General features: G+C 44.1%; 2 protein-coding genes across 2 annotated transcripts in view; one reads left to right on the top strand and one right to left on the bottom strand.

Moving 5' to 3' along the window:
- Positions 1 to 15,970: 15,970 nt before the first annotated feature.
- On the top strand, positions 15,971 to 119,913 carry LOC143817705 (schlafen family member 9-like). The gene is made up of 8 exons (XM_077299191.1): positions 15,971 to 16,019; positions 67,920 to 67,978; positions 78,549 to 78,611; positions 94,269 to 95,299; positions 113,168 to 113,290; positions 117,379 to 117,974; positions 118,427 to 118,521; positions 118,565 to 119,913. The coding sequence occupies exons 2-8, from the start codon at positions 67,968 to 67,970 to the stop codon at positions 119,343 to 119,345; spliced, it is 2,700 nt and encodes an 899-aa protein (XP_077155306.1). The 5' UTR covers positions 15,971 to 16,019; positions 67,920 to 67,967; the 3' UTR covers positions 119,346 to 119,913.
- A 10,908-nt stretch (positions 119,914 to 130,821) lies between these two features.
- Positions 130,822 to 134,416, bottom strand: part of UNC45B (unc-45 myosin chaperone B) — a 39,829-nt gene continuing 36,234 nt past the window's right edge. The window contains exons 17-20 of the mRNA XM_077299634.1: positions 133,933 to 134,048; positions 132,080 to 132,197; positions 131,513 to 131,671; positions 130,822 to 131,310 (exon numbers count right to left, since the gene is read on the bottom strand). Of these exons, the coding sequence (XP_077155749.1) occupies positions 131,050 to 131,310; positions 131,513 to 131,671; positions 132,080 to 132,197; positions 133,933 to 134,048 (654 nt within the window). The 3' untranslated portion in view covers positions 130,822 to 131,049. The remainder of the gene's footprint in view (positions 131,311 to 131,512; positions 131,672 to 132,079; positions 132,198 to 133,932; positions 134,049 to 134,416) is intronic.

The raw sequence follows: 134,416 nt of genomic DNA, 5'->3' as shown, positions 1-134,416 counted from the left end.
AGAGAGATGGCTAAATTCCTTCCTATGATTAATGGCTTTTCTTTCAGGCATGAGGATCTGGAGGGTTTTTTGCCTGGATTTTACAGAAATGATTTAATTCATCTTTCGGATATAGGCCTAGATATATTTAATTTAAACCTTCAGACAATGGTGGAAAAATGGCTGTGGCTTAGTGGGGGGGGCCAGGTCTCTTTGAGCCCTGGTGTTTGGGAAATCGCCCTTATTGGGTGGATTGGTCATTTACGGTGGTTAAAACTGGTGGTTAACTTAAGAGTTAAGTTTGAAGTTAAACTGGTATGTGATTGGATTTCAAGTAACTCAAAAATAAATGACACGGCCATTCATTCCAAACATTGTCTGGTTTCTTTATTTAACTGTATGAATGGGCCTTGTGTGGCCATGTTAGCCCTCCCCCGTCCATAATAAAGCATTATAGGGGGGGTCTCATGGACACACAGGCCCTGAATAAACAAATTATTTGCCTCTTAATAGTGGTTTATGAGGTAAACTGGTAATTGAGGTTAGCTGTGGTATTAATACCATGAGCAGTCATAACCGTTTTTTTCCAGCTGTTTTGCGCTCAAAATAACGGTTTCTTATTGGTGGGTTGTTTGGCGGGCTTTTTCTGGTTTATAAAAAGCCCTGTGTTTATGAATTTACCTCATTCAACGGTTCCCTGAAGAAACCGAAGATCCCGCCCTCCCTCCCTAATTTTATGTACTTTCCTGTCGTGATCATTTGTTTTGTGGGGAAATCACCCTTATTGGGTGGATTGGTCATTTACGGTGGTTAAAACTGGTGGTTAACTTAAGAGTTAAGTTTGAAGTTAAACTGGTATGTGATTGGATTTCAAGTAACTCAAAAATAAATGACACGGCCATTCATTCCAAACATTGTCTGGTTTCTTTATTTAACTGTATGAATGGGCCTTGTGTGGCCATGTTTTTTTACCCGCTTTTAGGGTTTGGAAACCATGAAGTAGTTACGAAAAGGAACATGTTCATTCTTGGGGGAATTTTTGTTTGGAATCCACCCTCTCTTTACACTCTAAAATGCACAGCACAGACCATGTCAGCAAAACCGCAAAAAACAACAAAGACGCTTCAGGAAAAAGATCCCTGGAGTTTTCCTGAAGCGTCTTCTCATTAGTTCTGTGAGCGGCTTCCAAGACACTGTGGGAACATTCCGCTATATTACCAATGATCTTTTTCTATTTCTCCTCTCCCACTCAGTGGTACCATGTATTCATCTCTAAATTTTAATTCTGATATCTATTTGGACTGAGTTGTATAATTTTATTTTCATACCTAATAATCCTTGATATTAACCCCAGGTTATCAGTCAAAAAGAAGTTACCATCTGCGCACAGGATAGGTGATAACTGATAGATCAGTGGGAGTCCAATCGCTGGAGCTGCCGAAGTCTGCACTCATTCCCGGCAGTATCTATAGAGAATGAATGGAGCCTAGGCCAATAATGCGGACTGCTACTCCAGTCTAACGTGGATAAAAGTGACCCGTTAATGGAGGTTGGACCCCTTGAACTCCCACTATTGATTTCTAAGGCAGGTGATAATTTATTATCACTAAAATACACCCTTAAAGTTTCTCAGGAAAAAAAGATTACTAATCTAAGGACTTGTTCAGATGAGTGTGTTTTCTGTCTGTGTGTGTGACACTGACAGACAACACACATGCCACATGAGTAAAAAGACTTCACAGCCTGCACTATTCTGATGTGCTTTCCGAAAGCAATCAAGTCTGCAATTTATGAAAATGGCTAGCCAGAAATGTCATACAGACATCTGAACTCAGCCTTACAGCTCATTCACATGGCTGTTTTTTTCCACATACCAGAAAACAGTTTTTCCTCATACATGGAGAAAGTAAAAAAAAATAAATAAAGGCTTGTCCACCTTCTCCTTTCTGACAGTCTGTGAAAATCATCGCACACAGATGACATCTGAGATCGGTCCAATTTTTTTTCATGGACCTGTTGACTTGCATTGCAGATTTTCATCTGACCCTCGACATGTGTACAGCTCCATCGAATATCATTCGTAAGAGCAAGGCCCAAGACAAAGTATTTTGGTGACCTAAGCAAATGAAGCCAATGGCATCCCCCCCAACCCAAAGCAAAGGAATGGTTCAGAGACTTAGGTAACAGGGCCCCTAATGCACATCCCCACCTTGATGTCACTGAGGCTCCGCTCTCTGCAGCTCATTCACCAGTGGTTCTCAGCTTGGACAGTCACATCTTGGCACCATCCAGGTTGAAAACTATTTCTCTCCCAGACATGGATTACGGAGTGGGACAGAACGACGGACAGGTATGGTATAATGTTGTTTTATTATGTTTGGCTTATTACAGGATAATGAGGGCTTCGGTGGAATTAGGCGAGGTTGTAAGTATGGTATAATTAAGATTATTAAAGGAGTCTGTCATTTTTTCAATTAAAGGACTTTATTCTTCGTGTGTGTGTTTTTATAAAATGTGACTATCGGGTTAGTAATGGAGGCTTCTTATAGACGCCTCTCCATTACTAACCTTGGGGCTAGATGTCACCTGACTATAATAAGGTGACATCACCTCCACAAATATGAACCCTACTTACCACCGCTACAGGGCAAGTGGGAAGAGTGAGGCTAAGTGCCAGATTTGGTGCATCTTAGAGATGCGCCTTTTCTGGGGTGGCTGAAAGCTGATGTTTTTAGCCTGGGGGGAGGCCAGTATCCATGGCCCCCTACCTAGGCTATTAATATAAGCCTGCAGCTGTCTGCATAACCTTTGCTGGTTATTATAGGGGATCCCCATGTAATTTTTTAAGGGGTCCCCCATTTTAATAGCCAGTAAAGGCTAAGTATACAGTTGTGAGCTGATATTAATAGCCTGGGAAGCTCCATGGGTATTTCCCCCTTCCCAGGCTATAAACATCTGCCCCCAGCTGTCGACTTTCCCTCTGCTGGTTACAAAAATTGCACGGCAGACCACGCTATTTTTCCTGAAAAATCTTTTATTAATTAAATACATGTAAAGTAGGCTGCACACACACTGCACTGATTGCATTTGTCACAGATCTACATATCTACCTATTCTATTTGTATTTACTGTATGTAATCCATCTCTTCTATCCTGTTGGCTCCTGCGGTGATTTTACAGAACATGGCTGCTGAATTATTGTCTTTTCTTCTATTGATGTATCTATGTAATATAAATATATATGTGTGTGTCACTGACATACACATACATACACACACAGATAGATAGATAATATCTATCTATCTATCTATCTATCTATCTATATATATATCCGTTCAAAAGTTTAGGGTCACCCGGACAATTTTGTGTTTTCCATGGAAACTCACACTTTTATTAATCAAATGAGTTACCGTATGAATTGAAAATCTAGTCCAGACATTGCCAAGGTTCGATAAAAAAGATTTTTATTTGAAACTAGCTGGAGAGCCCGGCGTTGCCTGGGCATAGTAAATATCATCTGTGGTTAGTTATGGCACCTGACTTCTCTTATTTTCCCATCATACCTCTCATTTTCCCCCTCACTCATCTCATTCCCCCTTCACTCCTCTCATTCCCCCCTAGCACTTGTCATTTCATCCTCACATCTGTCATTTTCCGATCACTCCACTATTTTCCCTGACACCTCTCATTTGCACCTCACACCTCTCATTTTCACCTCACACCTCATTTTCCCCTCAGCATATACATGTTTGTCATCTCCCTTATATATAGTATACACCTGTATGTCATCGGTATATATTATATACTTGTATGTCATCTCCCCTGTATATAGTATATACCTCTATGTCATCTCCTGAATATAGTATATACCTGTATGTCATCTCCTCCTATATATAGTTATAGCTATATTACAGCATTGCAGACCTTTGGCATTCTAGCAGTTAATTTGCTGAGGTAATCTGGAGAATTTTCACCCCATGCTTCCAGAAGCCCCTCCCACAAGTTGGATTGGCTTGATGGGCACTTTTTGCGTACGGTCAAGCTGCTCCCACAACAGCTCAATGGGGTTGAGATCTGGTAACTGCACTGGCCACTCCATTATAGATAGAATGCCAGCTGCCTGCTTCTTCCCTAAATAGTTCTTGCATAATTTGGAGGTGTGCTTTGGGTCATTGTCCTGTTGTAGGATGAAATTGGCTCCAATCAAGCGCTGTCCACAGGGTATGGCATGGCGTTGCAAAATGGAGTGATAGCCTTCCTTATTGAAAATCCCTTTTACCTTGTACAAATCTCCTACTTTACCAGCACAATAGCAACCCCAGACCATCACACTACCTCCACCATACTTGTCAGATAGCGTCAGGCACTCTTCCAGCATCTTTTCACTTGTTCTGTGTCTCACAAATGTTGTTCTGTGTGATCCAAATGCCTCAAACTTGGATTCGTCTGTCCATAACTATTTTTTCTCTAGTAACCCCCCACGACAGCACACCTGGAGGATGTTACCCCTTTCCTAATAGGGAAAGGAAATGACAAAGAGGTTAAATAACCCCTCCCTCATCCTCCCCTCACTGTTTTTTCCTGTCCCTACTAGGGATGAAGAGGTCATCCCAGGTGTACTGTGCCGGCAGCGGTCACCAGGGGGAAACTTAATGCCGGGCAGCTGGGGAGCAGGCTTACCTCTCTTCCCTGTGCGCTGCTCCCGTCTCCTCTGGACTCGGGACATCCGCCACCAGTCCGCACCTGCAGGGCAAGGTCTGGGCGGCATTCTCCGGCTGGAGACCTCTCGGAGCTCTCCAGCCCCTCTCCTCCTCCAGCGGTATATGCGCGATGAGGACTTCCGGTCTGAAGACGGCGGCAGGATGTGACGTCAGACGCCGGCCGGCTTCAGCGTTCAGGAAGGTCCTTTTGCGTTCCACGCTGGAACGCATGATAGAACGGCGTGGATGATGTCGGCGGCCTCCCCCACATACATCCGGACATTGGAGGAGGAGGTCCTCTCACCAGGAGGACAGATGCTGTGTCCGGTCGCCTATTTAAGAGCCCCGGACAAGAAGACATCTCAGGTAGGACCACTGTGTGGTTAAAATCATGGAGATGTCCGCTGCCTCGCGCTCTGCTCTTGCAGATCCCAGCACCATCCCGGCCCCAGTAAGTAGTCTGGCCCAGGGTGTCCACTCCCAGATACGGGTTGCAAACTTATGATTCCTTCTCCCCTTTATTTCAGGGGGACAAGGAACCCGCATCAGGAGGCAAATCCAAAGCTACGCGCAAATGCGGTTTGTGTAAAGAAATTGTCCTCTTCATACAAGAAGACATTGTGCAAGGAATGCACAGAGAAAATTATTAGGGAAGAGCAGCCATCTCTAATGGAAGAGATTAAAGGCTTAATCCGGCACGAGATCAAAAGCTCTCTGGCCACCCTTTCCCAACCCACACCCTCCCCTAGTGCTCCCCCGGAGGCTAAGAAAATAAGGCTTAATACAGAGGATGAAGGGCATGAGGATTCTCAAGGGGAGATGTCGGATGAACCTTCAGAGGAAGGTGAAATGTCCTTAGACTCACAGCAGTGAGGAAGACTATGGAGATTGAAGAAGAGAAAACGGCTCAGTCAGTACAAGAAGAGATGTTTGGGGGTCTCCTTTCTAAGAAGAAACAAGTATTTCCCATTCACAAAAATATCCGTGACTTAGTTCTAGAAGAATGGGAATCCCCAGAAAAGAGACTAACCACCCCAGCAGAAATTAAGGATCGGTTTCCGGTAGATGACGGCACTGCTTCATGCTGGTTGGAGATTCCAAAGGGGGACGTCCAGATCGCTAGGGTAGCTAAGAAAACCACGCTACCATTTGAAGATGCCTCCCAGTTGAAAGATCCTCTGGAACGTAAAATGGACAGGCTACTAAGAAAATCATGGGAAATGTCAGCGTCCTTACTGAACATCAATTCTGTATCTACCTGTGTGGCTAGGTCAATGCACCGTTGGCTGGGACAACTAGAAGAGCACCTGTCCTCAGGCACTCCCAGAGAGGATATTCTAGCCTCCCTACCTATCTTCCAGAAAGCGACAGGATTTCTAGCAGATGCCTCGGCTGAATCGGTGAGGGTGGCAGCAAGATCATCAGGGTTGTCAAATTCCGTAAGAAGAGCACTCTGGCTAAGATCTTGGTCTGGGGACATGACTTCGAAGATGAGGCTGTGTTCTATTCCTTTTAAAGGAAAATATATGTTTGGGCCTGCCCTGGATGATCTACTGGAGAAGGCCTCAGAAAAAAAAAGAAGACATTGCCAGAGCCTAGAAACCCTAGAAAGAGACCCTTTCGCTCTCAACAAGAGCATACTCCTCAATACAGAGGTAAGGGTAAATCGGGGCCTTGGAGTTATCCAAAAGGGGGAAAAGACAGAAATCTTTTTGTTCCCCAACCCCAAATTCAAAGAAAACAATGACGCCACCACGGTGGGGGGTCGTATCTCAAACTTCCTCCCATACTGGCAAACAATCTGCTCAGACCAATGGACCTTAACATCAGTCAGACGCGGAATAAAAATAGTTGATATCATATCCTCCAAAGATGTCAAAGACAACATCTTTATCCACACCAAAGCTACAATCCACATTGATAGCGGGAGTACAAGATCTCCTAGTCAACAATGTGATCTACACAGTCCCGAAGAACGAGCGGATCAGAGGACATTATTCAAATTTATTCCTAATAAAGAAACCGAATGGGTCCCATCGAGTGATAATCAACCTAAGACCCCTGAATCGATATGTCGCCTACAGAAGGTTCAAGATGTAATCAGTAAGATCTACAGTACCCCTCATAGGACAAGATTTCGTCATGGCAACTATAGATTTACAGGACGCATACTACCACGTCCCAATCCATCCAACTTATCGGAAATTCCTAAGATTTGCAGTCGCCAGGGGAAATACATAGACCATTTTCAATTCAATGTCCTTCCGTTTGGGCTATCCTCAGCCCCAAGAATCTTCACAAAGATTATGTCCGAAGTAATGGCCTACATCAGAGGTCAACAAATATGCATAATTCCATACCTCAACGACCTCCTGATAGTGGCTCCCGCAGTTCCCATTCTACAAGAACACCTTCAAAAGACAGTCCAGATCTTATCGTCCCTAGGCTGGATAGTGAACCACAAGAAATCGGATATGGTTCCGTCAACAGCAAAGGTCTTTTTAGGAGTCCTACTGGACTCTCACAGCCAAACCTCTTTCTTACCAGAACAAAAACGGACCTTACTTACAGCAAAAATAAGGATGTTGCGGGACTAGAAGATAGTATCGTTAAGATGGGCCATGTCGGTTCTCGGGAGCATGACATCATGCATCCAGATGGTGTCATGGGCACAAGCCCACACCAGAATACTCCAAACTCATATTTTCTGTCAAACTGGGATGGATCCCCAGATTCTCTAGACAAAAAGATCAGAATACCACCGCACGTAAAGTCCCCTTTGACATGGTGGCTACGAAAGGAGAACTTAATCAAAGGAGTTCCCTGGTCGCAGGATCCAGCAATCTCTATAACAGTAGATGCCAGCGAATAAGGTTGGGGAGCTACGGTGGCCCAACACATTTCAAGGAGACTGGCCAAACGAGATAAGTCAACGATCCTCGAACTTCAGAGAACTAAAAGCGGTAGAGGAAGTTCTCAAAGCAGCAGTAACTCTTGTTCAAAATTCCCATATCAAAATCTACTCGGACAACATGACAACAGTTGCCCACCTTCGCCATCAGGGAAGTACAAGACACGAGGATCTAAAGGCCATATCAACCAGAATATTTTCCTGGACCGAAGAACATGTTCTCTCACTTTCGGCCCTACACATAAAAGGGGAAATAAATATACAGGCCGACTTCCTGAGCAGGGAAAGAATCCATCCAGGAGAATGGGGTCTAGACCCGGAAATTTTTCACATTTTGACCAGAAAGTGGGGACAGCCAGAAGTGGACCTGTTCGCAAACAGTCAGAACACAAAGGTGGACCAATTTTTTTTCGCTAGATCCAACCAATCCGGGGCTAGGTGTAGACGCATTGGCCCAACCATGGACATTCTCACTGGCCTATGCTTTTCTGCCGTTACCAATTCTACCAAAGGTCCTACAAAAGATAAGGACAGAAAAGGTCAGGGTAATCCTAGTGGCTCCTTTTTGGCCCAAAAGAAGCTGGTTTGGGACCCTCATCAGCCTAAGAGTAGATGGACCGATGGCACTACCCCCGGTCAGGAACCTTCTCTATCAGGGGCCAATACTTCATCCAGATCCCGAGAGATTACACCTGAATGCCTGGCTTCTGAATTCTCAATTCTGAGGACCAGAGAGCTATCACAAAAAACGTCATTAGAACGCTACAGAAAAGCCGAAAGACAGTAACCAATTCCATCTATCAGAAAGTATGGAAGACCTTTATCACATGGAGTGCTCCTAATCGGCCTAACCCAGACCGGCCGAACCTAGCCAGAATCTTGGATTTTTTACAAGATGGGCTAGAAAAAGGTCTCAGACCCAGCACCCTCAAGGTACAAGTGGCAGCCCTGAGCTCGTATTTTGACCAGCCTTTAGCCGAGCACAGATGGATAAGAAGATTTATGAGGGCAGCATCCTGCATATCTCCAAGATCCATAAATATAGTCCCATCCTGGGACCTCGATATAGTCCTGAAGGGACTTACACTCCCTTCTTTTGAACCCTTGTCATCAATAGGAATGGATAGACTTGCCTGGAAAACCACCTTCCTGATAGCAATAACTACAGCCAGGAGAGTAGGTGAACTACAGGCCCTGTCAATCAATGAGCCCTACATGAAGATTCTACAAGACAGACTTATTCTGCGATTGGATCCATCCTTTCTCCCAAAGGTTGTCTCTGACTTCCACAAGTTGCAGGAGATAATTCTCCCCTCCTTTTATCAGGAAGCAAAGAATGAGGAAGAAGAACAGTTCCATACTTTGGATGTTCGGAGAACTGTACTTTATTATCTTCAAGTTTCAGACAACATTAGAAAGGATCAGAATTTGTTTATTCATCTTCACGGCCAGAATAAGGGGAAGAAGACTTCCAAATCTACAATTGCCAACTGGATCAAGAGAGCAATCTTGGAGGCTTACCAGATCCAAGACCTTCCACCGCCAGAAAAATTCACAGCTCATTCTACCAGAGCAACAGCTGTCTCCTGGGCCGAGAAAGCCAGTGCTTCCATCGTGAAAATTTGCAGAGCTGCTACATGGTCCTCGGTCCATACATTTTCCAAACATTACAGGCTAGACCTGATGTCTAAGGAAGACTTAGCCTTCGGAGAAAAAGTCCTTAGAGCTATAGTCCCTCCATAAATATTACTCTTGGGTACTGCTCCAGGTGTGCTGTCGTGGAGGGTTACTAGAGAAAATAGAATTATTCTTACCGTTAATTCGGTTTCTAGTAACCCACCACGACAGCAGGAGGAATCCCTCCCTTTGCTTAATATAAGTTCTGAAAAGAATAAATATAATTTGAAGCATTACTTCTCCTGTGGTCCTTTATAATAACACTGAGGGGAGGATGAGGGAGGGGTTATTTAACCTCTTTGTAATTTCCTGTCCCTATTAGGAAAGGGGTAAAATCCTCCAGGTGTGCTGTCGTGGTGGGTTACTAGAAACCGAATTATCGGTAAGAATAATTCTATTTTCCAATCTTCCTCTGTCCAATGTCCAGTGTTCTTTTGCCCATATTAATCTTTTCCTTTTATTAGCCCGTCTCTGATATGTTTTTTCTTTGCTACTCTGCCCTGAAGGCCAGCATCCCGGAGTTGCCTCTTCACTGTAGACGTTGACACTGGCGTTTTGTGTGTACTATTTAATGAATCTGCCAGTTGAGAACCTGTGAGGCGTCGATTTCTCAAGCTACAGAATTTAGTGTACTTGTCTGGTTGCTCAGTTGTGCAGCGGGGCCTCCCACTTCTCTTTCTACTCTGGTTAGAGCCTGTTTGTGCTCTCCTCTGAAGGGAGTAGTACACACCGTTGTAGGAAATCTTCAGTTTTTTGGCAATTTCTCGCATGGAACAGCCTTCATTTCTAAGAACAAGAATAGACTGTTGAGTTTCACATGAAAGCTCTTTTTTTCTGGCCATGTTGAGAGTTTAATGGAACCAACAAATGTAATTCTCCAGATTCTCAACTAGCTCAAAGGAAGGTCATGTTTATAGGTTCTCTAATCAGCCAAACTGTTTTCAGCTATGCTAACATACAGTTAGGTCCATATATATTTGGACAGAGACAACATTTTTCTCATTTTGGTTATAGACATTACCACAATGAATTTTAAACAAAACAATTCAGATGCAGTTGAAGTTCAGACTTTCAGCTTTCATTTGAGGGTATCCACATTAAAATTGGATGAAGGGTTTAGGAGTTTCAGCTCCTTAATATGTGCCACCCTGTTTTTAAAGGGACCAAAAGTAATTGGACAGATTCAATAATTTTAAATAAAATGTTCATTTTTAATACTTGGCTGAAAACCCTTCGTTGGGAATGACTGCCTGAAGTCTTGAACTCATGGACATCACCAGACGCTGTGTTTCCTCCTTTTTGATGCTCTGCCAGGCCTTGACTGTGGTGGTTTTCAGTTGCTGTTTGTTTGTGGGCCTTTCTGTCTGAAGTTTAGTCTTTAACAAGTAAAATGCATGCTCAATTGAGTTGAGATCAGGTGACTGACTTGGCCATTCAATAATATTCCACTTCTTTGGTTTAATAAACTCCTGGGTTGCTTTGGCTTTATGTTTTGGGCCATTGTCCAACTGTAGTATGAAACGATGACCAATCAGTTTGGCTGCATTTGGCTGGATCTGAGCACACAGTATGGTTCTGAATACCTCAGAATTCATTCTGCTGGTTCTGTCCTGTGTCACATCATCAATAAACACTAGTGACCCAGTGCCACTGGCAGCCATGCATGCCCAAGCCATCACACTGCCTCCGCTGTGTTTTACATATGATGTGGTATGCTTTGGATCATGAGCTGTACCACGCCTTCAACATAGTTTTCTCTTTCCATCATTCTGGTAGAGGTTGATCTTGGTTTCATCTGTCCATAGAATGTTCTTCCAGAACTGTGCTGGCTTTTTTAGATGTTTTATAGCAAAGTCCAGTCTAGCCTTTTTATTTTTGACACTTATGAGTGGCCTGCACCGTGCAGTGAACCCTCTGTATTTACTTTCATGCAGTCTTCTCTTTATGGTAGATTTGGATATTGATACTCCTACCTCCTGGAGAGTGCTGTTCACTTGGTTGGCTGTTGTGAAGGGGTTTCTCTTCACCATGGAGATAATTCTGCGATCATCCACTACTGTTGTCTTCCGTGGGCGCCCAGGTCTTTTTGCATTGAGTTCACCAGTGCTTTCTTTCTTTCTCAGGATGTACCAAACTGTACATTTTGCCACTCCTAATATTGTAGCAATTTCTCGGATGGGTTTTTTCTGTTTTCAGAGCTTAAGGATGGCTTGTTTCACCTGCATGGAGAGCGCTTTTGACCGCATGTTTACTTCATAGGAAAACCTTCCAAATGCAAGCACCACACCTCAAATCAACTCCAGGCCTTTTATCTGCTTAATTGAGAATTACATAATGAAGGGATTGCCCACACCTGTCCATGAAATAGCCTTGGAGTCAATTGTCCAATTACTTTTGGTCCCTTTAAAAACAGGGTGGCACAGGTTAAGGAGCTGAAACTCCTAAACTCTTCATCCAATTTTAATATGGATACCCTCAAATGAAAGCTAAAAGTCTGAACTTCAACTGTATCTGAATTGTTTTGTTTAAAATTAATTGTGGTAATGTCTATAACCAAAATGAGAAAAATGTTGTCTCTGTCCAAATATATATGGACCTAACTGTACTTACACAAGGGTTTTCAAGGGTATTCTAACCATCCATTAGCCTTCTTACAGAGTTAGCAAACACAAAGTACTATAAGAACACTGGAGTGATGGTTGTTGGTAATGGGCCTCTATACACCTATGAATATATTACATTACAAATCAGACCTTTGCAGCTAGAATAGTCATTTACCACATTAACAAGGTATAGAGTGTATCTCTGAATCATTTAATGATAGCGTCATTGGAAATAACTGTGCTTTTCTTTCAAAAATAAGAAAATTTCTATGTGACCCTAAACTTTTGAACGGTAGTGTGTACATGTGTATGTATGTATGTATGTATGTATGTATGTATGTATGGCAGCAGTAGCACCGTACGCAGTGAAGGGGCAGTGACCCACAAAGTTCAAACACAAAAGTCTCTTTACTGTATTACTTCACACATAAAGGTTCATGGCATTTTATAGAACACGTCATCAAAGATCAACACACAGTTGCATCTCGTCTCAGTACCCGTTTCATAGCACTACACATCATATGGCTTTCAGATTGCACTTCCTAAACACGCCGGACCTCTCCTTGTCCAGTATCCGTGGGGCGACGGCACGCCATGTTAGTCTCCAAACACAGCTTCACATGTTGCAGACATTACACATGCCAGTCCTCCTCTGACTAGTTCCCGTGGGTGTCCTGCACCGCTGTATCACAGACTATTTACTCACAAAGCCGTACACAGCCCAGGATATCCTCCAGATAGCAGCTGGACACCATATCCACATGTTTGCAATCGTTACACATTCCAGTCCTCTTTCAGGCACAGGACATCCACCTCCGGGCACAGGACTGTCCACATCCGAGACCAGTTACCATGGACTACTTGCATCGCTGTGGGTGCCAGGCTATTCAGCTGCCATAGCTGCTGGCTCCGCTGGCCTGTGCTGCTTCACACACACAGCCAGCGCTCTGCAGGCCTCTGCTCTGCACAACAGCACACACCAGACTGACACTGACCTTGCAACTGACACACCCATACCCCTTACTGCAGGGGTTTTATAGGGAACCTGTCACCCCCAAAATTGAAGGTGAGCTAAGCCCACCGGCATCAGGGGCTTATCTACAGCATTCTGTACTGCTGTAGATAAGCCCCCGATGTATCCAGAACGATGAGAAAAAGAGGTTAGATTATACTCACCCAGGGGCGGTCCCGGTACGATGGGCGTCGCGGTCCGGGGCCTCCCATCTTCTTACGATGACGTCCTCATCTTGCATTCACGCTGCGGCTCTGGCGCAGGCGTGCTTTGTCTGTCCTGATGAGGGCAGAGCAAAGTACTGCAGTGCGCAGGCGCCGGGCCTCTCTGACCTTTCCTGGCGCCTGCGCACTGCAGTACTTTGCTCTGCCCTTAACAGGGCAGACAAACTATGCCTGCGCCAGAGCCGCAGCGTGAAGATAAGAAGAGGACGTCATCGTAAGAAGATGGTAGGCCCCGGACTGGCCCGCAGCGGGACTGCCCTTGGGTGAGTATAATCTAACCTCTTTTTCTCATCTTTCAGGATACAGCGGGAGCTTATCTACATCATTCCAGAATGCTGTAGATAAGCCCCTGATGCTGGTGGGCTTAGCTCACTTTCGATTTTGGGGGTGACAGGTTCCCTTTAACAAACAAACCTGTGGCTTTCAGCCACATGGAAAACCTGGACTGGAAATCCGCGACTGCCAGGCACACCTATGGTCTTCATCCGTCTCCATGCAAAACCTGGGAAGAATTCACAACGACCCCTACCTGTGAAACGAGTCACTGCCTCACAATATATGTACCGTATTTTCCGGCGTATAAGACGACTTTTAACCCCCGAAAATCTTCTTAAGTCGTTTTTTTTACATGAATATGGATCCCAGGGCCTGAAGGAGAGTCTTCTCTCCTCCAGATCCTGAGAACCATCCGGCCCGCACATGCCATATAAGATGACCCTTGTGTTATACGGCGAGTATATCCCAAACTCTATATTTATATGGAAAAGTTGGGGGTCGTCTTATACTCCCGAAAATACGGTATGTATTCTATGTGTATATATCCATTCTATTATAACCTGTCAATGTGATTTTACTGTACCCGGCATGTGAATTACCGGCTTTTCAAATGCGATCGGTGTAGAAGAAATCGGACAGCACTCACATGGTCTGAGTGCCATGTAATTTTTTTTCTCGCACCAATTGACTTCTATTGCGGGATACGATCCGATTTCTGATTACAATCGCAACATGCTGCGACTTTTTTCCAGTCCGATCGTAAGGGTATGTGTCCACGTTCAGGATTGCATCAGGATTTGGTGGGGATTTGACATCAGTATTTGTAACCCAAAACCAGGAGTGGGTGATAAATACAGAAGTGGAGCATATGTTTCTATTCTACTTTTCCTCTAATTGTTCCACTCCTGGTTTTGGCTTACAAATACTGATGAAAAATCCTTACAAAATCCTGATGCAATCCTGAACGTGGACACATACCGTTATCCGATCTGAGCTGGAAATAAAAAATGCAGATGAACACACAACCATAAAATAACATTGGTCCGAATTCAATCCGATTTTTTTATCAGATTGCATTCGTCCGATGTCATAGCAAGTGGGATTAAAATGGGGATCCCCCCCAAAAAAGTAATGGGGTCCCCCCATAATTAACAACCAGCAAAGGCTATGCAGACAACTGCGGGTTGATATTAATAGCCTAGGAAGGGGCCATGGATACTGCCCCCCCCCCCGGCTAAAAACTAAGATGTGCCGATTCTGGCACTAAGCCTCGCCCTTCCCACTTGCCCTGTAGCGGTGACAAGTGGGGTACTAATTGGTGGGGTTGATGTCACTATCAGGTGACATCAAGCTCAAGCCCCTAAGTTAGTAATGGCGAAGCCTCTATAAGACACCTATCCATTACTAATCCTATATTTATATGGTAAAGACACAGCCAGAATAAAGTCCTTTATTTGAAAGAAACGCACACTCCTTTATTATTCTTAATTAAACCTTGCTTACGACCTCATCTAATTCCTGTGACGCCCTCGATCTCCTGTAATAAAAGTAAAACAACAAACCAACAATATACCCATACCTGTTGTTGTGTCCCATGACACAATCCATATCTGGGGCATAGACTTTTTCAACCAGGACGGTGCCAAGATGCGACCGTCCCGGCTGAAAAACACTGGTGAATGAGATGCTGTGAGCGGAACTTCAGTGTCTAGTGGTGATGTCACTGAGGTGGTGCTACTCACAGCCTGAACTGCGGGGAACTCTGGACCATGGGAAAGATATAATAAATCTCATCCAAACACTGATGTACCCTAAATTGGTATTACAAAAAAGTTAAAAAAAAACAAGAAAGAAAAAAACAAGTATCAGACAGCAAACCAAACCACATTTTTAGTTACATTTTTTTTTATTTTTTTAACGCAACTGAACACAAAATATATGCAAGTTTGGTATTGCCATAGCAACACTGCCCGGAGACTTCTATTTCCTGGTCGTTTTTTACTACACTAGGAATCCTGTAGACACAAAAAAAGCAATGGCAGAATTGCAATTTTTTCACCATTTTTTGCCAGCTTGGATTTTTTCCCATGTTTTGTACATTATGTGGTAAAATAAATGTGGTCATTCATAGCTACAATTTGTCACATAAAAAACAAGCTTTCGTATGACCATGTCGACGGACTAATAAAAGAAGTTTTGTTTTCTTGAAAAAGTAGGGGGTGGGGTAAGAAAGTCCAAAAAATCCCCTATAACCACATATGGGGGGGAGACCCGTGAGTCCCCTGGAGTGGAGCAGAACTCAGCAGAAGCCATCGCCACGATATGAAAAAGCGTCCCACTCCTAACCAAACAGTAGAATGCGCGTGCCCCGTCCGCGCGTGCCCCGTCCGCGCGTGCCCCGTCCGCGCGTGCCCCGTCCGCGCGTGCCCCGTCCGCGCGTGCCCCGTCCGCGCGTGCCCCGTCCGCTGCAAGGCAAACCGCTCTCGTAACCTTCCCTTCCGGACGTCCCACTGACTCCACCCACTTGTTTTACGTCACGTAGGCGGAAAATTCAACTACAAAAACAAACCCCGACCCCTGCAGAGTGCAGAATGCAGATGCAGAAGAGAAGACTAGAAGAGCTCCTGTGGTCTGTTGGTAAGTCGCATGTGCGCCATGTCTCCGCCACTGCATAGAGACTGCTTCTGTGTGACCGTGCGTGTTGGAGGGGCCAGGACTGTCGCATCTCCCTCTGTGCTGGGTGCCCCCCTTACAATGTGCAGGTCACTCTTTCTCCATTACTTCCAGCCACCATTGCTTTTCCGCACCAGTCTCACAATACACTGGGCCTCAGCTGGTGTCGGCGCTGTGACCGGGTTTTCCCGCACTTTTTGCCTCCTGCCTGCGCCCAGCTACTTTCGGTTTTCTTTCTGTAGGGTGTGCATTATCTGGATGTCTGCCAGGACCGCACTGACGTCTCTGATCACCTGCTGCTTCAGGCTCTGACTGTGCGCCCCCTACTGTCCGCACAGAGTATAGCTTCCTGCACAGGGATAAGAACCAGGAGGCTGATGTGTCTCCAACTGATGGCACTTTCCCTGAGCCACAAATAGTAAGGAGTGGTAGCACTCGTTCCTGGTTAGCTGCTGGCATAAACATGGCAGCAACCATTCTACACTTTTACACACTTAATCAGATACAGGAGACATGCTGCTGAATGCACGGTCCTGTATATGGTTACAGAAGAATCGTATTGGCCAACGGTCTGACCCTATCGGTCATCGGCCTGTGTGAGCGATCAGTAGACGTACACTGAACGACTTCTATGTTGTCATGGGGAGCTCATTACTGTCCTGAGATCAGCCAGTGTGAGTGGGCCATTAGCTTACCTGGAATAATGAGACAGAAACGTGCTGTAGAAGAGGGTAATATGTGTAGTGCTTTGTCACGTATGACATGGGTGACAAATAGAGTTGTAGTACCCAGCACAGTGGCCCTATCGGTGATCTGTACCCACTGAACGGGAGCACTGAGAGCCGGTCTGGCGTGACCTCATTACAGCGGTTGGCTAATCAAAGGAAGAGCCACAGAAGCCATCCGGTAGAAAACGGTTGTCAGAGCTTCCAACCAGTGACCACAGATTACTGACACGGCTGATGGACAGATCGATTCGCACCAACTCTATTAACATTGTCAAGCAGTTGAGCGATCACATTGGGGGATGAGGGCATGTGATGGCTTAGGTGAGGTGTGAAATATTCTGTGTCCCAGAGCTATTTCGCTGGGGGGTGCCTTCCCTATAGGTCACTGTGGTTGCACATCTGTATACGCAGGGAGGTAATAGAACAGATCCTGTATCTACGACAAGAGGCTGTTAGACACCAGATGTACGCATTTTGAGCAAGAGCTAAAGGGAACCTATCACCATGAAAATGCAGTCTAATCTGCAACAGGACTGTGGGGTTGGTAAGAAAAACCTCCAACTCCTCAATTTCCCTGACTCCACAGAGCTGCCTCACTACTGAGCATGTACATAAAGTGCAGCACAGATTCATCTCTACTAAAAGCCGAGATCCTTAGATACAGAACAGACATTTATAGGATATTTCAGAACTTTCCCAAATTGTTTTGAAAACATTTACAGCACATCCTGCACTGAACTACGGAACCCAATGTATTATATATTTGAGTCAGAGGCAGCCCATTTTATTCTGACTCCAAAAAAAATGGACAATGACTCCACAGCACTAATCTGCAGGCACCATCTTATAGAGCATGTTGGCTGAGCAAATTGCTATATAAATCTACGAAAAAAAGGCTTAAACAGAGGCGCTTCTTAAAGCAACACACAATTCAAACAGAACAAAGCAGCCAAATATAAAACCCAATCAAATTTTATCAACAAGTCTAAATAGAGTAAAAAATGAAGATACAATTGAAAAGTTCAACCACCTAACTGGGTAGTACACCCCTGTATATCGCATCAATATCTCTATACATAGCTAATCCCTCCGCTCTAAGTAGCAGGTAAAAAATGCCACCACTGTATAAAATAACCTTAGTACATTGAAGTGAATAATGTAAACTTTCTACTCAAGGCCGCCATATTTCAGCGAACAAAAAATATACATACAAGCAATAGGTTACAAAAATGTATTATGCTAGTGGCCCAAATGTCAAATAAGGACAACAACAATATTGAATCATCATAATGCACATAAATGGCTATATATACAGCTATATAAATCCCGCTAAGGCCGGGATCACATATACGTGAGATACGGCCGAGTCTCGCAGGTGAAAACCCAGCTCTGGCGCCGGCACTCCAGAGCAGAGCGTGCAGCCGCACAGCAATACATGGAGCTGCACGCTCCGCTCCCAAGTGCCAGTGCCAGAGCTGGGTTTTCACCTGCGAGACTTGGCCGTATCTCGCGTATGTGTGATCCCGGCCTAAGAGTTTCTATATACCACAGGTTGTGGCTGTGTGGAATATCCATTTGCTAAATGTGCAGATAACTGCTGTCAAAGAATGCCAGTTAAATAAAGAGCACAGTGCTAGTCTAAAATCATTAGGTACTGGCACACTGATGACAGCATTACCGGCACGTTCCCTAGAATAGGGCTGCTAACGCCTCTAATACATCAATAGGCATGGTAACCAAAGAGCCTCACCGTAAATTACCCATAGATAATTAGATGCGGTAAAACCGCATCTAATGATTAGTCACATGGTGTAGTAAATGCAGCTTGCTACGCATGTCTCCTAATTTACATGCGGGCTTACCTGTCCCGCTGCCGGAAGTTCCTCATTCACTGCAGTTCTCGCGATAACTTAGCTTAGGGCTCATACTCACTTGCGTGAGACTCTGATGAGTCTCACTTGTTATTACCTGGCGCTGCTGCCAGCACTCAGGAGCGGAGCGTGCGGCTGCATAGGAATACATGCTTCGCTCCTGAGTGCTGGGTATTGCCATGCGAGACTCATCAGTCTCGCGCAAGTGAGTATGAGAACTGCCGTGCACGTGACCGGGGGTTATCTCTGGTCACCAGTCTGGTTCTCTCGATCAGCTGATTGTGAGAACACTGCAGTGTAGGTGATCACTGGAGAGTTATCTCCACCATTCATCTACAGGCTCTGCTGTGTCTGGATGTCAGGCATCCAGATGTAGCAGAGCTGGCCTCGTCGTGAGACACTTGTTATAAGGACCATGTCGGACTCAGGGAGTATACTGTTGGTTTATTTTTCTTTTCTTCCCTTCACCATGACAGCACCGTACGTGAGAGATGGCATCCGCCCCAAGGAACAGGAAACCTGCAGCAGAGATAAAAGAATGGGGCGGCACCTCTCTCCTTTTTTTTTTAGTTTCCTGTTCCTGCAGGTGGATGCCTGCAGCAGAGCTCCTACCTCCGGAGGGATCTTCCTCTGATGATTACCAATCCGGAGGCTGAGGTTCACAGTGGGGGCAGCCGTATTCGGCGGCATCTCGTACGGTGCTGTCTGGGTGAAGAGCTGCTGTGTGCCGCGCCTCATTCCCCCCCCCAGGCTGGTTCGGGGTTAAGGGGCGTGTCCTTCACTGGCGCTGAAGTGTAAGGTGATGTGATGCAGTGACCCCTGTAACAGGTAGGGGGCGCTGCATGGTTTCCCCGGTATGTGCACGGAGTCGTATTGAGGCCGTGAGAATCGACCTGCAGTGATGTCAGGATCACGTGACCAGCCCAGGTGATCCATTACTGTGGGTGTGCTTACGGGTACATAATGTGGCCAGGGTGTGGGTCACGTGGTTCCTGTGTGGTTCCAGTGTTTGGATCTGTTAGGTCCAAGTGCAAGGTCCTGGAAGCCTGTGTTGGAAGACCTGGGAGGAGGCTTCCTGGAAAGCACATGGTTTGGACCTGGTGGCCTGTGGTGTTGGACTAAGTCCTGAATAGCACCCAGACAGGCCACATGCCTCTGTGGTTGGACGGTCCCAGGTGGGATGGACGTTCTGAAGACCACAGTGTGATCATGGTCCTGGACAGTCTGTGTTAGAAGCTCCTGTGAGTGGAGTCTTCTTGGAGCACCTGAGAGACTGTGGACCTGGATGATCGGTGTTGGGGAAGCTACCGGCCTTCGGTGGCTCTGGACTGACTGAGGTGTGCCGGCCAGGCAAGTTGGTGAACCCCGTAAGGCAGTTTCCCCAGGAGAGAGGTCTGACAAGGAGTCAGCAGAAGGAGCAGGAGCTCCCATAAGGTACCTCCATGAAACTATTGGTGCTTGTAACATGAACTGTGTGGTAACCCACGGCAACTGGTCAGTGAGGACCAGCGTGTTTAGTTGCCACAGAATAAGGGCCTGAAACTTAAAGTGAGGTCCTGGTTCAGTATGTAAATGGACTGCTCATGGTATGGTTTATGAGGCATAATAAACCGTATGGACTGTTTTGTTTTAAAAACCCGTGCCTGTGTGCTGAATTTCGCGGCCAAGCGAGTGTCCCCCAACACACTCAGTAGGAATAGTCTTACATTTGGTGCTCGATGCGGGCAACGATCCAGCACGCACACATGGAAGTTAATTGCTGTGGCTCGGCGGGGCCGCGAAGATTGCGTCTGGCTGTAACTCGGCGGGGTTATGAAGCTGACAAGCGTCTGGCTGTAACTCGGCGGGGTTACGAAGGGGACAAGCGGCGTCCTGTGGATTGGCGGGTCCACGAAGTCGGCGGTAGAGCCTTGTGAGGCGTAGCTGCAAGTTCCAGCAAGAGGTTCCACAGCAGACGGAGCTGCAGTGGCTTGTAGTTGGCAGCCGGAGGTGCTGGTTGTATGTGACTGCAGCGGGAGCTGTGGCAGTACCAGCAGGAGCTGGTGTAGTGACATATAAAAGAAGGAAAAAAAAAAATTTTAATTTTTTTTCTCTTCCCTTTTCCTCCAAGTTGTGCTGACTCTTAAAGGGCCAGTACAAGCCCAGAGACAAAGGGGTGTACTGTGCGAACTGGGGCCTGAGTGCCGTGGGGAAGTTCACGGGGTGTATCCCAGGGTGGGGAGTGTCCCTAATAGTGAGCGGTGACCCCAAATGGAGATGGTTGCCCAAAAGGGGGCGGAGGCTCTGGACTGACTGAGGTGTGCCGGCCAGGCAAGTTGGTGAACCCCGTAAGGCGGTTTCCCCAGGAGAGAGATCTGACAAGGAGTCAGCAGAAGGAGCAGGTACCTCCATGAAACTATTGGTGCTTGTAACATGAACTGTGTGGTAACCCACGGCAACTGGTCAGTGAGGACCAGCGTGTTTAGTTGCCACAGAATAAGGGCCTGAAACTTAAAGTGAGGTCCTGGTTCAGTATGTAAATGGACTGCTCATGGTATGGTTTATGAGGCATAATAAACCGTATGGACTGTTTTGTTTTAAAAACCCGTGTGCTGAATTTCGCGGCCAAGCGAGTGTCCCCCAACACTCAGTAGGAATAGTCTTACAGTGACGACTTCCAGTCGCACGGGAGTGACGTCACACGCAGAGGGAGCCGGTGTGCTGGACAAGATCCGCGCGGAAGTTGTTCCAGAGGCTCGCATACCGCTCCTGCTATATAATAGAAGCAGCCTAGAGGGAAACGCTGGTTCTTTACAGCATGCGGACTGCTTGCTAAAATGGCTGAGCCAGCGACGGATCCTGACACACCGACGGTGCCTGCGCCCAAAATGAGTGAAGAGGCACAAGCTACCGGGGTACCCAGGGTCCTGGAGGGGTGAGTGCCTTTGTAAGGCGAATCACATATTCTGATGTCCTGTACACTGTGTTTTTTATTGAAGGAAAGCCACCTTCAAACAGAAGAATAGGGTCTGTGCACTATGCAAAGAACCACTCCCTAGACTGTACAGCAAGAAAATCTGCTGCTTGCATTGACAAAACGGTAGCAGAAGAGTCTTCCTCCCTATTGCAAAATAATTAAAACGATTATACGGGAGGAAGTCAAATCAACTGTTAAAGAGCAGTTAAAATATCATACAGCAAAGGGAACCCCGCCCCCCCCCCCCAACAAGTGTGCAAGGGTCTGACATAGATTCAGGAGAGGAACTGGGAGAATTAACGCCCTCTGATGCTTCAGACCTGGACTCCTCGGATGAGGAGTATGGCCACCCTTATTTTCAATCCGAAGATATCGGAAAATTACTCAAACTTGTTAGGGCGACTATGGGGGTAGAAACCCCTAGGGAGCCGCGATCAATTTGTTGAGGGAGGATCTAAAGTGATCCTTCACGGTTAACCCAGTGATTTCCAAATTAATATACAAGGTATTGCCGGCAACTGAAAATGACCAGACGGAGACATGTGTCTCTGTATGGGGGATCGAGCAGATCTCTGGCCCCCGTTTATTCTGTATGACTTATCAATCAGCATAAGAACACGCTCACAGTTCTTAACCTATAAGAATGCAGGAACAGTCTGTGCGTCAAAGCTTCATAGAACAATACACCCTCAGTCTCATATTCTGTTTAGATTGCAACAATCAAGGTCTCATAACAGCTGTAAACTTTAGCCTACTAACAAAATTTATATCAAAACAACAAAATGGAGTCGAAAAGCACAAAATGGAGATTCTTTCTTAATTTCTTCCTTCACATTCCCCCCTAGATAAATTTTGTTAATTAATGTCCAGCATCAGAGGTACTATCCCAAGCTCTAAGCTCGAGGGGTACTGGTCTTCACATCACTGGTGCCTTGTTACCAGCCATGGCTGTTGCGGCGTACCCATCCCCCCTGTATACTAGAATTTACAAATAACAATTATTGATACCAGTAGTGAGGATCTTTTGAAGATAGCCATGCGCTTGGCTTCAACATCTTCATCAGGTAACTTTGTGAAATCGGTGTAGAGAAGAGCAGGGGTGGCAACGCTTTTGGTTTCATCATTAGTTGTCTTAGTGCAGAATTTCCTAATACACACAGAAATACACCAAAAAAACAAGTTTTAGTATTACATACATAACAAGGATAAAGGCAGCGATATGTAACAAACTTTGCAAGATTCCAGCTATCCAGCTCCCCAAATCCCTTAAACCAATTTGCTGCATTAAGAAAGGAGAAGGTGTCTTCCCACCAACTGTCCTTATTACGGTCATTGTCTTTATTATATTAATCTGAGTCTTTGAATATCCTTTAACTTTAACTTCATAGTGCTATTGGGATCTATGTAATGACAGCAAGCGGGTCCAATAACCTGACACATACCACCCTGTGCTGCTGTTAAGTAATCCAGTACTACAGTATATTGATTAGTGACTATGATATGTTGGTTTTGGACAGCAACAGTAGTATATTAAATATATCCAATATATCCCAAATTTGATCATCTAGAAAATCTGTGGCCCTAACCAATGTATCCCACATTTGTGTAATCATAGGGTAAATGAAAATAGAACTGACAATTTTATTGGCTATACCCATCTGTGCTACTAATCTTTCATGATATTGGACAAGCTTATCAAGGATATTGAGGAATTTAGGCTGTCCCATGCAGTTACCAATATTATTATATGGAAATACGAAAAACCAAAACATTATGTCCCCTTATTTGCTACTAGTCTGTTTGACCAGCTTGCAGTGCGATACGTGGAACCACGTCGGCCTTCCTTCCAGCTTTACTGACATAGGAATGATACGGAGGACTTGGTAGGGACCGTCATACAAGGGTTCTAGTCCGTGTTTTCTGACATGCCTTTTCGCGACCACAAAATCACCAGACTTTAAGTTGTAACAAATATCGGTTTCTGCTGAATCTGGAAGGGAAGAAGAAACTAAAACATAGGTGTTAGCAAGATTTTTACTAAGCTGAATAACATATTGAACAGCACGGTCAGTTTCTTCTGATAACTACTGAGACTGGAAATTTGCAACTGGGGGCCTAGCACCAAACAGTATCTCATATGGGGACAGGCCATGTTTTGCAATAGGGGTAGTACGAATGTGGTACAGTACAATGGGTAGGAGCTCTGGCCATGGAGCCGTAGTCTCCTGCATCTTTTTGGTCAATTGTCCCTTCAGTGTGCCATTCAGCCCCTCAACTCTCCCACTGGATTGTGATGGTACAGAGTATGGAGGGCTACAGTAGATCCAAGCATTGTCAGAACCTCCTGATACACATGAGAAGAAAAGGCCGGGCCTTGGTCACTTTCGACGACTTCTGGAACACCATATCTGCATATAACTTCTATCACCAGTTTGTTCGCTGTAGTCTTTGCAGTCATGTTGGTAACGGGGAATGCCTCTGGCCAACTGGAGAACATGTCGACAACCACCAGACAATATTCATACCTTCCAGACTTAGGCAACGTGATATGATTCACCTGGAGCCTTTGGAAAGGATAGTCGGGCTTAGCAAGATACTTCTGGGGTACACGTTGAAGTTGATCAGGATTGCAGGTCTGACAGATATTACATGCACGATTGAGTGCTGTCAGGACTGTAGAAATACCTGGAGCCCAGTAGAATTTTTGTACCAGGGCTAGGGCCTGGTTTTTTTCCTCGATGTGTGGGCCATATGCCCACGTGGCAATAGCAGGGTACATCTGCTTAGGGAGACACACAAGTTGATCCTTTTTCCAGAGACCATTGTCCATACGTGCTCCATCAGCCTTCCACTGCTTCACTTCTTCCTTTTGGGGACATTCTCTGCATCGTCATTAAGCGGGGTCCGACAGAAAACCTCAGTATGTCGTCGATCATCAGGTTCCTGTAGAGTCAGTGTTTCTTGTAACTGTTTACGCTGAGAGCGTGTGGTCACCATAGTTGGTATGTTCAGTTCAACGGGTAGGAAAGCAGCAGCTTTTGCTTACATATCCACAAAGGTGTTACCAACAGTCTGTGGACTTTTCCTAGGACCGTGCGCCTTAATTTTGATAATGGCCACCTGGGTAGGTAATTTGATTGAGTCCATGAGGGTTTTAACAGCTTCATCATTCTTCACTGGAGTCCCGGCGGTGGTAATAAACCCTCGATTGGCCCACAGGGCTCCGAAATCATGAGCAATACCAAATGCATACTGTGAGTCTGTGTAAATATTAGCCCACCTGCCTTTGGTCAGAACACATGCAGTAGACCGAGCCTGAAGTTCTGCTTCTTGTGCTGACAGATAGGGAGGGAGTGCAGCTCCGTGCACTACAGTATCTTCCGTAGTAACAGCGTATCCGGGTGGAATCTGCCAAATCATCAGCATATCTTGAACCGTCTTTCAGGGCATTGTAGAAAGGTTGCATTATACGGGATGCGTCCGGTATCTACTGACAACAATAAATACATAGTCCAAGAAAACGCTGGAGTTCAGTCTCATCTTTTGGAAAAGGAAGGGAGCTGATGGCTATTTTTCTTTCTTTTGAGAGGTGTCTGACACCCTGAAGGAGACAGTGACCCAAAAATATCACTTGACCAAGGCAGAACCGAAGTTTCGAGGCCGAAACCCGACAGTTCAGATCTGCCAGATACTTGAGAAGGCTAACAGTGGCAACAATGGCTTCCTGCTCTGTTTGTGCACACAACAAAAGATCAGCCACATACTGAAACAGCGTGACATAGGGGTGTTCTGACTGCCAGGATAAAAAACACTCTCCCATATTTATATATTTTTTTTTTTTTGCAAACTGATTGGGACTATTTTGGGCCCCTTGTGGCATAACTGTCCGCGTCAATTGTCATCCCTGATATGTGAATGCAAACAGAAACTGGCAATCTGGGTGTAATGGAATGCTGAAGAAGGCATTGGCAAGGTTGATAACTGTGAACCAAGCAGCATCCTGAGGTATCTGGGACAAAAGAATATGTGGATTAGGCACCGGAGATTCCAGAACAGTAACTGCATTAACTGCCCGTAGATCTTGTACCAGCCGGTACACAGGGGGTTGGCCGGGTGGGGTCTTTTTCTTAATGGGAAACAAGGGCATCAGGGCACCATTATCGAGTAACATTTGTATTTGCCCCTTGAGGCACTGCTCCTGATCATGTTTCAAAGGGCATTGATGGACTTTAGAAAAAGGGGCACCAGGTTTGAGAAACACTTTTACTGGTTCTACTGGCATTATTGGGAGAGAATCTGGGTCTATCAGGACCATCATAACCGTAGGAAGAGCATGTAGGATACACATCTCATTATAGTCATCTGCATAGGGGTTATATAACGTAAGGAACATCTGACCATCATCTTGGAATTATATTCTGGAGCAGAACTGTAATAATAAATCTGCCCCCAGTAAATTTACCGAACATATAGGAGAGATTATGAACTGAGCAGTAACTTCAGGGAAAGGGTCCCACGGGGATAGGTTTTATAAGAGTATATTTATTGGGTCTGTCATCTACTCTAATTAATTAAAACAAGCTCTTGATCTGAGAATTAACATGGAGGGCTTGGGAGGGAGTGAGATTCCCAGACATAGGGTTAAAAAAGATATTGGATTTGTGTAAGGTGGGGAGGGCAGGAGCTGAAGTCTGTGGGCCACTGATAAGGAACTTCCTTGTACTGCAGTGGGGGCTGTTATGATCCTTAGTGGTTGAGGATCACAAAATACTCCAGCTAAGTAACAAAACATAGGACAAGCTTAGGGAGGTGGTAAACTGGACTGACCGCAAATCTGAACCTATCCAACACACTAGAGGTAGCCGGTGAACGTGACTAAAATCCTAGACGTCTCGAGCCAGCCTGAGGAACTAACTACCCCTAGAGAGAAAGAAAGGCCTCACTTGCCTCCAGAGAAATAATCCCCAAAGATATAGAAGGCCCCAACAAATAACGGTGAGGTAAGAGGAAGGCACATACACAGGGGTGAAAACAGATTCAGCAAATGAGGCCCACTAATACTAGATAGCAGAAAATAGAAAAGGGGTCTATGCGGTCAGTAAAAAAACCCTTACAAAATATCCACACTGAGATTTCAAGAACCCCCGCACCAACTAACGGTGTGGGGGAGAAACTCAGTCCCCTAGAGCAACCAGCAAGCGAAGAAATCACATTTTGGCAAGCTGGACAAGAAACATGATGAATGCTGATAATCAAAAAATAAACAAACAAAAACTTAGCTTGTCTTGGAGAGACTGGGAGCAAGGTAGTCACAAGGAATCTGAAGAGCACTGAATACATTGAGAGCAGGCAAGGAACTGAGTATCCAGGTGAGCTAAATGGGGAAACCAACCAAGGATAACGAACCAGCTGATGCTGCCAACCTGCAGAAAGACAACACTACACAGTACCGCTTGTGACCACTAGAGGGAGCCCAAAAATAGAGTTCACAACAGGGGGCTAGAGCAGTGTTTGGAGCGGGAATTGCTGTGGCTACTGGTTTAACCCTTGCTTTTCCTGCTGGGCTAAATTCTTTTGAAAACTCTTTACTATTTTCAATGCATCATCTGGAGTGGAAGTCTCGATATCAGATTTAACTGACATTATTGCCTCTTTCAATTCAGATTTAAGGCCGGACATTAAAGCTACTACAAAAAGTTGTGAATGGGCTTTACTTTACAATGAGAATCCCAAATCTTTAAACACTACCATAAGACGCCCATAAAACTTCTCGGCAGTCTCCCCCTTGTCCTGTGTGACATCTGTGAAGGAGGTTCTAGCAGGGGAGGTTTCTGGATCGGGTAACTGGTTACAAAAGGTGTCTATCTGCGATGGAGAAAAGGGGGTATACTTTGGCCTGTCAGGAGTAGTTTTCACATCATCTTCAAACTCTGATATTACTGACTCGGGGGTGGGAGGAGGTGACGGTACAAGAGGCATCTGCTGCGGAAGCTGGGCAGGAGGCTCTGTTATAGTTAGAGATTGTATTGCCTGAATCGGACCTCCTCCAATTTTATGGGGTTTTCCTGTATACAGCGCTCTATTGCTGATACTATAACCATGGCGGCATCCTTCCTGGAATATTGGAAGATACCGGCAGAGATTAATGGTATGGCCATTGTACGTTGAGGCATCGTACCGGGAGGAACGGAGCAGGCATACAGGATTGCGTTCTGGACAGCCTCAGTAAGCAACTGTTGGGACCTGGGAATGTTGGTAGGATTATACCGTGGCCCCACTGCATGTATTACATATTGACATGGCAGCTGTCCTGCTCTGGTTGCTGCGACCTGTCCTGTTTCTACCTGGCCATAAGTTTGTATATATGAATTAGATTCTTCCTGTATCATGGATCCACCTTTCTGTGAAGTCATTGCAGCCAGTCCTCCAGCATGTCGGAGCTGGTTATCTGCGGTATTTACTATGGCCCCAACATGTTGTTTGTGAGATCCCCTGTCCCTATCCTAAAGAGCACATCATGACGGTGGGGTCCAGGAATAACATTAGAATACATTTCCTGGAAATCTTCTATCTCCTCTGTATATCCTGTCTCTGACCGAGTGACTAAGGTAGGTGGGGGCGGATACTCATAACCACTAACAATACTAGGCATAACAGGAGCTGGTGCTGGCGGTGGCCGATAATAGGTGCCGTCAGCGTTTAGCAAGGGAAAGGTGGGGGCTACAACCCCGGATCTCCTCGCTCCACAATTGTAACAGACCTCTCTACACTGAGAATTAGTAACTCCGCATACATCACAAATCCACCCAGCACCCAGTATATATTGGTGCTTTGGGATTAAGGGTTACAAGTTTCCTTCTAAAACTAGACACTAGATTTCACTTTCAATTTACAATATTTCTTTGTACTTCAAAACAATATTGTCGCTTTAAACAAAACACAGATCTACCAGCGCGTAATCTACACCAAGAAAATACAGAGAAACTCAAGAGCGCAGGCACATGCGTGCCCCCTCCCTACCAGAAACAGCATAGATAAGAAAATCACAGCATTCCTCAGCGCAGAAGGGAGAAAGCAACAGCGCAGCTGCTCGACCCCTCCCATCGGATATTTTAGAGATAAACACAGAAACGGAATACAGCAGTTCTCAGACTTAATTAATTTCTACAAAATCTTCATCGCACAATTCACATACCAGAACACCTTAGGAAAAAACAATAATTGAGAATATTTTCCCTGCATTCCTGACAGATTTCTTTCCCCATCTTTGAGCTAACAATATCAAATTCATCACACAATTTAAAATCTTTTTCTTCCACGGAAATTGATTCTCCTTTAGAGCTAAATACCCTTACTTAGTCGTGCATAGTACTAGAGCGGCCGTATAGTCTATTCCACTAGGGTTTACCTGTCCCCCCGCTGGGACACCCAAAATCGCAGTACTCAGCGAAAGGAGGAGGGCGTCTCAGACTAAACCCTCCGGACACCTCTGGAAATACACATATATATATCTATATATTCCTGAGTTACGCATCCTACCCAATCTTCGATCACCTCACCGCGCCTGATTCTAACAGTGATCAGGAATTCAGGATATTTTGACTATAAAGAGAATTACATCACTGGTCAATCCAAGGTGTCCGTCCCTTATGAGGTACGGTTCGAGCACTGGGCTCCCAACGGAACTACACCTCTATATGATTCCACCCAAAAATCATCCCACCTTCGGGGACAAACCTCAGATCCTCTTTGCAGCAACAAACACAGGAAAACCACACCAAACGGTCAGTCTGGACAGTATAACTGCCAACTTACCGTGGTTGTTGTGGGGGATGATCAGTCCCAATTTTCCAGTGCCTGTGTCCGGTCCGAGGATCCTTTGTCTTGTTGTCCTCCGGGGGGCAGAGGCGTTCCTGTTTGGTGCCCCACGTTCTCGGGCGCCAACTGTTGAGGGAGGATCTAAAGTGATCCTTCACGGTTAACCCAGTGATTTCCAAATTAATATACAAGGTGTTGCCGGCAACTGAAAATGACCAGACGGAGACATGTGTCTCTGTATGGGGGATCGAGCAGATCTCTGGCCCCCGTTTATTCTGTATGACTTATCAATCAGCATAAGAACACGCTCACAGTTCTTAACCTATAAGAATCCAGGAACAGTCTGTGCATCAAAGCTTCATAGAACAATACACCCTCAGTCTCATATTCTGTTTAGATTGCAACAATCAAGGTCTCATAACAGCTGTAAACTTTAGCCTACTAACAATTTATATCAAAACAACAAAATGGAGTCGAAAAGCACAAAATGGAGATTCTTTCTTAATTTCTTCCTTCACAAATTCAGGACACTATGTTCAGCAACTTGGAGGGGAAAAAGCGTAAAATTTTTTTCCCTTCCATGATAATATCGTGAATTTAATTAAGAGAGTGGAAAAAACCCAATAAAAAGATATCTATCCCTCAGGCGTTGAAGGGCAAGTACCCTGTTATGATCCGGTGACCTTTGAGCCGCATGAAACTTTCTCTGGAGTCGGTGGAACCTGTACTGACCGCAAATCCTGAACTAACACCGCAACTAGAAGTAGCCGTGGGGTGTGCCTAACAAACCCTAGACACCTCGACACAGCCGGAGGACTAAATACCCCTATAGATGGAAATAGGAATGCTATCTTGCCTCAGAGCAGACCCCCAAAGGATAGGCAGCCCCCCACGAATAATGACTGTGAGAAGGAGAAGATTAGACACACGCAGGTAGAAAACAGGATTTAGCAAAAGAGGCCACTCTAGCTAAATAGGAAAGGATAGGACAGATTACTAGGCGGTCAGTATTAAAACCCTTCCAAAAATATCCACAGCAGATAATACAAAAAGTTCCACAATAACTAAAGACATGGAAGGTATATCTGCCACTCCAGAGAATCCAGCAAGACTGAGAAAATACTGACACAATCTAAGCTGGACAAGAAAACACAAGGAATAGCACTGAATTGTGAAACACACAGCATGTGTGTCACAGGAAAAAAAACCAGACACTTATCTTTGCTGATTTGGCAGGAAGGCAGAAGGAACCAAGCAGAGGTCAAACACCTCCCAACAATTGACAACTGGCCAGGACTAATGAATCCTGCACACCTAAATACCCCAGTCAGAACTGCAATCAGCAGATACACCTGACCAGGACTGCAACTCGGGGGCAACTGCATTACCATCTACAACCACCGGAGGGAGCCCAAAAGCAGAATTCACAACAGTACCCCTTTGATGAAGAGGTCTGAGAAAAGTGGGAAAAGACTCCTAAGTTAGATGCAGCCATTGCTAGCACCTCTAAAGGAGTAGCATTAACATTTTAGGACATGGGAGCCCTAAGAGATCCCCTTGACAAGAAAGCAGATGCCTTTCTAAAATCGGCTTGGGAGGCAGCGACATGGTCGTTTAAACCCGGGGTTGCCACCACTTGCCCAGCACGTGCTATGGTCAAGTGGTTAGAGGAACTAAGTGACCAGATTAAAAACAAATGCCCAAGAGAGAGATTACTAGAAGCATTACCCTCTCTACAGGGTGCCTCAAGATTCCTAGCAGATGCTTCGATTGATTCTGTCAGAGGTGCCACACGTGCATGTGCTTTATCCAACTCAGGACGCAGAGCATTGTGGCTGAAGAATTGGACTGCTGACTTCCAATCGAAAGTTAAACTCTGTGGGGTACCCTGTGAAGGGCAATATCTTTTTGGTAAAGCCCTAGATGAGATCCTTGAGAAAGCATCAGACAAGAAAAAGTGGTTTCCACCTCCTTCCTTTCCTAGGCGCCGATGGGAGACCTCTCGTTCGTCCTTTCGTGGATCCGGATATAGAGGGGGCCGTGGCCGGTCAGACGACAGGTCTGTTCGGGGCAGACCCTGGAAAGACAGAAAGGAAAAGAGATTCCTTTTTCAATAAGCCTCCCCCCAAGTCTGATCCCAAACACCAGTGACGCCAAAATCCCAGTGGATGGGAAGACTTCGATGGTTTGTCCACCACTGGGCAGCGCTACCAGCCTCTCAATGGGTAATCAGCTTATTGTTGGAAGGTCTAAGGTTCAAGTTCTCCAGCCTCCCGCCAAATCGCATAATAATGACCCGGGTGGCCAAAAAAAATCAGGCCACACTAGAGAGAGGTTCATCTCATGCAAAAAGGAGTTCTAATAAGAGTACCCCATGAGGAAATAGGGAAAGGGTTCTACAGCACCTTGTTCCTAACGCCAAAACCAGACGGCTCGCTGAGGGCAATATTCAACTTGAAGGCGCTAAACCATTATATTCAAAATGGAGACTCTAAGAACGGCAATAAAAGTACTCGACCCAAACTGTTACATGGCAGTAATAGATCTAACAGATGCTTACTACCATGTGCCAATTGCTGGCCAACACCAACAATACCTGAGATTAGTGGTAAACATTGCCAAAACTCCCACCCATCTACAATATCAATGCCTTCCCTTCGGGGTAGCTATAGGGCACCGTGTATTTACAAAAATTATTTCCGAAGTGGCGTCCTTCATCAGGAAAGAAGACCTAATGCTGTTACCCTCTTTCGACGATTTTCTGGTAATAGCAAACAACAGAGAAAAAACAGTCGCAAGAGTACTGGAGATACTGACCAAATTAGGCTGGATTATAAACCTAAAGAAATCAAGACTAATCCCAACTCAAACTCAAGAATTCCTTGGGATCCTATTGGATTCAGTCAAACAAGAGTGTGTCCTCCCACAGAGAAAAATTAAAGCTATTCAACAAAGTACAACTGTTCCAACTACGACGGGCCATTTCACTACGGAAAGCAATGTCGCTCTTAGGGGTTCTAACGGCAACCATTCCAGCGACCCGGTGGGCACAAAGCCACACACGAGAATTACAATGGCAGATACTAACCGAACAAATAGAAGAATTTTCCGATTCAGATTGTATGGATTCTTTATCTCCAAGAGTTCAGGACTCACTAGAATGGTGGCTGAGAACAGAAAATCTAAGCAACTCAGTGCCGTGGTCAGTACAGAATCCAGTAGTCCTAACTACCGATGCGAGCCCATGGGGGTGGGGAGCACATTTGGAGGATCAAGTCCTACAGGGTCAATGGAGGGCCTCAATGAGAGCAGAGTCTTCCAATCTATAAAAGAACTGTCGGCGGTGAGGCAAGCACTTTATATAGGAGAGAAGATACGAGGAAGACATGTGGTGGTTTTGTCCGACAACAACACAATAGCCTATATAAATCGTCAAGGGGCACAAGATCAGCATCCCTTATGGCAGAGGCCAAAGATCTGTTCATATGGGCCGAGAACAACCTTTCCTTAACAGGAACATACTTAAAAGGGTCAGAGAATCAGGTAGCCGATTTTCTTAAGCCATCACATATTACATCAAGGGGAGTGGTCCCTGAACCAAGGAATATTTGGGAAAATCTGTGCCAGCTGGGGCGTTCCAGACTTGTTCGCTACAAAAGAAAATCGGAAGGTGAAGAAGTTCTATTCTCTAAACCCAAGAGAACACCCAGAGGGAGTGGATGCCTCCCTGTACTGATGGAACTTTCATCTAGCATACGCGTTTCCCCCGATACCGTTAATCCCGACATTCCTCAAGAAAATTCGGGAGGACAAGGCACGAGTAATCCTTATAGCTCCCTTTTGGCCAAAAAGGGCATGGTTCACGTGGCTCAGACGCATGTCTATCTCGGACCCGTGGATCTTTCCTGGATGCCCCAGATCTCCTACACCAGGGACCATTTCAACACCCCAAAGTGCACAGGCTACATCTCACCGCCTGGAACTTGAGGGGGCTCCTATTAGCAAAAGGATTCTCGAACCCTTTGGTGACCACGTTGCTTGCTAGCAGGAAAAAGGTCACGTCAGAGAAATACCAGAAAATCTGCCAAAAATTCCTGGAATTCTCGGGACGACAATTGTCCGAGACAAGCCAAGAAATTCTAGAATTTCTTCAAAAAGGGTTACAAAGGAAGCTATCTACTAGCACCTTTAAAGGTGCAGGTCTCTGCCCTGGGTGCGCTGTTTGATCAAAAACTTGCTGACCACCCTTGGGTCTATAGGTTCATCCGAGCCTCCTTTACATCCAGACCCTCAAAATTATTACCTAAGGTGGCTCCCTGGGATCTAAATTTAGTTTTAAATGCCCTAACTGTTTCCCCATTTGAGCCTTTGGCCTCCATTTCAATAAAAGCCTTAACCCTGAAAACGGTCCTCCTGGTTGCTTTAACTTCAGCTCCACGTACCTGTGAGCTGCAAGCTATTTTGGTGAACCCCCCCCCCCTTACACTACCTTTCAGGATGACAAAGTGATTATTAAAACCGACCCGGCCTTTCTTCCAAAGGTCAACTCAAAATTTCATAGAGACCAGGAAATAATTTTGCCCTCATTTTGTCCTCAACCAAAATCCCAGGGAGATCAAACCTTCCATTGTCTTGGATGTCAGACTCTGCCTGCTTCAGTACATAGAAGCCACAAAATCTTGGCGTCAGTCATCAGCCCTTTTTGTCGCCTTCCAGGGGACAAACGGGGAAAAAAAGGCCTCAAAGGCAACTATTGCTCGGTGGTTGCGTACGGCTATTTCACTTTCATATTACTCTTCTGGCCAAGTTCCCCCACAGGGTGTTACGGCTCACTCTACGCGTGCTGTTGCCACATCCTTGGGGGGGAAAGGGCAAACGCTTCGGTGGAACAGATTTGTAGAGTGGCAGTATGGTCTTCACCCTCCACCTTCTTCCGACATTATAGGCTAGACTTAGGTCTATCAAACTTGTCTTTCGGGGAAAGGTACTATCTGCTGTAGTCCCACCCTAGGACTTCTACAGTCATGGCCAAAAATTTTGAGAATGAGACAAACATTAATTTTTCCAAAGTCTACTGCTTCATTTTTTCTAATGGCAATTTGCATATACTCCTGAATGTCAGAGTGATCAGCTTAACATCAATTACTGTACTTGCAAAGTCAATATTTGCCCAGTAAATGAACTTTAACCCCCAAAACACATTTCAACATCATTTCAGTCCTGCCTTAAAAGGAGCAGCTAACATCGTTTTAGTGATTGATCGCCAGCCCTGTCCTCATCAACACCCACACCTGTGTTAATGGATCAATCAGTCATGATTAAGTAAGAATGACATCACTGGACACTTTAAAAGGAGGCTGGTGCTTGGTATCATTGTTTCTCTTCAGTTAACCATGGTTATCTCTAAAGAAACACGTGCAGCCATCATTGCACTGCACAAAAATGGCCTAACAGGGAAGAGTATCACAGCTACAAAGATTGCATCTCAGTCAACAATCTATCGCATCATCAAGAACTTCAAGGAGAGAGCTTCCATTGTTGTCAAAAAGGCTCCAGGGCGCCCAAGAAAGACCAGCAAGCGCCAGGACCGTATCTTAAAACTGTTTCAGCTGCGGGATTGGACTACCAGCAGTGCCGAGCTTGCTCAGGAATGGCAGCAGGCTGGTGTGAGTGCTTCTGCACGCACTGTGAGGCGGAGACTCTTTGAGCAAGGCCTGGTTTCAAGGAGGGCAGCAAAGAAGCCACTTCTCTCCAGAAAAAAAACATCAGGGACCAACTGATATTCTGCAAAAGGTACAGGGAGTGGACTGCTGAGGACTGGGGCAAAGTCATTTTCTCTGAATCCCCATTTCGATTGTTTGGGACATCTGGAAAACAGCTTATTTGGAGAAGAAGAGGTGAGCGCTACCACCAGTCTTGTCTCATGCCAACTGTAAAGCATCCTGAAACCATTCATGTGTGGGGTTGCTTCTCAGCTAAGGGAATCGGCTCACTCGCAGTCTTGCCTAAAAACACAGCCATGAATAAAGAATGGTACCAGAATGTCCTCCAAGAGCAACTTCTCCCAACCGTCCAAGAGCAGTTTGGTGCCCAACAATGCCTTTTCCAGCATGATGGAGCACCTTGCCATAAAGCAAAGGTGATAACTAAATGGCTCATGGAACAAAACAGAGATTTTGGGTTCATGGCCTGGAAACTCCCCAGATCTTAATCCCATAGAGAACTTGTGGTCAATCATCAAGAGACGGGTGGACAAACCAAAACCAACAAATTCAGGCAAAATGCAAGAATGGACTGCTATCAGTCAGGATTTGGTCCAGAAGTTGATTGAGAGCATGCCAGGGAGAATTGCAGAGGTCTTCAAGAAGGGTCAACACTGCAAATATTGACTTGCTGCATTAACTCATTCTAACTGTCAATATAACCTATTGGTACTCATAATATGATTGCAATTATATTTCTGTATGTGATATAAACATCAGACAAACACTAATAAAAACCAGAGGGCAGCAGATCATGTGAAAATATAATTTTGGTGTCATTCTCAAAACTTTTGGCCATGACTGTATGTCTTCCTCTCACGTACGGTGCTGTCATGGTGAAGGGAAAAAATGATAATTACTTACCAGTAATTTGATTTTCCAGAACCATGACAGCACCGCATTAATTCCCGCCCTATCTTGGTGATGGTTGTGTGATTCACAAAAAAACAAAAAACTTTTATTACATATAAATAAATAAATAAATAAATATATATATATGTGTGTGTGTGTGTGTGTGTGTGTGTATATGTATATGTATATATATATATATATATATATATATATATATATTAGAAACAAAGAGCTATACAAAATAAATTGAATATACGAGTGTGTACTAACAAGGCGGTCATCTTCCATACTCTGAAAGAAACTGAGGGAGGTGCCGCCCCATTCTTTTATCTCTGCTGCAGGTTTCCTGTTCCTGGGGGCGGATGCCATCTCTCATGTACGATGCTGTCATGGTTCTGGAGAATCAAATTACCAGTAAGCAATTATCATTTTTCTAGATGAACGAGGGCTTCGTTGGGTTACCAGTACAATAAAAATATGGTCTAAACTGTTTGGTGTTTTATTTCATTAAAATACTTTTATTCTGCATGTATGTGTTTTATTAACCCTTTCACTACTATAGGATTAGTAATGGTAGGTATCTTAGTGACTCCTCTCCATTACTAAGCCAGCTTAATGTCACCTTACAAAGGTGACATTAACCCCTTATTACTCCATATCCTACTGCTACAGGGGAGTGGGAAGAGAGGCTAAGCGCCGGAATTGGCGCATCTTACAGATGCGCCATTTCTGGGGCAGCTGGGAGCTGGTATTTGTAGCCGGAGGGGGGGGGGGGCAATATCAATGGCCTCTTTCTAGGCTATGAATATCAGCCGCAGCTGTCTGCGTAGCCTTTCTGGCTATAAATTATAGGGGGACCCCATGTCATTTTTCTTTTGGGGGTCCCCCTATTTTTATAGCCAGTAAAGGCTAAATATACTGCTGCAGACTGATACTCATAGCCTGGGAAGCTCCATGGTTATTAACCCCTTCCCAGGCTACAAACATCGGTCCCCCAGTCGTTGGCTATTCCTCTCTGGCGCAGAAAATTGCGTGGGAGCCCACGCCACTTTTTTTTTTTTTTTCAATTAAACATACTGCTTTTAATGCCTTGGTCACACTTGCGAGAAACTCGCATAAGTCTCTCGCCTCAATACCTGTCACTGCCGCCGGAGCGTTCAGCTACATAGAAATACATGCAGCCGCACACTCTGGTACTGCGTGCCGGCGGCAGTGCCGGGTATTGAGGTGCAAGACTCGTGCGAGTTTCTTGCAAGTGTGACCCCGGCCTAATGCAGATTTTTGTGTGTGTGTGTGTCTTTATGGCCGGGGTCACACATGCGAGAAACTCGGATGAGTCTCGCATCTTAATACCCGGCACTGCCGCCGGCACTCAGGAGCGGAGCGTGCGTCTGCACAGAAATACATGCAACAGCACACTCCGCTCCCGAGTGCCGTCGGCAGTGCCGAGTATTAGGATGCGAGACTCTTCGGAGTTTCTCGCACTTGTGATCCTGGCCTAACTCTTTATGTACCATTTTATTATATTACTAAACATCGGGCTTGGTGTTATCTATGATATCTATTTATCGATAGATATCTATCTAAATATCTATCCCATATCTATCTGTTATCTATCATCTATCTGTCTGTGTAAACATTATTCTTCAATGGAGTATGTAAATGAAGTGGTTGGAAAAGAAATGACATCACAATTTTTTTTTTTTTTTTTTGTATATCTTTATTTAGCTTACAAAAACACACAAATCCGCATGGAAAAAAAACACAGGTGACCTCAGGTGCAGATTTTACCTGCGTCATTACACTCCGCCTCCCTTACTCCCACGGGTTTTCCCTGCTTGGCTTTGGTGCGCATGCGACCGGTCTCGTTGCTCCATTTGACTTCCGATCGGCGCCACATTCATGACACTCGGTGCATTCCACCGCAGGACCGGAAGTCTTTTTCCTTCAGAGCACCCGACCGTCCGCATGCGCCAAAAACAACGCCTGTTACCTTTCCACACTCCCTCTTTTCACTCTGTCCCTCTAATTTGCGTCATTCTCCATCTTTAGGACAAATCAACCCACATCCATACCTAGTCTCCAATACGCCCCCTCTGTTGAAGAAGCTGTAAGGCGAAACGTCGGGCGCAGGACGTGACTCTTTTACCCTCTCTGCTGCACCATCTTCCACCTTTTTAGGGTATGTGCACACGCTGCGTATCTGCAGCGGATTTGACGCTGCGGATCCGCAGCTGTTTTCCCAAAGTTTACAGTACCATGTAAACCTATGGGGGAAAAAAAACCGCTGTGCACATGCTGCGGAAAAATCCGCGCGGAAACGCAGCGGATTATTTTCCGCAGCATGTCAATTCTTTGTGCGGATTTCAACCTGCACCAATAGGAAAGTGCAGTTGAAAAACCGCAGAAGAAACAGCGAGAGTCCGCAGTGAAAACCGCAGTGCTTTTGCACTGCGGATTTTCAAAATCCGCTGCAGAATCCGCAACGTGTGCACATACCCTTAGTAATTCAGGTAACATTTAACAGCTTATTGATCGGATTTATTACTTTCACATTTAGTTGGATTTCATTGCAGTCTTTCATGTCGTACACTCCACTGCCATCTAGTGAATATGAACAAGTGCCATTTTTTAAGTTGTTCTTATAAATATATATTCTGATGTAAAGGGAATAATTACATTCTGTTGTGTTAAATCTACCTTGTTAGGAGATAGGGCTGCAAAGGGGGCTAAGGAGACACTTTTTTTCGTGTACACCCATATTAGCAAGCTCATATAACCTTCCTATGGGGATATTCTATATGTGCAGACATATTGGATGAAAAAGGAGAAAAAAAATCCTTAAATTCCTATTCTTTTTGTGTCACATCCTGATTATTTTTTTTCCATCTTCCTGTCTTTTTATGTTTCTTGTTTTTTAAAAAATATTGTTTCAATAAAGAAAAAACCTTTTTATTCACTTGTGTCACTTTGTACCTTGTTAGGTGGCAAAAAAAAGTACATATATAAGTTACCTAATTGTTTTTTAACTGTGCCTTTTAACACCGTTTAACTCTTTACCTCCCTGCGTGGAGTATTCCCCTGTAAATAAACCTGTTAACCCTTGCTCTGCCTGCGTCCCGTCACTGCATCCTGCGTTCCTGCTAGCATTCTAATTTTGTGTAAGTGTGCATAGAGATATAGCTGTTGGTCATAGCAGCTAAAAATATTACCGTATTCAGCGACTGTGCTACATTCCATATATAGCAATCCTAAAAGTCAATATCTTGCCTTTTAATGAGCATTGCCACATGACTTGGGTAAAAGCCAAACCAGAATCTCAATTGTAGACAAGGTGTTTTGGGGTGCTGCCCCTCATAAGTGCAAAGTGTGAGATCTGGTTTGGCTAGGTGAGTCTTCTGACCAGAATCCAATGAGTAACGTTTCTCACTTTTGGAGAGTGACATGCCAATAGGTGGCAGTAGAGTTTCAGTCCTCTTTGAATAGACAATTTATATTTGTACCTCTATTTGCGTATTGGAAGGTTTGGCACGTCACTAAGGCCGGCGTCACACTAGGCGTAAGACAATACGGTCCGTTTTTTACTGCTGTAATACGCAGAAATGTTCCCAAAATCGTGATCCGTATGTCATCCGTAGGCACGGTGTGGCAGCGTATTTTGCGCATGGCATCCGTACTGCGATATTTTCTCGCAGGCTTGCAAAACCGACATCTAATGGATTTATGGGCTCAAATGTTCGTTAAAACATATATACAGTATGTGTGTGTGTGTATGTATGTATGTATATATATATATATATATATATATATATATATATATATATATATAGTCATTAAGACACATATATATACTGTATTTATATTTAATTCAGCGCGAGATATGTCAAAAGCCGGTAATTCAATTGCCGGCTTTGTCTTTCTCCTTCCCAAACCCGACATGATATGAGACATGGTTTACATACAGTAAACCATCTCATATCCCTTTTTTTTTTTTTTTGCATATTCCACACTACTAATGTTAGTAGTGTGATGCGCCCTCTGCTGGATGTCCTCATGAACTGGAGCCTGGGAAAAGTTCCCACTCTCGAGTTCATATGAGGACATCCAGCAGGGGGCGCATCACCGCGCCTCAAGGTAACTACAAGTCACCCCGCTTTCCATTCATTCCCGGGGTTTTTACAGGCACGAGCACTGCTTTAGCAGAGCTCCTGGCTGTAAAATGATTTAATCCCTTCAGATGGATTTACTTTGTGGGACTTGACCTGAGTGACGGAAGGTATGAGATATTGTTGTTTTTTTTATTTTTCCTTTGTTACAGAACGAGGGTCTTCAGGTGGATTACCAGTATAATAAAATATTACAACAACCTGTGCCTTTATTTCATTAAAATACTTTTAAATAATGTGTGTGTGTTTTATTAACCATTTCGTACTATTGGATTAATAATGGATAGGTGTTATAATTGACGCCTCTCCATTATTAATCTGGCTTAATGTCACCTTACAATAGCAAGGTGACATTAACCCTTCATTACCCCATATCCCACCGCTACACGGGAGTGGGAAGAGAGTGGCCAAGTGCAATAATAGGCGCATCTTCCAGATGTGCCTTTTCTGGGGTGGCTGGGGGCAGATGTTTGTAGCCGGGGGGGGAGGGGCAATAACCATGGACCCTCTCTAGGCTATTAATATCTGCCCTCAGTCACTGGCTTTACCACTCTGGCAGAGAAAATTGCGCGGGAACCCACGCCATTTTTTTCCACCATTTAACCCTTTATTTTACAAGCTACAGCGCCCAAATTTTGCACATACACACTAGTAACAGTAGTGTGGAATATGCAAAAAAAAAAAAAAGGGATATAAGATGGTTTACTGTATATAAACTATGACTCATATCCTGTCGGGTTTGGGAAGGAGAAATGAAAAGCCGGCAATTGAATTACTGGCTTTTCTCTAACACCGGTGCGTATTTCTCGCAAGTCGCACGCATGGTCTGTGTGTAATCCGTATTTTTCTCGCCCCATAGACTTTCATTGGCGGTTTTTTTTTTGCGCAATACGGTGACAAACGCAGCATGCTGCGATTTTCCACAGCCGGACAAGACCATATATTACGGATGCGTAATATACGGCAGATAGGAGCTGGGCTATAGAGATTCATTGGGCCGTGTGCAATGCGTATTTTACGGACGTAATTTATGCGCTCATACGTCCGTAAAACTCGCTAGTGTGACGCCGGCCTAACAAGGAGAAACATTACCCCTTGGAACCTGGTCAGACGTCTCTCGCCAAGCAAATCCAAGTCTCGTACTTTCCACTGACGAGGTGCAGTGCCACACAATATACTGTCTGCAATTTGAATTTCTGGTTTGACTTTTATCCCAAGTCATGTGGCAAGGCTCCATAAAAGCTTGATATTGCTACTTCCAATAGGTGGCACTAAAGATCAAGTCCTCGCCCTCTGAAGAGGCAAATTTAATTTCTCAGTGTAGTATTGCAAGGCTTAAGTCTCCTCACATTGATATGCCAAACGTAGCATGTCACTCTACACCAGGAGAAAGGTTGCCCATTCTATAGTAGGCTTACAAAGAAATATGTTATAGTATCTCTAGAGGAGCAATGTAGTAATTTAGAAGGGTGGGGGATATCCAGGAAAGATTTTGGAGGCGATTTGGATAAGGAACTTAGAAGTCTGGAGGAGAGTAGGAGAACCAGAGATTGCCTTGGAAGGTCGACGAAAGATAGCTGGCAGTATTCACGGTGTTGAACGCACTTGCAAATATCATGGCAATCAGAAAAAAATATATAAACCGCGTCCAATTCAGGGTGTTCAATTAAGAAATGACGTTTATTCCACCATAAATAGCACAACATGCACGGTGGCTCAGTGGTTAGCACTGCAGCCTTGCAGTGCTGGAGTCCTGGGTTTAAATCCCACCAAGGACATCTGCAAGGAGTTTGTATGTTCCCTCCGCGTTTGCGTGGGTTTCCTCTGGGTTCTCTGGTTTCCTCCGGTTTCCTCCCACATTCCAAAGACATACTGATAGGGAATGTAGATTGTGAGCTCCGTTGGGGACAGTGATGATGTCTGTAAAGCGCTGTGGAATTAATGGCGCTATATGAGTGAGTAAAATAAATGAAAAAAATTTCGACCCATTACAGGTCTTTTCAAGTACAAACAATAAGATATGGTGGGCTTTGTCTTTAGTGATTGGTGTGTAATTGTAAGCCACACTGTATAAGCTCACATCCATAAAATATAACATTTACAAATATTATCCATCAACAATACAATCATACACATCAGTAACATTACAGATTATAGTAGGTGGAAAATACTCTCCATTTATAGAGTTTACAACATTGTTTACATGAATCGTGTGTACTGATCCACCAATACTATAAACGCAACGTCAAGGTTACTGGGGCCCAATCACATAATAAAGAGTCATGAATATGCACTTTATATGAGTTATTCAACATGCTGTCATCAAAATGCACCAATAGGAACTAAATGGGAGATGTGTACAGTGTTCACTAATAACCAGAGGGCATCCATTCACCCAAGTAACAAGAAGCTAATGTGTGTCCGGGAAATCTCAGTTTAAAGTGTGTGCGCAGGCACTTGTGCCACTGTGTGGGACTGCTGTATATACAACACACAGGAGACGCTGAGACTGCTGTACATACATAACATAGGAAACAGACTGCTGTATATGCATCATGGGAGGCTCTGGGGTCATGTAAATTACAGGAGGTGCTGGGGGGCATAAACATCACAGGAGATGCTGGGACATATTTATGGCTGGGGGGGGAATAGAGATTAGGCTACGTTCACATTTGCGGTCAGCGCCGCATGCGTCATGCGCCCCTATATTTAACATGGGGGCGCATGGACATGCGTTGTGCTGCGTTTTGCGCCGCATGGCCGCAAGCGTTGGACGCAAGAAACGCTTCAAGTTGCATTTTTTTTGCGTCCAACTTGCGGGCAAAAACGACGCATGCGGCGCAAAACGCAGCGTTTTAGCGTGCGTTTTGCCGCGTTTTTGTTTGCGTTGTGCGCTGCGGCGCCGACGCTGCGGCGCACAACGCAAATGTGAACGTAGCCTTACTGAGGGGCTATATACATCACTAGGAAGCACAGACAGCAGTGGGGGTATATATGTCCCGGGGGGGATATAGATAACAGGTGGGGTCATATACATCACTGGGGCTATATATAATCACAGGTGGGGGGATATACAACACTTTTGGGGTAAATACAGCACTAGGGAATATACACATCACTTGGGGGCACATACAGCCGTGTGGGGGATATACAGCACTAGTTGGGGAAAGGCATCGCCTGGGAGGCACATAGATCACAGAGGGGCACATAGCTAGAGTTGACAAATCACAGGGGGCACAAATATGACAAGGGGGTACATAGCAGGGGGCACATAGATCACAGGGCACAAAGCTGGGAGCCACAGATATCACAGGGGTGCACATAGCTGGGGGACACAGATCACAGGGGAGCATATAGCTGGAGGGCACAGAGGTCACAGGTGGGCATATAGCTGGAGAGCACAAATCACGGGGGGCATATAGCTGGGGCACAGATCACAGGGGAGCACAAAGCTGGAGGCCACAAATCACGGGGCATATAACGGTGAAGAGATCACAGGAGGGCACATAGCTGGGGAAACAGGGAACACGGGGACATATAGGTATGGGGCACAGAGATCATGGAGGGGCACATAGTTGGGACAGCAGAGATTGCAGGGGGCACAGATCACATGGTGCACAAAGATCACAGGGTGGCATATAGTTTGGGGGCACAGATCACGGGGCAAAAAATATCACGAGGGCACAGAGATCATAGTGGGCACATAGATCACAGGGTGCACATATCACCAGTAGAAAAGCACAGAGCTGCCAGCACAAAGATCGCTCTGGACTCAGCAGCAGCTCCTCTTCCGGGACCTTGGTGTTTCTGTTACATAGAACCATGCAGCCCTGCTCTAAGTAGCACAAGTGATCGGATAATCACAGCTTTACCATGGAGACTATTGAAGCAAGTGGAAAGTTAGAATTTTTTTATTTTTTTTTAAGTATTAGAAAAAATATATAAAACTTTAAATCACCCCCATTTGCCCCATTCAAAATAAAACAATAAAAAAATAAACCTCTGGTATCGCCGCATTCAGAATCGCCTGATCTCTCAATATATAATAAGAATTAATTCAATCGGTAAACGGAGTAGCAAGGGGAAAAAAGTCAAAGCGCCAGAATAACGTGTTTTTGGTTACCGCAACATTGCATTAAAATGCAATAAGGGCGATCAAAACATCATATCTACGCCAAAATGGTATCAATAAAAACGTCAGCTCAGAACTAAATAAGCCCTCACCCAGCCCCAGATCACAAAAATGGAGACTACGGGTCTTGGAAAATGATGCTTTTTTTCTTTTTTTCTTCAAACTGGAATTTTTTTCTCCAGTTGAATAAAAAAAAAAAGAACCTATACACGTTTGGTGTCTATGAACTCGTAATGACCTAACGAATCATAATGGTAGGTCAGTTTTAGCATTTAGTGAACATGGTAAAAAAAAACAACCAAAAGACAGTTGTGGAATTGCACTTTTATTTGCAGTTTCACTGCACTTGGATTTTTTTTCCCGCTTTCCAGTACACGATATGGTAAAACCAAAGGTGTTGTTCAAAAGTACAACTCATCCTGCAAAAAACAAGCCCTCACATATCCACATTAATGGAAAAATAAAAGATATGGCTCTGGAAAGAAGGGGAGCAAAAAACAAAAATGTTTTGCTGTGCGAAGTGGTTAAATAATGCAGGGAGAAGTTCATCTTGGAAAGTCTTGAAGTATAAGTAGTACAGATCATCAGCATCATGTAGATTAGTGAACATTAGTATATCAATATATACGATGTGATAACCAAAAAAGTAAAAGAACAAGAGTGGAGGGAAAAAGAGACCAGACCAATAAACATCATAGTATCATCATGTTGCAGATGTGTCATAAACAATATTGTCAATCTTTCTTCCCACACATTCATCCACTTCACCTCCCCACAGAAGAGACAATCACATGTAAATAATGAAGACGAAAATGAAAAAATTAGTAAACAAATACTGATGAAAACCCTAAGTAAAGAGGTTCATGGCAGGTAAAGATATTTTAGGGAACCAGAATCTGATTTAACCAATCTACAAAGTCATCTAAAACTTTATCCAGGAAGAAAGCTGTTTTATTAAATATAGATCTCCACAGACACACTATAGTGCGGCGGGGAGCGTGGGATTCTTACATATCTTTGGCAAGGTATACAGTACAGGTACAACAGGCTTTTTGGAAGTGCATTTGAACAGCAAGGTGGCTTGTTGTTGAAGGGAAATAGAGAGAAAAAAAACCTATAAATCTTCAGCATAGCGAGTGTGAGCGAGCTGAGTGTGACCTGAGCGTAAGTGTGGACGGCGGTAAGTGTGACTTGTGATTCAGTGACTTTGGAATCAGGGAGTTTCCAAGGGAGGAATTGCTGTCTGTTTTTTATTAATACTTTGTATTTATTTTTTATTTAACGTTTGTGTGGTGCAATCCCCATTAGGAAATGTGCTCCACTATTGTTAATGCCATCCAGTGCACATCTTGCCACATGTATGCAGTCCTTGATCAGACGGTCGAGGGTGCATACTGCTGTGCGAGATGTGAGCACATTGTGCATTTGGAATCCCAGATTCTGGATCTAAATGTGCAGCTGGCAACACTGAGATCCATAGACAATATGGAAAGGAGTCTTCTGCTCACTGAGCAGACGCTCAATGGGATAGATGAGGAGGGGGATGGTAGGATGGAGCTGCAGGACAGTGAAGTTGGTAGCTGGGTGACATTCAGAAAGCGGGGTAGAGGGAAGAGTGCCAGGGAGGCTAGTCCTGATCTGGCTCACCCCAATAAGTTTGCTAAGTTGGCAGATGAGGGGGGTGCCAGTACAGGGGTAGCACTGCTGCAGCCAGGCATGTCCTCTGAAAGCCGGAGGAGTGACTGCTCCAGTAAGGAGGGAAATAGGAGAGCAGGGCAGGCCAGACAGGTGCTGGTAGTGGGGGACTCAATTATTAGGGGAACAGATAGGGCAATCTGTCACAAAGACAGGGATCGTCGAACGGTGTGCTGCCTACCTGGCGCTCGAGTCCGACACATCGCTGATCGGGTGGACAGATTATTGGGAGGGGCTGGTGAGGACCCAGCGGTCATGGTGCACATTGGCACAAATGACAAAGTTAGAGGTAGTTGGAAGGTCCTTAAAGATGATTTCAGGGAATTAGGCTGCAAGCTGAAAGCAAGGACCTCCAACGTGGTATTTTCCGAAATACTGCCTGTACCACGTGCCACGCCAGAGAGGCAACGGGAGATTAGGGAGGTTAATAAGTGGCTCAAGAATTGGTGTAGGAAGGAGGGGTTTGGGTTCCTGCAGAACTGGGCCGACTTCTCAGTTGGCTACAGGCTCTACGCTAGGGACGGGCTGCACCTCAATGGGGAAGGTGCAGCTGTGCTGGGGGAGAAAATGGCTAGAAGGTTGAAGGAGTGTTTAATCTAGGGATTGGGGGGGAGGGTATTCATTTTATAGGAGGGGAAGATAGTGCAGATAGAGATCTGGGCACAAATAAGGAAGTTGGGGGTGGTGGTGGCATGGGGGGTGGGGTTAGAACAGTTAGTAATTTAAGAAAGAATAGAGGTACAGAGAGGAACATCAAGTGCATGTATACTAATGCCAGAAGCCTCGCCAACAAAATGGACGAATTAGAACTAATGTTGTTGGAACATAATTATGACATGGTGGGGATATCTGAAACATGGCTGGATGAGAGCCATGACTGGGTTGTTAACTTGCAGGGCTATAGCCTTTTCAGACAGACCGTCTGTATGTAAAATCGACCTTAAAACCCATCCTGCGTGATAATATAGGTGAATCTAATAAAAATGTAGAGTCCCTGTGGGTGGAGATAAGGGGAGGGGGAAAAAATAATAAATTACTGATAGGGGTTTGTTATAAATCTCCAAAAATAATGGAAGCAATGGAGAACATCCTCGTAAAGCAAATAGATGAAGCTGCGACTCAAGGAGAAGTCATTATTATGGGGGACTTCAACTACCCTGAAATAGATTGGGGAACAGAAACCTGCAGTTCCAGTAAAGGTAATCGGTTTTTGACAACTATGAGAGACAATTACCTTTCACAACTGGTTCAAGACCCAACAAGAAGGGGGGCACTGCTAGACCTAATATTAACCAACAGGCCAGACCGCATATCAAATATCAGGGTTGGGGGTCACTTGGGGAATAGTGATCACAAAATAATAAGTTTTCATGTATCCTTTAATAAGATGTGTAGTAGAGGGGTGACAAGGACACTAAACTTCAGGAGGGCAAATTTCCAACGGATGAGAGAGGATCTTGGTGCAATTAACTGGGACGATATCCTGAGACATAAAAGTACACAAAGAAAATGGGAGACGCTTATTAGCCTCCTGGATAGGACCTGTGCACAGTATGTACCGTATGGGAATAAACATACTAGAAATAGGAGGAAACTAATATGGCTAAATAGAGCTGTAAGGGGCGCAATAAGTGACAAAAAGAAAGCATTTAGAGAATTAAAGGAAGTAGGTAGTGAGGAGGCATTAAATAAATACAAAAAATTAAATAAATTCTGTAAAAAGAAAATCAAGGCAGCAAAGATTGAGACAGAGAGACTCATTGCCCGAAAGAGTAAAAATAATCCCAAAATATTGTTTAACTACATAAATTGTAAGAAACTAAAAAATGATAGTGTTGGCCCCCTTAAAAATAGTCTGGGGGAAATGGTGGATGAGGATGAGGAAAAAGCCAATATGCTAAATGACTTTTTTTCATCAGTATTTACACAAGAAAATCCCATGGCAGCCAATATGACTAGTGATAAAAATTCCCCATTAAGTGTCACCTGCTTAACCCAGCAGGAAGTACGGCGGCATCTAAAAATCACAAAAATTGACAAATCTCCTGGCCCGGATGGGATACACCCCTGAGTACTGCAGGAATTAAGTACAGTCATTGATAGACCATTATTTTTAATCTTTAAAGAGTCCATAATAACAGGGTCTGTACCACAGGACTGGCGTATAGCAAATGTGGTGCCAATATTCAAAAAGGGGACAAAAACTGAACTCGGAAATTATAGGCCAGTAAGCTTAACCTCTACTGTGGGTAAAATCCTGGAGGGCATTCTAAGGGATGCTATACTCTTCAGATACTCCAGGAATAACCTCATGACCCAGTATCAGCACGGGTTTACTAGGGACCGTTCATGTCAGACTAATTTGATCAGCTTCTATGAAGAGGTAAGTTCCGAACTGGACCAAGGGAACCCAGTAGATGTAGTGTATATGGACTTTTCAAAAGCTTTTGATACGGTGCCACACAAAAGGTTGATACATAAAATGAGAATAATGGGGATAGGGGAAAATATGTGCAAGTGGGTTGAGAGCTGGCTCAGTGATAGGAAACAAAGGGTGGTTATTAATGGGGCACCCTCGGACTGGGTCGCGGTTAGTAGTGGGGTACCACAGTGGTCAGTATTGGGCCCTCTTCTTTTTAACATATTTATTAATGACCTTGTAGGGGGCATTCAGAGTAGAATTTCAATATTTGCAGATGACACTAAACTCTGCAGGGTAATCAATACAGAGGAGGACAATTTTATATTACAGGATGATTTATGTAAACTAGAAGCTTGGGCTGATAAATGAGCTTTAATGGGGATAAATGAAAGGTCATGCGCTTGGGTAGAAGTAATAAGATGTATAACTATGTGCTTAATTCTAAAACTCTGGGCAAAACCGTCAATGAAAAAGACCTGGGTGTATGGGTGGATGACAAACTCATGTTCAGTGGCCAGTGTCAGGCAGCTGCTACAAAGGCAAATAAAATAATGGGATGCATTAAAAGAGGCATAGATGCTCATGAGGAGGACATATAATTTTACTTCTATACAAGTCACTAGTGCGAACACACAGAATACTGTGCACAGTTCTGGTCTCCGGTGTATAAGAAAGACATAGCTGAACTGGAGCGGGTGCAGAGAAGAGTGACCAAGATTATTAGAGGACTGGGGGGTCTGCAATACCAAGATAGGTTATTACACTTGGGGCTATTTAGTTTGGAAAAACGAAGGCTAAGGGGTGATCTTATGTTAATGTATAAATATATGAGGGGACAGTACAAAGACCTTTCTGATGATCTTTTTAATCATAGACCGGTGACAGGGACAAGGGGGCATCCTCTACGTCTGGAGGAAAGAAGGTTTAAGCATAATAACAGACGCGGATTCTTCACAGTAAGAGCAGTGAGACTATGAAACTCTCTGCCGTATGATGTTGTAATGAGTGATTCATTACTTAAATTTAAGAGGGGACTGGATACCTTTCTGGAAAAGTATAATGTTACAGGGTATATATATTAGATTCATTGATAAGGCGTTGATCCAGGGAACTAGACTGATTGCCGTATGTGGGGTCGGGAAGGAATTTTTTTCCCCATGGTGGAGCTTACTCTTACCACATGGGGTTTTTTTTGCCTTCCCCTGGATCAACATGTTAGGGCATGTTAGGCTATGGGTTGAACTAGATGGACTTAAAGTCTTCCTTCAACCTTAATAACTATGTAACAGGAGAATCCACAATCAAATATTCCACCAACTTCTGGTCAATGAGTCCATTATATGAGGAGTCACTGACCAGAAGCTGTTATTCGGACTGAAAACGGGCAGCAGGGTCTTATGACAATTTCTCATAGACTGCTTCATCATCCAATTGACATAAGATCTCAGCTGTTTTGAACTGGTGGCCTAGGAGCAGCATGGACGAGCTCTGGAGTAGGTGGCCTCTATACTGACCGCAGACCCTGAACTTAACACATCAACTAGAAGTAGCCGTGGGATGTTCCTGTCACTCCCTAGACACCTCGTCACGGCCGGAGGACTAATTACACCTAAAGAAAGAAACAGGAATACTATCTTGCCTCAGAGATAATTCCAAAGGAAAGGCAGCCCCCCACAAATATTGACTGTGAGAGGAGAGGGAAATTACAAATGCAGACTGAAAACAGAATTTAGCAAAGGAGGCCACGCTACCTAGAAAGAAAAGACAGGAAAGAGTACTGTGCGGTCAGTATAAAAAATACTACAAAATCCACCACAGAGAATACAAAAATCTCCACACCTAACTAAAGGCATGGAGGGTAACTGTGACTCCAGAGCTTCCAACTTGGCTGAGTAAATCTTAACACAGACAAAGCTGGACAAGAAAAAACATAGCAATTCACAGAACTATTAAGTCCACCGCATGTGGACTGCAAAAACAGAGCCAGGACTTATCTTTGATGATTTGGACAATCCAGAAGGAGAAACCAAGCAGAGATGTGGATCCCTAGAAAACAATGGACAACTGGCACTCAATAAAGGAAGGAGCCAGACTAAATAGCCCCGTCCAAAGTGGAAGCAGCTGATGACTGTTGTGAAGGACAAACAGCGGCACTACCACTTATAACCACCGGAGGGAGCCTAAGAGCAGAACCCACAACAGAATTCACAACAGTACCCCCCCTTGAGGAGGGGTCACTGAACCCTCACCAGAGCCCCCAGGCCGATCTGGACGAGCCAAATGGAAGGCACGAACCAAATCGTCAGCATGAACATCGGAGGCGACAACCCAAGAATTATCCTCCTGGCCATAACCCTTCCACTTGACAAGATACTGAAGCCTCCGTCTAGAAAAACGAGAATCCAAGATCTTCACAACATACTCCAACTCCCCATCAATCAACACCGGGGCAGGAGGATCAACAGAGGGAACCACGGGCACCACATATTTCCGCAACAAAGATCTATGAAAAACATTATGGATGGAAAAAGAGGCTGGAAGGGCCAAACGAAAAGACACTGGATTGATAATCTCAGAAATCCTATAAGGACCAATAAACCGAGGCTTGAACTTCGGGGAAGAAACCTTCATAGGAACATGACGAGAAGACAACCAGACCAAATCCCCAACCCGAAGCCGGGAACCCACACGCCGACGACGGTTGGCAAAACGCTGAGCCTCCTCCTGAGACAACACCAAATTGTCCACAACATGAGCCCAAATCTGCTGCAACCTGTCAACCACAGAGTCCACCCCAGGACAATCAGAAGACTCAACCTGCCCTGAAGAAAAACGAGGATGAAACCCAGAATTACAAAAGAATGGTGACACTAAGGTAGCAGAACTAGCCCGATTATTAAGGGCAAACTCGGCCAATGGCAAGAAAGCCACCCAATCATCCTGATCGGCAGACACAAAGCATCTCAAATAAGTTTCCAAAGTCTGGTTAGTTCGCTCAGTTTGGCCGTTTGTCTGAGGATGAAACGCAGAAGAAAAAGACAAATCAATGCCCAGCTTAGCACAAAAGGACTGCCAAAACCTACAAACAAACTGGGAACCTCTATCGGACACCATATTCTCCGGAATGCCATGCAAACGAACCACATGCTGAAAAAACAACGGAACCAACTCAGAAGAGGAAGGCAACTTAGGCAAAGGTACCAAATGAACCATCTTAGAAAACCGGTCATAGACCACCCAGATAACCGACATCCTCTGGGAAACAGGAAGATCCGAAATAAAATCCATAGAAATATGCGTCCAAGGCCTCTCAGGGATCGGCAAAGGCAAAAGCAACCCACTGGCGCTGGAGCAGCAAGGTTTGGCCCGCGCACAAGTCCCACAGGACTGCACAAAAGAACGCACATCCCGTGACAAAGAAGGCCACCAAAAGGACCTACTAACCAAATCTCTGGTACCAAAAATCCCAGGATGGCCAGCCAACACAGAACAGTGAACCTCAGAAATCACTTTACTAGTCCATCTGTCAGGAACAAACAGTTTCCCCGCTGGACAGCGATCAGGTTTATCAACCTGAAACTCCTGAAGAGCCCGTCGCAAATCAGGGGAGATGGCAGAAAGAATCACCCCCTCCTTAAGAATACCAACTGGCTCAAGAATCCCAGGGGAATCAGGCAAGAAACTCCTAGAGAGGGCATCAGCCTTAACATTCTTAGAACCTGGAAGATACGAGACAACAAAATCAAAACGGGAGAAAAACAGGGACCATCGGGCCTGTCTAGGATTCAGCCGTTTGGCAGACTCGAGGTAAATCAGATTCTTATGATCGGTCAAGACCACAATACGGTGCTTGGCCCCCTCAAGCCAATGTCGCCACTCCTCAAATGCCCACTTCATAGCCAACAACTCACGATTGCCGACATCATAATTGCGTTCCGCAGGTGAAAACTTTCGAGAAAAGAAGGCACAGGGTTTCATCAAGGAACCATCAGAATTCCTCTGAGACAAAACGACCCCTGCCCCAATCTCAGAAGCGTCAACCTCAACCTGAAAAGGAAGAGAAACATCCGGCTGACGCAACACAGGGGCAGAAGTAAATCGGCGCTTAAGCTCCTGAAAGGCAGAAACTGCCTCAGAGGACCAATTAGCTACATCAGCGCCCTTCCTCGTCAAATCAGTCAGGGGTTTAACCACACTGGAGAAGTTGGCAATGAAACGGCGATAAAAATTAGCAAAGCCCAAAAATTTCTGAAGGCTCTTCACGGATGTGGGCTGGATCCAATCATGAATGGCCTGAACCTTAGCCGGATCCATTTCTATAGATGATGGAGAAAAAATGAAGCCCAAAAAAAGAAACCTTCTGTACTCCAAAGAGGCACTTAGACCCCTTCACAAACAAGGCATTGTCACGAAGGACCTGAAATACCATCCTAACTTGTTTCACATGAGACTCCCAATCATCGGAAAAAATCAAAATATCATCCAAATATACAATCATGAATTTATCAAGATAATTCCGAAAAATATCATGCATGAAGGACTGAAACACAGATGGGGCATTAGAGAGTCCGAATGGCATCACAAGATACTCAAAATGGCCCTCGGGCATATTAAACGCAGTTTTCCATTCGTCACCCTGCTTAATACGAACCAGATTATATGCCCCTTGAAGGTCAATCTTAGTAAACCAACTAGCCCCCTTAATTCTGGCAAACAAATCCGAAAGCAAAGGGTATTGGAATTTGACCGTAATCTTATTCAAGAGGCGATAATGAATACAGGGTCTCAAGGAGCCATCCTTCTTGGCAACAAAAAAAACCCCTGCTCCTAATGGAGAAGAAGATGGCCGAATATGCCCCTTCTCCAAAGACTCCCTTACATAGATCCGCATGGCGGCATGTTCAGGCACCGACAGGTTGAAAAGTCGGCCCTTAGGAAACTTACAGCCTGGAATCAAATCAATAGCACAATCACAGTCCCTATGCGGTGGAAGGGAACTGGACTTGGGCTCATCGAAAACATCCTGGAAATCTGACAAACTCAGGAATTTCAGAAGAGGGGGAGGAGGAAATTGACATCAGAGGAACGTCATCGTGAACCCCCTGACAACCCCAACTAGTCACAGACATAGATTTCCAATCCAACACCGGATTATGTACCTGTAACCATGGAAACCCCAGCACAACAGCATCATGCAAATTATGTAACACCAGGAAGCGACAATCTTCCTGATGGGCTGGCGCCATGCACATGGTTAACTGTGTCCAAAACTGAGGTTTATTTTTAGCCAATGGTGTAGCATCAATCCCCCCTCAAAGGGATAGGACTCCGCAAAGGCTGTAAGGAAAAACCACGTCGTCTGGCAAATTCTAAGTCCATTAAATTTAAAGCGGCACCTGAATCCACAAATGCCATGACAGAGAATGACGATAATGAGCAGATCAGGGTCACAGATAACAGAAATTTAGGTTGTACAGTACTGATCGTAACGGAATTAGCGATTCTCTTGGCACGCTTAGGGCAATCAGAAATAACATGAGCAGAATCGCCGCAGTAAAAGCACAACCTATTCTGACGTCTGAATCCTTGGCGTTCCGCTCTAGACACAATCCTATCACACTGCATAGGCTCAGGACTCCGCTCGGTAGACAACGCCATAGTGTGCACAACTCTGCGCTCACGCAAGCGCCGATCAATTTGAATGGCCAGAGACATAGAATCACTCAGACCTGCAGGCGTGGGGAACCCCACCATAACATCTTTAACAGATTCAGAAAGACCCTTTCTGAAAATTGCCGCCAAAGCATCCTCATTCCACTTAGTAAGCACAGACCATTTTCTGAATTTCTGGCAATATGACTCTGCTGCTTCTTGACCCTGACACAGGGCCAAAAGTGTTTTCTCAGCATGCTCTACAGAGTTAGGTTCATCATACAATAATCCAAGCGCCTGAAAAAAGGTGTCTACATTAAGCAAGGCCGGATTCCCAGATTCCAGGGAAAATGCCCAATCCTGCGGGTCACCACGCAACAGAGAAATGACAATTTTTACCTGCTGGATGGGATCACCAGAGGAACGGGGCTTAAGAGCAAAAAACAGTTTACAGTTATTTTTAAAGCTCAAAAATTTGGACCTGTCCCTGAAGAACAGATCGGGGGTAGGAATTCTAGGCTCTAAAACAGGAGTCTGCACGATATAATTAGAAATACCCTGTACTCTAGCAGCAAGTTGATCCACCCGAGAAGCAAGTCCCTGAACATCCATGTCAACGCCTAACTCCTGAGCCACCCAGAAGTGAAGAGGGAAAAAAAAAAAACAGAGTACAGAAAAAAAATGGCTCAGCACTTTCTTTCCCTTCTTTTGAGATGCGGTTAACTCATTGTTGGCCAGTTGTACTGTTATGAACTGGTGGCCTAGGAGCAGCATGGACGAGCTCTGGAGTAGGTGGCCTCTATACTGACCGCAGACCCTGAACTTAACACATCAACTAGAAGTAGCCATGGGATGTTCCTGTCACTCCCTAGACACCTCGTCACAGCCGGAGGACTAATTACACCTAAAGAAAAAAACAGGAATACTATCTTGCCTCAGAGAAAATTCCAAAGGAAAGGCAGCCCCCCACAAATATTGACTGTGAGAGGAGAGGGAAATTACAAACGCAGACTGAAAACAGAATTTAGCAAAGGAGGCCACGCTACCTAGAAAGAAAAGACAGGAAAGAGTACTGTGCGGTCAGTATAAAAAATACTACAAAATCCACCACAGAGAATACAAAAATCTCCACACCTAACTAAAGGCATGGAGGGTAACTGTGACTCCAGAGCTTCCAACTTGGCTGAGTAAATCTTAACACAGACAAAGCTGGACAAGAAAAAACATAGCAATTCACAGAACTATTAAGTCCACCGCATGTGGACTGCAAAAACAGCCAGGACTTATCTTTGATGATTTGGACAATCCAGAAGGAGAAACCAAGCAGAGATGTGGATCCCTAGAAAACAATGGACAACTGGCACTCAATAAAGGAAGGAGCCAGACTAAATAGCCCCGTCCAAAGTGGAAGCAGCTGATGACTGTTGTGAAGGACAAACAGCAGCACTACCACTTATAACCACCGGAGGGAGCCTAAGAGCAGAACCCACAACAGAATTCACAACACTCAGCTCTATAGTTACATGTATCCATAACACCTTTATTTGCTGACTTATTTGTTATTTTCTTATTTAGGAAAGCGAGGGCTTTCCTTTCAATAGCATACATGTTATATCTTGATTTCAAATCACACCTACGCCTAAAATTTAATTTTTAACCAATTGTATATTTATTTGACTTCACAAAGTGACTGTTACGAGTACATGGTGTTTGTTCCTTCTGTTGTAGAGTTCCACATCAGCAGGGTGAGCAGAAGCTTTCAGAATATTTGATTGTGGATTATCCTGTTGTACCTGTACTGTATACCTTGTCAAAGATATATAAGAACATGGGGAACCCCCTATACTGTCTGGGAGGGATCATTTTTTAATAAAATGGCTATCTTGAATAAAGTTTTACATGACTTTGCTACAAATGCTCACTCATATTAGAGACACAAGTGGCTTTTTAAATAAAATCGAGATTATAAAAGTAACCGATCCACTATTTTAGCATCATTTGTCGTGGTCTCTTTGTATACATCAATTGAGCATGAAATGGCTCTCCAGGCTGTGTCTGATGTGCTATCAGGCTTGAGCATGGCATCCGATTGTGCACATGCTGTGCTGGCACTTCTCAAATTCATCCTAAGTAGGATGGATTTTTTCATCTTTCCATCCATATTTCCTGTTTGGGGATGATTACGTCTTGCAGTGTCGCAGTACTGCCATGAGGTCCAATGTGGCACCCACATACGCTGACATCTACAGGGTGGTATTCGAGAGCAAGTATGTACAGCTCCACCTTGTACCATGCTTGAGCCTGGTTGCGGTATATTGATGATATCTTTCTGGTATGGGATGGTAATCTTAATTAACTTTTTGCTTCTCAGAGTGAGTTCAACCATGTGTTTCCAAAGTTGAAGTTTACACTTAATCATTCTACTGTTCCTTGATACCCTGGTATATAAAGAGAATGGTATACTAAGCATGGATCTGTTTGTTAAACATACAGATAGAAATTGTCTGTTGTCTTTTGACAATAATCATCCACGGAGAATGGTTGGCTCTTTACCTTGTAGTCAATTGATTAGGATTAGATGGATAGTCTCAAGTGAGGAGAGAGTTGATGATGAGAGATTGGAAGAGATGTACCATAAATTTATATCTCGGAGATACCCAACTAATGAAGTTTGGGTATAAATAGAAGGCGCTTAGACTAATGTGAGGACCTGTTGGGGGGTACATGCCCTAAAAAAATCTACAAAATGATTTCCATTTGTTTCCACTTTTTCCCTGCCAGTGGACTCATATCTGGTTTAAATAGACATTGGCCCCTACTACATACGGGTCTTCCTTCGATTGCTGGTTTCCAATCTCGGCCTCTCCTTTAATCTATCTTTCAAATTTCTGCCTAGTCTGCATAATTAACCCCTTCATGACCTTGCCGTTTTTTGCAATTCTGACCAGTGTCCCTTTATGAGGTAATAACTCAGGAACGCTTCAACGGATCCTAGCGATTCTGAGATTGTTTTTTCGTGACATATTGGGCTTCATGTTAGTGGTAAATTTAGGTCGATAATTTCTGAGTTTATTTGTGAAAAAAACGGAAATTTGGCAAAAATTTTGAAAATTTCGCAATTTTCACATTTTGAATTTTTATTCTGTTAAACCAGAGAGTTATGTGACACAAAATAGTTAATAAATAACATTTCCCACATGTCTACTTTACATCAGCACAATTTTGGAAACAAATTTTTTTTTTGCTAGGAAGTTATAAGGGTTAAAATTTGACCAGTGATTTCTCATTTTTACAACAAAATTTACAAAACCATTTATTTTAGGGATCACCTCACATTTGAAGTCAGTTTGAGGGTTCTATATGGCTGAAAATACCCAAAAGTGACACCATTCTAAAACCTGCACCCCTCAAGGTGCTCAAAACCACATTCAAGAAGTTGATTAACCCTTCAGGTGTTTCACAGCAGCAGAAGCAACATGGAAGTAAAAAATGAACATTTAACTTTTTAGTCACAAAAATGATATTTTAGCAAAACATTTTTTATTTTCCCAAGGGTAAAAGGAGAAACTGGACCACGGACGTTGTTGTCCAATTTGTCCTGAGTACGCTGATACCTCATATGTGGGGGTAAACCACTGTTTGGGCGCACGGCAGGGCTCGGAAGGGAAGGAGCGCCATTTGACTTTTTCAATTAAAAATTGGCTCCAATCTTTAGCGGACACCATGTCGCGTTTGGAGAGCCCCCGTGTGCCTAAACATTGGAGCTCCCCCACAAGTGACCCCATTTTGGAAACTAGACCCCCCAAGGAACTTATCTAGAAGCATAGTGAGCACTTTAAACCCCCAGGTGCTTCACAAATTGATCCGTAAAAATGAAAAAGTACTTTTTTTTCACGAAAAAATTATTTTAGCCTCAATTTTTTCATTTTCACATGGGCAACAGGATAAAATGGATCCTAAATTTTGTTGGGCAATTTCTCCTGAGTACACCAATACCTCACATGTGGGGGTAAACCACTGTTTGGGCACATGGTAAGGCTCGGAAGGGAAGGAGCGCCATTTGACTTTTTGAATGAAAAATTATCTCCATCGTTAGCGGACACCATGTCGCGTTTGGAAAGCCCCTGTGTGCCTAAACATTGGAGCTCCTCCACAAGTGACCCCATTTTGGAAAGTAGACCCCCCAAGGAACTCATCTAGAGGCATAGTGAGCACTTTAAACCCCCAGGTGCTTCACAAATTGATCCGCAAAAATGAAAAAGTACTTTTTTTTTCACACAAAATTTCTTTTAGCCTCAATTCTTTCATTTTCACATGGGCAACAGGATAAAATGGATCCTAAAATTTGTTGGGCAATTTCTCCTGAGTATGCCGATACCTCATATGTGGGGGTAAACCACTGTTTGGGTGCACGGCAAGGCTCGGAAGGGGAGGCGTGCCATTTGACTTTTTGAATGGAAAATTAGCTCCAATCGTTAGCGGACACCATGTCGCGTTTGGAGAGCCCCTGTGTGCCTAAACATTGGAGCTCCCCTACAAGTGACCCCATTTTGGAAACTAGACCCCCCAAGGAACTTATCTAGATGCATAGTAAACACTTATAACCCCCAGGTGCTTCACAGAAGTTTATAACGCAGAGCCGTGAAAATAAAAAAATAATTTTTCTTTCCTCAAAAATGATTTTTAGCCCAGAATTTTTTATTTTCCCAAGGGTAATAGGAGAAATTGGACCCCAAATGTTGTTGTCCAGTTTGTCCTGAGTACGATGATACCCCATATGTGGGGGTAAACCACTGTTTGGGCGCACGGCAGGGCTCGGAAGGGAAGGCACGCCATTTGGCTTTTTGAATGGAAAATTAGCTCCAATCATTAGCGGACACCATGTCGCGTTTGGAGAGCCCCTGTGTGCCTAAACATTGGAGCTCCCGCACAAGTGGCCCCATTTTGGAAACTAGACCTCCCAAGGAACTAATCTAGATGTGTGGTGAGCACTTTGAACCCCCAAGTGCTTCACAGAAGTTTATAACGCAGAGCCATGAAAATAAAAAATAATTTTTCTTTTCTCAAAAATGATTTTTTAGCCCATAATTTTTTATTTTCCCAAGGTTAATAGGAGAAATTGGACCCCAAAAGTTGTTTTCCAGTTTCTCCTGAGTACGCTGATACCCCATATGTGGGGGTAAACCACTGTTTGGGTACATGCCGGGGCTCGGAAGGGAAGTAGTGACGTTTTGGAATGCAGACTTTGATGGAATGGTCTGCGGGCATCATGTTACGTTTGCAGAGCCCCTGATATGCCTAAACAGTAGAAACCCCCCACAAGTGACCCCATTTTGGAAACTAGACCCCCCAAGGAACTTATCTAGATGTGTGGTGAGCACGTTCAACCCCCAAGTGCTTCACAGAAGTTTACAACGCAGAGCCGTGAAAATAAAAAATCATTTTTCTTTCCTCAAAAAAGATGTTTTAGCAAGCAATTTTTTATTTTCACAAGGGTAACAGGAGAATTTGGACCCCAATATTTGTTGCCCAGTTTGTTGTGAGTACGCTGATACCCCATATGTGGGGGTAAACCACTGTTTGGGCACACGTCAGGGCTCGGAAGGGAAGTAGTGACATTTGAAATGCAGACTTTGATGGAATGGTCTGCGGGCGTCACATTGCATTTGCAGAGCCCCTGATGTGCCTAAACAGTAGAAACACCCCACAAGTGACCCCATTTTGGAAACTAGACCCCCGAAGGAACTTATCTAGATGTGTGGTGAGCACTTTCAACCCCCAAGTGCTTCACAGAAGTTTATAACGCAGAGCCGTGAAAATAAAAAATAATTGTTCTTTCCTCAAAAATTATGTTTTAGCAAGTAATTTTTTATTTTTGCAAGGGTAACAGGAGAAATTGGACCCCAACAGTTGTTGCCCAGTTTATCCTGAGTACGCTGGTACCCCAAATGTGGGGGTAAACCACTGTTTGGGCGCACGTCGGGGCTTGGAAGGGCGGGAGCACCATTTGACTTTTTGAACGCAAGATTGGCTGGAATCAATGGTGGCGCCATGTTGCGTTTGGAGACCCCTGATGTGCCTAAAACAGTGGAAACCCCTCAATTCTAACTTCAACACTTACCCCAACACACCCCTAATCCTAATCCCAACTGTAGCCATAACCCTAATCACAACCCTAACCCCAACACACCCCTAACCACAACCCTAACCGCAACACAACCGTAACCCTAATTCCAACCCTAATCCTAACCCTAATCCCAACCGTAACCCTAATCCCAACCCTAACCACAACTGTAACTCCAACACACCCCTAACCCTATCCGTAACCCTAACCACAAGCCTATTCTTAACCCTATTTCCAACCCTAGCCCTAATTCCAACCCTAACCCTAAGGGTATGTGCCCACGTTGCGGATTCGTGTGAGATTTTTCCGCACGATTTTTGAAAAATCTGCAGGTAAAAGGCACTGCGTTTTGCCTGCGGATTTACAGCAGATTTCCAGTGTTTTTTTGTGCGGATTTCACCTGCGGATTCCTATTGAGGAACAGGTGTAAACCGCTGCGGAATCCGCACAAAGAATTGACATGCTGCGGAAAATACAATGCAGCGTTTCTGCACGGAATTTTCCGCACCATGGGCACAGCAGATTTGGTTTTCCTTAGGTGTACATGGTACTGTAAACCTGATGGAAAACTGCTTCGAATTCGCAGCGGCCAATCCGCTGCGGATCCGCGGCCAATCCGCTGCCAATCTGCTGCAGATCCGCGGCCAATCCGCTGCAGATCCGCGGCCAATCCGCTGCGGATCCGCTGCCGATCCGCTGCGGATCCGCGGCCAATCCGCTGCAGATCCGCGGCCAATCCGCTGCGGATCCACTGCGGATCCGCGGCCGATCCGCTGCGGATCCGCGGCCGATCCGCTGCAGATCCGCGGCCGATCCGCTGCGGATCCGCGGCCGATCCGCTGCGGATCCGCTGCGATCCGCGGCCGATCCGCTGCGGATCCGCGGCCGATCCGCTCTGTGTGCACATGCCATAACCCTAACCCTACCCGTAACCCTACCCCTAACCCTACCCCTAGTTCTAACCCTAACCCTAGTGGTAAAAGAAAAAAAATATTTTCTTTATTTTATTATTGTCCCTACCTATGGGGGTGATAAAGGGGGGGGTTTATTTATTATTTTTTTATTTTGATCGCTGTGGTAGAACCTACCACAGCGATCAAAATGTACCTGTAACGAATCTGCCAGCCTGCAGATTCGGCGGGCGTACTGAGCATGCGCCCGCCATTTTCCAAGATGGCGGCGCCCAGCGAGGAGACGGCCGGACACCGGGAGGATCGGTAAGTATGAGGGGGTGGTGGGGGGGTGGATCGGAGCACAGGGGGGGGGATCGGAGGACGGGGGGAGCGGACAGGAGCACGGGGGAGCGGACAGGAGCACGGGGGAGCACCTGACAGAACGGACGACTGGGGAGGAGATCGGGGGCGGTGGGGGGGGCCAGTACATGATTTCCAGCCATGGCAGATGCTATTGCAGCATCGGCCATGGCTGGATTGCAATATTTCACCATTTTCATAGGTGAAATATTGCAAATTGCTCTGATTGGCTGTTGCACTTTCAACAGCCAATCAGAGCGATCGTAGCCACCCCCCCTAGGCTGAAGTACAACTCCCCCTCTCCCTGCAGATCGGGTAAAATAGGAATTAACCCTTTCACCCGATCTGCAGGGATGCGATCATTCCATGACGCCGCATAGGCGTCATGGGTCGGGAAGGGGTTAAATAGGACTCTGGTCCCTTTTTAAAATGTCTTTACAAACCACACTGTGTAATCCCACGTTTGGCGATTTTCCCTACTTGGGTTGTGCTTGTGGCAACGTGGTCAAAGAAGACTCCTTTTGTCATCACCTTATGGGAAATCGCTACTATCTCAGAGAAAGATGCACATGTTCGTCCAGTTTTGTGGTGTATGTGGTCTCCTGTTCATGTGGCATGTTCTACGTGGAGGAGACCAATATGGAGATTCGGGCTCGTATCTCCAAACACAAAAGTACCATCATTACAGGTCATGCTGAGTTACCTGTTCCCAAACATTTTTTTGAGAACGGACATTCAGTGAACCAACTTAGATTTAGAGGAATTGATAGTGTCCTGATTCTAAGGAGAGAGGATGACAGACGTAAACATTTGAGAAGAAAGAAACTGAAATGGATCTTTGAACTAGAGTTTAAAACCTTAGAGGCTTGAATATTGAGTTTAATTTATAAAGTTATCTGCCCTGAACCTCTTGGGATTGTCATCAATATTTATTTTAGTGTTTGTTTGTTTTTTCATTTTCTTCATTACTTACATGTGGCTTTTTCTTCTGTGGGGAGTTGACGTTTATGAAGGAGTGGGAAGAAAGGTAGACATTGTTGTTTGCGATAACATCTGCTGCATGATGATACCATTTAACACATGGTTTGTTGGTCTGGTTTCCTTCTCCCACCTGTTTTCTCCTTTCCCTCCCACATTGTATATATTAACATACTGATGTTCATGAAACTGCATGATGCCATTGTTTTCCATGGCAATATGGTCTTAACTAGGATTGGCTGACCTCAGTAAAAATTGTGTTATGCCCTGACCTCATCTCTGCTGCACTCGTGACCGTTGCTGTGGAGATGCTGGGAAGCTTTGTGCACTGCCAGCTCGTGTGCGCCAAGCTTGAGCCTCAGCTGGACTGCAGTTACATGAACACTTCCCTGGTGTTGCGTGGTGGCGCAATTGGATATTGCCTGCACATGAGCTTTGAGCCACGACTTCCCGGACACACTGGCTTCCTGTTGCCTGGGCGATTGAATGCTCTCTGGTGATTGCTGAACACTGTACACATCTTCCGTTTAGTTCCTATTGGTCAGCTTTGGTGAGACTGTTGAATAACTCATTCATAAAAAGTGCATATTCTTGACCCTTTAATGTGATTTGCCCCCGGTAATCTGCACAACGTTGCTTTTTTGAATAACTCATTCATATAAACATTGCCTTTATACTTTTGGTGGATCAGTACACTTGATTTATGCAAACAATGTTGGAAACTCTATAAATGGAGCGTAATTTTCACCAGTTATAATCGTTAATATGTTACTGGTCTTAGCTAATGTTTATGATTGTATTGTTGATGGATAATATTTGTAAATGTTATATTTTATGGATGTGTGCTTGGTCTCTAGTGATAGTGTGATTTACAAGCAAACACCTATGTAAGCCCACCATGTCTTTTATTGTTTGTACTTGAGAAGACCTGTAATGGGTCAAAATGTTGTGTTATTTATGGCAGAATAAGCTTCATCTCTTTCAATTGAACACCCTGGATAGGACACTGTCTAAATATTTTCTGATTTACGTGTTGGAAGGTATCGGGAGATTACTTCGGAGATATACAGAGGAGACTGATTATGAACTGCTTGTTGGGTCAATGTTAGTAGTTTGAACTGGATACGTTGGAGAGTTTGGAGCCAATGAAGGGATTTGCAGAGAGAAGTGGAGGAGATGGACTGGAGAGGTTCAAGACTGCCACAGAGAAAGATATTGCAGTAGTCGAGACAGGATATGATGAGGGCATGCACTCACATTTTAGTTGATAAAGGGTTGAGGAAAGGATGGATTCAAGAAATATTTTTGAGTTGAGATGGGAAGAGCTCGGTTTGAAGGACAGGACAGAGTTGAAGGTTACTCTGAGGCAGTGGACTTGCGGTACAGGGGAAAGTGTGATGTTCCTTATATACTCGAGTATAAGCCAACCCGAGTATAAGCCAAGGCACCTAATTTTGCCACGGAAGACTAGGTAAGCTTATTGACTTGAGTATAAGCCAGGTAAGCATTGCCCCCTCAGCTGTCCTGATATTCGTGGCTCCCCCCCATTGCTGTCCTGGTGTGCGTGGCTTCCCCCATTGCTGCACTGGTATGCGTGGCTCCCCCCCCCTCCATAGCTGTCCTGGTATTCGTTGTTCCCCTCCGTATATGCGTGGCACCCCCCCGTAGCTGTCCTGGTATGCGTGGCTCGCCCTGTTGCTGTCCTGGTATGCGTGGCTCCCCCCGTAGCTGTCCTGGTATGTGTGTGTGTGTGTGTGTGTCCCCCCCCCCCCCCGTAGCTGTCCTGGCATGCATGGCTCCCCCCGTAGCTGTCCTGGAATGCGTGGCTTTCCCCCTGTAGATGTCCTGGTATGTGTGGCTCCCCCCGTAGCTGTCCTGGCATGCGTATCTCCCTCTGTAGCTGTCCTGGTATGCATGGCTCCCCCCTCCCGTACTTGCATGCATGCTTCCTATTCCCAAAAAAAAAAACATCCTACTCACCCTGCAGCATGCCCTCGCAGCATCTCGTTCCGGCACCAGCAGCTCTTCCTGTGTTGAGTGATAACGTGGCACCGCACATTAAGGTAATGAATATTTCCTCCACGCCTATGGGAATGGAGACGCGTGCATATTCATTACCACGTGACCGCTCAGCACAGGAAGAGCTGCTGGAAGCTGGAACCAACACGATGCTGCGAGGCGCCGGAACCAACGAGATGCAGCAAGGGCACGCTGGAGGGTGAGTAGGATGTCTTCTGGAAGCCGGCGGCTGCGGGTGTCACTGTGCGCGCTATAAGAGAAATTAATATTCATTTCTCCTTAGCAGCGGCACAGGCTTTAGCCACAGCCGCCGGCTCCTGCCTCTGTGACCCGCTGCTCCTCCGCTCCCCCTCACCTGCCGGCTTTCTTGGACAATTGACTTGTGTATAAGCCAAGGGGGGGCGTTTTCATCATAAAAACTGTGCTGAAAAACTCTGCTTATACACGAGTATATACGGTAATTTATTGTGATAGATCCATTAGGGGAGTTGGGTGAGATGGAGGAAGGATGAGAAGTTCAGTTTTGTCCACATTGCGCCTTAGGAAGCGTGATGAGAAGGAGGATATGGCTGATAGACGCTGTGCTAAGAGGTTAATGGAGGGAAAAGGGAGTGAGGAAATATATATATATATATATATATACATATATACATATATATACACTGTTTTTTTTCAATATTTTTAAAATCAGTTTTGTTTTTTACTTTTTTTTAAGGGGGCTTGAACCTGCAAACTATAATCACTTACCGGTACACTATACACTGCAAGACAGTATTGTAGAAAAAAAACAATTGCAATAGCTAAGGTCTAATATTCCAAAAAGCAAAACCAAAAGACTAACATGAGACCTAAAAAGTATAAATTTTAATATAGTAATTAAAACCAAATAACGATAATATCATATAGACCAACAGTAGAGAGCCTGCGGGGTAAAGGGTCTCTGGTAAATATTGAAATGGCAGAAAAACAATTTTTATTCAGATATAAATGTACAGGAAAGGGCTAGGGAAGATAGACGTGCCTATCCCTAAGAAAATGCCCTTCCTGGCAGCGGAGGTTGGCACCCTGGGATACGATGTGGCGCCCCCGCTCAACGTGGACTGACCCTGAAATCCCTAGCAGGAATCCCTACCAAAAAGCCACCACCAAAAAAACAAATATTTACACCACAAAAAGAAAGAAAAAGTGTGATATATACAATACCAGTGCTGCTAAATACTGGCTGTTAGTGCACAGATAGCACAATTAGGCTGATATACAATTAACTCTGGCGTGTAGCGTGTGCTAAAGACAAATAAAGATGAAAGATTGAAAATGATGTTTTTTGGGGGTATTTTTACACAACAAGATATCTCATTGTCTGTAGTGATAATACCCAATATATCCCAAGTATATTCACTTTAATATTCAGGGAAAAAAAAAAAGGGTTCTTTTTCTCTTCTATATGGTATTACCCTAAGAGAACCAGGTCTGCCGTGCTGTATACTTGAATAGATGCAGACATGGGTAAGTAGATTTTTCCAGACCGTGTGCAGCGCTCACATCGCCCGCTGCTTTCTGCCTATGACCGGCATCCCCCTGATGAGCCCCTCTGGACCTCCTTATGGGGCGAAACGCGTCGGGCTGAGACATCTGTCTCCTTGAGATAAGTGCATCATATGTATACACCTGTGCTGCTGGGCTGGCGCTTGTCTATTGTGCCATATGATTATGATGTTGGCTATTAGGCACATCGTGAACAATTGATTACTGACATATTATTGTGTAGAGTGTATATCGGCCCTGGCTGAGAGGCTATGTGCCCTGATTTGACATTTTTTGGTAAGGGCGCCTCTATATGTAGGAAACATTGTTTTTCTGGCAAGATGCCATTGGGTCTCTGATTAGGCTAGTATTGGGACACATCCTTTTCTTTCTCTCTGGCGTGTATGTCATTATATTCATCTGAATCTACTTACCCATGTCTGCATCTATTCAAGTATACAGCACGGCAGACCTGGTTTACATTGAGATATTGTACTATGAGGTGTACCCTAACGAGCATAATTTCTTTTGGTGATGCCTTTGACATTTTTGGCAAACAATACCAATACTTCATTCTGTTTTAGTGATACTAGCCATATTGTTCTCTTAGGGTAATACCATATAGAAGAGACAAAGAACCCTTTTTTTTTTTTTCCCTGAATATTAAAGTGAATATACTTGGGATATATTGGGTATTATCACTACAGACAATGAGATATCTTGTTGTGTAAAAATACCCCCAAAAAACATCATTTTCAATCTTTCATCTTTATTTGTCTTTAGCACACGCTACACACCAGAGTTAATTGCATATCAGCCTAATTGTGCGATCTTTGCACTAACAGCCAGTATTTAGCAGCACTGGTATTGTATATATCACACTTTTTCTTTTTCTCTCTTTTTGTGGTGTAAATATTTGTTTTTTTGGTGGTGGCTTTTTGGTAGGGATTCCTGCTAGGGATTTCAGGGTCAGTCCACGTTGAGCGGGGGCGCCACATCGTATCCCAGGGTGCCAACCTCCGCTGCCAGGAAGGGCATTTTCTTAGGGATAGGCACGTCTATCTACCCTAGCCCTTTCCTGTACATTTATATCTGAATAAAAATTGTTTTTCTGGCATTTCAATATTTACCAGAGACCCTTTACCCCGCAGGCTCTCTACTGTTGGTCTATATGATATTATCGTTATTTGGTTTTAATTACTATATTAAAATTTATACTTTTTAGGTCTCATGTTAGTCTTTTGGTTTTGCTTTTAAGACCGTATTGTACTATAAGGTAAAAATCACGATCTCCTATGACAGACGGCCACTGGCTGCTCTTAACAAGAGTACTGTAATGGCGGGCACAGGGGTCTTTAGAAGACCCAAAGCTGCCATAGGAACCGATTGGGCCTCACAATCGCATTGAGGGGCATTTGGAGTGTGAAACCGTGCACCCACCTAGTCTGCACACGTTACATGCCGCTGTAAAAAATTGACAGTGACAATTAAGAGGTTAACTGTAGCGCATTGTGCTAATGTTCACCCACTGCTTTTAGAGGCAGAAGCTGACTAAATAACTTGGGCAGTGTTTGATGGCAATGATGCAATCTCAGTCCCTGGGCTTGCATCAACAATAGTTTTAATCTTCATTTGTGTATTTGGAGCAGGGCTGTAGCAAGAGGAAGAAAAACCTTGTCTTCAGCTGAGTGAGCAGAACGGGCTATGATTTTCTTTCTCCGTGCTGTGACTTAATCTGCTCATCTGACAGTTGAGACACTTGTCTGGAGCTGTGATTCTACAGTTAGTAACCCACCATGACATGTGACTAGGTCAGGTTGCAGATTAAAACCTCTGTAAGGTTTAACGGGAAAGTAAACAGTATAAAAAATAATAAATAATAATAAAAGATATCAATACTTTTTATTTGTAGGTGTGTGATCGTGTACCTGCCAACATTTATTTTGTTGAAAAGAAAAAGATGGCTCAGAGGTGAGAAGATGCTATTTATTTCTTACTATTTTGTAGAATATTTTGTTAGAATATTTTGTGTAATATATTCTACCATGCTAGCCAGCAGTTTAGGGGCAGGGAACCTTTTTTTTTTTTTTTTTCAGCCAAGGGCAACTTGTTTTCTATGCCATCATTTGCGGGCCAAACAAAATTATCAAATTACAAATGATCCAGCTATATTTGGTCAAACATTTAAATTAAAAGGAACCTGTCGCCAGGTTTTCCCAATATAACCTTTTAATTTAAACCACCTTTTAATATCTCATTTACAGTATTCTAGGCAAAATTTCTGGAAAAACATCACGATACAGCGTTTTACCATGAAAGTAAGGCATTTAAATAGAAGCATGCAATGCTGATTAGAGATGAGTGAATTTGATCGGGTCCCTGCTTATTAAGCTATAACGCTTACCGAATAAGTTGCAGAGGGAACTCGGATACATGCAGCGCGCCGGCTGACAAGCTGTCTGGTGTTGCAGCTGCATGTGTTGCTGTGTGACAGTCAACACATGCATGGAAAGTCTGTTTGTTGGGCTCTCCATGCATGTGTCATGACTGTGACACAGCCGCAACACGTGCAGCTGCGGAGCCGAACAGCTGATCAGCCGGAGCGATCCAGGTATCCGGGTTTCCTCTGCAGCTTATTCAGTAAGCGCTATATCTTGTAATATATTTGGGGTACACAGTTACGATCCTCTACACGGCGACTCAGCACATCCCATCAGCATATCCCATAGGTTTTCTATGGGATTCAGGTCTGGAGAAAGTGCAGGCCACTCACAACCCCTTCACACCCTTTTGGATTTTCTTTTTTTTTGCGTTTTTGTTTTTTGCTCCCCTTCTTCCTAGATCCATAATTTTCTTATTTTTCTGTCAACATGGCTGTGTCAGGGCTTGTTTTTTGCGGAATGCGTTGTACTTTTGAACGACACCATTGATTTTATTGGGTACTGGAAATTGGAGGGGAAAAAATCCAAGTGTGATGAACTTGCAAAAACAAAAGTGCAATTTCACAATTGTTTTTTGTTTGTTTTTTATCACTGAATTCACTGAATACTAAAACTGACCTGCCATTATAATTTTTCAGGTCATTATGAGTTTGCAGATACCAGACATGTGTAGGTTCTTTTTTATTTATGTGGCAAAGAAAAAATCCAAAGTTTGTAAAAAAAAAATAAAAAATAAAAAAAAAGTGCAATTTTTTTGGGGTCCGGATGAGGGCTTATTTCTTTGTGTGCTGAGCTGACTGTTTTTATTATTCCAATTTCTGGGGGGATATGATGTTTTGATCGCCTGTTATTGCATTTTGTTGCAATGTTTTGGCCACCAAAAAAACATAATTCTGCCATTTTGATTTTTTCCGATTGGATTAATTCTTTTCATATTTTAATAGATCGATAGCAAATATGTGTATTTTTGGTTTGTTTTACTGCCGCTCCATTGACCTCCGGTGTGCGCTCCGATAAGGTGCTCTCCCCACTTCCTCCCTGCATAGTCCTCGCCATGTACACATGGTTCCTAGTGATGACTGTGCAGGGAGGAAGTGGGGAGAGCATATTATCGGCGCGCACATCAGAGGTCACAGTGACTCGCCTGCGCAGAAGGTTCCTGAATGCAGCGCCCACAGAAGTGAGGATGAGGTATGTATTTCTGAGGGAGTGCAGGCGCAGGATTCTGGAGCCGTAACTGATGCTGATTTGGGGGGGTGAAGTATTACAATGAAGACAGGAGGCAGGGATTTCTTCCAGGCACCGTACTCCCCGGAGCCTGGATGAAATCATTAGCCTAAAGAAAGGATATAACATTTCTCACCAATAAGACCAGTAATATGAGGCAGACAGGTAGGACTAGTGTAACATTTCTATTACCTGTCTGCCCAGATTAATATGTTAGCTACGTCCCGGGGGGGGGGGGTGACAGATTACCTTCTGAATAGTCCAATAAATTAGATGAGCGAAGTGAAGCAGAACTGTATATATGATGAAGGGAGAAAACAATAGTACTGTATTTTCGGACTATAAGACGCACCTAGATTTTAGAGAAGGAAAATATATATATATATATATATGTCCCCAATCCAGGTATAAATGACCCCCAACCCTATCCTGGTATGCATGGGCTCCCCTTCATCCCCATACTGGTATCTACGGCCCTCATGAGAAAGACATAGAAAAATACTTAAACCATTCACTTATCTTCCCTGTGCTCTCTTTCAGCATCCTATTCTGATGTCAGCAGCTGATTTCAGCTTGCAAGCAACGCATTTAGGTGACGTCATGCCCTGCTTACAAGCAGAGAACAGCTGCTGGAATATTCACTGCTTCCCACTCTCAGGATTATAGGAGTGGAGAGTAGTGAATATTAATTTCACTTTAATAGCGGGCACAGTAGCCACCTGCTTCCTGCAGCTGCTCGGCGATCACGTAAGCCCGCTTCTAAAGGGAATGAACATGCTTTCCACCCCCATAGGCGTGGGGAGCAGTTAATGTGCATTCTCTTTAATAGCGGGCACACGTGATCGCCTGGCCACTGCAAGAAGCTAATAGCGGGCACAGCAGCCTCTCTATGTGTGGGGAGCCGGGAATATTCTTTCTTTTTAGTATCGGAAACACGTGATCATCCACCACTGCCGGAAGCTGGCGGCTGAGGGGTCATGAGTGCCTGCTATTAAAGAAACGAATATTCACCACTCCCCATGGCCATAGTCCCTCCCACATCTCGGTGCCGGTTTCAGTGCATAAAGGTGGGAGGGATTATGGCGTGGAGAGAAGTGAATAACGGTAATTAGTCTTACCGATAATTGTATTTCCAGGAATCCATCCTGACAGCACCATGGAGGACGTCCTTCTCATCCGTAGTGGGACAGGAAACCACAAGAGTTCAAAAGGACCCTCCCCCTTCCACCCTTCAGTGATGTTTCAAAGTAACACGTCTGGATGGCTGCAAACAGAAAAAATTTATTTTGAACATAACAAGTTTAGTACAAATGTTACTTCACATAAGTATAATACATATTAGGGAGGGAACTATCCGTGCTGTCAGGATGGATTCCTGGAAATACAATTATCGATAAGACTAATTACCGTTTTCCAGGTCACCACCTGACAGCACCATGGAGAAGTACCAAAGGAAACTTCCTGTACTAGGGTGGGACTACCGCTTGAAGCACCTTCCTGCCAAATGCTAATTGGGAAGAAACTACGTCTAATTTGTAGTGTTTTGAAAAGGTGCTAATATTAGACCAAGATGCTGCTCTGCAAATTTGATCAATTGAAGCCCCCCCTTTTTCTGCCCAGGAAGCGGACATAGCCCTAGACGAGTGAGCTTTTAGGACCTCCGGGGGATTCTTTCCCTGCGCCTGATAGGCTACACTAATAGCGGATCGAATCCATCTGGCTATGGTGGATTTTGAGGCTTTCTTCCCTTTATTAGGACCCCCATAAAGGATGAAGAGATTACTATCTTGCCTCCAGGCCCTAGTCATATCTAGATATTTAAGTACTGTTTCCCTGACGTCTAGGTTATGGAAAAAAGCCTCTTTCTGGTTCCTAGGAAACTGGCAAAAAGATGGAAGTACAACCTCCTGATTTATATTGGAAAGTGAGGCAACCTTGGGAAGGAACCCTGGGTCAAGTCTTAAAACCAACCTATCGTCGAATACCTGTAGATAAGGATTCTGGATGGATAGGGCTTGGAGCTCCCCTAATCTTTTGGCCGATGTAACGGCTACCAAAAAAACTTTTAAGGGAAAGATTAGCAATATTTATATCCTTCTTAATATCAAAGGGCTCCCTACATAACTCATTAAGGACTAAGTTAAGGTCCCAAGGAGGGACAGTGTTCCTGATTAGGGGTCTTAGCCTCGTAACCGCTTTGGAAAACCGAGCGATCCAAGGATGAGCGGCCAGGGAAGTATCATAAAACGCACTGAGGGCTGATATCTGGACTCTTAAAGTACTTGGTTTAAGCCCTTTCCTGAATCCCTGCTGTAAGAAGTCAAGAATTTTAGGTATGTTAGGGCAATCAACATCGATTGTTGTATCTCCACAAAAGCTGCAGAATTTTTTCCAGATCTTAAGGTAAATTGTTGAAGTCACTGGTTTTCTACTTGCTAGTAGGATGGAAATTACTCCTTCTGATAGGCCTCTTGTTCTTAGGATCTGCCGCTCAGGATCCATGCAGCTAACTGCAGATTCCCTGGGTTCTGATGAAGAACCGGACCTTGAGACAGTAAATCCTTTAACTCCGGGAGATGGTAAGGATTGTCTGCTGCTAGTTTTCTTAGGAGAGGGCACCAACTTCTTCCGGGCCAGAAGGGAACCACCAAGATCACTCGAGCTCTGTCTTCGAATATTTTTCTGAGGACCCTCGGCACTAAAGCTAGAGGGGGAAAGGCATACAGCAGACCTTTGCTCCATGACTGGGAGAGGGCATCTACCCCTGTCGGGTTCTCCTGAGGGTTCAGAGAATAGAACGCTGTTACTTTTGCATTCCTTCTGGTTGCAAAAAGATCCACTTCCGGGGTTCCCCAGCATCGACACAGGGTATCGAAGATCTTTCTGTTTAATTCCCACTCTGTGGGTGACAATTCCTCTCTGCTCAGAAAGTCCGCAATCTGGTTTTTTGAGCCTTCTAAGTGAACCGCTGAAATCGAAAGTACCGATCTTTCTGCCCAGGTGAAAATCTGATCGGCCAGATGTTGTAGCTTCTGATGCCTTGGACCTCCCTGATGACCGTCGTCATGTTGTCCGAAAAGATCTTCAGGTGTTTGTTTTTTAGCAGGAACCGGGCTGAACACAAAACCTTCCAAACCACATGCAGCTCTCTGTGGTTTGAGGAATTGCTGCCGTCTTCCAGATTCCATTGTCCCTGGAAGAATCTTCCGAGTACCTGGCCACCCCAGCCCTGCTGACTCGCGTCCGTTGTTACCGTGACTGCCGGAGTCTGGATCCAAGGGACACCCATGCGAAGGTTTTCTGACACCGTCCACCATCGTAGGGATTGTCTGACCCGATGAGACAGAAGAAACTCCCTGTCCAACGAAGACTGTCTTCTGTCCCATGATGTTAGAACCTCCCTTTGCAACTGACGGGAGTGGAATTGACTCCAGCTGACACATGGGATACAAGCTGTCATGATGCCTAAGATCTTCATCGCGTCTCTTATTGTCACTCGATTCCTTGCAAACTGTCGAACTTTCTTTATCAGATCGGATCGTCTTTTGTCCGGAAGGAATGATTTTCTGATCTTCGAATCCAGCACTACACCTAAGAACTGTCTTCTTGATCTTGGAGTTAGGTGTGACTTTCCCCAGTTCAACACCCATCCTAATTTCTGCAGTGTGGAGATCACCAATTGAGAATCGACCTTGAGTTGCCCTACAGAGTCTGCTACCAACAGGAAATCGTCGAGATATGGTATTATCGTGATATCTCGTTTCCTGAGATAAGACACGATCTCTATGATGAGTTTTGTGAAAACTCTTGGAGCCGACGCCAATCCAAATGGAAGGCAACGAAACTGATAATGGAAGACTTCTCCTTCCTTCTCTACTGCAAATCTCAGGTATCTCTGATGATGTGGAAATATTGGCACGTGGTAATATGCACTTTTTAAGTCTAAAGTGCACATTACCACGTCTTTTCCTAGAAGGGGAATTGTGGAGCGGATGGATTCCATCTTGAACCTTTTGTATTGTAGCCATCTGTTTAGAGGCTTGAGATTTATAATGGTTCGGGATTCTCCTGAAGATTTTTTTATAGAAAAGAGACCCGAGTAGTGACCTGTTCTTATCGGGTGAGGAGGAACAGGAGATATCGCCCCCATCCGGAGGAGATCCTAAACGTCCGACCACATTGGAGAGACTGAAGAGAGACGGGCGTTGGATACAAAATATCTTTCTGGGGGAAGGGAGTTGAATTCTATCCTGTACCCCTGAGATATAACCTGAAGGACCCATGGACTTGTGGTAATTTTCTCCCACTCCTCTAGGTAGTTTAGCAACCGTCCCCCTATCCTGGTGGCGTCATTTTCTCCGGAACTCTGACCTAGGGTTCGAGGGACCAGGATCTCTATTTCGGTTCCTATTTTCTCCCCCTTTCTGGTAGCTCCATCTCCCTTGCTTACCCTTACCCCTATAGTCTGATCTTTGACTGTAATAGGGCCTACGAAAGGGCTGGAATTTTTTCTTTTTCTCCTCTGGAAACCCCTTCTTTTCATCAGAAGCTTTTTCCAGAATGTCATCTAATATAGGTCCAAAGACCCTGCCCCCCGAAAAGGGAATGGAACATAATTTGTTCTTTGAATGGACATCCCCCGACCAACTTTTTAACCATATAGCCCTTCGGGCAGCATTTGATAATGATTGGCCTCTAGCCGCGAATCTCACAGATTCTGCCGTAGCATCTGCGAGAAACACCGTTGCTAGTTTTAACAAAGGGATAGCTTTTACAATAGATTCCCTAGAGGCTTTTGCTGACAATTGGTCTTTCAAGTCGTCCACCCATAGATGCATTGCTCTCGCCACAGATGTTGCCGCTATATTTGTGCGGATCACTGCGGCCGAACTCTCCCACGCTCTTTTAAGGAGACCATCTGCCTTCCTGTCCATAGGCTCCTTCAAGTTCGAGGAGTCTTCAAATGGTATAGCAGTTCTCTTTGACACTTTTGCTAGTGGGATGTCAATTTTCGGTATATCTTCCCAATCTTTGACCTCCTCATGGTCAAAAGGGAGACGTAGCCTAAAATCTCTTGGAATGGAGATCCTCTTCTCTGCCTCTTCCCACTCTTCTAAAATCATTGAACTGCGGGAAGAGGTGATGAAGAGGTTAATGGCTGCTAACTGAGACCAGGTTAGAGACTAGCCGGCTCGGACTCACCGAATGTGGGCATTAACCGGGAAGACCTTTGATGTTTGTGAACGTAGGCCCCCGAACATCTCATCCTGGACAGACTGGGAGGTTGAAGGCTCCTCGACCTGCATAGTCTGTCTCACCGCTCCCAGAAGCTCTTCTATATCGTTAGAAGAGAACAAGTATTTCTTTCCCCTCTGAGGAGGGTCTCTGCACACTTCCTCTTCCTCCATCTCAGAGTCTAAGGAACTGTCTTCAGATGACAGGTCAGACTCTCTCTGTCTCTTTCTGGACCTGGGAAGATCCTGGCAATCAGACTGGGTCGACAGGGGAGTAGAAAGGTTAGATATTGAAGCCTGCACTTCTTCTCTAACCATGGCCCTCATACTTGTTATTAGAGAGGCCTGCTCCTCCCCCACAATACGGGCAGTGCAGAGCTCACAGAGCGGTTTCTGCCAGGAGATGCCAAGCTTGGAGGCACATAAAGGACATTTCCTATTCCTTTTCTTCTCTCCCGATGAAGAACGCCCCTAAAATAAATAATATCGCTAAAGGGATATTCTACAGGGGCCGAAATAAACCACCTCACGAGGTGACTCACATGTGTTTGGGACCCCGGCCCCTCTGCGATGACCGCAGCCACAGGATTTGGATCCTCCATAGCAGACGCCGTCACCGCCGCTGCGCGTTTACCTACCTTTTATACCTTTAGTCCCCACTCCTCACCAGGAGCAAAGAGGACGCCGCCATTGTTCCCGGCCGTGACCCGGAAGTGACGCACGGCGCGGTGAACCGGAAGTTACTGGCCGCCATGTTTCGGCGCCCCGCCAGTGTCCCGAGATCTCAGCGTACCACCAGGCTCCGGAATCGCTTGCTAAGGGTGCGCCCCTGCAGGAGCGACAACCAGGTACGTTGCGGAACATCCTCTGAGGTCGAGAGCCCCCCCAGGGGGAAGCGACCTCCTTTTACCAGGAGCAGCGCTGCACTGGTACAGGCTGAGGGACCCGATCACTTGGGTGTCAGCAACAGAGTATATACAGCGGGAAGGAAGAGGCCGAGCCCCCCCCCCCCGATCCACACTCTCTGTAGGGACAAACGAATCTCTCGTCGTTCCCATCCACAGTGGGACAGGAAAAAACACTGAAGGGTGGAAGGGGGAGGGTCCTTTTGAACTCTCGTGGTTTCCTGTCCCACTACGGATGAGAAGGACGTCATCCATGGTGCTGTCAGGTGGTGACCTGGAAATTCATTTCTCTTTAACAATGGGCACAGGTGTTAGCCTGCAGCTGGCTCCTGCCTCCTGTGACCCGCTGCTGACGCTCCCCCACCCTCCTTCCATCCACATCAGGTAAATCCGGACTAAAAGAAGCACCCCCTATTTTCCTCCAATTGTTTGGAGGAAAAAAAGTGTGTCTTATTATAGTTAAAAAAAAAACAAAAAACAATATGGTAAATATTGGAGCAGATCATATATAAGCAGAATAAGTTTTATTGTTCACTTATTGAGGTCTGCTCCATGTTTGTGCTTCCCCCTCAGGAGCAAATTCCTTAACAGGAATCTTTTGGTTCCCACACAGGAGGTTTAAGGGGGAAAAGTTCTTTTCTTGTGGAGAGCGTTATGGAGACTTAAAGGGGTTGTTGTCTTTCCAAATATAATTCGTCTTTAGCTGCATTTTTGTTTAAAAAAAACCCCCAAAAAACGAAAAAACATGCTGTACTCATCTTCCTCGGGGTCCACCGTCAAGTCTCCACCGCTACTGCCGATAAGTGGCAATGGCTTCGGCGCTGACGTCACCTTAACAGCGCAGTAGTCAATCAGTGAGTTCAGCGGCTCTAAGCAGGCCATTCCAGTGTGGATGAAATGTTAAGCTCTAAGTCTCTGAGCTCTCCTCCTGGCTTCTGCAATGTCGATGTGACGTAAGCATCACAGCCAATGCCAGACACTGGGAGCAGTGGCAGAGACTCACAGGTGGATTTGGGGAAGGTGAATATAGTGTGTTTTTTTTTTTTTTTCTTTTTTTTTATAAAACCGTGTAGTCAAATTTATATTTTTTGCTTGCTTCACTGGGGAACACATGTAATCTATGGTTCCTGTGTCCCATAGTTCCTATCTGCCATCAGCAGCATTTCTTGGCCGACAAGTGGAAGTTCGCTGGACATTCTGATTGGCCAGTGGTGGAAGCTAGTTGAACGCTCGCATTGGTTGGTGGGCAGGGGTTGACCACACTGATAGGCTGATGGGATAAAGGGTGTGACCTGGCTGGATTTGGCTAGGCCACAAAACTGGGAGTTCCCAGTTAAATTCCCAGCCCCATCAGTAGACCCCAAAAGCTGCCCCGAAAACTGAGGGACCGGTACATGACTAAAATCTCCTTGATCAAGGGGACAGATGACATTGAGTGCCTGGTCAGGACCCAGACTCCAAGAACACATAAAAACAAGTCAACACCAAATTGATTAAGTGGTATCAACGCAAGGCCTTATCAAGGGACCTAATTAATGTCCCCAAGAGGCTTGATCCTGTGGCTAAGCATCAGGATGTCCGGGCACCTTTTTTCCTCTTCGTATGGAAGGTGGGTTGGCACAGCCAAAAGGCAAAAGTACCACCACCCCAGGTACCTGATCACCAACTGCATCAAGGTACACGGTCCTGCAATACTGACGATAGAGGAAAAAGGCTGACAAGTACAGGCTATTCTCTCCGACGTTCCGTTGGCTGAAACAGAACGGCATCATTCTGCTCTGGTAACTATCCTAACGAAAATCTGAGCTCCTGGAAAGCAAAAAAGAGTAAAGGTCAAGGCCAAGACAAGTATGAGATTCAGACCCCTGTCTGCCTCCAAATGACACAAAGCTAAACTGAAACTCGATAGCTGGGTGTCGGCTGCACAGGTGTAGCCTTTTCGGGAGGAGTCAGTTTTTTTTTTTTTAAAGATTTTCTCAGTGTCAGCCACCAGGTGGCATCATATAACCTATGGTTCTTGTGTCCCCCTATGAAGGCTACAAGAAAGAGATAATACAATGAGTACCAAAACAATTCATTTTAGCCCTAAATACATGAATTTAAATAGTAATAAAATATTGTCCCCCCAGGGGAAAAACTCTTTTAAAGATTGTTCCCCAAAGACATCCTGGGTGCATCACAACTATGGATCAGACCTCAGTCATTGGACACTAAAACTTTCACTCTCCTTATGTATGCACTGCTCCAATATTAACGGCCACAGCTGTTGGCCAACCTTCCTTATTAATCTGCTTCACATCACTTATCTTGTGTCCTGCACTATGTCTAGGTCCGATTGTGTCTATGTGACTCTTCAGATAATGTGCTAAATTATGGCTGATGAAGAGACCTGGATAGTCTAGAAAGTTTTTGTTGTGTAGCATCTTTTTAGATAACCATTAATAGAAGCTCTCGTTTTTTTAAATTATTTTCTAGTATGGGACATATAATATGTTTATAAAAGTCTTATCATTGATTTAAAATAAAGGGACTGGGGCTTGGGCATTCTTTGAAGATCTCAGGTTGACTGTTAAAAGAGATCTGGTAAAACTAATTAAAGCAATTAGATGTTTTGAGTGATTTTGCATTTATAGCATATCCTCTGAATTTATCATAAATATGAATGGAATAACATTTTAATAAGCACACTTAATAATTTAACAATATAACATTAATTTTTTATATACCTATATAGAACACCTCTTAGAGAAATTTGTACAAATGTGGGTTTGCCGGATGTGCTGGTTAAAGATCCCAAGTAAGTACTTCTCACCTCCCCAAAACTTCTGTTTCATTATACATGGTAATCTACCAATAGAATATGTAAGTAGCATGTAACTCATGGTTATAGTGTATAGTGATGTAAGGTAGTATAAAAATGTGATATTGGTGCTGCACTGAAACACTGCTAAATGCGCAAGCAAACCAGACACATAATCTTGTAAAGTGCCTTTTTGTATCACTATTCACTTTCTGACTTTTTTTTAAACGAATAAAAAAAGAAGACCCTAGTTTACAAAATCTCCTTTAAGTTGCCAGGAAATCCAGACGTAAAATCTACTACTCAGATATGGTTAAGTCTTCAGTATAGTTGCACATTGCCAGAAGCCTGAATCTAGGCACAAAGTAAGCCATTGTAGAATAGATTATGAAAAAAGCTTCCCAAATGTTACATGTGTATCTTTTTGCACATGGACAACATATACCGTAGGAGATATACTAGCTAGCTGGGTTAGTTAGGACTTGGTCTGTATTTCCTGCTCTTTTCTCCTATCTTATGGTGGAATAGGGACATCAGGGACAGCCGCCGAGGAGCGGGGGCGCCACTGTCATGTTGTGTAGGGTGCCAACCTCCGCGGTTAGGCAGGAAGTGAGGACAGGTCCCTGACAGCGAATCTATTTCCCATTTCTACTCATATGCATTGTATATGTGTTATCTCTGTTTAGGATAGTTATCCCTTCCATTTTGACAAGTAATAAAGATACCGTATATTATTTTAGAGGTTTACACATGTTATTCGCTCACAGGGGTTCTTGAAACAACATCCCTAGACATCACAGTACATGGCATACACAAGTCCACAGAAAAAATTCAGTAAAGGTACCTTCACACGAAGCGACGCTGCAGCGATAGCGACAACTATGCCGATCGCTGCAGCGTCGCTGTTTGATCGCTGGGGAGCTGTCACACAGACCGCTCTCCAGCGACCAACGATGCCGAGGTCCCCGGGTAACCAGGGTAAACATCGGGTTGCTAAGCGCAGGGCCGCGCTTAGTAACCCGATGTTTACCCTGGTTACCAGCGTAAAAGTAAAAAAAACAAACAGTACATGCTCACCTGCGCGTCCCCCAGCATCTGCTTCCTGACACTGACTGTGCTCCGGCCCTAACAGCAAGCTTTCACTTTCACTTTAGGGCCGGAGCTCAGTCAGTGTCAGGAAGCAGACGCTGGGGGACGTGCAGGTGAGCATGTACTGTTTGTTTTTTTTACTTTTACGCTGGTAACCAGGGTAAACATCGGGTTACTAAGCGCGGCCCTGCGCTTAGCAACCCGATGTTTACCCTGGTTACAAGTGTAAAACATCGCTGGTATCGTTGCTTTTGCTTTCAAACGCAACGATACACGGCGATCGGACGACCAAATAAAGTTCTGGACTTTATTCAGCGACCAGCGACATCACAGCAGGATCCTGATCGCTGCTGCGTGTCAAACGAAACGATATCGCTAGCCAGGACGCTGCAACGTCACGGATCGCTAGCGATATCGTTTCGTGTGAAGGTACCTTAACCCGAACATGCTCAAGAAGGGGCTATAACAGATCTTTCTTCAAATTTCACAATTCAAATTGCATACATTACAAACTCCTCCCTCACATACATTGAGGAGCTGTCAATCAGGTTATCTCACTTTTCTAAGTACAAGCTGCAAAGCAAATACACCAATTTCATCAGGTCTAAGAGCTATTTAATTATTTTAATAGTTTGCATTATGAAATCTGGTGACAGGTCTGCTTTAGTGCTTTTGTTCTTGTAGAGACTTTCCTGTTTTTTGTTGTTTTTTTTCAATGTTTATTTCTGTTAATGTTGATGATTATGGCTTACAGCCAATGAAAACCCAAAAGTCGTTATCTCAGTAAATTAGAATACTTTATAACACCAGCTTGAAAAATTATTTTAAAATCCGAAATGTTGGCCTATTGAAATGTATGTTCAGTAAATGCACTAAATACTTTGTCAGGGCTCCTTTTGCATCAATTACTGCATTAATGCGGCATGACGGCGATCATCCTGTGGCACTGCTGAGGTGTTATGGAAGCCCAGGTTGCTTTTATAGCAGCTTTCAGCTCGTCTCCATTGTTGAGTCTTGTGTCTCTCATCTTCCTCTTGACAATACCCCATAGATTCTCTATGGGGTTAAAGTCAAGCAAATTTGCTGGCCAATCAAGCACAGTGATAATGTTGTTTTTAAACCAGGTATTGGTACTTTTGGCAGTGTGGACAGGTGCCAAATCCTGCTGGAGAATGACATTTACATCTCCAAAAAGCTTGTCGGCAGAGGGGAGTATTAAGTGCTCTAAAATTTCCTCGTAGATGGCTGCGCAGCCATCTATCGGCCTGGGGTCACCATGGAGACAATTGGACCCCTCCACTATCAATAGTGATCACAATCATGTTGTGCCAATCGGAGCACAAAGGTAGCTCCTTCCCTCTGCAATGTTGCGATCACTATTGATAGTGGGATCAGAGGGGTCACCCATGATCGGCGCTAGCACCCATCGTGGGCATTTTTGCAGTGTGACGGCTCCGGTGCTCAGAGCGAGCCCACGTGATTGTCACACTGTGCATGTACAGCGGACGTTGTGAAGGGGTTGTGCTTCCCTTTTGGTGAATATACAAATATAGGCGAATCCATTTTCCCATGTAATTTATGGGTAAACATGACTAAACTGCATAATAGAATTCTAATTAATTTGTTAGTTTAATTAATCTATCAGTTTGAGTAATGAAACTGATAATTTGTGAACTTTTATTGGGTGCTTCATAAATCTGTATGATCATTTTTATAGTTTGAATAATCTGACCTGATTTAGAGACTCTTTTGACCAGCGCAAAATAAAAATTGTGAGGAAAAAGTGCCAAAGACCTGAAAAAAGCACTAAAATTGTGAGAAAAGCTACAAAGTTCCTCTCATAGCCAACATCTTTTACCAAAAATGAAAACCCAAGGTCTAAAAACCTGTGAGCCCAACCTTTGGCTGAAATCACAAACTTTTTTTTTGTGGCAGTCTTTTTACCTAAAAGCAGAGGTGAACCTTGAAGAAAAAGAAAATAGAAATGTTTGAAAGACTGACTGACACTTTCTTTTGTACCTACTACTGTTAGAAAATAATGTGTGATTCTAGCTTTGTGGATCGCCCCCAGAGTAGGGCAATGGGGTACTCGGTACCGGGTCCTGCGGTTCGGGGGATGTCACAGTGGCTGACCCGGTCCGTGGCCTTCAGGGGCATCCAGTAAAAGAGTTTATAGATGGGCAAGGTGCAATAAAGAACGAGGAGACAGGTTTGCAGTCTTTTACCTTGTTTACTGAAGACTTCAGATGGTATCCTCAGCCCGGAGCGCCAGATGACAGGGCAGGCAGAGTCCGGTCGGTCTGAAGGCAATTCCAGAGTCCCCTTAACCAGGTGGAAGTCGGTAGCCTTCCTACTAGCGCCTGGGTGTTGTAGTACCTCCCTGCTGAGCTTCTCAGTAAGGTCCTCACAACTCTTGTAGATGTTCTAGATGTTATGTCTTCCTCTCTGCCCCCCAGATGGTGTGGATAGGACAAACCCGTATGACTAATGGCCTGAGGCTTGTTTATAGGGACCCTAGAGACGCCCCGGCACCCACAGTTGCCACTGAGTCTTCTTAGGTATTAAGGTCGGACAGCCAACTTGGAATTGACTGTCCTGCCGGTCTCTGGAGCAAGGCTTAGAGACAGTTGCTCCCTCAATGTTCCTGGCTACCGGCTTCTGCGCCTCAGAAAGGAGCAGCTAGTTCCTGGCTGATCTCCCTCTGCTATTCCTCCCCTGTGCTCTGCTTTCCTGCACACTCTCTGTTGTATGTTCACCTTTTTGTGTCTTTTCCCAGGAGTTGCAGCACTTCAGGCCAGCAGAGCTCCTCTCGTCCTGGCTGCCTGACAGGAACTGAACCCCTTTCCCTCCAGATCAGGATGTAAATAGGGGAGTTCACCCTAAACAGGCTTAGAGCTCCCCCCTTCTGGTCTGGAGTGTGAACATGTTGCATGTGTGTAATACCTGAATGTGGTTGTCTTTCATTGCCTTCAGACATGACATCACTTCTCCCCTGAAAGGATAATGACATCACTGCGACGACCAGGACACGGGGCGCCGCATTTGCAGGAACCACTATAAGCTATGAAGGCATTTTTTTTTCATTATGGTTTGTAGACATACCTAGACTCTTTGGCCTCGATTAAGACAGTTGTATCTACCAGTCTTAATGAAGAGCATGGTGGATTAAAAGGCCAGAAATCAATGACTGAAATAAGATTTCTTGTGTAAGCTGCCCCACATCTAATCATGAATTAGTGGGGTGAAGGCTGCCATGCTCTGCCAAAAGATGCAAAATTTTTGCACATCTTTGAGCTGCATAAAATGTACATAAGTTTTCTTGCGTAAACCCTTTGATGTATCTACCCCATTAAAGGGCCACTGTCACCCCCTCCAGCCATTATAAACTAAAAGAGCCACCTTGTGCAGCAGTAATGCTGCAGTCTAACAAGGTGGCTCTTTTAGTTTTTGATTCCGTTATTCCCTCAATAAAGCGTTTTAAAATTTGCCCTAACTAACTGTCTGCAGACCTGGAGGCGGTCCGAAGCTTCCTCTGTGAATCTCCCAACGGCCGTCACTCTTCTCTTCTGGGGATGTGGTCGCCGCCCCCTTCGCGCTGTTTCTTCTTAAATCCGGCGCCTGCGCTGTGCGTGCCTGCCTGGGACAGGCGCAGTCTTCATTGTCCGTCATAGGTCAGATGCAGGGTGCCTGACTGCGCCTGTGTGGGCAGTGCGGCCACCCTGTTGCTGAATCCCCGCACTGTGTTATTTATTATGCACAGTGCGGGGCTGGGGTTCCTGGGCATGCGCACTGCGCTGTTCAGACGCTCCCCCAGCTCCGACGCTCCCCCAGCTCCCCCGCCTTCCAGCGTTATTTGCGGCTGCTTCATTCCAAACGCTGGCAAGGAAACCTGTATATTACGGCAACGCTGGAAGGCGGGGGACCGGGGGGAGCGTCTGAACAGCGCAGTGCGCATGCCCAGGAACCCCAGCCCCGCACTGTGCATAATAAATAACACAGTGCGGGGCGGGGATTCAGCAACAGGGTGGCCGCACTGCCCGCACAGGCGCAGTCAGGCACCCTGCATCTGACCTATGACGGACAATGAAGACTGCGCCTGTCACAGGCAGGCACGCATAGCGCAGGCGCCGGATTTAAGAAGAAACAGCGCGAAGGGGGCGGCGACCACATCCCCAGAAGAGAAGAGTGACGGCCGTTGGGAGATTCACAGAGGAGGCTTCGGACCGCCTCCAGGTCTGCAGACAGGTAGTTAGGGCAAATTTTAAAACGCTTTATTGAGGGAATAACGGAATCAAAAACTAAAAGAGCCACCTTGTTAGACTGCAGCATTACTGCTGCACAAGGTGGCTCTTTTAGTTTATAACGGCTGGAGGGGGTGACAGTGGCCCTTTAAGTCTATAACTCATGTGTATGAAACGGAAAGCTATATGACCGCACTGCTTATGCTGCGGACTGAAACGCAAGTGTGAAACCGGCCTTAAATGCCGTTGTCATTCGCTACAGCAGTATTTAAGTGATTAAAAGGGGATTAAAAGTCCCCCTATGGCAGTATTGATCATCTATAAGCTGGGTCTCACAGGCTCTGTCAGTGACTCACTGATAGGTCTCTGGCATTGCAGTACACGAGTACTGCAGTGCATGAGACCAACGATCAGGTTAAAAATATACATTTCCCAAAGTGGGACTAAGTGGAAAAAAGTAAAATAAAATTTGTAAAAAAAAACACACAAGCGCACACAAATCGCGAAAACCGCTCAAAATGCAGCGTTTGCATTAAAACAAAAAATAAACAAACTATACACATAATTAGTATCGCCACAAAAATAAAAACACAACTTTATCATCTTACTGACGCAAAAAATGTAATAAAAAGCGATCAAGGAGACATATGTAAAAAGAAAATGGTTCAAATGAAAACACCAAACAATCTCGCAAAAAACAAGCCCTGATATGGCTCATTCAACAAAAAGGTTACAGCTCTTAAAATATGGCGATGCAAAAACAAATTCATTTTTGTAAAATATTGTTTTAGTCTGTAAAAGCAGCAGCGTGTAAAAATAAAAATATAAATCTGGTTTGCTGTAATCATACTTACCCGATGAACAAATTGGTCTAATCCTTTTACCGCAATGTAAGCACGCAAAAAAAATAAAAGCCTTAACTGAATTGCTGATTTTTGTTAATTCTTCTTAAGAAAAATCTGATTAAAAAGCGATCAAAATGCTATGTACTCCAAAATGGTACCAAAAAAATCTCCAACTTGTCGCGCAAACATAAGCCCTCACACAGCTCTGTTCGCAAAAAAAAAAGAAGACATCTCAGAACATGGTGACAAAAAACTATTTTTTTTTTTTTTTTTTTTTTTTTTTTTATAAGAAGGCTTTTATATTGTGTGATAGTAGCAAAACATAAAAACCCCTATATAAATCTGGTATCTCTGTAATTGCACCGACCCAAAGAGTAAGGTTGTCTTATCGCTTATACTTTGCAAGAATAAAGATAACTATTCTTGTACTGTTGTCTGTTTGTTCATTGTGCGTCCCAAATATCAGAACAAGGCTCAAGTAACATTTAGCCTGTGATCTATGCTGAAAGCATACAGGGTGCCTGTGATCTATGCTGAAAGCATACAGGGTTTCCGTGTAAATCTTAAAAAAATAAAATAAAATGTGATTCAGGTTAAATCTCCGTCGGAACCACTCACTTATGAGGCAGATGGAGTCACTTTGGACTGGTTTCTGTTCCGGCGGTGTCCCATCATTTTAGGTGTCTTGTTAATGCACAAGTGTGGGCGACCATGGTTCTGTGAATTCCTAAAAGTATGGACACCAAACAGACTCCAAAGTGTCTCCATCTTCCTCTTTATAGTGGGTGGTTCTGTCAAGGGTTTCATCTGAATCGTATTTTTGTGAGTTGCGTTTTGTGCCGACGGCGGGCGCGTCAAAGCGACGCATCCACATGTCCTGCTTACCCAATGTTAAAGATAGGTATGCAGGACGCATGCAGAAGTATGCGGAAGTAGGCGGGACTTAGCGGAGGAAGTACGCAGTCCTCCGCAAAGTCCCGGTACGCAAGTGTGAACCCGGCCTAAATCTGAATAAGTCTCTAAAGACCAGTTTTCAAAATTTTTTGAAAAGATGAGAAATTGCTGCTAAACTTTAACCTCTCAAACATTCTAACAATATAAAATGATGTTTGAAAAATAATGCAGATGTAAACTAGACACATGAGATATGTTGTTCATTAATCCCTTCACCACGAAGCCTGTTTTCACCTTCCTGACCAGGCCAATTTTTACAATTCTGACCACTGTCACTTTATGAGGTCATAACTCTAGAACGCTTCAATGGATCCCGGTGATTCTGAGTATGTCTTCTCATGAAATATTGCACTTTAACCCCTTTCTGCCATTGGACGTACTATTCCGTCCATGTGGGGTGGGCCTTACTTTCCAAGGATGGAATAGTACGTCCAGCGCAATCAGCCGCGCTCACGGGGGGAGCGCGGCCGGGTGTCAGCTGACTCTCGCAGCTGACATCCGGCACTATGTGCCAGGAGCGGTCACGGACCGCCCCCGGCACATTAACCCCCGGCACACTGCGATCAAACATGATCGCAGTGTTCCAGCGGTATAGGGAAGCATCGCGCAGGGAGGGGGCTCCCTGCGTGCTTCCCTGAGACAATCGGTACAAGGCGATGTGCTCACCTTGTACCGAGCGTCTCCTCCCTGCAAGCCCGCGGATCCAAAATGGCCGCGGGGCTGCATCCGGGTCCTGCAGGGAGGTGGCTTCACAGCGCCTGCTCAGAGCAGGCGCGGGGAAGCCTCCAGCAGTGCACGTCAGATCGCTGATCTGACACAGTGCACAGCAAAGTGTCAGATCAGCGATCTGTCACTTTACTGTGATGCCCCCCCGGGGCAAAGTAAAAAAGTAAGAAAAAAAATTTACATGTGTAAAAATAAAAAAATCCTAAATAAATAATAAAAATATATATATATTGTTCCAATAAATACATTCCTTTATCTAAATTTTAATAAAAGTACACATATTTAGCATCGCCGCGTCCGTAACGACCCGACCTATAAAACTGTCCCACTAGTTAACCCCTTCAGTGAACACCGTAAAAAAAAAAACGAGGCAAAAAACAACGCTTTATTATCATAGCGCCGAACAAAAAGTGGAATAGCACACTATCAAAAAGACAGAAATAAATAACCATGGTACTGCTGAAAAGTTCATCTTGTCCCGCACAAAAACAAGCCTCCATACAGCATCAGCGAAAAAATAAAAAAGTTATAGCCCTCAGAATAAAGCGATGCAATAATAATTATTTTTTCTATAAAATAGTTTTTATCGTATAAAAGCGCCAAAACATAAAAAAATGATATAAATGAGATATCGCTGTGATCGTACTGACCCGAAGAATAAAATTGCTTTATCCATTTTACGAAACACGGAACGGTATAAACTCTCCCCCCAAAGAAATTCATGAATAGCTGTTTTTTTGTCATTCTGCCTCACAAAAATCGGAATAAAAAGCGATAAAAAAATGTCACGTGCCCAAAGATGTTGCCAATAAGAACATCAACTCGTCCTGCAAAAAACAAGACCTCACATGACTCTGTGGACCAAAATATGGATATTTTTGCAATAAAAAACGTCTTTTAGTGTGTGACGGCTGCCAATCAAAAATCTGCTAGAAAACCCGCTATAAATAGTAAATCAAACCCCCCCCTTAGTTAGGGAAAAATTAAAAAAATGTATTTATTTCCATTTTCCCGTTGGGGTTAGAGTTGGGGCTAGGGTTAGGGCTACAATTAGGGTTGGGGCTAAAGTTGGGGTTAGGGTTAGGGCTAAAGTTAGGGTTAGGGTTTGGATTACATTTACGGTTGGGAATAGGGTTGGGATTAGGGTTAGGAGTGTGTCAGGGTTAGGGGTGTGGTTAGGGTTACCGTTGAGATTAGGGTTAGGGGTGTGTTTGGATTAGGGTTTCAGTTATAATTGGGGGGTTTCCACTGTTTAGGCACATCAGGGGCTCTCCAAACGCGACATGGCGTCTGATCTCAATTGCAGCCAATTCTGCATTGAAAAAGTAAAACAGTGCTCCTTCCCTTCCGAGCTCTCCCGTGCGCCCAAACAGGGGTTTACCCCAACATATGGGGTATCAGCGTACTCAGGACACATTGGACAACAACGTTTGGGGTCCAATTTCTCCTGTTACCCATAGGAAAATACAAAACTGGGGGCTAAAAAGTAATTTTTGTGGACAAAAAAAAGGATTTTTTATTTTCACGGCTCTGCGTTATAAACTGTAGTGAAATACTTGGGGGTTCAAAGTTCTCACAACACATCTAGATAAGTTCCTTGGGGGGTCTAGTTTTCAATATGGGGTCACTGGTCTAGTTTCCAATATGGGGTCACTTATGGGGGTTTCTACTGTTTAGTTACATCAGGGGCTCTGCAAATGCAACTTGACGCCTGCAGACCAATCCATCTAAGTCTGCATTCCAAATGGCGCTCCTTCCCTTCCGAGCTCTGCCATGCTCTCAAACGGTGGTTCCCCCCACATATTGGGTATCAGCGTACTCAGGACAAATTGGGCAACAATTTTTGGGATTCAATTTACACTGTTACCCTTGGAAAAATACAAAACTGGGGGCTAAAAAATAATTTTTGTGGGAAAAACAGAATTTTTATTTTCACGGCTCTGCGTTATAAACTGTAGTAAAACACTTGGGGGTTCAAAGCTCTCGCAACACATCTAGATGAGTTCCTTAGGGGGTCTACTTTCCAAAATGGTGTCACTTGTGGGGGGTTTCAATGTTTAGGCACCTCAGTAGCTCTCCAAATGCAACATGGCGTCCCATCTCAATTCCTGTCAATTTTGCATTGAAAAGTCAAATGGCGCTCCTTCCCTTCTGAGCTCTGCCATGCGCCCAAACTGGTTTACCGCCACATATGAGGTATCGGCATATTCAGGACAAATTGGACAACAACTTTTGGGGTCCAATTTCTTCTCTTACCCTTGGGAAAATAAAAATTTTGGTGCAAAAAAATAATTTTTGTGAAAAAATATGATTTTTTATTTTTACGGCTCTGCGTTATAAACTTCTGTGAAGCACTTGGTGGGTTAAAGTGCTCCGCACACATCTACATGGGTTCCTTAGGGGGTCTACTTTCCAAAATGGTGTCACTTGTGGGGGGTTTCAATGTTTAGGCACATCAGGGGCTCTCCAAACGCAACATGGCGTCCCATCTCAATTCCAGTCAATTTCGCATTGAACAGTCAAATGGCGCTCCTTCGCTTCCGAGCTCTGCCATGCGCCCAAACAGTGGTTTACCCCCATATATGGGGTATCGGCATACTCAGGAGAAAATGGACCCCAAAAGTTGTTGTACAATTTGTCCTGTTACCCTTGGTAAAATAAAACATTGGAGCTGAAAAAAATAATTTTTGGAAAAAAGTTAAATGTTCATTTTTATTTAAACATTCCAAAAATTCCTGTGAAACACTTGAAGGGTTAATAAACTTCTTGAATGTGGTTTTGTGCACCTTGAGGGGTGCAGTTTTTAGAATGGTGTCACACTTGGTGTCACACTTGGGTATTTTCTATCATATAGACCCCTCAGAATGACTTCAAATGAGATGTGGTCCCTAAAAAAAAAAAAAAAATGGTGTTGTAAAAATGAGAAATTGCTGGTTAACTTTTAACCCTTATAACTCCCTAACAAAAAAAAATTGGGGTTCCAAAATTGTGCTGATGTAAAGTAGACATGTGGGAAATGTTACTTATTAAGTATTTTGTGTGGCATATCTCTGTGATTTAATTGTATAAAAATTAAAAGTTGGAAAATTGCGAAATTTTCTAAATTTTCGCCAAATTTCTGTTTTTTTTCACAAATAAACGCAGGTAATATCAAATAAATTTTACCGCTATCATGAAGTACAATATGTCACGAGAAAACAATGTCAGAATCACCGGGATCCGTTGAAGCGTTCCAGAGGTGTAACCTCCATAAAGGGACAGTGGTCAGAATTGTAAAAATTGGCCCGGTCATTAATGTGCAAACCACCCTTGGGGTAAAGGGGTTAAGACAGTGGTAAAATTTCTTTGATATGACTTGCTTTTATTTGTTACAAAAATGGAAATTTGTTGAAAATGTCACAATTTACAAACTTTCTGATTTAAGGGCATAAAAATTAAGAGTCACATCACACAAAATAGTTAATAAATAACATTTCACACATGTCTACTTTACATCAGCACAATTTCGGAAACATAATTCTTTTTTGTTAGGAAGTTATAAGGGTTAAAAGTTGACCTGTAATTTCTCATTTTTACAACAAAATTTGCAAAACCATTTTTTTAGGAACCACCTCACATTTGAAGTGTCATTGAGGGGCCAATATGACAGAAAATACCCAAAGTGACACCATTCTAAAAAGTCCACCCCTCAAAACCAAATTCAAGAAGTTTGTCAATCCTTCAGGTGCTTCACATGATTTTTTGAAATGTGGAAGAAAAAAATAAACATTTACTTTTCTTTCACAAAAATTTTCTTTAAGACCTAAGTTTTTTTACTTTGGCAAGGGTAACAGGAGAAAATGGACTATACATTTTGTTGTGCAATTTCTCCTGAGCATGCCAATACCCCATATGTGGGGGAAAACTACTGTTTGGGCACACGGCAGGGCTCGGAAGGAGTGCCATTTGACTTTTTGAATGTAAAATAGGCTGGAATAATTAGCGGATGCCATGTCGCGTTTGAAGAGCCCCTGATGTGCCTTAACAGTGGAAACCCTCGACAAGTGACAACATTTTGGAAACTAGACCCCTTATAGAACTTACAATGGGTACGGAAAGTATTCAGACCCCTTTAAATTTTTCACTCATTGTTTCATTGCAGCCATTTGGTAAATTCAAAAAAGTTCATTTTTTTTCTCATTAATGTACACTCTGCACCCCATCTTGACTGAAAAAAACAGAAATGTAGACATTTTTGCAAATGTATTAAAGAAGAAAAACAGAAATATCACATGGTCATAAGTATTCAGACCCTTTTCTCAGACACTCATATTTAAGTCACATGCTGTCCGTTTCCTTGTGATTCTACTTGAGATATTCCTCCTGGAATACTGTGTCCAGTTTTGGGCACCACATTTTAAAAAAGACATCAAAAAGCTGGAGCAAGTTCAGAGAAGAGCAATCAGAATGGTCACCGGCCAGCAAACCATGTCCTATGAGGAACAGTTGCAGGATTTGGGACTGTTTAGCTTGCAAAAATGAAGACTGAGAGGAGACTTAAAAGCTGTCTACAAATATCTCAATGGCTGTCACATTGTAGAAGGATCATCTTTATTCTCATTTGCACAAGGAAAGACTAGAAGCAATGGGATGAAACTGAATGGGAGGAGACACAGATTAGATATTAGAAAAAACTTTTTGACAGTTAGGGTGATCAATGAGTGGAACAGGCTGCCACGAGAGGAGGTGAGTTCTCCTTCCATGGAAGTCTTCAAACAGAGGCTGGACAGACATCTGTCTGGAATGATTTAGTGAATCCTGCTTTGAGCAGGGGGTTGGACCAGATGACCGAAGAGGTCCCTTCCAACTCTACCATTCTATGATTCAATGAGATGGTTCTACTCCTTCATTGCAGTCCAGCTGTGTTTAATTAAACTCATAGGGCCTGATTTGGAAAGGCACACATCTGTCTATATAAGACCTCACAGTTCACAGTGCATATCAGACCAAATGAGAATCATGAGGTCAAAGGAACTGGCAGAGATCTGAATCTGAGTATGCGCCGCCCCCTGGCAGCCATTTTGTCGGAGACCACCGCCACGGAGCTGCGGGGGCTTCCGGGCTTTAAAGAAATACCGGCAGAGCCGTGCCTCCACCACGAAGCCTCGCCACCACAACACCACAGAGCACCGCCGCACCAGCCTGGGACGGGAGGCTGCATCGGGACCGCCGCCACAGGATTTGTAAGTATATTTTTACCACAAGACGCACCCCCATTTTCCCCAAAAAAAATTTGGGGAAAAAGTGCGTCTTATGGTTCGGAAAATATGGTAGTTCTCTTAGTACTCATGGGTGTATGCCATCCGGACCTGGAGATTTATCTATTTTAATCTTATTTAGCTGCTTTCGCACCTCTTTCTTGGATTAGATTGGTGACCATTAATATAGGGTTTTCTTTGTCTCTCGGCATTTCACCTAGCATTTTATTTTCCACCGTGAATACCATGGAGAAGAAGGTGTTTTAATATATTCACTTTTTCCTCATCTACAACCATTCTTTCCTCACAATTTAAGGAGCCTACACTTTCACTTTTGATTCTTTTACCATTGATATAGTTGAAGAACAGTTTGGGATTTGTTTTACTCTCCTTAGCAATGTGCTTCTGTGTTTCCTTTTTGGCAGCTTTAATTCGTTTTTTGGATGAAGTATTCTTTATTCTTCAGCTCGGTGCGATTACAGCGATGCCAGATTTATATTGTGTTTTTATGTTTGGCTGCTGTCACACACTAAAATACGCTTTTTATTGCGAAAGCTAGTTTTTGCGTCACCATATTTTGAGAGGTATAATTTTTTCATATTTTGGCCGACAGGGTCATGTTATGGCTTGTTTTTTGCGGGACCAGCTGACGTTTTTAGTGGTACCATTTTCGTGCACATGACATTTTTTGATCGCTTTCTATTCCGATTTTTGGGAGACAGAATGAACAAAAACCAGCAATTCAGGAATTGCTTTTTTTTTTGTAATACTGCTCCACGTGTGGTAAAATTGATAAGGATGCTTTATTCTTCAGGTCAGTATGATTACAGCGATACCACAGTTATATATATTTTTTTAATGTTTTCGCTTTTACACAATAAAAACTATTTTATACAAAAAAATAATTAATTTTGCAACTCTTTTTTCTGAGAGCTATAACTTTATTTTTCTGCTGATGGAGCTGTATGATTGTTTTTTGCAGGAGAAGATGATGTTTTCAGCGGTACCATTTTTATTTACATCCGTCTTTTTGATCGCATTTTATTGTACTTTTTGTTCGGCGGCATGATGATAAAGCATTGTTTTTTGCCTCGTGTTTTTTTTTTTTTTTTTTTACGGTGTTCACTGAAGGGGTTAACTAGTAGAATAGTTTTATAGAGACAGTCGTTATGGACGCGGTGATACCAAATATGTGTACTTTTATTGTTTGGTTTTTTTTCTATTTACATAAATGTATTTATTGGAAAAATATTAATTTTTTTCTTTATTTAGGAATTAAAAAAATATTTTTACAATTTGTAATATTTTTTTTTAAACTTTTTTTTTTTACATTGTCCCAGGATGGGACATCACTATAAAGTCAGATCGCTGACAGGCAGGGAAGGAGGCATGCAGGACTCGGAAGGACCCCATGGCCATCTTGGTGCCGGGGGTCTCCATGGAGACCATCAGAAATGTGATGGAAGCGCGCAGGGAGCTCCTTCCCTGCGCGAAGCTTCTCTATGCCGCTGTCACTACTGACAGTGGCACCAGAGGGGTTAAATGCCCAGGATTGGTGCTAGCACCGATCGTGGGCATTGTTGCGGGGTGTCAGCTGTCACATGCAGCTGACACCTGCACCCAATTGCTGCGGCACTCAGCGTGAGGCCGCGCGATAAATGCGCAGTACCAGTACTACTGTTTGCGGGAACGCACCTCCTGCAGAGCAGTGCTAGTATGGCACATGTCTGGGAGGGGTCAATTTTGTACAGCATGACTAACTGGTTAAAGGATATCAAAGATTCAAAATTGTGAATTTTTTCAAAATTTTGGACAAAATTAGGATATTTTCTCAAATAAACACAAAGCATATCGACCTAAATTTTCCAATAACAAAGTACAATGTGTCACAAAAAAAACATTCTCACAATCACTGTGATATGATGAAGCATCCCAAAGTTATAACCACATAAAGTGACGCTGGTCAGATTTAAAAAAAATTGGCCTGGTCTTTAAGGTTAATATTGGCTCAGTCACAAAGGGGTTAATCCATATTTGAAGTTTTCTGGTAACTAGTTTTAGGTGCATGAGGCGGGATTGTGGGTAGGGTCTTTGGCTCTTGCCCCTTCGCCTGCCTCTGTTGTGTGTATGACAGGTCACTGCTTTGTGAGTGACCTGCCTCCTGTTTGAAGTTTTGCACAGTACCATCATTGCCATGGGCTTTGTGTGCGCAGATTGATCTCCCGGCGGTCTTCAATAAAATGGTCTAGGTGGCAAGCGGAGGGGCCAGGCCGGGAGCCGAAGGCCCTACCCACAGTCTCATCCCATATTCCCCTAAAGCAATTTACCAGAAAACTTCAAATGTGGATTAAAGTACAACCACAAAGCAAATTTCTCCTCTAAAAGTATTGATTTACTCTGTATAACAGCGCCATTATGGTCGTGCCTTTACTTTACATTGCTAAATAATGCCGACAAGTTTTCTGTAATCGTTGCTTATGCTAGGAGTTACTGATATTATAAATTAATTATTGGTGACATTGTTAACAACTGTTTTTTGTTTGTTTGTTTTTTACTCCCCAGTGACCATTATTTATCCCAAAAGTTAAAGTACCCTGATAGACTGCTTAATGTGGGCAAAGCTGTGCTGGGTGAACATAAAAGGAAAAAAATGAACAAAGAAAAAAGTACCCAGCAGAGAGAAAATATAAGTAAAGCTGTCTGTGCCTTACTAAATTCTGGAGGAGGAATAGTATTGATTGAAAGCTCTAATGAAGATTACATTTACACTAAAGATGGGTTAGGACAGGACCTTGAAAGCATATTGCGTGAACTTGTGTATAAATCTAATGTAAGTGAATTTTGTGATTTCACACAAGAAGGATCACATTTAATTATATTTGTTAAAACGTGGAATACGCAAAAAGATTATCCTAAACTTTGCACTCTAGATACTGGTTTATATACACGAAACCTCACCTCAAAGGAAATCGTAAACGCTATGCAAGTAAAAAACGTTATAGAAAAAAAAAAGCGAGGAAGAGCAAAAAGAGCTCGTTTTTCTACTGCTGCAAGTGATTGGCAACATGGTGTACAAAGCTTGATGGCTAAAGAGTTTCTATGTCTAGGTGAAGAGCTGGAGCTTGGAGAATCAGATCATGTGGAATTCAAAGATTTTAGATCAGATGGTTTTCAAAGAAGATTCAAAGACGTTATTAGGATATATTTCTCAGCATTTGGAAACCGTGATGGAGGGTGCTTGATTATCGGCGTAGATGATTACAAAGTAATTCACGGTTGTTTAAGAGGAACTGAAAAATCAGAACTTGAATTCTTTATTAAGGACTATTTGAAAGGCATCATATTTGTCCACCTGGGAAACTGCAAATCAGAAAATGAGTTTTACACTCTCACAATAAAAGATGTTTGGGATCAGAGCAATCATTCTGGATATGTCATTTTTTTAGAGGTGGAGCCATTTTGTTGTCTTGGCTTTGTGAAACATCCCCAGTCTTGGATTCTAGATTCAATTGACGATTGTTTAGGAAAACCTCTGCAATCAAAGCAACTGACAGCATCTGATTGGGTAGAGAAAATGACTAACTCAAATTCAGGTAAATCTTCTTTGCTTTTGTTTTCTTCTAGACCACATAACATTTAACATAAAAGAAAATAGTGCTTGCCAGCATTAAGGGAAAAAATGCTATTAACCTGCAGATATGGGGTTAATGGCATTCTGAACCTGCCCCGATGCCTGCACTTAAACCCACACTTCCGGAATGAACTTTATTCTTCCTACTACAGTATAAGTCTCAGTTATCGGGGTAGCTCCAGCATGATTTCAGTCACCGCTCTATGTATAAAGAGCCGTGGGAGTAATTGTGGCCTCTACACTGACTGACAACTCGCTCAGCATTCGGGACATCTGTTAGTCAATACAGCTATCAACACACGCAGCGGTGACTGACCCCACGCTGGTGCCACCCCCGTGAGGTCCAAACTCTGCCAGGAGGAAGACAGTTAATGGGATTTTACCACTAACGGAAGTTCATTTTAATCAATAGATCTTGTAATAATAATAGTTTCTACAATTGGATGTGTTTAACCCCTTAACGACCGCCGATACGCCTTTTTACGGCGGCCGCTAAGGGTACTTAAACCACAGCGCCGTTAATTAACGGCGCTGTGGAAAAAGTGAATAGCGCCTCCCAGAGTCGGATTTTCTCTGGGGTCTCGGTTGCCGAGGGTAGCCGAGACCCCAGAGAACATGATTCGGGGGGTTTTTACCGACCCCCGAGTTGCGATCGCCGGTAATTAACCGTTTACCGGCGGTCGCAACAAAAAAAAAACAAAAACGCGATTTGCCATTTAATTTCTCTGTCCTCCGATGTGATCGCACATCGGAGGACAGAGAAATAGGGTCCCCGATCGCCCCCAATAGCCCCCCAATACTCACCTATCTCCCCCGGTGCTCCTCGTGGCTCCCGATGGGCGCCGCCATCTTTTTTCCGGGGAAAAAATGTCGGGGGCGCAGTGCGCCCGGCACCCGGAAGATCTTTGGGGTCTCGGCTGCCGGGGGTAGCCGAGACCCCAAAGAACATGATCGGGGTCGGTTTTTACCAACCCCTGTTTTGCGATCGCCGGTAATTAACCGTTTACCGGCGACCGCAAAAAAAAAAAAAGCGATCTGTAATTCTCTGTCCTCTGATGTGATCGCACATCAGAGCACAGAGAAATAGGAGGATTCGGGGACCCTATCATACTTACCCGGTGTCCCTGGGTCCTCCTGCGTCTCCTCCTCCGGCAGGAGAGACGATTTGAGGCTAAAATTAGGGTTGGGGCTAAATTTAGGGTTAGGGTTGGGGCTAAATTTAGGGTTAGGGTTAGGCTACTTTCACACTAGCGTTTTTTGGCTTCCGTCGCAATGCGTCGTTGGAGAAAAAACGCATCCTGCAAAAGTGCTTGCAGGATGCGTTTTTTCTCCATTGACTTGCATTAGCGACGGATTAATACAAGTCTATGGGCAAAAAAGGCATCCTGTGGGCACATTTGCAGGATCCGTTTTTTGTCCAAAACGACGGATTGCGACGGATGCCACACAAAGCAAGTGTGAAAGTTGCCTTAGGGTTAGGGTTGGGGCTAAAGTTAGGGCAAGGGTTAGGGTTAAATTTAGGGTTAGGGTTGGGGCTAAAGTTAGGGTTAGGGCTAAAGTTAGGGTTAGGGCTAGGGTTGGGGCTAAAGTTATGGTTAGGGTTGGGGCTAAAGTTAGGGTTAGGGTTGGGGCTAAAGTTAGGGTTAGAGTTGGGATTAGGGTTAGGGTTTGGATTAGGGTTGGTATTAGGGTTACGTTTGGGATTAGGGTTGGGATTAGGGTTACGTTTGGGATTAGGGTTGGGATTAGGGTTACGTTTGGGATTAGGGTTGGGGTTAGGGTTGGGATTAGGGTTAAGGTTAGGGTTAGGGGTGTATTGGGATTAGGGTTAGGTTTGAGGTTAGGGTTGAGATTAGGGTTAGGGGTGTGTTGGATTTAGGGTTTTGATTAGGGTTATGGTTAGGGTTGAGATTAGGGCTGTTTTGGGGTTAGGGTTGTGATTATCGTTAGGGTTGTGATTAGGATTATGGATCGGGTTGAGATTAGGGTTAGGGGTGTGTTGGAGTTAGGGTTGGAGTTAGAATTGGGGGGTTTCCACTGTTTAGGTACATCAGGGGGTCTCCAAACACGACAGCCAATTTTGCGCTTAAAAAGTCAAATGGTGCTCCCTCCCTTCTGAGCTCTGCCGTGCGCCCAAACAGTGGTTTACCCCCACATATGGGGCATCAGCGTACTCGGGATAAATTGGACAACAACTTTTGGGGTCCAATTTCTCCTGTTACCCTTGTGAAAATAAAAACTTGGGGGCTAAAAATCTTTTTTGTGGGAAAAAAAAATATTTTTTTATTTTCACTACTCTGCATTATAAACTTCTGTGAAGCACTTGGGCATTCAAAGTTCTCACCACATATCCAAATAAGTTCCTTGGGGGGTCTAGTTTCCAAAATGGGGTCACTTGTGGGGGGTTTCTACTGTTTAGGTACATCAGTGGCTCTGCAAACGCAACATAACGCCCGCAGACCATTCTATCAAAGCCTGCATTCCAAAATGGCGCTCCTTCCCTTCCGAGCTCTGCCGTGCGCCCAAACAGTGGTTTACCCCCACATATTGGGTACCAGCATACTCAGGACAAATTGGACAACAACTTTTGGGGTCCAATTTCTCTTGTTACCCTTGTGAAAATAAAACTTTGGGGGCTAAAAAATCTTTTTTGTGGGAAAAAAATATTATTTTTTATTTTCACTACTCTGCATTATAAACTTCTGTGAAGCACTTGGGCATTCAAAGTTCTCACCACATATCTAGATAAGTTCCTTGGGGGGTCTAGTTTCCAAAATGGGGTCACTTTTGGGGGGTTTCTACTGTTTAGGCACATCAGGGGCTCTCCAAACGCGACATGGTGTCCGATCTCAATTCCAGTCAATTTTGCTTTGAAAAGTCAAATGGCGCTCCTTTGCTTCCGAGCTCAGCCATGCGCCCAAACAGTGGTTTACCCCTACATATGGGGTGTCGGCGTACTCAGGACAAATTGTACAACAACTTCTGGGGTCCATTTTCTCCTGTTACCCTTGGTAAAATAAAAATTTGGAGGCAAAAGATCATTTTTGTAGAAAAAATGCGATTTTTTTATTTTCACGGCTCTACGTTATAAACTTCTGTGAAGCACCTGGGGGTTTAAAGTGCTCACCATACATCTAGATAAGTTCCTTAAGGGGTCTAGTTTCCAAAATGGTGTCATTTGTGGGGGGTTTCCACTGTTTAGGCACATCAGGGGCTCTCCAAACGTGACATGGCGTCCGATCTCAATTCCAGCCAATTCTACATTGAAAAAGTAAACCGACACTCCTTCTCTTCCAAGCTCTGCGGTGCGCCCAAACAGTGGTTTACCCCCACATACGGGGTATCGACGTACTCAGGAGAAATTGCACAACAACTTTTGTGGTCTAATTTCTCCTGTTACCCTTGTGAAAATAAAAATTTGGGGGCAAAAAGATCATTTTTGTAGAAAAAATGCGATTTTTTATTTTCACGGCTCTACGTTATAAACTTCTGTGAAGCACTTGGGGGTTCAAAGTGCTCACCACACATCTAGATAAGTTCCTTAAGGGGTCTAGTTTCCAAAATGGTATCACTTGTGGGGGGTTTCCACTGTTTAGGCACACCAGGGGCTCTCCAAACGCGACATGGCATCCGATCTCAATTCCAGCCAATTCTGCATTGAAAAAGTCAATCATATAGACCCCTCAAAATGACTTCAAAGGTGATGTGGTCCCTAAAAAAAACATGGTGTTGTAAAAATGAGAAATTGCTGGTCAACTTTTTTACCCTTATAACTCCCTAACAAAAAAAAATGTTTCCAAAATTGTGCTGATGTAAAGTAGACTTGTGGAAAATGTTATTTATTAACTATTTTTCGTGACATATCTCTCTGATTTAAGGGCATAAAAATATAAAGTTTGAAAATTGCAAAATTGTAAAAATTTTCGCCATATTTCCGTTTTTTTCATAAATAATCGCAAGTAATATCGAAGAAATGTTACCACTAACTTGAAGTACAATATGTCACGAAAAAACAATCTCAGAATCAGCGGGATCCGATAAAGCGTTCCAGAGTTATAACCTCTTAAAGTGACAGTGGTCAGAATTGTAAAAATTGGCTCGGTCATTAAGTACCAAATTGGCTCTGTCACTAAGGGGTTAACCCCTTAACGACCGCTTTTTGACGGCGCTGAGAAATAAGTGTATTGCGCCCCCTAGCGTCAGAATTTCTCCGGGGTCTCGACCGGGGGTAGCTGAGGGCCCAGAGAACATGATTCGAGTCGGTTTTTACCGACCCCAGTGTTGCAATTGGCGTTATTAACAGAATAACGGCGACTGCAAAAAAAAAAAGGCCAATTTCCCAGATTTCTCCCCCATCCCCCGAGTACCTCCGGTGTCAAAAACCGCTTGAGGGGAAGTACCCTTTCTCAGCTGATCTGTGAAAAGATTGAGCTGAGGCTCCTGTAGTAGACCTGCCAGTCTCTCGCCAGGCATCCAAAACCCTTCTATCCCTGCAGGTCGGATCATCTATTAAAAATCCCACAGTCCTGTGTCCCCTAATGAGGCAAAGAAGAAACTGGGATTTTTGTGTACTTACCGTAAAATCCTTTTTTCCGAGCCACTCACTAGGGGACACATCGCCCACCCTGTTAGCCTAATGGCTGGTGTTTTTTTCTTTAGTTTGACATGTTGTACTTTTATATGTTGTTAATGTTCTCCTACTGCTTTTACACTGAACTGGTTCTCTAGGAGGAGGGTGTATACTGCAGAGGAGAAGCAAACTTTCTTTGTATTAAAGGGAGTCTGTCACCCCCAAAATCGTATATGAGCTGCGGCCACCGGCATCAGCGGCTTATCTACAGCATTCTGTAATGCTGTAGATAAGCCCCAGATGTAACCTGAAAGATGAGAAATAAAGGTTTTATTATACTCACCCAGGGGCGGTACCGCTGCGGTCCGGGTCCGATGGGTGTCGCAGTCCGGTCCAGCGCCTCCTATCTTCATCAGATGACGTCCTCTTCTTGCCGCGGCTCTGGCACAGGCGTACTTTGTCTGCCCTGTTGAGGGCAGAGCAAAGTACTGCAGTGCGCAGGCGCTGGGAAAGGTCCGAGAGGCTCGGCGCCTGCACACTGCAGTACTTTTCTCTGCCCTCAACAGGGCAGACAAAGTATACCTGTGCCGGAGCCGCGGCAAGAAGAGGACGTCATCTGATGAAGATGGGAGGCGCTGGACCCAGACCGCGATGCCCATCGGACCCGGACCGCAGTGGGACCACCCCTGGGTGAGTATAATCTAACCTTTATTTCTCATCTTTCAGGTTACATCGGGGCTTATCTACAGCATAACAGAATGCTGTAGATAAGCCCCTGATGCCCGTGGCCGCAGCTCATATACGATTTTGGGGGTGACGGACTCCCTTTAACTTAGTGTCAGCCTCCTAGTGGCAACAGCATACACCCACGGTCCTGTGTCCCCATTGAGTGGCTCAGAGAAAAGGATTTTACGGTGAGTACACAAAAATCCCTGTTTTTCACATGACAGGTTCTCTTTAACCTTTTACTCTAGCTGTCTGATTGTAGTAGATGTTGTGGCACAGTTTTATATGAATGCATTGCTGCTAGAACAGAACAATGCTGTTGTTTCGGCAGTATTTCCTACACCAGGGGTGGGCAATTAATTTTCCCCTTGACTTTTTACCTATTTTGTTACATTTCAATCTGTGTTTAAATATTTTGGTAATCTGATTTGTGTGTGATGCATCAACACTAAATCTTCTAAGTTGAAGTGAAGTGAGAAAAATATAAGCATAAATTAAGTATATGGGATCAAATAACTAAAAATTGTAATGTGCATATATATTCACCCCTTTTGCTATGAAGCCCCTAATAGTTTCTGTTGCATAATATTACCTTCATAAGTCACATACTTAGTGAAAGGAAGTACACCTGTGTGCAATCTAAGTGTCACATGGTCTGTCAGTATATACACTATCCACAGATATATATGACAATAAACCATGGTAATATGATAGAGTATTTGTTATTTAAATTATAACCATGTATTTAAATAGGATCGATATCGCCCATCATCAACTACTACATAGAACACCAGCAAAAACGATGACCAAAGAGGCAATGTTATAATATAAAACCACAATTTTATTAAATAGATACATATAAAAACATACTACCAAATTTCAGGAAACATGGACAACTCACATAAATCACACCATCACTAGTGTTGACGCACCGCGCCGCATGATACACAGCTAACTCCCATATTGGGTATTAATGGAAGGCAGTACTTAGAAGGTACAAACATGTATTGTGGATATCAGCTCATAATTATTATCCAGTATGCCATCCCATTTTATGATCACTTAAACCTATCTCATAACCACCATGACCCATTTGGGCCAATACACGCTGAAGAGGTATAATTACCCGTACCTGAATAGCGTCTCAGACGCACGCTGCCGAGTGACACAACAGCTGAGACGCTATTCAGGTACGGGTAATTATACCTCTTGCCTGACATGTTCAGGACCGGACGCTGGAGGCAGAGCTGCGCTGCTGGGGAGCGACTGTGAGGTAAGTATAACAAAGCTTTTTTTTTTTTTTTCTATACAAAATGAATGAAATGGGTGGGGGGAGGAGGAGGAAGGGGGACTGCACATGATGATGTGGGGAGGGGGATTAAAGGGGGACTGCACATGATGTGGGGAGGGGGTTAAAGAGTGACTGCCCATGATGATGTGGGGGGTAAAAGGGGGACTGCATATGTGGAGCAGCCCCCAGACGCAGGACGGCGGGGTGCTCGGTACCGGGTCTATCGGTTCTGAGGATGTCACGGTGGCCTGACCCGGTCCGTGGTCCTGCTAAGGGGCGCCCAATAAAAGGTGTAGGTGGTGGTGTAGGTCGCAGTAAATAACGAGGACACAGGGTTGCAGTCTCTTTACTGAAGGCTTCGGCATCCGCAATCCAGAGCTCTGTTAACTGGGCTGGCTGAGACCGGCCGGTCCGAAGGCACATCCAGAGTTCCCTTTGCAGGTGGAAATCAGTGCCTACCTACTAGCGCCTGGGTGTTGTAGTTGCAGCGCCCCCACTGCCGCAGGGCCGAGGGGTACCCGGTACCGGGCCTCTGAGTCTCTGCTCTGGGGTTGTCACGGCGGCTAGGCCCCGGTCCGTGACCCTGCCGTGGGGCGCACAGGGGATTACTAGGAGTGGATGATGTAGATGGGGGTGAGGCTGTAGTGGTGCGGTGCAGTAAATAACGAGGACACCAGGTTGCAGTCTCTTTACCTCTTTACTGAAGATCTCTGGGTCCTCAGTCCGGAATACGGTTCACCAGGCTGCGCAAGTCCGGCCGGGCCAATGGCACCTCCGGAGTTCTCCTCACAGGTGGAAATTGGTGCCTTCCTTCTAGCGCTATGTGTTGTGGTCCTTCCCTGCTGTGCTTACGGAAAGTCCCCACAACCGTTGTGTCTGTTTCTTAAGTTCCCTCACAACTCGATTAAATGATGTTCTTCTAATCCTCCGTCCCTCCCTGTTGTTCTGGTTGGGACGGCACCCGTATGACGGGTAGGCTCGGAGCTCTTCCGGGACCCTAGAGTCGCCCCTCTCCACAAGTTGCCCCCCAAGACTGCATAGGTGATTTAAGTGAGACAGCCCGCCTTAGACTGACTGTCCTGCCGCTGTTTAGAGTATTGCTTGAAGCTGAATGTTAGGATACCCCCTCGGCGTTCCGGCCACCGGTAGTGCGCCTCAGTAGGGTGTTGCTCCGGTCTTACAGCACGACCCCTACTGGTATTTCTCCTTTTGCTTGATCTCGTTTCTCACTCAGCACAATCTATCTCGCTTCTAGTCCTTCCTTGGGCACCGCCGCTACCCGGAGCAGGCGCGGTCCCGTTACGTTCGTTCAAGTTGCCAAGCCTCTGTCAGGATCCCACCCCTGACAGAGACCCTACTGTATCTTCCCCCACAACACCCTCTGCCACAAGGTGTTGCCTGGTTCCAACCCAGTCAGCTTTCTGATCTAACTTCCTGCCTGACCCCCAGTTTACCCACTATGGTGGGGAGTGGCCTAATGAATAGAACCCTTAGCTCCCCCCGGAGGCCCAGCTGTGAAATGTATTGGTGTCTGTGATACCTGGTCAGATGAACTCCTTCAGTGCCATCAGACGCACCATAGCTCCCCATAGTGGCGGAGCCACAGTACTGCAACGACCAGGACTCTGGGGCGCTGCACTCCCCCCTGGTTAAACACAGTACTCCGGGACTGGGAAGAAAACAACAATACAAGTTAGCAAAAAGACATACAGTTTTGTTGAGTGCAATAACAATAAGTATACTTGAACAGGCTTCCCTTTATGGGAGGTAAGGACACTTGAACGTTACAAACATGGTTAACATTATAAATTACAGGCTATAAATAACTCCTGTAACCCAACCGGGTATTCTACTAAGTGCAAAATTGTTGGACAATAATTTAACATCGCCTTTAAGGACATACACTCTTTATCCACTAAAGACCTTCCTATAATCACATTATAAGGTAATTTAACTTTCTCATTCTCCTTCTTTAAATCTGCAGGACCGCCTGTCCTATCGGCACCAGACCTACTGCCTCTCCTTTCGGTTACAGGACCGCCCCGTTCAGCCAGGGCCTACTGCCTTTTCACTACTATACACAGTATAGAACATAACATTACTTTCAGTTTAAGAGCACTGAGCCATCTCTACATGACTCCTATGAGGACTCAGGGTTTACCTTCTATCCTAACTATCTATCAGCATTATTAAAACATTTTCTATTTAACATTAAGCCTTCTCATTATCTTTCTCTCTTTCATACATGCTGGACACCGCATCTATCCCTACGGGCCCACTGCATCCTTCTTCTATCTTTCACCTCTTTCTTCTCAGAGAACATCATCAGTATTTCTTCACAATTAACTAATTAAATACATATAACTCTCTCATATAAACATTATCATCACGTTCTTTGGTCAAGACATTATTGCTTCCGGTCTTAAAGCAATATCACGGTTTAAGCGCAACAAATGAACATCCCCTTTAAGAGGGGACCAAGTCTTTATGAGGTAGCACGCCTTCTCAAGCTACCAGTCCATACTCAGCAAAGGTTCCAGTGTGGTATCTTCACAAAGAGTCCTTCTTTAAGTAAAACCAGTAGGGAGCGCCTTTAATAAGGTGCAAACTATGTACAAGAAGTTCGGATCATGCACTGTTCATGATTTCAGCAGTTCTAGAAACTTTGTGCAAAAACTTGGAAAAATCAAACAAAAACAAAACAATAGGGATCCCGGGTCAACAGAAGGATCCCCTTAAGAGTTAACCCTGGACGGGTTCAGCAGCAAAATCAGGAAACAAACAAGCAGTTAAGAACTATGTACATATTTAGAGCAGTCATGCTTATTCATCTTTCGGTAGCCCCCACCGAGGCTTTACCTGGCAGGTGGCCCTCTGCGGCCCAGGCAGGTCGGTCTCTAAGTTCACTCCCGCAGCCAGGTGCACCCCGTGGGTTCGGGTCTTCTGCACGACCAGATCGTGCGCTGCAATGAGGGTCTGTGTGGGCCGATGAATAATGCTGGCAGCGGCAGCAGCGGCTTCAGCGGCAAGCTCCTCCCCCTCGGTGCGGGATACCGCCAGAACGGCGGTGCAGCGCTGCATGTCCCGAGCCCACCAGCCGCTCCCCTTTAGGTGCCGGCGGTACGTGACCACATCCCCCGGCTTCAGGAAGGACTTGGCGCCGTCTCCACACAGGCAGGGCTCCACCTCCTCCCGGGTGATGCGGACCCTCAGGGCTGTCCCGATCTCCTGCACGAAGCCCTTTCCCGTCTGGGGCAGGTACACAACCACAAAGCCCCACTTCGGCAGGGAGCCCTCCAGCAGTTCTCCTCGCGCCTCCCGCTCCACTTCTCGCTGGAATTCTGCGATCAGGTGGTTCCGATATTCCCCCCAGGGGAAGGGCCCGAGGTCATGCCCCCCCGGTGCGTTGGTGCCAGACGGCGGGGACATGAGGGCGCCACTGGTCGCAGCAGGGGCCGGGTCGGGTGCAGAGGTGAGGTGGCCTCCCCGGGAGTCGCGGCATTGGGTACCTTCACCCCCGGTAGCTCCTCCGGCGCCGCTCTCCTCTCCTGCGGAAGGCGTACGAGCCGGAGACCATTCAGGCACGGGATGCCCCCTCGGCAGCTCCCACGGGTCCAACTCCTCCAGCGGGGGCATATCAGAGTAATCCACTGGTGACGGGGGTCGGTGCGGGGCCATTCCTTTCTGCAGGCCTGTCCTGGTCTCCAGTTCCACCTCAACTGAGTCATAGTTTCGTTTCTTCGGTTTCCGCCCAGCATAGAAAATCAGGAGGCGGGTCTCGACTGCTGACGGACACGTCCTCAGGACACAGCAATATTTAGACTGGGCGGTCATCGTTGTTCGCGCTCTCTAGCTTGCCTACGCCTACTCCACGCCCCTCTTCTCTCCCTGCGCTCTCCTCAGCGCTGTAATGGCGGCGGATTTTGGCGGCAAATGGCACAGCACACAGTCTCTCAATAAAGTACAGTCCAAGCACGTCAAGTCACAGTTCCAAGGCACACATGACCTGATTCTTCAGGCTTAAGTAGATCCTGTTCGTGACGCCAAGTTTGCAGCGCCCCCACTGCCGCAGGGCCGAGGGGTACCCGGTACCGGGCCTCTGAGTCTCTGCTCTGGGGTTGTCACGGCGGCTAGGCCCCGGTCCGTGACTCTGCCGTGGGGCGCACAGGGGATTACTAGGAGTGGATGATGTAGATGGGGGGTGAGGCTGTAGTGGTGCGGTGCAGTAAATAACGAGGACACCAGGTTGCTACCTCTTTACTGAAGATCTCTGGGTCCTCAGTCCGGAATACGGTTCACCAGGCTGCGCAAGTCCGGCCGGTCCAATGGCACCTCCGGAGTTCTCCTCACAGGTGGAAATCGGTGCCTTCCTTCTAGCGCTATGTGTTGTGGTCCTTCCCTGCTGTGCTTACGGAAAGTCCCCACAACCGTTGTGTCTGTTTCTTAAGTTCCCTCACAACTCGATTAAATGATGTTCTTCTAATCCTCCGTCCCTCCCTGTTGTTCTGGTTGGGACGGCACCCGGATGACAGGTAGGCTCGGAGCTCTTCCGGGACCCTAGAGTCGCCCCTCTCCACAAGTTGCCCCCCAAGACTGCATAGGTGATTTAAGTGAGACAGCCCGCCTTAGACTGACTGTCCTGCCGCTGTTTAGAGTATTGCTTGAAGCTGAATGTTATGATACCCCCTCGGCGTTCCGGCCACCGGTAGTGCGCCTCAGTAGGGTGTTGCTCCGGTCTTACAGCACGACCCCTACTGGTATTTCTCCTTTTGCTTGATCTCGTTTCTCACTCAGCACAATCTATCTCGCTTCTAGTCCTTCCTTGGGCACCGCCGCTACCCGGAGCAGGCGCGGTCCCGTTACGTTCGTTCAAGTTGCCAAGCCTCTGTCAGGATCCCACCCCTGACAGAGACCCTACTGTATCTTCCCCCACAACACCCTCTGCCACAAGGTGTTGCCTGGTTCCAACCCAGTCAGCTTTCTGATCTAACTTCCTGCCTGACCCCCAGTTTACCCACTATGGTGGGGAGTGGCCTAATGAATAGAACCCTTAGCTCCCCCCGGAGGCCCAGCTGTGAAATGTATTGGTGTCTGTGATACCTGGTCAGATGAACTCCTTCAGTGCCATCAGACGCACCATAGCTCCCCATAGTGGCGGAGCCACAGTACTGCAACGACCAGGACTCTGGGGCGCTGCATAGTACTTCCCTGCTGAGCACCACGGGATAGTCCTCACAACTGTCGTGTATGTTTCTGTTCTTTCTCTCTCCGTCCCCCAGATGATATGGATAGGACGCACCCGTATGACGGGGTAGGCCTGGAGTTATTTTATAGCGACCCTAGAGACGCCCCTCTCCCACAATTGCCTCCGTTGTCTTCATTAGGTGAGGCAGCCAACCTAAAATTAACTGCCCAGCCGTTGGTTTGAAGTAATGCGTGGAGCCCAATACTTCCTCGGCATTCCGGCCACCGGCTACGCGCCTCAGTAGGATGTTGCCGATCTCGGGGTACGACTCCTACTGGTTCTATCGCCTTTGTGCTGTGATCTCGTTTCTCACTTCTCCACAATATACTTCGCTTCGTGTCCTTTCTTAAGATGCCGCCGCAATGAAGTGCAGGCGCGGCTCCGTAACGATCTGTCCTTTTCGCTAGGCCTCTGCCAGGATCCCACCCCTGACAGGGACCCCCCTGGATCTTCCCAAGCAACATCTTCTCTCACAAGGTGTTACCTGGGCAAAACCCAGTCAGCTTCTCTCTAACTTCCTATCCAACCCCCAGTTTTACCAGAGTGTGAGGAGTGGCCTAATACATAGAACCTTTTGCTCCCCCTGGTGGCCAGAGTGTGAAGTGTAATGTGTGACTGTGATACCTGGTCAGGTGAACTCCTTTAGTGCCATCAGACGTACCATCACTCCCCTTAGTGGCGGAGCGACAGTACTGCAACGACCAGGACTCTGGGGCGCTGCACATGATAATGTGGAAAGGGGGTTAATGGGGGACTGCACATGATGATGTGGAGAGGGGGTTAAAGGGGGACTGCACATGATGATGTGGGAGGTTAAAGGGGGACTGCACATAATGATGTGGGGGGGTTAAAGGGGGACTGTACATGAAGTGGGGGGTGGGGACAGGAGACTGCAAATTATGAATTGAGAGTGAGTGAAGAGGGACAGCAATTGAATTGAAAGTGGAGGGTGGGGAGAGCAAATGATGATCTGGGGAGAGAGCAAATAATAATGAATTTTGAGGGTGGGGGAGTAAATGATGTATTGAATAAGGGGGTAGAGCTGTTTATAATGAATAGAGGGTGGGAGAGAGAAGACATGACAATGAATTGGGGCGGAAGGGGAATGTAAATATGAGTCAGGGGGTACCTAGTGGGGGGCATTAAGTATGCTAATTAATTTATATATTTATTAGGTGGGGAAAGTGGCTATGTATAGCTTGAAGGGGCTCAGTGGCGTATTATAATTTATATTTGGAATGGTGGGTTGCATAATAACCAATTATGTATTAATGGTGGGTGCATATCTGTATTCAGATGTGTAGTGTAGAAAAAAGGGAAAAAGAGGGGAATGTGCCCTGGAAGCGGTTCTCTAGGTAACTGTTATTTTATGCAGAGATGCGTCCTGGCTGGAAGAAGTGATGGCGGTCTGCGCTGCATGAAAAAGCAAAGATGAAAGACTTCAGCTAGAGACGTCACTGGTGAGTCAGTGTGTTACCTGTACACTGACACGATACATTGTATACTCTACAGAGCTCCTGTGTATAATGTCACCAGTGATCACCATATTATCTATACACTGACACTGTATACAGAGGTCCTGTGTATAATGTTACTGGTGATCACTGTATTACCTGTACACTATATACAGAGCTCCTGTGTATAATGTCACTGGTGATCACTGTATTACCTGTACACTGACAGTAAATACACAGTTCCTGTGTATAATATCTCTTAGTATTATGGTGTTTTTTTTGTTTTGTTTTTTATTAATGATCAGTCACTATGTGGTGGTAATATGTGGTCTGGTCATGGTGTGACTGCATTTGTCCCTTGTATGTGGTATTATAGGTCACTGTGTGGTGGTAATATGTGATCTGGTTATGGTGTGGTGGTATTTGTCAGTTGTATTAATGGTCATTTAAAAAAATGTATGTGACTCATTCCCTAAAAATATATTAATATTTAATAGGTTAAAGTAGAATAGGGTCTGGCCAGAAGAGTCTACCATGTCGTGGTGGCGGCTTAAAAATTCTTTTGGCCAGAACAAAAGCTGCTGGCTATGTATGTGATTTGGTGTTTGATGGGAACTGTTAATATCTGATTGATTGAGGACGTGGTGGAGAAGTTGAGTTTTTCCAAGAGTGAGCGGTGGGACTGTGGAAGATTCGAAGGGTGGAGCTGGGGTGAAATTCCTAGTGGTAGGCCTGCTGCTCAGTACCACTCCTCCTGTCCTGTATATATACACTGCACAGTACCACTCCTCCTGTCCTGTATATATACACTGCACAGTACCACCCCTGTCCTGTTGTTGGAGAGGCGACATTGGTCTTTGGGAGGGTTAATATTGGTTTATTATTTTCAGGAATACTATGGGAAAATAAAAAATACCGTGTTTTTCAGATTTTAAGATGCACTTTTTTCCTCCCAAAATGTGGAGGAAAATGGGGGTGCGTCTTATAGTCCTGATGAACTGGCTGTGGTGGGGATGTGGGGGAGCATCATTGGCGGAGTAGTGAGTCACAGAGGCAGGAGCCGGCGGCTGCGGCTAACTCCTGTGCCCGCTGCTAAAGAGAAATTCATTTTCACTGCATTCCACCCCATGGGCATGGAGGGCAATGAATATTAATTTCTTTTTCGCATCCTGGTATGATTGGCCCCCATCCTGGTCCTGGTATGATTGGTCCCATCCTTATTCTGGTATGATTGGCTCCCACCCTCACTACACTTACACTACTGTTTAGGGTCACCCAGACAATTTTGTGTTTTCCATGAAAACTCATACTTTTATTATTCAAATGAGTTGCCAAATGAATTGAAAATCTAGTCCAGACATTGACAAGGTTCGAAAAAAATATTTTTATTTGAAATAATTTTCTCCTTCAAACTTTGCTTTTGTCAAAGAATGCTCCCTTTGCAGCAATTACAGCATTGCAGACCTTTGGCATTCTAGCAGTTAATTTGCTGAAGTAATCTGGAGAAATTTCACCACATGCTTCCAGAAGCCCCTCCCACAACTTGGTTTGGCTTGATGGGCACTTTTTGCGTACCATACGGTCAAGCTGCTCCCACAACAGCCAATGGGGTTGAGATCTGGTGACTGCGCTGGCCACTCCATTATAGATAGAATACCAGCTGCCTGCTTCTTCCCTTAATAGTTCTTGCATAATTTGGAGGTGTGCTTTGGGTCATTGTCCTGTTGTAGGATGAAATTGGCTCCAATCAAGCGCTGTCCACAGGGCATGGCATGACGTTGCAAAATGGAGTGATAACCACCTTCCTTATTCAAAATCCCTTTTACCTTGTACAAATCTCCCACTTTACCAGCACCAAAGCAACCCCAGACCATCACATTACCTCCACCATGCTTGACAGATGGCGTCAGGCAGTCTTCCAGCATCTTTTCAGTTGTTCTGTGTCTCACAAATGTTCTTCTGTGTGATCCAAACACCTCAAACTTGGATTTGTCTGTCCATGACACTTTTTTCCAATCTTCCTCTGTCCAATGTCTGTGTTCTTTTGCCCGTATTAATATTTTTTTTTTATTAGCCAGTCTCGGATTTGGCTTTTTCTTTGCCACTCTGCCCTGAAGGCCAGCATCCCGGAGTCGCCTCTTCACTGTAGATGTTGACAGTGGTGTTTTGCGTGTACTATTTATTGAAGCTGCCAGTTGAGGACCCGTGAGGCGTCGATTTTTCAAACTACAGACTCTAATGTACTTGTCTTGTTGCTCAGTTGTACAGCGTGGCCTCCCACTTCTATTTCTACTCTGGTTAGAGCCTGTCTGTGCTCTCCTCTGAAGGAAGTAGTACACACCTTAGTAGGAAATCTTCAGTTTCTTGGCAATTTCTCGCATGGAACAGCCTTCATTTCTAAGAACAAGAATAGACTGTCGTGTTTCACATGAAAGTTCTTTTTTCTGGCCATTTTGAGAGTTTAATGGAACCAACAAGTGTAATGCTCAAGATTCTCAACTAGCTCAAAGGAAGGTCAGGTTTATAGGTTCTCTAATTAGCCAAACTGTTTTCAGCTGTGCTAACATACTTGCACAAGGGTTTTCAAGGGTATTCTAACCATCCATTAGCCTACATACACAGTTAGCAAACACAAAGTACCATAAGAACACTGGAGTGATGGTTGTTGGAAATGGGCCTCTATACACCTATGAAGATATTGCATTAGAAACCAGACGTTTGCAGCTAGAATAGTCATTACCACATTAACAATGTATAGAGTGTATTTCTGAATCATTTAATGTTGGCTTCATTGGAAAAAACTGTGCTTTTCTTTCAAAAATAAGGAAATTTGTAAGTGACCCTAAACTTTGGAACGGTAGTGTACCTTCCCGGCGCTCCCTCGCAGCGTCCTGCTCTGTTGCCTGCAGCTGCTTAATGCTTGTGAGCAGCACATGGAAGGGATGTCATGCGCTGCTTGCAAGCCAGAGGGCAGCTGTCGGAATATTCAGTGCTCTCTGCACGCTGGGACTGTTCATCGCAGAGAGCGGTGAGTATTCATTGCTCTTCAGTAGCGCGCAGTGTCAGCCGGAGACTTCCTGCAGCGGCCGGCGGTCACATGTGCCGATACTTAAGAGAAATGAATATTCAGAATATTAATTTCTCCTACGTATCGGCACACGTGACCGCCAGCAGGAGTAAGAAGACTCCTGCTGAGACTGTGTGTGCTGCTGAAGAGCAATGAATACTCACCGCTCTCTGATGAACAGTCCCAGCGTGCAGAGAGCACGGAGTATTTCGGCAGCTGCCCTTCGAACTGAAAGCAGCGCATGGCAGGGACGTCATGCCATACATAACACAACCATAAAGCAGCTGCTGGCGTCTGAACAAGATGCGAGGGAGCGCCGGGAAGGTTAGTGTAATAGTTTGTTTTTTTAATCTTTTCTGATGGGGCCTGCATGCCAGGATAAGGAAACGATGGGACCAATCATATCAGGATAAGGATGGGGCTGGCGGCCCCATCCTTCTGCAATGTATTGAGCACTATTTGCATCTCGCGGATGCAAAGAGTGGTGATAGCGGGCGGTGGAGGAACAGTGGGCGAGGGAGGGCATGGTGTGGCCCGAGGGCCACTGTTACAGCGCTTCAGCTGTCTCAGTCCGCGGGCCAGACTGGAACAGCCAAAGGGCTGGATGCGGTCCTCACTTTGCTTAGGTCTGACGTATACTATATGGACAAAAATATTGAAACACTCCTGTTAACCATTTGTGCACAATGACGTAGCTGCATATCAGTCAATGTGCTTGTGTGTGTGTGGAGTGAATTCAGGAACTCGGCTTACTACACATCAGAGCTAGGTTGTCTGTGCTTACCCCCCACCAAGTTCAGGGGTTGACTTTTAAAGGGGTTGTTCACTTCTCAAACAACCCCATCTTAATCAGCATATTTGCACAAGTAAAATAATAACACACATGCTCACCTTCGGTGGCGGGGCTGTTCCAGCAGTGTCCGTACTCACTCTCCCGGTGGTCATGTGAGATTATGTCATGCAAGCAATCCTTCGTATTGCTGTATATAGTAAAAATGATGGTCTCCTTTTGAAGCCTGGCCACAGACTTGAGATTCCAAGAAGCTTCATATTGATAGGAACAGAGGTCTTCAACAGACCCTTAGCTGTAATAGCTTCCTGGAATCGCTTCGCATAGAATGACACTCACTCCACCATGCCTGTGTGCTGTTAACGCCGCTGTTAGTGATTGACAGCAGCATTTAGCAAGTTAACAGTCGCAGGCTGAACTCTGCTCCACTGGCGGCTGTGATAGGCAGGTCCTGGCTGTAGGTCACAGCCATTATCTACCAGTAATTGGTCGAGCTCACCTTGTGAGTCCGTTCCATACACCCGTTACCGGGTTGCATCATACATGTACAGCGGATGTCGGTAAGGGGTTAAAAGCCTCTGTTTCCAGTACATATAAATATTATTGTTGGATGTACAAATATAAATTTTGACTTTTTGTTTATTTTTGTCACAACTTTTTTAATATGTGTAACACTTGCTTTCACAGAGCCTTCTCTGGAATCACAATTTGAGAGCCTAAGCCTAAATGAAAAACCACCACTGGCTAAGCCTGTGTACAACAAGAAAGGCCTAGAAACATTACCGGAGTTGCAGCACAGTCTGTTTGGCAGTATGTATTTAATCACACTTTCTCACTGTATTGCCCATTACTTTTTCATCATTATAGGCTCCATATTAATATCTTTGTATTATTCTTAAAGGGGTATTCTTAAAGTTATCATATTGCTTTAATTAGTTAGATAATTTAATTAGTTAGATAACTTGCTTTTTCTATCTGCTGTCATTCTCTTTCTGTGAGAGCTTTTATCTTACATAGTGTACGGCTGGTTTCCATGGAGCTCGGTTACTATTGCCTGCCAAGACATTGGCCAGAGTGCGTAATAGTTACATTCCAGGAGAGGAGTTTAAGGGAACCTGTCAACTGATCCATAGTGCCCAAACTGTAGGCAGCATGTATCAGGCACTGGCTGTCGCATCCCAGCCAGATATGCTAGTCAATAGCGTGGCTTTAAAAATAGCCGGGCCTCTTGCCTAGTCGTACTTGCAGGTCACTGGTGGCTTCTGCCCGCCCACTGACAATGACTGATAAGTATCTACCTATACGCACAAGTAGGCAGAGGCGGGGAGAAGCCACCGGGGACCTACCTGTACGACTAGTCACCCGTGCAGCTCGGCCTTCGACAGTTATTAAAAGTATATCTTCCTTTGAAACACCGCAGCTTTTCAGAGACAAACATACATGGCTGGGATATGGCAGGCAGTGGCTGATACATGGTGCCCGAACTGGGGGCGGCATGTATCAGCTGACAGGTTCACTTTAACTCTTAAAACATCAGTCACCTCTCCATCCCATTGATTTCTATACAGCAGTTAGTTACTCACCTCTTTCCTCCTCCCCCCTCTCCGCTCCTTATAAGCTGTTCTTGTCAGTTGTGTAGACTCAAGAGCAAAAATAGTGGAATTACATTTCTGATTCAACACAAAGCCCTACTGACCAATTTTGTCACTTCAGTTTTCCAATACATTTTCACAATGAAAACATGCTCCTCCACACTGTATCTGTACATTGTTAATGCATGAAGAAGGTATTTGGCAGGAGTGAAATGCAAGCACCACATACAAACTACGGATGCTCGAAAAGGCGTGCAGCAAGTCTATCTCATAGTGGAGACAATCTGCGGGTCGACAAGTCTACAAAACCACTCGGCACAAGGATGTTTCTCGTTGATGTCTCTGAGGTTTATTGCTCTCACTTCTCATGAACCAAAGTACAAGTGCCTCTCACAAAATTAGAATATAATCAAAAGTTAATTTATTTCAGTTCTTCAATACAAAAGGTGAAACTCATATATTATAGAGTCATTACAAACAGTGATGTATTTCAAGTGTTTTATTTCTGTTTATGTTGATGATTATGGCTTACAGCCAATGAAAACCCCAAAGTCATTATCTCAGTAAATTAGAATAATTAACAAAAAAAAACTTCCAAAGGCTTCCTAAGCGTTTAAGAAGGTCCCTTAGTCTGTTTCAGTAAGCTCCACAATCATGGGGAAGACTGCTGACTTGTCAGATGTTCAGAAGGCAGTCATTGACATGCACCAAAAGGAGGATAAGCCACAAAAGGTCATTACTAAAGAAGCTGTCTGTTCAGAGTGCTAAACATATTAATGGAAAGTTGAGTGGAAGGAAAAAGTGTGGTAGAAAAAGGTGCACAAGCAAACGGGATAACCGCAGCCTTGAAAGGATTGTGAAGAAAAGGCCATTCAAAAATTTGGGGGAGATTCACAAGGAGTGGACTGCTGCTGGAGTCATTGGTTCAAGAGCCACCACACACAGACGTATCCAGGTCACGGGCTACAAGTGTTGCATTCCTTGTGTCAAGCCACTCTTGATGAATAGACAACGCCAGAAGCGTCTTACCTGGGCCAAGGAGAAAAAGAACTGGACTGTTGCTCAGTGGTCCAAGGTGTTATTTTCAGATGAAAGTAAATCTTGCATTTCATTTAGAAATCCAGGTCCCAGAGTCTGGAGAGGTACACAATCCAAGCTGCTTGAGGTCTAGTGTGAAGTTTCCACAATCAGTGATGGTTTGGGAAGCCATGTCATCTGCTTGTGTAGGTCCACTGTGTTTTATCAAGACCAAAGTCAGCGCAGCCATCTACCAGGAAATTTTAGAGCACTTCATGCTTCCCTCTGCCGACAAGCTTTTTGGAGATGGAAGTTTCATTCTCCAGCAGGACTTGGCCCCTGTCCACACTGCCAAAAGTACTATTACCTGGTTTAAAAACAACAGTATTACTGTGCTTGATTGATTTTAAGGAATATAGCAATATAACATTAGTTAATGGGGAATTACTAAAGTTGTGCCAACTCCGGGAAATCCCATCCCAGGTTGCTGCAGCAAGTTCAGTGGTGCGGGGGGCTCTGGCATCATTTTATGAAATCCCGGAGCTCCCGCACTTCCATTGACTCGATGCTGTGGCCTACAGGATAATGGCCGCTGGAGGCGGGAAACGAGATCTCAGTGCCGAGATATCAATCTGCGCATGCACCGCCTCCGGCGGCCATTTTCCCGGAGGCCACTGCATCGAGTCAATAGAAGTGCGGGGGCTCTGGGTTTTCACAAAATGTTGCCGGAGCCCCTGCACCGCCGAACCTGCCGCACCAGTTGGGATGGGAGTGAGATTAATGCCCTGCAGCGTTGGACCACCAGACGAATCGCCCATCTCCTGCTGCCACCACGCTAAATGTAAGTACATTCCGAATATAAGATGCACCCCTGTTTTACCCCTAAATTTTTTTTGGGGGAAAGTGCGTTTTATAGTCTGAAAAATACGGTACACAATAAAAGTATTGGGCAACAGAAGAACTTTTCAAGGTGATATTTGTACACACAGCATGTCGCATCTCAGAGTAATAATAATAATCTCTATTTTTATATAGTGCTAACAACATATTCTGCAGCGCTTTACCGTTTGCACACATTATCATCGCTGTCCCTGATGGGCTCACAATCTCTACAATTCTCACTCTACTTTTAGGGTAGGTGCACACGTTCAGGATTTTTTGCGTTTTTTTTCGTGTTTTTTCGCTATAAAAACGTGATAAAAACGCGGAAAAAAAACGCTTACATATGCCTCCCATTATTTTCAGTTATTCCGTATATCTTGTGCAAATGTTGCATTTTTTTCCGCGAAAAAATCGCATCGCAGAAAAAAAAGCAACATGTTCATTAAATTAATAAATCCCTGCGATTCCGCACACCTAGGAATGCATTGATCTGCTTACTTCCCGCATGTGGCTATGCCCACCATGCTGGAAGTAAGCAGATCATGTGCGGTTGGTACCCAGGGTGGAGGAGAGGAGACTCTCCTCCACGGACTGGGCACCGTATAATTGGTAAAAAAAAAGAATTAAAATAAAAAATAGTGATATACTCACATTCTGATGGCCCCGGAGTCTTCCCGCCTCTCATCGGTGCATGCTCTCTCTTCCGTTCCTATAGATGCTCTGTGTGAAGGTCATGTGACCGCGACGTCATCGCAGGTCCTACACACAAACCAACAGCTGAGGAGATCGGGGGCCATCAGAGGGTGAGTATAACCTTTTTTTTTATTTTTATTATTTTTAGCATGATATCTTTTTACTATTGATGCTGCATCTATAGTAAAAAGTTGGTCACACTTGTCACGCACTATGTTTGACAAGTGTGACCAACCTGTCAATCACTTTTCCAAGTGATGCTACAGATCGCTTGGAAAACTTTAGCATTCTGCAAGCTAATTACGCTTGCAAAATGCTAAAAAAACACGCGAAAAAAACGCGAAAAGAAGCATGCGGATTTCTTGCAGAAAATTTCCGGTTTTCGTCAGGAAATTTCTGCAAGAAATCCTGACGTGTGCACATACCCTTAAAACCCTTTGTTTCACTCCTATTGATTAGTTTAATGATTAGTACACTGTCCTATAGAGTTAAATGGATCCATTCATACATCTCTTGCTTCTTTTTTTTTTTTTTAAATAGATCCGTTTGTGCTTTGCGCTAAACTCAGTTCATGTCCATTTCGCATCTATTTTTCTGTGGATCCGTTTAGCCATAATAGAATAGTAATACAAGGAACGGTTTGCTTCTGTTTAGTTTTTTTTAGTTTGTTAAAACAATTTATTTTTTGTTTGTCTTTTTTGTTAAATTTCACAGGTATTGCTGATGGCACAACTATAAAACCTGATAAACTATATAACGATCTTCAAGCAGAGCACCCTGGTTTAGAAGACTTGCTGAATACTGTGCTGCCGGATTCCAGCGCTGTACTCCTTGTATCCAGGAGCTGGGCTGTGGATTTAGAGCAGAAGAGAAATCCTAAAGTTGTGTGTGACGTTTTGCTTTTATCACCTAACAACTATCCAACACTCTACTCCGTCTTCAGTGCTAAGGTGTCAGAAGAGGAGTTTCAGTATTCACTAGTAACAGCCTTTGCGTTGAAGAAAAAATTGATTAATGTTGGAAGCTACACTGGAAAGTTATGTGTAATCCCTAAGTTGTTGTGTCTGAATGCTGAGCATGGGGTTTCCAGTCCCTCCTGGCCGGAGATCAAGTACCCAGAGACATATAAATTGGATGATTTGGAAACTCTGGAAGAATTATTGAAGTCACTCACTATAGTGATTCTTAGTTTTCGGAACGTGCTAAGTGACAAGATTGGGATGGAGTACTTCAGCCTTCTTACCTTAGAACAGTACAAAATACTGTCAGAAAATTTATTTAATAAGACCTCCTTTGTGCATGGACCACCAGTATACTATGTACCTGTGACAGAAGCTATAAGGACCTGATTAATTAAGACTGGCATTGTACATTCCAGTCTTTAATAAGTGTTTTAGGATAGGATACACGGAATTAAGAGGCGCACACCACTTAATCAATTTTGTGCATCATGCCAGTAATGCTACTCTAGTCAGAGACTGGTGCAACATTTTGACGGAAAAATTCCATCATTGATTGATTTGATGGGCAGGAATTGCCACTCCCCATCTTGCCCAAACTCCTTCCCATCTCTGTCCATTTTGAAAGAGATGTCTGAAACTGGGTTGAAAACACCATAAGTCACATTTTTGCTCAAAATTGTGCTTCTTTTTAAAGTGTTTTACATCAGTTTCCTGGTGTAAACCCTTTGGTGATTTGGGACCTATCTGTGTTTCTTTTTCTTTCTTTTCATTTCACAATTTTACCTGCCTTATCTTTTTAGATTTTTCCTTGTGTGTTAAAACACATAGATCTAAAATTAATTTTATACTTATCAAGTTCAGATGCTCCTGGTGATTACAATTTTTTTACTATATGGTGAATGTATTATTTTAATCATATCAATGTTTTTCATTTTCAGGAGTCGAGGCATCTGTCAGACCATGACTCGTATGTGGTTTGTAACTCAAGACTTGGTTAATGTCAAGCACATTGTGGTTGATGAGGCTCAAAATTTTCAAGTTAATGAAGGTCATTGGTTTAAAAAGGCAAACAATATTGTTGAGAAATCATGTGGTGTATTTTGGTTTTTTTTGGACAATTTCCAATCATGGCACAAAAAATCTACTGGCCTGCCAGAATGCAGACTTCAGAATAAGTACATGTTAAATAAGGTGGTTCGGAGTCCCTACAAAATCTACGAAAACATTTTTATGAAAATGAACAAAGTTGCTTGCACAGCTAATGACCCTTTCTTGACCGAGCTGATAAAGAAGAGCGACTGTTGCCACGCAATAGAGGGGTTCTGTCAAATTCTCACGCAAGTGAAGGCAGACATTGTGAAGTACGTCTCTGAAAACTGTTACAAATATCTTTCCAATGGCTACTCACAAAGTGATATAGCTATTTTATGCAGCACAGAGTCTACAGCTATAGAATATAAAGGACTGCTGTTCAAGGAGATAAACAGACGTGCAAGGAAAGGAAAAGTAATAGTGACAAAATTCAAAAGTGCAGAAGATCAGACCCAAGATGCAATCATTGTAGATAGTGTCCGACGCTTTTCAGGATTGGAACAACTCATCGTGTTTGCAATTAACCCGGTTTCTAAAAACGACCGAGTTAACGACAACCTTTTTATCTGTGCTGCCTCGAGATCTACTTCGAAGCTCCATATGCTCTATGAAAATGCAGAAGATTGAGTATATTTTTCTTTTATAATTTGGTGCATTTTGAGGTTTCATGGGCAATATTTCTAATAGAGGTCTTTAATGCCTTCCTACCAAAGCCTGTTTTTACCTTCCTGACCAGGCCAAATTTTTCAACTCATACAAGTGTCGCTTTATATGGTAAGCACTATTTGACTTTTCGAGGGCAGACTTCACCAAAATAGACTGCTGACGCCATGTCGCATTTGAGGAATCACTGAGATGCAAAAACAGAAACTCCCCCCCAAGTGACCCCAATTTGGAAACTACACGCCTCAAGGAATTTATCTAGGGGTGTGGTAAGCATCTTGAACCCACATTTTTTTTCCACAAAAATGTTTCTTTAGCCCAAGACTTTCTGTTCTCACAAAGGTAACAGGAGAAAATGGACCATGCAGTGTCTCCTGAGTATGCCAATGCGACTTATCAGGGGAATAACTACTGTTTGGGCACACAGGCGGGCTCGGAAGGGAAGGAGCGCCGTTTGACTTTTTTAACATAAAATTGTCTGGAATTAGGAGCAGGACTATGAAATTTGTGCATTCACACTGAAGGCATCAAAACTATGAATTAACACATGTGGAATTATATACTTAACAAAAAAGTGTGAAACAACTGAAATTATGTCTTATATTCTAGGTTCTTCAAAGTAGCCACCTTTTGTTTTGATGACTGCTTTGCACACTCTCGGCATTCTCTTGATGAGCTTCAAGAGGTAGTCACCGGGAATGGTTTTCAATTCACAGGTGTGCCCTGTCAGGTTTAATAAGTGAGATTTCTTGCCTTATAAATGGGGTTGGGACCATCAGTTGTGTTGAGCAGAAGTCTGGTACACAGCTGATAGTCCTACTGAATAGACTGTTAGAATTTGTATTATGGCAAGAAAAAAGCAGCTAAGTAAAGAAAAACGAGTGGCCATCATTACTTTAAGAAATGAAGGTCAGTCAGTCTGAAAAATTGGGAAGACTTTGAAAGTGTCCCCAAGTGCAGTGGCAAAAACCATCAAGCGCTACAAAGAAACTGGCTCACGTGAGGACCGCCCCAGGAAAGGAAGATCAAGAGTCATCTCTGCTTCTGAGGATAAGTTTATCCGAGTCACCAGCCTCAGAACTCGCAGGTTAACAGCAGCTCAGATTAGAGACCAGGTCAATGCCACACAGAGTTCTAGCAGCAGACACATCTCTACAACAACTGTTAAGAGGAGACTTTGTGCAGCAGGCCTTCATGGTAAAATAGCTGCTAGGAAACCACTGCTAAGGACAGGCAACAAGCAGCAGAGACTTGTTTGGGCTAAAGAACACAAGGAATGGACATTAAACCAGTGGAAATCTGTGCTTTGGTCTGATGAGTCCAAATTTGAGATCTTTGGTTCCAACCACCGTGTCTTTGTGCTACGCAGAAAAGGTGAACGGATGGACTCTACATGCCTGGTTCCCACAGTCAAGCATGGAGGAGGAGGTGTGATGGTGTGGGGTGCTTTGCTGGTGACACTGTTGGGGATTTATTCAAAATTGAAGACATACTGAACCAGCATGGCTACCACAGCATCTTGCAGTGGCTGCTATTCCATCCGGTTTGCGTTTAGTTGGACCATCATTTATTTTTCAACAGGACAATGACCCAAAACACACCTCCAGGCTGTGTAAGGGCTATTTGACCAAGAAGGAGAGTTATGGGGTGCTACTGATGACCTGGCCTCCACAGTCACCAGACCTGAACCCAATCGAGATGGTTTGGGGTGAGCTGGACCGCAGAGTGAAGGCAAAAGGGCCAACAAGTGCTAAGCATTTCTGGGAACTCATTCAAGATTGTTGGAAGATCATTCCCAGTGACTACCTCTTGGAGCTCATCAAGAGAATGCCAAGAGTGTGAAAAGCAGTCATCAAAGCAAAAGGTGGCTACTTTGAAGAACCTACAATACAAGACATAATTTCAGTTGTTTCACACTTTTTTGTTAAGTATATAATTCCACATGTGTTAATTCATAGTTTTGATGCCTTCAGTGTGAATATACAATTTTCATAGTCATGAAAATACAGAAAAATCTTTAAATGAGAAGGTGTGTCCAAACTTTTGGTCTGTAATGTATATGAATTAAATGCACAGCTTATTGTAGGAAAGTGTTGATATTATAATCCATATATAGATTGGCAGGTGTTGCATTAATATGATTGGTTATATTAGAACTTGAACTAGTTGATAATTGTTTACATTTTTTTAATATATTTTTGAAAACTCTCTGTGATGGAACAGATGTAGTACAATGTTATATATAGGTCCTGCATCTGTTATTATAATGTAGCAATGCTTGTACCATTTAAGTACATTGTACAAACTGTCAATATCAGGCTGCTGTGACTTCAGCAGTGTTCAGTCTGTTCAGCCACCTAAGAAGCCTCAGCGCTAAGTCACAAGTGCTGAGGTATGGTATACGTCAGAGAGAGGCGGTCCATGTGATTGCAGTAACACCGCGTTTCTCTGTTCGGGCAGTAGATTGATATCAATCTGCCTGTCCCTGCATTCAGTTAGCCCTATCTTGAATTGGGCTGTCTGTCCTTCAGTTAAACCCTAAGGTAAGATCAGCACTACTCCAAGCAACCAACGGCCCCATTGCAACTCAATTGTGGGGTGCCAATGGGTGTTGCCATGGACGTCGGAAACCTACTGAAGGCCCTCATGCCTACCATGACTGTGCTCCTATGAAAATCAGCATTTGGCTGGCATTCATAAGAGACTGTGATTTTCACTATATACCGTAATACTGTGTTTTAGCAATATATAGTACAAGTGATTGCAGGTTCAATTCCCCTAAGGAAAAAATAAATACAATGTAAAAATTCAGAACACCAGCCTATTTCCCCAATTAAAAATAGACATTTTATAAATAAGCATATTTGGAATTGCCACATCCGTAAAATTCCAATCTATCAAAATATAAAATTAATCAACCTGATCAGGGAACTCCATTACAAGAGAAAAAATCTAAACGCTTACATTTTTTGTTGCCCCAACTCTGCAGAAAAAGCAATAAGAGGATAATCAAAACATTATACCTACCCCAAAATGGTATCAATAAAATGTCAGCTTAAAAGGCAAAAAACTTGCCCTCATGTAGCTCCATTAACGGAAAAATTAGATGTTACTGGTCTCTGAAAATAGCGACCAAATAAAAAAAAAATGTAAGTACCTTATTTTTTTTCCACTGCTTAAATAAATAAATCTGTTTTTGGTATAGCTGTCTTTGTATGAATGGAGTATCATGTTGACAAGTCAATTTGACCATTAATAGTGATGATTGAGTATACTCGTTACTCGGGTTTCCCAGAGCATTCTCGGGTGGTCTCCGAGTATTTTGTAGTGCTCGGGGATTTAGATTTCATTGTCCCAGCTGCATGATTTACGGCTGCTGGACAGCCTGAATACATGAAGGGATTCCCTAACAAACAGGCATTCCTCACATGTATTCAGCCTGTCTAGCAGCCATAAATCATTCAGCTGAGGCGATGAAAACTAAATATCCGAGCACTAACAAATACTCGGAGACCACCCGACCAACGAGTATACTCGCTCATCACTAACTATTAACAATATCATAAAAACAAAGCCCAAAAAAATAATTGTGGTTATTGTTTTGGGGGGGGGGGAAGGGGTTACTGCTACTTCACCACACATTTATTTTTTTTTCTGTTTTGCAGTAAATTGAATGGTAAAATTAATGATGTCACTGAAAACTACAACTCACCCTGCAAAAAACACATGGCTATATTGACAAAAAAAAAGGAAATGGTGTTGAGCAATTGCAGTCCATGTTTTCAGAAACTGTGAGCAGATGTAAACATGCTGTCTTATACTATGACATCAAAACTTATTCAAGACAGTGGGAGGATGCACCTAATCTATTACAGATGTCCATGCTGTTTGATGATAAATGTACCAGACCAGATCATTTGAGGCAAAAAAGTGTGAGAATTACATTGCAGAGTGTTGATGATATGGGTAAAGTAATGATGTCCATTATGCCAAATTTGTGGCATAACCTTTACCAGAGGAGATTCTAAGATCCTCACTGTCAGTAGATGTTTTTCAAGTAGATCTTCCAAACGTGACTGTGCCTGGCATTGCAGCTCAGCTACCTAGCAGTCTTTTTAATATTCATTTAGTGCAGCGTTTCCCAAATTCCAGTCCTCATGGCCCCCAACACGCCATGTTTTCAGGATTTCTTCAGTATTGCACAGGTGACAGACTTATTATCAAGGCATCAGAAAATGCCACAGGTTCTCTCGCCTGTGCAATACTAAGGAAATCCTCATAATGTGATGTGTTGTGGGCTGTGAGGATGGGATTTGGAAAGCTCACTGATTTATTATATGACTCTACTTGAACATGGAGCTTAGGGCCATTCAATTGGCCACTGGGAATTGATCCTAACCGATCACATATGATTTTTTTTTTTTAATTAAGCTTTGCATCATATTCCACACGCTTCACAGACATTATCATTACTGTCCCCATAGGGGTTCACAATCTAAATTCCCTATCAGTATGTCTTTGGAGTGTGGGAGGAAATCCACTCAAACACGGGGAGAACATAGAATCTCCTTGCAGATGTTGTCCTTGGTGGCATGTGAACCCAGGACCCATGTGCTGCAAAGCAACAGTGCTAATCACTGAGCCACCATGTTACCCACATATCACACATGTATTAAATGTTAACATTTTGATCTACCGTGATTAATTAAATTCAAATTTGATTTTGTATGTCAAGCTGATTGTTTTTGTGTAATAAAATACTTTTAAAGTAGCGATAGGTGTGATATTTGTTTTTACCTCTTTCCACTTTGCACCTTTAGGCTGGAGTTACATGATGACATTTCACATCACGGCAATTCTCAGACAAGTTACACAGCCAATAATATCTGTGCAACCTTTCTGCATATTGCTGTCATGGAACTATTTTAGAGCACTGATTTTGTTTTTGTTTTTTATTTTGCTGTAAATGAAGCATACAAATCACAGACAAGATGCAGTGACTTTCATTGAAGTGTATGGCAAGTGAGTCACGTGCGACTAGCGACAAAAAATCAAAACACATTTGGAAACATTTGCAACTCTTCATCACAGTTGCTGTAGGTTGCAATGCAATACCATAGAAAATTATCAGATATGATCACTGTAATCTGTCGCACAATAAATGTCGTCGTGTAGCCCTACCCTTATACTTAGAATAGATCCTGAAGCATTATATGTGACAGAACCAAAAACAGAGGGTGCTTATTATTGAAACACACTGATTTGAGTACTTTTTTAACATATATTTATTAATGACCTTGCAGAATTTCAATTATACTAAACTCTGGAAGGTAATCAACACAGAGGAGGATAATTTAACCCCTTACTGACCTCGGATGGGATAGTACGTCCGAGGTCAGCTCCCCTGCTTTGATGCAGGGCTCCGCGGTGAGCCCACATCAAAGCCGGGACATGTCAGCTGTTTTGAACAGCTGACATGTGCCCGCAATAGCGGCGGGTGAAATCGCGACTCACCCGCCGCTATTAACTAGTTAAATGCCGCTGTCAAACGCAGACAGCGGCATTTAACTACTGCATCCAGCCGGGCGGCCGGATATGAGCGCATCGCCAACCCCCGTCACATGATCCGAGGTCGGCGATGCTTCTCCATTGGTCCTTGAGACCTCTATGGTTACAGAACCCCGGCAGCTGTGAGCGCCACCCTGTGGTCGGCGCTCACAGCACACCTGATTTTCTGCTACATAGCAGCGAACAGCAGATCGCTGCTATGTAGCAGAGGCGATCGTGCTGTGCCTGCTTCTAGCCTCCCATGGAGGCTATTGAAGCATGGCAAAAGTTAAAAAAAAAGTTAAAAAAATGTGAAAAAAATAAAAAAAATATAAAAGTTTAAATCACCCCCATTTCGCCCCAATCAAAATAAATCAATAAAAAAAAAATCAAACCTACACATATTTGATATCGCCACGTTCAGAATTGCCCGATCTATCAATAAAAAAAAGCACTTTCCTGATCGCTAAACGGCGTAACGAGAAAAAAAATCGAAATGCCAGAATTACGTTTTTTTGGTCGCCGCGACATTGCATTAAAATGCAATAACGGGCGATCAAAAGAACGTATCTGCACCGAATTGGAATCATTAAAAATGCCAGCTCGGCACGCAAAAAATAAGCCCTCACCCGACCCCAGATCATGAAAAATGGAGACGCTACGAGTATCGGAAAATGGCGCAATTTTTTTTTTTTTTTTTTTTAGCAAAGTTTGGAATTTTTTTTCACCACTTAGGTAAAAAATAACCTAGTCATGTTAGGTGTCTATGAACTCGTAGTGACCTGGAGAATCATAATGGCAGGTCAGTTTTAGCATTTGGTGAACCTAGCAAAAAAGCCAAGCAAAAAACAAGTGTGGGATTGCACTTTTTTTGCAATTTCACCGCACTTGGAATTTTTTTCCCGTTTTCTAGTACACGACATTGTAAAACCAATGATGTTGTTCAAAAGTACAACTCGTCCCGCAAAAAATAAGCCCTCACATGGCCAAATTGACGGAAAAATAAAAAAGTTATGGCTCTGGGAAGGAGGGGAGTGAAAAACGAACACGGAAAAACGAAAAATCCCAAGGTCATGAAGGGGTTAATATTACAGAGAGATTTATGTAAGGCTACTTTCACATTTCCGTCGGTACGGGACCGTCGCAAACCGTCGGCCCGACGTACCGATGGACGTTGTGCTAAATTTAGCACAACGTGGGCAGCGGATGCAGTTTTACAACGCATCCGCTGCCCATTGTGATGAGCGGGGAGGAGGGGGCTGAGTTTCAGCCGCACATGCGCGGTCAGAAATGGCGGACCCGTCGCACAAAAAAACGTTACATTGAACTTTTTTTGTGACCACGGTCCGCCAATCACCGACGCATCGGTAATACAAGTCTATGTGCAAAAAAAACGCATCCTGCGGGCAACTTTGCAGGACATGTTTTTTTGCACAGAACGACGCATTGCAACGTCTTTATAAAGACGGAAGTGTGAAAGTAGCCTAAGCTGCAGTCTTGAGCTGAGACATGGCAATTGAAGTTTAACCCCTTAGTGACAGAGCCAGTTTTGACAATTTATTAAAATATATCAAAAATGTGTCAACAAATTTGAAAATGTTGCAGTTTTCAAACATTTAGATTTTTATGCACTCAAATCCGATGGTTATATCATACAAAATAATTAATAAATATAATTTCCCATATGTTTACTTTACAACTTCATCATGTTTGAAACATATTTTTTCTTGTTAGGATGTCAGAGGGGTTAAACATTTATCAGCAAACTTCTCATTTTTTTTCAACACATTTAGAAAACCTGTTTCTTTAGGGACCTATTCAAAGTTAAATGAATTATAAGGGACCTATATACTGGAAACTTCCCAAAAGTAATACCATTTTAAAAAACGCACCCTTCTAATTTTTCAAAATTGTTGTGGAATTTTTTTTTTTATTTTTTTTTTTAACTCTTCAGGTGCTACATAGGAAGTATTGCAAAGTGGAATGAACATTTTTTTTTTTTTACATTTTTTACTTTTACAATATTACTTTAGCTCCAATTTCTTCAATTTTGCAAGAGGTAACACCAAAAACTGGACCCCACAGTTTGTTACCCACTTTCTTACAAGTGCAGCAATACTCTACATGTAGTCAAAAAGTTCTGTGTGGACAAACAGCAGGGCTCGGAATGGAAGGAGCTATATTTTCATTTTAGAACACAAATTTGGCTGAAAAAGATGGCGGCCACCATGTTGCATTTTTTCTGGGCCCCTGTGGTGCTTACGCGGCAAAAACCCCCCACAACTGACCCAATTTTGGAAACTAGAACCCTACGTGATTTTATCCAGGGGTATTGTGAGCATTCTGAACCCACAGGTACTACACAGAATATGATAACATTAGGTCGTCCTATTCAAAAAGTTCATTTTATTCACAAAAATCTTTCTTTAGCCCCAAATTTCTCACTTTTGCAAGAGGTAACACCAAAAAGTAGACCCCACAGTTTTTCTAGTTTCTTATGAGAGCGGTAATGTGGCTGCTTATTTTATAAGCTGTTCTGTATGTTTGCATGACTTGTCTATATTACTAATGTATGCATATTTTCATATTATATTTTTTGTGAAAGTTGAATGTCACTTAAAGGACCACTCCAGCTTTTTTTTCAGGTGCTTTAAACCTAAGGTTCCTGCTCCTTGTCTTACACTCACCCTCCGGCGTCTTCAACTTTTTTCCGGAGCCACTCTGGTCCCACGGTGCCATCTTGGGAAAGCAGCTTCTGACTGTCCAGAAGTCATAAACTATGTCACAAGCTCTCAGTGCAAAGCTATGAGAGCTAGAACGAGGCCATAATGATGCTCTCATAGCCTTGTATTGAGTTGTGACCTCTGGCTTGTTCCATGAAACACTGGAGTTGCAGGCCGGTCACAAGCTGCAGGAGACTGACGGGAGACAGGGGATGAAGATGTCAGAAGGTATCAGACGGGGACAGGGGACTTAGATTTGAAGCACCACTCCAATGGTAAAAAAAAATGTGAGATTGGTGCTTTCATAAAAACATGGTTAATGGAAAGCAGTAAACATAATGTGTAATAAATGGAAACAAACTATAAATACAAAAACTGCTTTATTAAAGATTATGGTACAATTGTTTTATTTGCCTATAAAGAGGTTAAAGTTTGAAAGTTGAACTACCAACACCAGTTCATCCAAACCAAAAGCAATATATATATAACCAGAACAACCAAACATACAACAGCATAAAAAGTCCCTGTCATTGACAAATGATCCACAGGCAATACATAGCAGCAAATCTATTCATGAACTGTCTAGCAAACATACCGCTTTATTACAATTTACTGTTCTTTTTAGCACATGTGTGTCTCTCTGCTCATGTTATTAAAACCACCTAAACCTGAACACTCAGGATGGATTTCTGTTAACTTTGGTTTTCCGTGTATACTGTGGTTTGGAAAGATGAGTTTATGGTGTTGCTTGACAGTGTAATCACACTGCAGAGCTGTCCTTAGGTCCACCACACAGCTACAATGCCTACAAGTAGTATTCAACCCCCTGCAGATTTAGCAGGTTTAGTAAGATGCAAATAAGTTAGAGCCTTCAAACTTCAAACAAGAGCAGGATTTATTAACAGATGCATAAATCTTACAAACCAAAAAGTTTTGTTGCTCAGTTAAATTTTTATCAATTTTAAACATAAAAGTGTGGGTCAATTATTATTCAACCCCTAGGTTTAATATTTTGTGGAATAACCTTTGTTTGCAATTACAGCTAATAATCGTCTTTTATAAGACCTGATCAGGCCGGCACAGGTCTCTGGAGTTATCTTGGCCCACTCCTCCATGCAGATCTTCTCCAAGTTATCTAGGTTCTTTGGGTGTCTCATGTGGACTTTAATCTTGAGCTCCTTCCACAAGTTTTCAATTGGGTTAAGGTCAGGAGACTGACTAGGCCACTGCAACACCTTGATTTTTTGCCTCTTGAACCAGGCCTTGGTTTTCTTGGCTGTGTGCTTTGTCTTGTTGGAAGATGAAATGACGACCCATCTTAAGATCCTTGATGGAGGAGCGGAGGTTCTTGGCCAAAATCTCCAGGTAGGCCGTGCTATCCATCTTCCCATGGATGCGGACCAGATGGCCAGGCCCCTTGGCTGAGAAACAGCCCCACAGCATGATGCTGCCACCACCATGCTTGACTGTAGGGATGGTATTCTTGGGGTCGTATGCAGTGCCATCCAGTCTCCAAACGTCACGTGTGTGGTTGGCACCAAAGATCTCGATCTTGGTCTCATCCGACCAGAGAACCTTGAACCAGTCAGTCTCATAGTCCTCCAAGTGATCATGAGCAAACTGTAGACGAGCCTTGACATGACGCTTTGAAAGTAAAGGTACCTTATGGGCTCGTCTGGAACGGAGACCATTGCGGTGGAGTACGTTACTTATGGTATTGACTGAAACCAATGTCCCCACTGCCATGAGATCTTCCCGGAGCTCCTTCCTTGTTGTCCTTGGGTTAGCCTTGACTCTTCGGACAAGCCTGGCCTCGGCACGGGAGGAAACTTTCAAAGGCTGTCCAGGCCATGGAAGGCTAACAGTAGTTCCATAAGCCTTCCACTTCCGGATGATGCTCCCAACAGTGGAGAAAGGTAGGCCCAACTCCTTGGAAAGGGTTTTGTACCCCTTGCCAGCCTTGTGACCCTCCACGATCTTGTCTCTGATGGCCTTGGAATGCTCCTTTGTCTTTCCCATGTTGACCATGTATGAGTGCTGTTCACAAGTTTGGGGAGGGTCTTAAATAGTCAAAAAAGGCTGGAAAAAGAGATAATTAATCCAAACATGTGAAGCTCATTGTTCTTTGTGCCTGAACTGCTTCTTAATACTTTAGGGGAACCAAACAGAATTCTGGTGGGTTGAGGGGTTGAATAATAAATGACCCTCTGAAAAGACTTTTCACAATTTAACAAAAAAATAAACAAAGAAATAACATTCTTTTTTGCTGCAGTGCATTTCACACTTCCAGGCTGATCTACAGTCCAAATGTCACAATGCCAAGTTAATTCCAAATGTGTAAACCTGCTAAATCTGCAGGGGGTTGAATACTTCTTGTAGGCACTGTACATAGTGCTTTTATATATGTGGATACTTTGTACAGTAATTATTGCATTACGACAAATGTAAAATGTGTTACAGATGGAGCATCCTATGGCTATCAGAAAATCTGCAGCAAATCCATACAGAGAATATGCAATAAATACACTATATGTGAAGGTGACCTTACAGAAAAAAAACAACAATTCTTTATTATCGGTTTATTTTCCAAAAACCTAGCATCTACAACAAAAAAATGTGATTTTAATCAAGAATTTTAATCAGTTTTGTTCACTTTATTGCATTACGATACCTACCATACAGTAATAACTTTATGTATGAAATGTGATCTTTAATAATGATTCTTTGGGTATTATTAAATAGCATTAAATGAAGATATTACTATAAATCAGTTGAAACTTGTGCTTAAGAAAACTAATCTCCAGTACGTTTTCCGATAAATATCTGAATTAATCTTGTTTCTCTAAGTGAATGTAGAATGGCCTTACTTTTCAGGCCAGATGGTCTAAGGAAGTTTAAAGGGGTATTCCAATATCTAAGTCCTATCCCAATATGTAGTAGGTGTAATAATACAAATATTAGCAAGTACCCTCAATTAGAAATGTAGTATAGTTTTTCTGATTTGCTGTTTCTTTCCTTATGTGCAGGCATTGCAGGACCTTAGGTATCCATGGTTACGACCACTGATATATTGACAGTTAGCTAATTGCTAGTGGTCGTAACCATGGATACCTAAGGTCCTGTAATGCCTGCACATGAGGAAAGTGACATAGCGAATCAGAAAAACTATGCTACCTTTCTAATTGGAGGTATTTGCTAATATTATTATTATTATACCTTCTACCTCTTTAATACCTCTTTAAACTGTAAAGACCTCAAATACAGGTGTACGCTTTGAGAAGTGCCTCATATTATTAACATTAAACACACATCTACTTTCCATTATTTTTGTAAACACGACAATACACCCCTACATACAAAGGGAATGCTCCTTTGTCACATAGGATCTGATTTTATAATCACGATACCGGCTTGATAAGCCCGTAATCTAAACATTTAATCAGGGCTTCTCTAGCCACAGCTATGATATGTTGCTTGTTGGGATTGTTCTCTTCTTTTCCTATAACTGTTAAAATCTCCAACATCTCTGCCTCCACCAGCTTCTTTGCCAACTCTTGGTCTGCACAGATGAGGTTGTAGGCAATCACAATTCCTCGATGCTGAACTTGCAAGTCTTCATTCAGACAAAGTCTCTGCAGGATCTCCATCCACTGTGTTGTCTGGGAAGGAGCAAATACATCAGAATATGACCAAGCACATGTAATCTCTACAGCATCATTTCTAACTATGCTAAATGAATGAAATTAATTCAAATAGCATTTTATTAAAAACAGTTCCTTGAAGAATGGAAAACGCCATGCAAAATAAACTTTAATATTACCTAGTGGCTAATCAGTAACATATCACACTGCTTGTACTTACTACTTGGGTCATTTTATGGCACAGCTGCTTCTGCGCTCCAGTGAGAACAGCGAGAGTTCCAGCTGCTGCTCTTTGTAGTTTAACCTCATCCTCCTCTCCACAAAGCAAAATCACCAGTTTCAAACGATCATTTCCATCAGCTGTGAACCTCTCCTGAACCTAATGGAATAGAACATAGAGTATTATAAGTTCTAACAATGCAAAATCCTACAAATTGTTAAAAGTCTGAGACATTTTGGATGTTTTTGTACAGATCTTCTGAGTGAGGGGTTAATATCTACAGGTAACATATTACCCTTTCCCAGATAAAATGACGATATAAATTGAATAATCAAATTCAGGGCCATTACTTGAAATATCTGGCTCCCTTGTCATATATCTTATGCCCCATCATGTACTCTTAAACCTTAAGCAGAGAGAGACCACTGATGTCAATGCCCCCTGCAATTACTATGCACCGAAAGCGAACCTGTTACCTTGGGCCCCTCTTTTGGACACGTTAATCTGAGCCCCCGAGTACAGTATAATCTGACAAGCCTAAAAGCCGCCCTGATCACATTCACCCACCTCTTTATTCAACGACAGGTTGCACATACATTCGGTGGCAGCTTGTCGGATCTGTTCATGATTCTCAAACATGTAACTCTCAATGTCAGAAAGAGCTTTCTCCTTAATAATTTTTTGTCTGTAATAAAAATAGACAACAAGTTGATCATATATTTGCACTGAATATGGTAACAGCAAGATTTCTGGGCTGAGAGTAAACTAAACTCGGCCATTATAAAAATTAAAAAAAAACATGCTTTACATCCATTAAGACCATGAAAATCAGCTGCAAGAGTTGATTGAGAGCAAAAATTAGAGCAATCAGTCATTTTTTCTAATGGCTAACAGTATAAAAAAGCACTTTTTTTTTCTTTAACGATATTAAAGGGAATCTATCACCAGGTTTTTGTTTGTCACCTTAGAGCAGCATAATGTAGGGACAGAGAACCTGATTCCAGCGATGTATGACTTACTGGGCTGCTTACTGTAATTTCGATAAAATCCCTGTTTTCTCTGCTGCAGATCTAGCAGTTGTCTCCATGTTGAACTCCGTACAACCCCGCCCACACCACTGATTGGCAACTTTCTTTGTATACTGGCAGAAAGCTGCCAATCAGTGGTTAGGGCGGAGTTACATAGAGCAGACTACTTGGCACCAGACAACTAGTCCTCTAGGGATTATGTCCTTCTGATAAAACACTGACTTTATTGAAACTGCAACAAGCAGTCTAGTAAGTGACACATTACTAGAATCATGGTCTCAGCTTCTACATCATGCTACTCAGATTACTTAGAGTTTGCATTGATCTGCAGTTTTTTTGCATATCACACTTGGACTTAAGTTATTCTATGGGGCCGCATGCATGTCTGACTTTTTCCTGACCGAGCTAGTCGAGAATAAATCACTGCTAATACAAGTTTGATGAAATATTCGGATCGCATTCGGCCATGCAAGACATTGAGTCCTTGGAAATCATCGGACTGCACTCAGATGACATCAAAGTGCAGTCCAATTTCCACACACTGACATCAAAGAGAAGATGGAGACATTTTGTTCTACATCATCTCCTCACAGTGTGCTCCGATACTCTCAACTGAGAGAATCAGATCACAATATGCTGACATTCTGATCAGAGTTTGATCAGAGAGACATTTTCATAATTGGCCCAATTCTCTTGGATGAGACTATATTTGGCCATCTGGCCGTAGCCTTACAAGGGCTCATTCGGCTGTTACAAGTGCCCATTACTTGCCAAATTAGAAATGGTCATTTTACGGATTTTTCAGAAAAGGGCGTCCCAATATTCAATTAAAAATGACAATGACATGATTTCCTATTTTGAAAACATTCATTTTACAAACACAACACAAAAAATTGGACCTAATTATAAAAATTATAAAATTTTAGTTGCTAGAAGCAAAAGATTAGGCGTCCCAAAGAAAGGACATTGGTAGATAATGGGTTAATTGGACCAGTCTTACCTAGCTTAAAAAAGTCCTTTCACTAAGAATCATATTCAATTCAATTGTCGCCATTCCACCGATTCTGGGACAGTTTTTCTTTTTATTCTGTGCCACTTTGTTCCAAATTGTGCACATTTTTCCCTGGCTGAAGAGAGCATTGGCAGCTTTATTACAGAGGGCATAACTTTAGAATGGAGGGGCACAGAAGAAAGAAAAACTCCCAGAATCAGTGGAGCAGAACCAAGCAGATTAAACTGAAATATCCAGTGAAAGGTCCTCGTTAAAGTTTTGTTTTGTGGGTAATTAGCATGACTATTCTATGCATTAATATTATAATCACACATATATTTAGTCCCCTCCTTGGTATGTTGCTCCAATTGTCACGTCTATCTAATATTGGGAATACAAACCTTAATTTTTCGCTTTTCCCGGAGAGGTTTGTCAGGGCAAGGAGTGCTTCAAAGTTCTGCATACCATCTTTCTCTGTGTTCAGGAGACTGACCAGGGGACGTACCACTTCATATATCTGAAATAATACCATTGCAAGTTGGCCTCATTTTCCAATTATCAGCTTTATTCTAATGTATCTAAAAAGCGTATTAAGTTAATATCTACTGATAAATGGAAAGATTTCAGTGTACAATCAGAGGATGATAACCTGAAGAGACCTGACACTTGGCACAGCTTAGAGTTGGGACTAAGTTTAGACAATCTTCTTTGCATTAAACACATCCCAGAATACACTTTTATCATACAAGTACTGAGCTTTCTGAGGTTAAGGGAACATTTCCATAGGATCTTTCCCCTACAATGAAGTAGATAATGATGCAGATTTTGCTGTGGAAAGCACTGCTATGTATAGCGCAGGCGATTGGATTACCGGAGCTTCATGTC

This window comes from Ranitomeya variabilis, chromosome 3, assembly GCF_051348905.1.
Source record: "Ranitomeya variabilis isolate aRanVar5 chromosome 3, aRanVar5.hap1, whole genome shotgun sequence".
Lineage (NCBI taxonomy): Eukaryota > Metazoa > Chordata > Amphibia > Anura > Dendrobatidae > Ranitomeya > Ranitomeya variabilis.
The sequence above is the reverse complement of the archived record's forward strand: the minus strand, read 5'-3'. Positions and strand labels throughout refer to the sequence as shown.

Excerpts from the sequence above, each read along its gene's own strand:
- LOC143817705 (XM_077299191.1), top strand. Across the intron at positions 78,612-94,268 it reads GTGCTGGTTAAAGATCCCAA|TGACCATTATTTATCCCAAA; the intron begins GTAAGTACTTCT and ends TTTACTCCCCAG. Across the intron at positions 118,522-118,564 it reads TACAATTTTTTTACTATATG|GAGTCGAGGCATCTGTCAGA; the intron begins GTGAATGTATTA and ends TTTCATTTTCAG.